Source organism: Copadichromis virginalis, linkage group LG10 (genome assembly GCF_057382275.1).
Source record: "Copadichromis virginalis isolate Kocher_CV1m ecotype Utaka linkage group LG10, C_Virginalis_male_GT1.1, whole genome shotgun sequence".
NCBI lineage: Eukaryota > Metazoa > Chordata > Actinopteri > Cichliformes > Cichlidae > Copadichromis > Copadichromis virginalis.
In genome coordinates this window covers 21,381,172-21,525,350 of record NC_140627.1, presented here as the reverse complement: position 1 = coordinate 21,525,350, position 144,179 = coordinate 21,381,172, and the positions used below count along the sequence as shown (strand labels likewise).

General features: G+C 40.4%; 5 protein-coding genes and 2 long non-coding RNA genes across 8 annotated transcripts; 2 read left to right on the top strand and 5 right to left on the bottom strand.

Moving 5' to 3' along the window:
• Nucleotides 1-6,316: 6,316 nt before the first annotated feature.
• On the bottom strand, nt 6,317-28,495 carry LOC146700446 (uncharacterized). Its single transcript, XR_014922672.1, has 3 exons — nt 28,231-28,495; nt 24,623-24,734; nt 6,317-6,872 (listed from the first exon to the last, which is right to left on the bottom strand). It is a non-coding gene; the product is annotated as an uncharacterized LOC146700446 (long non-coding RNA).
• A 33,358-nt stretch (nt 28,496-61,853) lies between these two features.
• Nucleotides 61,854-79,384, top strand: adad2 (adenosine deaminase domain containing 2). Of its 2 annotated transcripts, none has more exons than XM_085470658.1 (11): nt 61,854-62,081; nt 62,809-62,971; nt 63,658-63,802; nt 65,653-65,791; nt 67,557-67,685; nt 70,494-70,644; nt 70,891-71,061; nt 71,338-71,552; nt 72,190-72,424; nt 78,832-78,964; nt 79,083-79,384. In XM_085470658.1, exons 2-11 carry the CDS (start codon nt 62,823-62,825, stop codon nt 79,191-79,193), a joined length of 1,578 nt encoding a protein of 525 aa, XP_085326784.1. In that variant the 5' UTR covers nt 61,854-62,081; nt 62,809-62,822; the 3' UTR covers nt 79,194-79,384. The 2 variants fall into 2 exon arrangements, with proteins under 2 accessions (XP_085326784.1, XP_085326785.1); XM_085470659.1 differs by lacking the exon at nt 61,854-62,081 and adding an exon at nt 62,182-62,304.
• A 2,344-nt stretch (nt 79,385-81,728) lies between these two features.
• On the bottom strand, nt 81,729-98,151 carry adgrg4b (adhesion G protein-coupled receptor G4b). The gene is given in 29 exon segments (XM_085471305.1): nt 81,729-81,850; nt 82,349-82,513; nt 82,785-82,886; nt 83,581-83,782; nt 84,363-84,441; nt 84,908-85,025; nt 85,624-85,892; nt 86,199-86,320; nt 87,252-87,355; nt 87,442-87,478; nt 87,571-87,705; nt 87,802-87,948; nt 88,630-88,795; nt 88,878-89,082; nt 89,232-89,332; nt 90,209-90,338; nt 90,425-90,585; nt 91,028-91,122; nt 91,261-91,334; nt 91,422-91,628; nt 92,461-92,615; nt 92,892-92,920; nt 93,097-93,142; nt 93,288-93,349; nt 93,722-93,819; nt 95,138-95,410; nt 95,889-96,126; nt 96,239-96,369; nt 98,073-98,151. Coding segments are annotated over 29 exon segments (3,852 nt in total).
• A 648-nt stretch (nt 98,152-98,799) lies between these two features.
• Nucleotides 98,800-114,656, bottom strand: LOC146700443 (four and a half LIM domains protein 1-like). The gene is made up of 6 exons (XM_085470657.1): nt 114,520-114,656; nt 102,325-102,499; nt 102,031-102,205; nt 101,573-101,742; nt 100,751-100,937; nt 98,800-99,892 (listed from the first exon to the last, which is right to left on the bottom strand). The coding sequence occupies exons 2-6, from the start codon at nt 102,478-102,480 to the stop codon at nt 99,741-99,743; spliced, it is 840 nt and encodes a 279-aa protein (XP_085326783.1). The 5' UTR covers nt 102,481-102,499; nt 114,520-114,656; the 3' UTR covers nt 98,800-99,740.
• Nucleotides 114,657-115,881: 1,225 nt separating this feature from the next.
• LOC146700442 (sodium/hydrogen exchanger 6-like) lies at nt 115,882-130,424 on the bottom strand. The gene is made up of 16 exons (XM_085470656.1): nt 129,988-130,424; nt 129,367-129,566; nt 129,134-129,211; nt 128,895-128,971; nt 128,176-128,288; nt 127,962-128,067; nt 126,565-126,706; nt 126,307-126,412; nt 124,896-124,984; nt 123,443-123,556; nt 123,036-123,147; nt 121,758-121,911; nt 121,633-121,663; nt 121,453-121,541; nt 120,988-121,093; nt 115,882-118,328 (listed from the first exon to the last, which is right to left on the bottom strand). The coding sequence occupies exons 1-16, from the start codon at nt 130,262-130,264 to the stop codon at nt 117,999-118,001; spliced, it is 2,124 nt and encodes a 707-aa protein (XP_085326782.1). The 5' UTR covers nt 130,265-130,424; the 3' UTR covers nt 115,882-117,998.
• A 1,020-nt stretch (nt 130,425-131,444) lies between these two features.
• On the top strand, nt 131,445-136,016 carry LOC146700441 (cytokine receptor common subunit gamma-like). The gene is made up of 8 exons (XM_085470655.1): nt 131,445-131,623; nt 131,983-132,073; nt 132,366-132,532; nt 132,756-132,898; nt 132,998-133,163; nt 133,457-133,550; nt 134,501-134,561; nt 135,071-136,016. The coding sequence occupies exons 1-8, from the start codon at nt 131,557-131,559 to the stop codon at nt 135,326-135,328; spliced, it is 1,047 nt and encodes a 348-aa protein (XP_085326781.1). The 5' UTR covers nt 131,445-131,556; the 3' UTR covers nt 135,329-136,016.
• Nucleotides 136,017-136,185: 169 nt separating this feature from the next.
• Nucleotides 136,186-136,749, bottom strand: LOC146700440 (uncharacterized). The gene is made up of 2 exons (XR_014922565.1): nt 136,480-136,749; nt 136,186-136,251 (listed from the first exon to the last, which is right to left on the bottom strand). It is a non-coding gene; the product is annotated as an uncharacterized LOC146700440 (long non-coding RNA).
• Nucleotides 136,750-144,179: the final 7,430 nt, after the last annotated feature.

Genomic DNA, 144,179 nt, shown 5'->3' with positions numbered 1-144,179 from the left:
TTGTAGCATAACCGCATTAACGCGGCAAATCTCTGCTAGCGAGTTAGCACGGATCATGGGGCTGCCCGGCGCTAACGCGTTGACGCCAGGCAGCCCCACGCACGGGGCGATCTGCACTAACTCGCAAACGGAGATTTGCCGCGTTAATGGTGTTAACGTCATTTTAACAAGATTAACGCAGACAAAGCTGATTATTGTTATTTAATTTTTAAACTACCAAGAAGCAGACATCATAGTTCTTAAAATTCCCAAGCCTCACACTATAAATAATGCCCAGGAGGCTGACACTCTTGCCAGCATTTTGTCATATCAGCTGAGCTGAAGCCACAGCTGAAGGACAAATTGGTGGCTCTGCCTCCACTATGAGTGCAGTCCTTCAGCTGTGAGGTCAACAGCAAAATCTGATGTTTGCCACCAGTAACATTTTATTTTCTTTCAGGAGTCTGAAAATTGCTATTGACCTACAAAACGAGATTATAAAGGTCCACTGACCTGTTAGTTGTTCACCAACTTGTGTCTCTTGTTTAGTCTACGTTGGCTTTATCGTCTGTGTTTGTCTGTCTAGTTTTCCCTTTTGTGTGTTTCTCAACAGATGATTTACCAACACACACTCACTGTGCTGACAGAGGCTGAAAGAAAAAGCAATGGACAGAGAAATGCTGAGTCAAGCCCACCCGAGACTCCCTTTGCCTCAATAAAGGTACAAAGCACGTGGCCTCATCAATAATTGAAAGTTCTCCTTAAAGCTCTGAAAGTCCCAGATGCATGTGTGTTTATGTTGTGTGCTTTTTTTTCTTGGACTTGTGGGTATGAGGTGCTCTCTTTTTCATAGTTTATGTGTGTATACAGTTGTGGTCAGAGGTTTACAGACACTTATCATTGGCATAAAAGTCATGGTAATTTGGGGCTTTTAAGGATTTCTTGGAACTGTTCTTTTTCCACTGTGCACAAGTTTGATGTTATTTTGGATTTCTCTAATCCACACAGTATCAAAAGTATACATACATCCCAACCGATATTTGATTAATTTGGTAACCTTTAAAGAATTAGTAGAGTTCATTTAAATTGGATGGTTTCCTGACATGGACCCAGCCGTTAAGTGTAAGCCACAAATTTTGGTTTGTTGTGGTCGGGTTTAGGGAAGGCCATTCCACAAACTCAATGTTAGTCTGATTTATTCATTCCAAAACCAGATTTGATGTATGTTTGGGATTACTGTCCTGTAGTAGCATCCAGTTTTGTCCAAGTTTCCACCTTCTAGCTGTTGATTTGAAATGAAGGTAAGAATTTGAAGGTGGATCTCCTCCTTCATTATTCCATCCATTGAAAACATCACCTTATCACGTCATGTGATTATGCCTTGTCTTGTCTCACCCATGTTGGCAGCTGCAAATTTCAGTCAAGACTGAAGGTGTGTATTTTGGAGCAGGGTGAATCGTTCCAGTGCTGCAAAACAAGAATCAACACCTCCAAGTCTGAGGCCATGGTCCTCAGGCAGAAAAGGGTGGAGTCCCCACTCTGAGTCAGGGACTGGTTACTGCCCCAAGTGGAAGAGTTTAAGTATCTCAGAGTCTTGTTCACAAGTGAAGGAAGAGGAAAGCGGGAATTCGACAGACAGATTGGTGGTATGGACGCTAGGACGCTGCATCGGTCTGTTGTGGTGAAGAGAGAGCTGAGCATAAAAGCGAAGCCAGTTGATCTATATCTCCACCCTCACCTATGGTCGTGTACTTTGGGTGGTGACCGAAAGAATGAGATCGCAGATACAAGCGGCAGAAATGAGCTTTCTCCGAAGGATGGCTGGCCTCTCTTTTAGAGAAAGTTCAGCCATCTGAGAGGGACTCATAGTAGAGCCGTCTTCTCCTCCACATTGAAAGGAGCCTTTTGAGGTGGTTCAGGCATCTGACAAGGATGCCTCCTGGGTGTTCTGGGCATCTCCTCACCGGGAGGAGGCCCTGAGGCAGACCCAGGAGAGATTATAACTCTTGGCTAGCCTGGGGGAGGCTTGGTGTTCCCCAGACAAGCTGGAGGACGTGGCTAGGGAGAGGGAGGTCTGGGTTTCTCCGCTTAGGCTGCTACGGCATTATCCTGGCCCCGGGTAAGTGGAAGAAGATCGATGGATGGTTTCTTTCTTGGTCGGCGCCCTATCAGTTCTTGATGATGTAAACTCACTTTACTGTAGACAATGACACTGGTGTTCCAGCAGTTTCTAGTTCGTGACAGGCTTTGTGGTTCTTGAGTTGCTCCTGAGTATCCTAATAAATTTCCTCTCATCTGAGGGTGACAGTCTGTGTTTTCTTAGCAGACCTTAGCAAAATGGTGAGACATCTCAATAACTGGAATCCCTGGAATCTGAAGTTGTTTAGATATGGCTCAGAGACCTTCCCAGCTTGAGTAAATCTACAACTTTCCTTAGATCTTCACCGAGTTCCTTGGAATTTCTTATTGATCTGAATATTGGTCAGTCCAATGAGCGCTGTCAAACAATTCCTTTTCATTCTGGCAAAGAGAAACAATCATGATCACTAATGAAAAGTTAACAAGTCATGTCAAGTTAAAAGATGTCACATAACCTTCAGTACCACTTATTAAAAGGTTTAAGCAAGCGTATGTATATATTTGAACCTGTATGTATAGTAAAACAGTCACACTTCCGGGACTAAAGGCAAGTCACACATCAGTCATTTCCTTTTACAGTAAAAATTCAGCTTAATGTTACTATCATGCTAGTGTTTGTAGTTAGAGCTGGGTAAGGTTACTTTAAGTACATGTCAGTGCAATGTCCTTCAGTGTGATGGAAAAGCAGCTGTGAGCAAGTCTGAGCTTCCAGTTGGGAGGAGGATGCACAAGAAGAGATAATTTGGCTCATAGTATTTTCAGATCACTCGGAGGTGGAGCTTCAAGAGTCTCTTATCAGTCGACACAGCTGTACCTCCGAGGACACTGTGATGTACTGTGATGTGTGTCAGACGGCAGATGTAGCGAAAAGCGTGTGTGAATAATGTGAAACCTACCAGCTGAAGGTTTCCAGACAGGACTACATGTTACTCCCTCCAGCAACTCTGTAATCCCCCCAAATCTTAGTTTACTCAACTGCGAACTGAGAATTAAGGAATTTCTGGCACACGCTCCTAAAGGCTGAACCTTATGCCACAAGCATGCAAAGTGCCAGCCATTTCACTTTGCATTGCTTTGAACTATCAAAGTCTATCACTTGCAGACATGAATTAGGTGTTTTGAAACACCCAGGAGACTTTTCACGTTATTTAATGGTTTAATTGAAAGAAACCTTTTTGTTTAATTATATTTTCTCTCTTTGATTTCACAAAAACAGAAAAAATAACTGTGACCATAATTCCACGTGAATATGCAATGTCCAAATTCCAATGCAAATTACTGTATTTCACCAAATATAGCGTGGCGAATGCAAAACGACAGGGGCTTTTCTTGCTGCACGGCTTAGGGACCTACACGTAAAAATGGGGAATTCATCCAGCGAGGGAAATCTCAAAGGATGATGAGATGCTGTCTTTCAACAAAAATCGAAAGGGTACATTTAAGGTCAGGGTTAGGCCAGCATACATGGTTCATCTCAACTTTCAATTCAATTTTGAGTTATATAGCTGTCTTTTTATTTTACCTCATGGCCTCATGTATGAAATTACATGCGAAAAAGTAACAAATACATAGAAGCAAGATGCACGTGCACTCACATTTTATTCATATTCTGCTTCATGTTAAGTGGGGTTTAAAAGTGTTTTTCTGCCTTAAATTTACACCATATGTCATAAATGGAAACTTGTCTGAAGTCTTAAGGTTTGATTTGACTTCTCAGATGAATCTATATAAAAAAATATAACGTAGCCTATGCAAGTGGCTGATATCATTACCAGCATTCATGCTTTTGCATGGTATATTATGAATAAATTACCTTGTGGTGATTTCCCAGAGTTTTATATGCGGTGGCAGCCATGATAGAAAAGAGCGAGGACCCTCCTAGGGTTTGTTTGGTTTTTTCAGAGGCAAACATATTTGTCCTGTCTTTGTCCCTTCCTTCACATCTTTCAAGTAGTTTTGGCAATCTCCCTCCAGCTGTTTGCTGACATCTTTGAGTCCTTTTAGTAAAGCTATGATTTTGATTCCTTATATTTTGCTAGCGATTGTTATTTTCTCTGAAGAGTATGAAGAAGAACAAGCTACTTGTTACCTCTAACTCTATTCAAAACGTTTTTGTTTTTTTTAACACCAGATCTCCTTCCTAATGCAATCTTACTGGAGATTTGTGCTACATCATAACTGCAAACCCTTCTGAAACATTACGGCATAGCCTTAAATGTAACTACATGTTGCATCCACACAGCCTGCAATTACTGTGAATGGTCAGTTCATTACTGTCGATTCCTCTTTCCAGCTACTTTAAGAAGGTATGGTTCCTAATTATAATAAAAACCATGCCTTCAGCCGTAGCATGTCAGCAAATGCCTGTAATATTTCTGAAACTATTAAAATGGACATCAGGGAATTGTGCAAAGAAGCGTGGAAACCTAAAGCATAAATATATTTGCCCCTGAAAAAACTACAACCACAACAGCATTAGTATATGTGCAACACTGTTAGCCACGTTGCTGGAGGAGGTGCACATTAGGCGATTTACATTTACCAACGTGAAACAAAGACTTTGCTTCTCACCACATTTTTGATGAAGCCCACTCGGCCGCATATGATGTAGACATCGCTGACAACATAACAGAGTCAGGACCAGTTTGCCAGTGAACTATTTTTATGACACATTTTTAAATTCCACATTGGCTAACTGATAAATAAGTCAAGGTCTAGGTAGACATAAAATATCTTCTTCCTTTCTTATAGATGTGGGTATTTTTTCTTCTTCATTAAATAAAGCTGTCCCTTTAATTCATGACAGAATTTATCTGTATATCAGTTTAAGCTTTTGATATACCCCTATTTGTAAAATCCCCTGTTTAAAGCACTGATTGTGTAAATTCACAAATACATGTTGTGGTTGTTGCAACCCTGCTGAGAAAATTCAGTGTGATGGGTATTATCAGGTTCGTTTGGCATGCTTTTCTAATATCGAGAATCAGTGGGAGTTGCGAGCTTTGGAAGGAATAAGTGATTCCTCCTCGTCGAAGATTTATATTCTGACAGCCAGATTGTTCTATCCTAATTACTCCTCCAGATGTTTCTGTCCCTGCCGCAGTCCCCTTACACCTTGTAGCTCTGCCAGCCAAAAACTAACTGGGGTTAACTCCCTAAGTCGTAACGTGCTGAAGCCTCATTCCCGTTCAACTCAGGTGTCTCTCAAACTTGGTACAAGAACATTTTGAACTAGGAGCCCTAGCTGAAATAAAAGACGTTAATAGCTTTCTGGTTTAGTCCATTATAAGGGTCAAGCCTGTATGTATTTAGCTAGCTGGACGATACAAGGGCAAAGTTATATAACATGATATGCCCTAAGATTTTTTTTAATGTGCTATTAAAATGCTGATCTCAGAAGACTGAGTAGTTTTCTAAATGATCTGAGGGAAGGCTACTGTAAAATGAAGGTCACAGATCCACACAAGGTCACAGGAGTTTACAGGATCTAATTAATCCTTTTTGATACGGCTGGTTGATGTTTGTTTTATGAGCTGCGTTAGCATTATTATCAATGAGAAAATCTTGATGACCTTTGGAGTAAGAAAAAGTACAAGACAGGGCCCTTTAGTAAAGCTATTGAAAGCTTCCCCCCAGCTCCAAACCCTTCAGCTTACCCCCAGGATGTGTTGTGTTTATTGACACAATCTAACCCACTGGTAGTTAAAACACACATGATCGCACTACTCATCAGTCTATGGGGTCATGGAGGCACACAGCAACGTGACTTCTGGGTGGGGTGCAACGGGTTGTCCCTGCATGCATGCACACAAAGCATTTTGTGTGTACTGATGCATATCTGTATCATACATTCAACAAACACACTCATTAAGATGCAGCATGCACTCTGTGTAAACATACATTAATCATCACATGCTTTCCTCACACAAAATTCCACAGCGAACCAGCAGATTCATTAATCAGGTTTAATTCTGCCCTCTGAAGGGCATTTTAAAGCAGATCAAACGGATAAATGGAGAGTAAATGTCAAAGTCTCTTTCTTCATCTTTACAGCAATAAAATCTATTTGCACAGTTCCATTCAAAAACAATTAAGTGCTTTACACACGCGAACAGTAAAAGTAAATACACTCAAACACCACCGGTAGGTTTCACTTTCCTCTTTTATTCATGTCATTTATTCATTAAATGGTCATAGAAGCAAAATAAGAGTCATGTGCAAATAAACAAACACAAAATGAATCTTTTGTGTGCAAAAATTATAACAAAGATTCCTGCCCAGAATTAGACCTCAGACATTACTGGGTTGTCTCCAGTTAATGACTGAAGATTGTAAAAACTTCATGTTTCTCAGGTGACCTGTTAAGGTTTTTACAGGATTTCCTAGAATGATGGGAAATATCTTATTGCTAATTTACATCCGTTTGCAATAGAAATGTTGTGTATTTTAGTGCGTATGCTGTGAAGTTAAATTTGATATATTTGTAACAGGTGTCTGATTCCTTCTTCTGCAGATAGTGGACCTTCATAATGCAGCTCCATCGTTGCAGCAAAGACATTCCAATAACATTTTGAAAAGAGTCCAGCATCATCCTGAGAGCTGATCCTGTAAGCTGTTGCAAACTTAAATGAGACAGGAAATGCCCATGTTTTCCTCCTCTTATCAAATTCAGGGTCGCGGGTGCGCTGGAGCCGATCCCAGCTACCATAGGACGTGAGGGTACACCCTGGACAGGTTGCCACCTTGTTGCAGGGCTAAAACAGAGAAACAGACAACCAGTTACACTCACGTTCACACCTGTGGGCAATTTAAAACCACCAATTAACTTAATGTTACAGCGTGCTTCCAGTTACTGAAGACAAAACCTGAAGGTACAGAGGCCCACAAACAAGCAGTAACTGAAGGTGGCTAGCAGAGTGGCTCACAGAAAGAAATGCAGCCTTTGATGCTGTCCATGGGCTCTAGACCTCAAGCAATCATTGACTGATCCTTTTATTTTAAGTTTTGTTAGCTTGTCTATTTAATTGTGAGCTTCTAAAAAAATACCTTGAATTAAAGCTGAAACTGATTGTTTGGTTTACAATCCTTTGTTGTGGTGTACAGCAAAACAAATTCATCGAACTGTATATAGATTCATTTATACCATTCAAACATTACAGGCCTGCCATCAAACACCCTTAATCGTGATGCCTGTCAAATGAAATTTAGATCAAATGTATAGGAATTGTGCATTGAAAGATGAGTGGTCTATGTTAGTAATCTTGCTTAGCATGCTAATGCTATTCCATTCTCTATGTGTGCTTATTTTAACCCGGTCTCTCTGTAGTTCTCGTTCTCTTTGCCAGCAGTAGTGGACAGATGGTTAGATCAAACCCCATCAAACATTTACAACCTCACTGACACAGCCTCCTCACGGACGCTCACTCCGTGACATCACAGAGGTCCACCCATACCACCCCCACATCTGCATACAGATACAGTACCTAACCTTGTTGCAAGCTTAGAATTCTTTTATTTTGCTGAACTGTGAGTTTAAATGCATTTTGCAGTAGTGTGAATCGTAGAGAAACTCTCCCCTTCAACACTGACAGAAACGATCCTATATGCTCCACTAGACTTCAGGTTCATGCCAGGTTTCCTCTATATTGTTAAGATTTTGGTCAAGGACTTCCATCAGGACATATTGAATCCATCAGACTTGTTTTACTGCAGCCTCTAGTCCCTGGGGTCCTGTATCTCAAATAAGCGGAGAAGGACGTTAGAGGAAGGGAGGACAAGGATGATGAGTCAAGAGAGAGAGAGAAAAAAGTGAGAGGAGGAGGAGGAGGATGACAGTGTTGAGGAGGATGGGAAAAGAGAAACGTGTATGATAAGCAGCCAGGCAAGGAAAAGAAGGAGGAGGAGAGGTGGAGGTGGCAGAGGAGGAGGCACGGGAACTAATATGGACAGCTGCACTGCTGTCATGTTGCAGTGTCCTTCAAGCTTTCAGTAAAACAACAAGCAGAGTTTCGCGCCCACTGAATGATGACGACAATGTGCAGAAAAAGACGCTTTTCCGCAGAAAAACTCAGAAGACCCTGGGCGTCACTTCGTCACTGAATTCTACTTTTACCTTCTGACCTAAATGCAGGTTTTATTTACATTGCTATGCACCAATTCTGCTGCTCGGAAACAATATTTTTTCTATGAGAAACACACATAGACGCCCACGTAAACACGCAGAAACATCATCAGCGCTGACATGCAGACAAATACGTGCAACAGTTAAAAAGATCTTAATAACCATCGGTCTGTTTCTCTCCAACAATCCCACTGAGATTTGGTTGCCAAGTCAACCACGGCCACGTCGATGACAACCAGGCAGTAGTCAGCTTGTCTTCACCTCTATTGTGAATTCAACTGAGTCAAGCTCACCGCTTGTATTGTGACTTAGTGTTTTGCTCACTTTTCTCAGAAAAAAAAAGAGCAGCTTGCCGTGGTTTAAGTTTACGGTTTTGTTTGCTGGATTAAATTGTACGTTTGTCTATATTATGCCTTTTTGCACAAATGAGTCACAGCTGTGTCTTTTCCCAGGCTATGAATTGGCTTGATGAGATCAAATATCTTTCAAGAAGCAGGGTAAAGACAAGTGGTCAGTCTAGCCAAGCCAGCAGGATTTAAAATTGCTAGCTTTACCAACAGGCATAGCAAGTTTACTTGTGAAGCACATTTGAAAAACCACAAAGACCATTTGAAGTGCTTTACATAATGAAGAACTTCAATGGCAGTAAATAAACTCAGAATTTCTGCGTTTCATTTGCACTCTGGATAGTCATCAGACACCCGATGAAAATAGAAGCCACTGAGAGGCTGGCAGCAGTACTTTAAACTATTTTCTGACACAGAGAGGTGAAGCACTTCACTTTTCTTAACCTTTGTTGGGACTCTACAGTCACAGTTTGTCAGTTGAGGAACAGGAACTTGAAGGAGCCTTCAGCTGTGTTGCAAAAATACTTTTTTCCTTCTTTTTTGTAGAAAGTTGACAGGTCATCCTGAGCTGCAAACAAGATCCATTATAACTCTTTTATAATGACTTTTAACTCTGAACTTCAAAAACTTTCTCTAGGTTAAAATAAGAATAACAACATCTTGAGTCAAAGTTTATCTGAAATACAGGTGCAGGTTTGAGCAAACAAACCATGAGGTTGCACCAGATGGCATGAATAGCCACCTTAATGGTTATTGGAACACCACTTCTTAGACCTGTATAGCACTGGTGTACGATAATAGATGGACATAAAACCATGGTAATGATGATGTATGTTTCAGTGTAGAAATGCTGAACATTTCACAGGATTTTGATGAAATGTGCCTCAGTGGAGGAAAACTGCCTCTGAGGTCAGTACTGCTGGAGCAATGCCTAATGGAGCTTAAAGTCGGACTGCAACAGAGCGAGAGAAACCTCGGGGAAAGGGTGTTACTTGTGCCACAATATATTTTGGTACAAAAAGCTGCAATCCAGATGAGATATGTTGTGTTTACAAACTGCAGGAAGACTTTAAATAGCCTTACCATCAGGAACTTTGCACGTCAGAAAACTGCCTATAGCATGCTCATACCGTATTAACTACGTGTTACTTCTTTTGAACAAAAAAAATGTACATTACCAGGCTTCTGGAGAACTTCAAGACATGTTGAGGAGGTAATTTAGCCATTTAAATCAGCTGTTTTGGATCAAGGACACATCTAAAACCAGCAGGATACCGGCCCTCGTGGCCTGGAGTTTGACACCTGTGCTCTAGGGCTACTTGTGATATTTGTACATTGCACAAATGGGATGAAATAATGAATAAGGACGACTACCACCTTCTTCAAGGTCATCTCAAATTAACAGTTAGATAGTTGAAGGTTGGACACAGTTAGGTGTTCCAAAAGGATAATAATCACAAAAACACACATACAAACTTTTTTTCTGAATGAATTAAGCATTAAACTTCTGAAATGGCTTTCCCAAAGCCCCGATCTCAACCCTATTGACAGTTTGTGGTTTATGTTTAAAAGTCGGGTCAAAGAAATCCTAAAAAAAAAAAAAAAAAAAAAATTACCAAGATATTCATGTCCCTGATGAGTGTATGCAAACCTCTGTCCACACCTGTAAATCTGTTTCCACAAGCCCCACTGATAAGGGTGGTAAATTTTCACAAATTTACAATGTGAAGCTTTAAACTAAAAAAAGAAATACTGCATTGAGGCCTTTAATGGTTTAAACACTGGTACTTTACTTACTAGCTGCTTGAATTCCAAGCAGTGATATGACATGACTGAATGGTTTAAAGTTATAAATGCTTCTGAGTAGCACAAAGAGGCTTTTATAGCATATTGTTACACCTCCACCTATAATAATCCATATGAGTCGCCATGCAATTTTTTTGCAGACAGGTAATTTACTCCTAATGACACCGGGCACACAGGTTACCAAAACAAAAGTGGCACAGACTAACAGAGGTCACAGTAACACGGTGACGTTGTTTGCAGAGAGGGAGAAGTTTCTAACGCTTGCAGATTGAAAGGCCATCTTTCATATGAGATGATTCAGAAAGATGGTTTGCAAAATATTTCTTTCTGTTACGCCTCCACCCATACACGCACATTTCAACACACATACACGCCTTAGCCTTGAGAAACTCAAACCCAGAGCCGGTGAAGAGACTAAATGCTCTCTCCAGTGTTGACAGTGCTTGACTCATTCTGCAGTGTCCCTGCAGTCATTGAGATGCATAGCGAGGTCTAAACAGAGCTCTGCCAAGTTGTGGGCACCCATTTAACCATCGCAACGAACACGCGCGCACACACGCACATGCAGGCACAGATTCAGAGCGAGGAAGAAACACAGTGACCAGGCTCATATTAAAAGGATATTCATTCGGAGCTCTTAATTCTGTGGTGTAAATGCAGAAAATATGTGTAATTGTAAAGTTGATGTTTTTTTATTTAGTTAGTTTTCATTTACAATCCAACATCAACACTGGTCATAAAACCTGCAAGAGCATGGCCATGCTAGGTATGCTTTAATTAGGCAAGCCATTATTTCAGAGCTAAATACTAGCTGAAGTGTTCTAGCGTGCTAACAGTGAAAACAGACCACTATGTTAGCTAAACATTTAGCATGCTAACATCAGTCTAGCACAAAACATAGCTGAGGCTTTCAGATATTTGTATGGGTATCCTGGAAAAGTTCTTTCCAGCAGAGCCCAGAGGAAGATTCGGGGAGAAAGTAAAATCATTCAGACTCATATATCTGGACCACATTTAAAGGTGCTCTATCGGGTAGGTATTTTATAGTACGGTGGGCCAGTGGACAGAGCACACCTGTTATATTTGGATCAAAACAGTTTCCTCTATTTACTTGCAGACAGGGCGCATTAAAAGCACCATAATATTTGGGTCAATAAAAATATAAAATGTAGCTTTTAGTTTGCATTTGTATCTTTTACACCTCTCTTCCACAGCAAAGAAATAAATAAAATAAATCTTAGCACTACAAAGGAAAAACTGAAGTTCTTTTACCCACCTGCTCCTTTGAAGAGATAAATAACGCCACTTTTTTAAGAAGCTCAACAATTTCTCAAAATTTCTATTGGGTGTGACAAAAATATAAAGCACAAGCTAAAGCACAAGTTTCCTAAGCATCAGTGTGAGTCTGGTATCCAGCCTGATATTACAATCAGCTTCTATAATAGTGATTTTGTGGAATGAGCTTTTCTCTCTTGAGCCAAATGTTGGCTTATACCCCACTAACCTCAGCTTTTCTTCTTTAAAAGTCATTTTACTTTAGAAGAAAGCATCTCAATAATTGTATTTGCAAAAATGCTACAGGCATTCACTTCCTGTAAAGTCAATTAAATTTGCAGCCCAATAAGACATCAAATCTAAGTATTACCACCAGTGTGTTAGCTTTGCATGCTAATATTGTGCTTTAGCTCAAATGTCCTCAAAGCATACTTGTAGCTCCCTGCTGCTAGCATGACTTTACACTCTAGTCTTGTTTAATTGTGACTCTTGAATCATCTAACATTGTTTACTGGGCTGCAGCTACTGCTGCTCTATAACAAATAGCAGTAAATGTGTCACACTATACTGAACTTAGCTTAAAATTCACCATCAGTCTTTTTATTGTCATTAACAATATGCTTCTATTAATGGAACTGACAGATGTGCAGATAGCTATCTGTTATCACACCTCTGCTGTTGGTAAGTAACTAAAATGTAGTGAAAAGACCACATGAAACTAGAAATAGCAAGAAAGTTTTTTTGCATACACATTCAGAAGCAGGTGTGTGTGAGCTGTAAGAAGCAAGAAGTGAAACAAAGGTTAAAAGGCAGTGGTTTATCTGTATGCATGTAGGGAGAAAGGTTAGCACCATGAGAGATAGACAGAGATGTGTTGTTTTGTAGTTAGATTTCTCTTCTTCCACTAAGTCACATTTACCCACCAAGAACATGATAGTATCTAGAAAGACTGGCAACAGCTGTATTAAATTTGTTGTAAAGAGTCACTCCCTTTTAACTGGAAGAACCCTCCAGCCCAGCAGAACCATTAACCATTTATTACGTGAGTTGAATCTCTGTCTTTAAGAGGGAATCTTTTTATATATACATAAATGACACTGGTAGTGTCAATAACCTGATTTTGACCCTTATATTTACATTTTTACATTACCAATTCAGTTGAGATTTGCTGCCAGAAAAAGACCAACATTCATCACACACAAGTGTCATGCAGAAGGACACTTGAAGAATCTTGCTATTATTGCACCGGTGTGAAATCTTTTTTTCCCCAGTCCTCTCCTCAGCCATGCTCAGAGCATAATGGATCTTTTCTTTTTGCACAGAAAAAATAATAATCACATGATCATGCTCTTCTAATTGGGGTCAAGGAGAAATAATCATTTAAGAAGAAAGATCTCCCTTCCTCTCCTTTTATCGCCTTGCCCCTTCACTTTATCATCTTCTGGGGACGGTGTCACAGCACACACACAAAAACGCGACCTTGCCGTTCCACTCCAATTTATAACAATTGCTGTGTGTGTTCTATGTCTGTATGGGCTGTGTGGGCTTGTGTGGATGTGATTGTGTGCATTTTACATGTGTGGTCATCTTATAAGGCCACAAAGGAAGCTTCTTTTTGTTCTCCAACAAAAGCACCTGACAGAAATGTCTCAGATATCCTAACAACTCTAGACTCTACACACACACATGCATGCAGAACAAACACACACACCTGAAGGCAGAAACAAAGGATAGAAGAGCATGCAGACAGCAGAAGCGTGACTGTACACATGCAACGTCATTTTCTAGGAAGCTCTTTAATTCCTGTAAGAGAGAAACTGCATTGTCATTTCTAACAGAGAAGCCATTTAGTTTCTGACACAGAACTGCAGCATCAACGTTAGCACTGACTAACAGGCACAAGCAAGGTTTCAGAACATCTGACTTTACAAAAAAGTCTTACATTTAAACTACAGTGCAGCAGTTGATGGTGACGTCAGGCAGCTCCTGTCTTTCCCTGACTATGGTTATTTACACTCACACTGCTGATTAACACACCCCACTAAGATTGTGGGGTTTTTCTCAGATGAACGTTGAAACGATTGCTTTTATCCTATTCCTCATCTTCTCCCTGGAATATAATGCTTGTGGAGTGTGCACTGTATATGCTCTATACACTGTGTTAGCAAACTTAAAGGCTGTGTATAAAAGATGGACATTTAATTTGCTAATTGCCTAATTGATTATATTTTATGTGTTTTTGATGTGAGTGGGGCAGAACAGGTTGTATTTGCAGTGTGATCTTCTGAGGATATAAATGAAAAGTTACTGTTGTGAAATTAAAATGAAACAATGCTTGTATCAGATGGGACATTTTAGCCTGTTGGTATTTGATTGCTAGATAACATGATGACATCATATATCAGGCGATTTAGCGAATTATATCAAGATTTCTTTCACTCTGCTTGTTTTTACTGCAAACGACAGGTAGTATATAAGACAACAGGATTACCATGACAACCTAAAAGTGTGATTGTAAGGGGTTTTTCTGAGATGAATATGGATTCTTCCTAATTAGTGTGAAGTAACATACAATCCACATACTAGTATTTCATTCATCAGAACTGAACCACAGACTTCATGGCAGACAACAGGCCATATTATTTGGCACATAATTGCCTTCAAAACACAAAACAATGGTTCAGTCACACTAGAATAAAAATTGGATGCTAACATCCTTGTGACTAGCAAATATCAGTAGTTGCTCTGCAAGTCGGATTTACCAGCTGGTCACCAACTATTTTCAATCCTAGCAACCTGTCTCCAAGCAACTGGGGTCTGACTGCAACCAATCTCAGACTGTTTGCAAATAACTGCTGTGTAATTCATTAATGCAGAGTTTGCTAAAATGTTAAACTCAGTAACACATAAGTGTGACATATGTGTGTTACATATGTGTGACACATTTCATTACAACAGGGGACTCAGACTTGACTCGACTGGTTGCCAACTGGTTGTATTCTAGTTATATTCCTATTCAAAAACAAGGTTTTCTGTTTAATGTGAACTCTTGTGTTTGTGGACAGCCACAAATGTATCATCCTCAATCAGTTCATCGCAGTTAGTTGTTGTATTATTAGAAACAGGTTGCATTTAATTGATTTTATTCAATGGTCACCATCTTGATGCACCAAAGTCACTTCGAAGATGGCAACTGACTGCAACTGGTCCCTGAAGTAACCATTAAAGGCACCGCACTGCATTTGGGTCACAATAATTTTGGTTGTGTCGTAGTCTCCAGCTACCGTTTTCCCCGAGTATGTCTGTTGCACAAATCTGTTGGGATTGACTCACTTTTGGAGCAAGTCTCAAGCGGTCATTCAGAGATTTTTTTTTCCTCACATTGGGTTTGCTTTCGCTTTGTCCGGTGAAAAATTGTTTGATTGTTCAGTTGACGCAGGGATAGTGTAACTGTTTATCAGCATTAGCGTCATTTGCACAGATGGTGGCACATTTTCAGGAGTGAGGTTTGATGCTTTGCTCATTAGCACCTTGTCAGTAAGGAGACAGTAGTTATTCTGACGCCTCACTCTGATTTTACAAACAGATCGACTAGAACTTCATCTTTAACCTTTACAATCAGAAACGTATTTCACACCTCTTCCACACATTTGCACCTCATCTCCACCTTGTTTCTTTTTAACATTTTTTTGCCTCCTCCTGTTGTTTCTTTCACCTCCTGCTGTCTCCAACTCGCCTCGCCCCATTTTGCTTTTGTGTTTCTCCTCCTGCTCGTCACCATCATCACCACTATTTTCCCAGCCTTCATCTTTCTATCTTTTGTGGTAGTCTGGAAAGCACAATACTCTGCTTTCGCACCAACAGACTCGTCATAGCAACAGAAGTGACTGTGACAGGCTGTATATCTAGGAGAGGACAAGAAGAGGGAAAATAGAGGGATGAGAAGGCAGTCGGGAAAGGAGGCAGAGGGGTGGAAGGAAGCGATGCTGAAATTTGCCTGCCTGATGAAAGATACTGTGGGGAAAACAGCAAGCTTTGCTATCCGAAAAGATAAGTAGGTCAGTCCTAATCTGGGGTTGAGTTTAGCATATAAATAAATAATGCAGTCAGCTTCACAGCAAAAGCACCATCTAGGTAGAAAAACTCATAAATATAGAAGCCAACTGCACTGCACTGTGTGACCTACGCTGCATCCAGCTGCCGTCCACTAATCTTCACGTCTCTGATCACAGCATCAGTTTTGTTTTCTAAAGTGCAACGATGATGATGTACAGCATCATAGTGGCGAACAGACGTGTGGTGACAGAGGCAGATGTTGTGTATAGCCCGAAAGAAGCTAACTGTAACAGAGCCAAGATACAGCAGATAGCGAAGAGGTAATCAGTACCAAATGTTGTCACTGCATGCATGTGTGCAGCCCGAGAGAGAGAAGAGAAAGCCTGGACTTTGTTGAGGAAATGGCACTGTTGGAGATATGAGGTGCATTAGACAGATGGGACATGTGATAGGTCACATCTGGTAATGGGTGGAGAGGACAGGAGAGGAGATGCTGGAAATGATAAGACAACAGCACAAAGCGAAGGTAGTAAAAAGGCAATGCACACTCACTGGCCACTTCTAATGCGATCCAATATTACAGCTCTGCCATAAACACTACTTTTTCCAAGCATCTATTGTTTTTGTTTGACTGCTAAAGGTTATAAGTCTACCGGGGTCATATTGGTTGAAGGGCACTATATTTAAGTGCTCCTAATTACGTGGGACATAGAAATGCCCCTCCTAGATTGGCATTTCTCAGTAATAAAGGTTACTGTTTTAATCATAGCCTGTCTATACACCCACTGGTTTTTGACTCTTTATTTTGAAGCTTCAACATTAGCATTTTGGCTGCTACCATGTTAGCTTTTCAGAGCATGAAGTCACTGAATTTGCATGATTATGGAGCAGAAATACAGAAATAGTTCATTATTAGCTAAACGATGTGCAGACACAGGTATTTGCTAATTAATGCTATGTAATAATGCTATGTAACTGAAGCATGAGCTTCTTAGACTGCTTCTGCAGTACCACACAGCAGACTGTCAGAAATTACATTGACAATGCTCCAAAAATCCACAAACACTACAAACATAACTGAGAGGTCCAGTTCACTGACTCCAGTTAGCTGAGGTGAAGCAGCACAGATGCCTGTGTTAGCAGTCAAAGCAGCCATCCATCTGGATGTGTTAAAAAATGCCCATCTTACAGTCTTTATAGAGGGGTATATAATAGTATATTTAGGTACATCGGTCGACTTGCCTTCTTCATTTGTCATTATCACGCTCACCACATTAGTAGAAACAATGTTTTAACTTGTTGATGGTTTAATTAAGAAGCTAGAGTTTGTCATGAATGATAAACATGAAACAAGTAGCCTAGCTTTGTTCAGAGTTTGATGCCATTCTCAACTCAAATGCATTAATACAGACTCCAAAGCAACTTTAAATATGGATACATTTTTAGCACTTATGTTTATAATGTTTTTCCCCCTATTAATACAGTTAATGTCACAGTTCTTTCATGAACATCTAAGGTAATATTTCTGACCCTGAGCCATACACAGCTTTGTTCATTAACCTGGTTCTATAACATACATCTTGCTTTGAGAAACAACACCTACACTTAACCCTGCACTGATATCTGGGACACTGCTGTGCACCCTGGCACGCTTCTTTATCACCATCATCCTCTGCTGATTTTAATCTGCTTTCCTTTACACCAGCGGGGTGTTATAAACCCCCACTTTCATTTCCCTGTGAGCTGAAACAACACCTTCCCTGCTGGCATTATTCTTTAGGTTTCTAATTCTTCTTTGCAGCAGCTCAACCATTTTTAACCCATTCCATACCATTTTATGGTCCTTATGGATAACCAAATGTATGATCTAACATCACACGAGATGTTTCCTGTTATACTAGATTGTTTGTAGTTTCCTCTAAATAATTGTATACAGTAAATACATAACTTTAATTTTGATGGGCGTAACTATATAGGCTACACTGAGAACAGGCATGTATTGCACAGTCAGCTGATGACCTGCCCATAATTGTAACCAATTTCAGTACAGTCTATGTTATTCTGCAAGAAAGTACAGTCTCTTAGAAACCTGATCCATTAACTAAGAGAGACACAGCACTCAAAGACTAAAGAATTTAAATCTATATGAGAACTATTTAATGGCAAAGACAGTGGCTGTCCTACTGCACACCCCAGACAATCAATCATTGGCTCTATCACAGCCAAACCGGGATTAATATGCTAATGGTGCTGTTGCAGTGACACATGTGCACCTTGTAGGTTCATGTTTCAGCAATGTGGTGGCAGACATATCTATTCTTTAACATAATAAGGATAAACCTAAGTGTAATTTACATTTTTCTTGGGTGATTGTGATTGGCTCTTTCTGTTGTGCCATCAATGAAGCCATAACTGTGTGTGACTTTTGTGCAAGCAAAGTAGAAGTAAGCTGCAGAGAAATAAGCCTCTAAAACCTTTCTTTAGAGTCAAATCAACAAACTTTTTATTATTTTTATTTTAATCAGATATCACGGTAGACTCTAGGCGTGTACAATAAAGGTTATATCTTTTCTCTCTCCTTATTCATTTAGACATGCTAGTCAAAATAACTCGTAGTCCATTTGAGCACTCACGATGTTTTCTGCTATGAGCCTCATTCACCCATTCACTTTTTTCTATGCCTTAGTGCTTTTATCTAACATCCACACACACAATCTGATGAATATATAGGGAGAACTCAGGCTTCAGCATCATGCCCAAGGATACTTGGAGTGGAGGAGCCACCCAACTGACTGCAATTTTTACCAACATGGCTTCCAAGTGGAAAGAAATGCTTTTGTAATGACTTTGGAGAGACTTCCTTGTACAGTCCAGCAAAAATAAAATGCTTATTGAACCAGTTCTCCTGCATGGGACCAGCCATAAGCTGTTATAAGAGTCAAGGTGACTGTGCTGGCATTTGTGTTAATAACAGCATGACAGAGGGTGACTTGTCACACAACACTGTGGGCTTATACAATATTTCAGTACGTAATGAATGAGCGCAGTGGAGTCTCATGTGGACAGACCATCACAATGTCCAGTTTTCAGTGATGAAGTTAGTAGTTTAATTGAGTTGGTAGTTGTCATAATGTACTATGTAGACTAGTTATAATAGATGGTAAATTAACATAACTTTTACACCCGGCTTAGGTAATACCAGAGTGCACAAACGAGGCCGCAGCTGAACTGTCATTTAAGCATTAATTTCATTAAATTTATAATCAATGATATTGTCCAGCGTCTTAATGACGGAGCTGTGATATTGATAAATCTGTTAACTTACACAGACTGTATCCGACTTTCCTTCCTGCCTTCAGATACGCTAACCTTTATTAATATAGCAGCTTTTTCCCAGTCTTACTGACCTTTTTTAACACTAAACCACTGTACAGCACTTTTACTCTCATACATGCTCACTCCACTGCTTTATCTGCAGCAGCTGTGTTACTATCTGTCTGTACTATGTGTTTAACCGCTTTATATTTTTCTAAGTTTATCTTCATTTTTAAAGTGAGCCGCTATGTTATCGGTAATCTCACCCATTTTTGTAATTGCTCAGTTGCTTTAAACACAACCCTCTTCGTGTGAACAAGTGAAACCCTGGGTTAACGTGGCACGCTGATGACCAGCTTTAAGTGATTAGGATAAGTGAATACAGATAACGGATTGTTGAAAGGGTTGCCACGGCCAAAACAACAGGGGCGACCATGGCTCAGGGGGTTGGGAAGCGTATCTGTAACCGGAAGGTCGCCGGTTTGATCCCCGGGCTCTCTGTCCTGGTCGTTGTGTCCTTGGGCAAGACACTTTACCCTACCGCCTACTGGTGTTGGCCAGAGGGGCCGATGGCGCGATATGGCAGCCTCGCTTCTGTCAGTCTGTCCCAGGGCAGCTGTGGCTACAACCGTAGCTTGCCTCCACCAGTGTGTGAATGTGAGAGTGAATGAATAGTGGCATTGTAAAGCGCTTTGGGTGCCTTGAAAAGCGCTATATAAATCCAATCCATTATTATATCACTATATAACCCCCTATAAAAAAATTAATAAATACATTTAAAAAAAAATTCAAGTGTCTTAGCTGCCTCCCCAATTTAAAAAGAAGAAAAGGTTGTTAAAAAGACGACACCTACAGCACCAGGACTGCTTTTTTAAAAATATATTTCCAATATTTACATTATATACACACTTATTTAACTTTTTCAGAGCCAAGAACACTTGTCCACACAGCTGTACCGAACACAACACACAGGAAGTAGGGAAAGCCAAGGTGGTCTAGCCAGGTCTCAGTTCAAAGTTGATGCTTCCAGTCTCCAGCCAATGGCAACCTGCCACCTAGAGCTTATGTAACTGAAAACACAGAGCAAATTTAACAGCACCACACCCAGGCGGTGGGGATCACATACAACAGACAATACAAAATTACGATCTGGGTCATAACAGTCACATGGATGTGAGTCTGAGGCTCTTCATTATAATCCACAGAAAACCTGTGGGCCAGTTTTGTTGCACAGTTTGATGTATAAATGGGCACAGAGGGCCGGCCATAATGGGTGATTTGATTCCCGAGGGCGACGAATGACCTCACCATGTGATTGAACACCAGCGCTGGTATCTCTGGTTACTGTTGTCCTAGCAACAACCGCTAATTCTATGTGTCCAGATCTGTGTTGATGACGACAGCCTGGTTTGGACAGTTAATCTCATCTTATCAGCAGAGTCTTTCTTTTTCCCCCCTCTTTCCCATTAAATCTTGCAGACCCTCATCCTCCTTATTTATCTTATCTTCACCTCTATCACTGTTTCTGCTGTTAGGACAGCACACTGGTTCCACCCAGTCTATATAAATAACCCTAAATGTTGCTTTCATTCATTGTGTTTCTGCTAAAATATGTCAGGGGCCCAGCTATAATTGGGCCTCTATGGCGGAGACAGCCGCAGCCAGAGGCGTTATGTTTTTGGCTTGCCAGTCTGCACAGACACTTGGACTCTGGCATTAACTGTTCAGAGTTTGGTGGCTAAAGGTCAAGGTCCCTATAATCACATCCATCCCATTGTTCTGAATCCAATGTGTCAGGATCCTCTGAAGAGAATTACATTACTTAGCTGGCTTAACTTGGACTGAACACTGAACCAAGTAGAACTTGATGGGCAGAGCTTAAGATCACTGTGACACTAATTTCAAGAAGAAAAATGATAAAATGGTGACATTTTATAATCAAAAGGTCAGAGATCATGTCTGGACAGTCATGAATTTAAACTGCGACATGACTGGTTGTCAGAGCCGTACAAATGTGGAGCTGTAGCTCCCATTTTTACTACACTGACTGCCTGCTTTTTACAGTGCTTATGGCTTCCTCTTAGCCGTAAGCCATAAGCATTAACCAAAAATGTCTATCTTGTTGTGGCAAGTCTTTAGCATGCATCCTAGAGGGAGGATGATTATTTTTTTACTTTTTGCACCAATTAATGTAATTTATTTTTTACAATAGTGACTGATCTACCAACCCAGGGACAAGAGAAACCAAGAACTTGCTGCCTGAAGTTGAATAAAAGACTATAGGTGCAGAAAACACACTTTGATGGCTTTGATCGTGTTCTGCTTCTTTCCGTGCTGCACTCCGTCACCTTCGAGCGGGTTTCATAAGACCAGTTCAGCTTGCTGGTAGAGTGCAGTGTGTGGCCTGACCGAGCACAGCTGCTGTTTATGATCTCCTGTTGTTATTCCTACCCCATTAGGACACCACAGAGCAGCTGAGGGAAACAACAAAGGCACAAACACACAGGCACCAACACAAAGGCTGAAACTACATCCACACATCCAGCACGCTGATTGATTCTGAACCTGGTGTCTGCACAGCACCTGTTAAAGTACTTTGATTCTATTTCTCGATGTTACACTCTGGCATTAGTAACTGTGTAATTACACATTTGTGATTAGTAATTCCAAGTTTGGTCCGGGATCATGGCACTTTGATGCTGGCAGTGGAACAAACGGAAAAGCTACCAGTCCAGCGTGGCAAAAGTAGGTTATTTATTCAGAAAGGGTGCGGCTCTGATTCGAGGTCTATTTGAAAACCAAACATGTTAATTCAATGTCAAATATACAAACTGAAAACAACAATTATACTGAGGGTTAATAAACTCAATTTATTCTTTAATGACCTCCTTTTTATATGAATCACAACCTGCTAAAATCTGTCTTTGCTGAAAGAGATGCTCTTGGTACAATGGTAATAAAATCCTGGAATAAAGAGTCTTTTAGGAGTAAAGATAATTTGGTGGTTTTATGATCCATGGTGCATAATATAATTTTAAAAACAAGAAACATTCAAAGGGGGGGAAATCAAATATGAATACAACCCAAATATCTGTATCAAATAAAATATTCATATATAAACAGGATACAAATTGTGTTTTAATTTTACAGCTGGCTATTATTTTTCTTTACTTTCCTTGCTCTCAGTGTTACTTCCAGATGGAGCAGCCAGCTGTTCTTAGTGAAATGCTCTTGCTCAGCACCAGTTAACAGATACCAATGAACACAGTGGAGCAATTAGCAGCTAAAGAGCCAAATATTTCCTGTTAAGAGTCGATGGACAACAAAATGGAAATGCTTAACACAATATATTGGCCACGTTGACACAAAAGCAGCAAATAAATGCAAATATACTTTCACTCCCACTTTCTGTGCAAACAAACCACTTTTTGTTAGCAAGTTTGTTTTACCACCATAAAAGCTGATAACATCAGTATTGTGCTGCTATGTCTCAGTTTAAGAAGAAACAGATCATCAGGTTTAAATAAATAGAAACAAATACTTGTCTATTTATCCAAAATACAGTACTCTGCAAATGTCACGAGGCAAAGTTCCTAATTTGTTTGTTCTTCCAAGGACCCAGGCTTTCTTTTTTTTAAGTGATCTTGAGCAATAATTCTCCAGGCTTTCTGAAGGTCTTTCACAGTTTTTCTTTGGCCGTTGGCTGATTTTTCACTGTTTTTCAGTCCAGTCCTTGTAGCTGACTATTTTCAGAGGTTAAGCCACTTAACGCTGATCTATAAAAGATTCAAACATCTAATTTAAGATATGAACCAATGTTATGCCTACACATAACAGAAAAGTTAGCAAAGAAACCATTTTACATTGTATCTTTAAAAACTTTGTTAAAACACATTGTTCCCCATTTCTTTAGATGAATTCAGTTCAGTTCAGTTTTATTTTATTTTGTTTGTACTGTGCCAGATTACAGCAACTGCCACCCTAAGGTCCTTTATATTGTAAGGTAAAGATCCTACAATAATACAAAGAAAACCCCCAACAATTAGAGTCCTTTTCCATGCCACGTGGCTCAACTCTATTCGGTTTCGGACTTTTTCCATTTCAGTCAAGTACAACCTAACGTGCACGCAGTTGATCTAGCAACGTGGCCAAAAGTCCCATGATGTAATTTGTATGCAACACAAACGCCACAACAAAGGAGCACATCAAGGCGATGGCATACCTACTGCTTGGTGTATGACTCTTTGTCAGACTCAAGGACAACTGTGTTGTTTTTTTGTCACCATTTCCCCTTATGCGCAAGCATGTGGTGAAAGTGGGAAGGAAAAACTCCCTTTAAACAGGAGGAAGCTCTGACAGACCTATGCAACCTAAGAATGTATAAAAGATTTCAAAGTTAACACAGTTTGGCAAACATAAAATTGTATTCTTGCACCAAAAAGAACTGTTAGTTGAAAACATAACATGTCTCACCACTGTGTGAGTGTGTCCTTAAAAGATCTGAAGAATCTGGACAAGTTGAGGACAAAAGAAGAAGCAGCAGGCAGTATGTAAGAAGTCGTGTCTCTTAAAAATAGGAGGAGGGGGGGGGAATCCAGCAATGATCCGACATGTGACTGAAAGATGCATCTGGCCCTTGAGATGATCCACCTATTGTTCACTGAAGCCTCAACAGAAATGGTCTCAGTGGAAGGCTGGCTCTCAAGAAGCCATTCTTAAAGGAGCCAAACAGTAAGAAATGATGATGGTGTGCCAAATTACACAAGAACTGGACTGAAAATCAGTAGCAACAGATCGCACAGAGTCAGGTGTCCAAATTAGAAATTTTTAGTTTAAATTGTCAGGTGCTCATAAGAGAGCTACAACAGTGAGTCTCTATAATTATGAATGCAGAAAAGTAAAATCAGATTTTCAACAGTTTAGTTTTTTAGACTCACACTGCCAGTGCAATAAAAGGATATCTGGAACTCTATCAGCCATGGATTGGCCTCCCCACAGCCTGAACCTCAGCTTTATTGAAAGCAGTGTGGGACATCACTTAACTGACAATGACACAAAAGGCAACCAACATACAAAAATGTGCTTTGAAATATCCTGGAAGAAGCCTGGAAAACTGTTCATGAAGACTACTTAAAGAAAGATTGCCTAAGAGAGCTTAGACTGCGTTAAAGACTAAAGGTGGTCTTATTATCAAATACTGACTTTCAGGCTTGTCAGAACTGTACAAACTCTGTTTTTGCCTTACATACTGTATTTCCATGTGGGTTTGCACATGTGTCAACAAATTGCTGTCCCCAATTCCCCACATTTCCCCTGTCCCCAAATAACATATAAAGAAATAAGGCATAAATCAAGACTTTCGTAATGTAATCTATAATAGCTTATGTTCCCTTTACTTACTTCCCAACCTGCCACGGCAAATGGTCTGATAGTTACTACTGCACGCTTACAAGTCCTAGCTAGCCACAGTGTGTTTGGTATCATCTGACCTCTTTCTCTCTCTCTCTCTCTGCTCTTACTATTGACTGTACTGTGACTCAGAGATGTTGTTCACAGCTTCCTTTTCAGACATCTGTGACCTTACCTCCTCTCCTCTCACTTGCCTCCTCCTCCTTTTCTTCTCCTATTCTCTTGGCCTCCAATTGACTTCCCACCTCCCTCATCTCTCTGCAGTCATTCTTCCACCCCTCTCATCTCTGGACATGGGAGAAGGAGTCAGACAAGAGCACAGATGCAGTGACAGGCATAGAAACAGGATGGAGAGCTGTCTCCTCCCAAAGCATATAAAGAAGTGTGAAGAGCTTGAAACACAATCTTTTTGAGCAATGACATCATTATGTGATGCTTTATTAAACTCATTTAGGCTTTATCAGGTGGCAGACAGGCCCGATTTAACTGACTGTCTATTTTCAGCTTTTTATAATCTTTTTAAAATACACTCTTTTTCATTTGAATCCCAGAATTAGACTACCCAACTCCTTACTGCAATCTCTGGCCTCTTTGAGATACAGTACATTGATAAACAAATATTTGAGCCTCTTTCAGGCATAATTGCATATGATGCAGAATTCATATTAGAGTCAAGTCAAGTCAAGTCAAGTTTATTTATAGAGCACATTTAAAAACAACCAAGGCTGACCAAAGTGCTGTACAGTAAATACAGATAAAAATACAATAGAACACAATTTCGTAATAACACCTCACTGATAAAAATAAAATAAAAATATATAAAACAAATAAATTAAACCTTTCTAAAAGCCAATGAAAAGAGGTGAGTTTTAAGAGCGGTTTTAAAAGTTTCTAGGCTTTTGGAGAGTCTGACGTGAGGAGGTAAACTGTTCCACAGTCTGGGTGCAGCCACAGCAAACGCCCTCTCTCCCTTTGTCTTTAATTTATACCTGGGAACATCTAAAAGCATCAGGTCGGCTGACCTCAAAGATCTCCTGGGGCGATAAGTACTAAGGAGTTCTGACAGGTAAGAAGGTGCAGTGCCATTTAAAACCTTAAAAGCCAGCAATAAGATTTTAAAATCAATCCTAAAGGCAACTGGGAGCCAGTGGAGAGAGCAGAGAACCGGAGTGATGTGGTCTCTTTTTTTTGAACCGGTCAACAGGCGAGCGGCAGCGTTCTGCACCAGTTGAATCAATGAGTGCAAGCTGCCCAGTCCTAGAAGCAGTGAATCAACCTATTACATTCATACCCGTCAATCTTTGTTAGTATGATGTTTTTTTTTACCATACAGGATGTTTATTCTGCATACATCTAAAGTCAGTGTCACACAGCAGGAAGCGTACACTATGACGCTAACTGCTTCAAGTTACCTGATTTTCTGATAAAAATATTTTGGCCTAAAACTATCTATTATACTGAATGCGGTGTTCCTCTAGTTGTCTAAATGGACATTTAAAATCTACAGCACTAGTAAATGATGGTGAAGTATTATGGAGCTCTTTTGAAATCCCTTACTATACTCTTAGGTATCCACAGTCTTCTTTTTTTTCTCTTCCTGGGTGCCTTTGAGAGTTCTCGACATCTTAGATCTTGGCACGATGACACCAAAAGCGTTCTCATCCCAGGGTGACGCCATACACAGCAAACAGCAAAAAGAAGACCAGACTCTAGATTTCAGCAGTTGAAATCACCCTGGCTCGCCCAACAAATGTTCATTAGCACCTAATCTGAAACCCCTAATTTAAATTTATGAAGCTGAAGATGTGAGTAATGTAGATTTAACTATTTCAATGTGATGCGCTCTTTTTTTCCCCCCTTGACAACAGGTTTTGTGATTGTAAATGGCCTTGACCTAGCTCACGTACACGGTAGATTGAACCTAAGTCAGCGGTTTTACACTTTGGTTGATGGGCATTGATGATTATGGGCAGCAATAGATCTACCAGATCGAAGATTTTTATTCACTTATGTTTTTACTTTTATTTTTAGGTTTCCTTCATAGTGGATGTTTATAACACTAAATGACGTCATTAACACACCACCCAAATTTACACTCTTCCTCCTTAGGTACCAAGCATGCTTAAGGTATTTCTACCGCTGTGACAATCCACTGGTGGATAAATATACTGGACATAGATGATTGGGTGTTTGCGCTTTTTGTTGTTCTGTGGACTCACACAACTGAGTAGTTTGGTCTGTTATAGCCAGTGTTGGGTAAGTTACTTTAAAATAGTAACTTAGTTACATTACTAGTTACTTCTCTCAAAAGTAACTCAGTTACTTCAAGTTACTCGTTACTTTCAAAGTAACTAGTTACTAGGGAAAGTAACTTTGGTTTTACTCAGAATTCTCTTGTTAATGTGTTGCTTCCATAACTTTGCCAGTCTTCTAGCTTGCTTACTTGCCACAAGTGCACTGTGCCACCTACCAATAGAAAGGATATGATAACGTGCATATTTCCACGAGAGAAATCCCACGCCTGGACCGTCATTGACTGCTGCCATGATTCTAGCCTACGTCACAGAGTCATGTGCGCCTTTTACATCCAACACAAAACTGCAGTCGTGGTGCTTTTGATTGTACTCAGAACTCAGAAATTCTGCCTTCTGAATAGGAAGATGTAGGTAACACCAGACTGCAGATGAGCTGCATACAGGGCTGGACTGGGAAAGAAAATTGGCCCGGGCATTTTGACTAGAAACTGGCCCACCATTATAGGAAAAATCATAAAGCCTTTGAATGAAAACAAACACTGTTGTGACAGTGATGTGCACTGTTTTGATGGTATATATGCATCAATCTATCAATCGTTTGTTGTAAGATTCAGATAATTATTTTTTAAAAGCTAGACATTTTAAATGAGAATAAGAAAGAAAAGTATTTCTTTGTGCCCCCCATTCCCTGTTAATGCCCTACATGCCCCCTTGGCCACACTTTGCTAGATCCGCACCTGCACAGTTACCAGCTGTCAGCTACCTAAAAAAGGATCCTGGTGTTATTTGTCTCTCAGAAACAGTTCATAACTTCCCTTCAACTCATTCATGTCACCTAAAAGGTAAACCTGTTTCTCCATCACCTGTTCAGCTCTGATGATCCAGTAAGGACATCTCCTGGTTTCATCTTCATGTTTCCCTCTCACCAGATAACCAAACCATATCATGACCAGCAGCTTTTTTTTTTACAGCTGTGGCTCCAGCAAACATCAGCTGATACTAGAAATTAATATTAAATAAATTCTAACAACAGCTGATCAAGCTTAAACGTGCTGCTGTTGTTTAGCGCGACATCCGCTGGTTTCCTCTTTCGGCGCAAAGTGGGCGATAAACAAACAAGAGAGCCGATCAGCTGATCATTGGTCAGTTTCATGATTGAAGTAGAAACGGGAGAGGGAGGGGGGAGAATGAGAGAAGAAGAGGCAGCTGTGCAGCGTAAAGACACAGAATAACTCCAGCTTTGTGCCTTTTTCATTGTAGCTGAATTACGGGACAAACTGTTCCTTTTCACCTCAATAAGAAACGCGTAATATTTTCTCTGAATACCAGACGGGACGGTTGGCAACTCTAATAACTTATGAACAAAATAAGGTTCAACATCATTAACTTCATAGCACCACCCAGCTGTGTAGAAACTCCGTCATGCTAGCTAGCACGCAGTACGGAAAAAGTCAGAATAACGAAAATAAACTCCACCTAAGCTTGGTTTATATCTGACCCAGAGAGACTGCAGGTCATAACTTCTTACCTGAAGTTCAGTTCACACTTGGACCGGCGGCCGCCTCGGGTCTCTTTTCCTTCTGCGTCCCTTTTCCTTCATCCACCTGCTGCCTCCACCACTTGCTAATGTTACTGAATCTGTGGAAACTCCGCGATGCCACCACACGAAGTAACGAGTAACGACCCTATCTAAATCCCAGTAACGAGTAACGCGTTCCTGATTTTGGCATAATAACTAGTTACCGTGCTCGTTACCACAATAATAACGTAGTTACTGTAACGCGTTACTTAATAACGCGTTGGCCCCAACACTGGTTATAGGCATCCAAATTTTAAGTCTCACATTTAGCCATTTCCACGTCCAAACTCTTTTTCAGTTCTCAAACTCAAACAAATACTGTAGCATCACTGAGAACTGAAAGTGGCTCAGTTTATTTTATCTTTAATAATAATAAAAAACGACCTGTGTGGCCTCTCCCCCAGGTGTTACAATAAAATTTAACATCATTTTCAAAAATCAGGAGAGTCAGGTCACATGTTAGTTAGGTATTACCCCCATTAGCTTTACGGATCTCTTAAGGTTTCATAAAGATGTATATTTTTTTCAGTAAAGGTTTAATTGAGCGTACCTTTTTTTATTATTATTGTTTTGGGGGTTTTTTGGCGCTATGGACTGCATCCCACGCAGAGACTAAAAACCCATCAACTTTCTGTGGCAATACAGACACTCCCCTCTCCTCCTCTTTAATCGGGGTACCGGCGGCACAACAAAGGTTCCTAATGACAATAACTTCCAAAAATGTAGAACCGGAGAGAGATCATTTAGCATATTTTGGTGTCCCATACCTGTTCGCAGATGCAATTTTGTTGTCAGAGAAAATTACACTAAAGCTTTCTTAATCTTCCTGGAGCCCTGATTGTGCGGCACGGTACTGTTCTGACACTAATTTTCATTCCCGATGGCCCCCGCCTGTCACGTTTAGCTAGTTTTTGGGTTCATACCGTGTACTCTCACCCCAGCAATTAACTTAGATTCACTTTTTTTTACTACAGCAATATTTTTGCTGTCTTTTTCTTTTCTTTACTTTTTTTGTAGATTCCAGAACCACAAAATAAACATAAGGAGGAAATAGGTGTAAATCATTAATAATTATTTATGTTTACTTATATTTATTTTCTTCTACTTTGTACAGTGTGCATTTTTCTCTGTAGTTGCAAAGTTTATTGCTGTAGGTTATAGGTTACTTTTTATTGCAGCCGTATTCATTTTTCTGCTGTAGAAATTTGAATTTCCTAGAGGACTAATCTCTTAGTCTATCTTATCTCATCTTATCTTATCAGAGGTGGGACCAAGTCATTGTTTTGCAAGTCTCAAGTAAGTCTCAAGTCTTTATCCTCAAGTCTCAAGTCAAGTCTCAAGTAATGTCAGGCAAGTCAGAGTCGAGTCTCAAGTCACTGGTGTAAAAGTCCGAGTCAAGTCACAAGTCTGAAACTTTGAATTTCAAGTCCTTTCGAGTCTTTAAAAAAAAAACGAAAAAAAGCATGTTGCAGTTATATGCTAAATGTAAATGTTAGACCATGTAATTTTTAAATCTGTGTTTTTCTCAACACATGACAAAATAGTGAACTTAGAAAATATACACAAATTGTGAAATTGCACCTCTTTAAAATGCAGCTCAATTAAACCTAGCTCCAAGAATAATTTTCACCGACAGTTCTGAGATAAGCTGCATGTTATTCTTGGATGCGGTTGTAGGACCGGCTTTAAAATCGCATGACAAAAATATCATACATATTAAAAAAAACTGCATCACCAACGTAGCCTGGACAACATTTGCTAGTTAGATGAAGTCAGCTATCTCATCGTAGCATATTTATATGCATATTTATAATTATACGCTTCTTGGAGTGAGTGCATACGATCATGAAGTTTAGTAACTTCAGGTCACTGCAACAAGCCCAGGTACAGTTTACCGACGGATGGGTGCAGGACCTTGAAATGCACCGTGTAGAACGAAAGACCATCGTACGTATCATAAGTTTACCAGTCTCACAAATCGTCGTCATAAATACACATTCGTTAACCGTTTATTAATAGGACCTTTGAGCTCAACGGTAATTAATTAGCAGTGGAAATAATTTCTGGTACCCATCACAGAAATGTAGCAGTGACAATAATACTGTATGCTGTAATCGTACTGGGCAATTAGTGATACAAAACAACTGTTTTACCCTGTGAATAAAAGCATATGTTTTTGTCAATGTACCATAATAACAGAAGCGAAACGCAATATTGTGTCAGGACAATTCACTATTTATGCACAATAAATAAAGGAGCATAGCGCGACAATTTCTGTTCAGCGCCAGACTTGCTTGTAACCTATATCACCAATTATGTTATGAAAATGACGTATTAACTACTAAAAAACACTGACCTTCGTGTAAATGCTTGGAGCAGACTAACCTGTGAGCTGGAGTGTTCTGGGACGTTATATTTGATCTTTGAATGGCTGCAATCCAGACCATCCGTCGCGTCTTTGTTACTTCGGAAACATGGCTTGAACAATTTCTCTTCAACGACGTAATCCGATAACAACCGATCTCTTTACCCGTCGGCTTCCCGTGGCTGTCATGCGACCGGCTATTGCAGTTAATAATACAACAGCTTCTTGACATTTTTGTGTTTCTTTTTATCGCTGTGTGACTGATTTCAATTGAAAGGCTGTGTGCTCTAGTACCTCTTGCCACGAGTTCCCAGAATCCTTTGCGGTTTTACCCCTGAATGACGTCACATTTTCAATCTCTATATAATATGCATGTTAAATTTTATATTTGGGGTAAAATATCAAGTCTTTTCAAGTAAACCGGTTCAAGTCCAATTCAAGTCCCAAGTCATTGGTGTAAAAGTCCAAGTCAAGTCACAAGTCTTACAACATTTTTTCAAGTCAAGTCTAAAGTCATAAAATTAATGACTCGAGTCTGACTCGAGTCCAAGTCATGTGACTCGAGTCCACACCTCTGTATCTTATAGTATCTTATCTTATCGTAAACCTCAAAGTCCCAAATACAGCAACATATCCAGGATTTGTGTTTTTCAGGGCTGTACTGAAACTGTAAATGTTTCTAAGATGCAAACAACATCACATCCAGTGCAGTCAGATCGGAGCTTGAGTGATCTATAATGTGCAAGCCCCCCCGGGTTGAACTCTTGTGACAATAGCTGCAGGTTATTGTTCCAATGCTTCTGATGATGAAAAAGGACGACTACAGAAAAAGTCGAGATGCGATTCTCCTCACAAGCAACATCCCATTACTTAAGTTTAATTTAAGACAATATAACACACAAAACACCTTTCACTCTCAATCCCAAATAGCTCAGTCACATTGAGCAAAGAAAGCACTGACTGTACTGTTTTTTTTTTTTTGACAACACGCTCACAAACCGACACACACAGTGAGAGGATTGTTGTTTGAAGCCAATTCACCAGGCCTCCAGCAATGACACATGGTCATGTGACTCCTTCCACGTGACCCCCTTGCACTGCATTTCTCTCTGTGTCTCTCCCTGTGAGGCACATCTGCATCGCTGCAATCGAGAGGCTAGAAAAAAAAATCTGACACACACATGTCAGATAAACACACACACAGACACAGTCTTGTAAAAGTAACACATAAGTAAATGCACACAATACACTCACATTAAACTTTGACCTGAACTGTAAACACACATCAACCCTTTGTTGGGCAAAGATACTCATGTGATGATGATGATGACATGACCAACTTGCAGAACTGCAAAGCTCCACAGTTTATTTTTTTCTTACGCTTGAAGGAAAAAAAAATATACCCTGTACTCTCACCCTACGTTAAAATGCAAAATTGACAGATTTAATTCAGTAATATGAGCTGGTAGTGAGTACAGCGTCGTCCTGGAAACGAGCCAAATGACCACCTGCGAGCACAATTTGACAAGCTAATTATTACCTTCCTAAGCAAGTCAAATGTCATAATGCTTTATCTACACTCTACCAGCGAGCTGTGAGGAGGAATTTCAAAATTTCATCAGGACATTATCCCGTGGCCTAAAAAATAAAGTGCCTTACGTTTAATGACGCAAGCCATTCATCCATTGCACAGCAGCAGAAAACAAGCAAAAACATACTCGTCATCAACATTTTGACACTGAATGTCATATTTTGTGGTTTGTGAAAGGAGCCTAAGTTCTAATGAAGAAGAACGGTTCAGGACACCGAATGTCTGAGGTGCCTTGGACCACTAAGATCAGACGTAATGATGACGAACAGATTTTCTGCAGTGTTTTTAGGTCGCTGATACTTTTCTGCCAGCCAATTTGTCACATTTTGTATCTGCAGTTTCCAGTCGTGACAGCCACCGTCTGTTCCTGTAGCTTCTGTAACTCAGTGCAATCTTACATTTCCTTAAAAACGAAAAGAAAAAAAAAAGCCCGTCCTGTGGTTTACCATCCATCCACGCTCATGAGCAGCTGTTTTAACGAAGCGTTTTAGTTTAGCGATGGAGTAATCAGTGCATGAAGTTATCCTGACTGAGTCTTATCCATATCCGTAAAACGTTGTCCTCTGAAGTCATATTTAAAGGATATTAGTGCTAAGCCCGGCTTTCTAAAGACTTAGTGTGATTTGTTCCCAATTAATCCACAAGGCTGTAAGACTTGTGGGCAGCTTTAATAAAGACAGCTGGAAAGACAATTAAAGTCTCAAAAACACCCTTAATTGATCATATGGTGTACTACATAATGTTAAGTAAGGCTATCCCAAAAAACTTTAGGCAATGAATAACCGGTGTTTCCATTGTCTTGTTCTTGACATCCTTCTCTTTTAAAAAAATACCAGTGTCACTGTTTTCTGCACAGCCATTAATAATACTGCATCTTTCTCTGATTTTCTACCACTAGAAAGATTGTATAGATGAACTGCTTTACATTACCCTTTTATCATTTAGATTGAACCACTGTTTAACAAGAACACAGAGTGAACAGCAGTCCATACCTTGAGCAGCTTTGACTGTAAAGATAACGTAAGTGTTTCGGCCATGTTTGCTGTTTTAAGGCCTTGTCATTGTTTCAAATGTGTATTAAACTTAAGGTTCTATTACTTAAGTATAGTAGTATAATTAAGGTTGCTTTACAAACCTAAAATATATGATAAACTATGGGAAGAAAGCATCCATACTCACGATGAGTCCAGTGCAGTAGCAGAATTATGCAAAACTTCTTTTTTAGGTTATTTCACTGTTCACTGACACAAAGAAAGTATAATAAATAAATGCAAAAGTACATTTGAAGAAAATCACATATGTGCAGCGTTTGTTTATATAGTGTATTTATGTGTCATGATATTGTTCTACAGTATGCCAGAGAGTCCTCAAAGTGATTTTATGGTTCACGATACCAAATTTAGCAATGAGCAAACAAATAAATAAACCTTATACAGCTTTTTAAAATAAATCTGTTAGATTCTTCTCAGCCCATCTGTCTGAGAAGCAATGCTACTGCCACTCTCGGCAGTCTACTTTTACAGAAAAATAACTACAGTGGGGCAAAAAAGTATTTAGTCAGCCACCGATTGTGCAAGTTCCCCCACTTAAAATGATGACAGAGGTCAGTAATTTGCACCAGAGGTACACTTCAACTGTGAGAGACAGAATGTGAAAAAAAAATCCATGAATCCACATGGTAGGATTTGTAAAGAATTTATTCGTAAATCAGGGTGGAAAATAAGTATTTGGTCACCTCAAACAAGGAAAATCTCTGGCTCTCACAGACCTGTAACGTCTTCTGTAAGAAGCTTTTCTGTCCCCCACTCGTTACCTGTATGAATGGCACCTGTTTGAACTCATCATCTGTATAAAAGACACCTGTCCACAGCCTCAAACAGTCAGACTCCAAACTCCGCCATGGCCAAGACCAAAGAGCTTTCGAAGGACACCAGGAAAAGTATTGTAGACCTGCACCAGACTGGGAAGAGTGAATCTACAATAGGCAAGCAGCTTGGTGTGAAAAAATCAACTGTGGGAGCAATCATCAGAAAATGGAAGACATACAAGACCACTGATAATCTCCCTCGATCTGGGGCTCCACGCAAGATCTCATCCCGTGGGGTCAAAATGATCATGAGAACGGTGAGCAAAGATCCCAGAACCACACGGGGGGACCTGGTGAATGACCTGCAGAGAGCTGGGACCAAAGTAACAAAGGTCACCATCAGTAACACACTACAACGGCAGGGAATCAAATCCCGCAGTGCCAGACGTGTTCCGCTGCTGAAGCCAGTGCATGTCCAGGCCCGTCTGAAGTTTGCCAGAGAGCACATGGATGATACAGCAGAGGATTGGGAGAATGTCATGTGGTCAGATGAAACCAAAGTAGAACTTTTTGGTATAAACTCAACTCGTCGTGTTTAGAGGAAGAAGAATACTGAGTTGCATCCCAAGAACACCATACCTACTGTGAAGCATGGGGGTGGAAACATCATGCTATGGGGCTGTTTTTCTGCCAAGGGGACAGGACGACTGATCCGTGTTAAGGACAGAATGAATGGGGCCATGTATCGTGAGATTTTGAGCCAAAACCTCCTTCCATCAGTGAGAACTTTGAAGATGAAACGAGGCTGGGTCTTCCAACATGACAATGATCCAAAACACACTGCCCGGGCAACAAAGGAGTGGCTCCGTAAGAAGCATTTGAAAGTCCTGGAGTGGCCTAGCCAGTCTCCAGACCTCAACCCCATAGAAAATCTGTGGCTGGAGTTGAAAGTCCGTGTTGTTCAGCGACAGCCCCAAAACATCACTGCTCTCGAGAAGATCTGCATGGAGGAATGGGCCAAAATACCAGCTACTGTGTGTGCAAACCTGGTAAAGACCTATAGTAAACGTTTGACCTCTGTTATTGCCAACAAAGGTTATGTTACAAAGTATTGAGTTGTATTTTTGTTATTGACCAAATACTTATTTTCCACCCTGATTTACCAATAAATTCTTTACAAATCCTACCATGTGGATTCATGGATTTTTTTTTTCACATTCTGTCTCTCACAGTTGAAGTGTACCTCTGGTGCAAATTACTGACCTCTGTCATCATTTTAGGTGGGGGAACTTGCACAATCGGTGGCTGACTAAATACTTTTTTGCCCCACTGTAAATATAAATAAATGCGTATATTTTCTGTTGGAACTACTTGAGCTAATGATTTGTTCCATGTGAAATTTGTGCCTCCCTCCACTCTAGCATCCCCCGTAGACTCTGACATTCCTCAGAGGTCAAAGTAATTATTTGTTCCAACTACTGCTCTCCTGAGTTTGATGATTTCTTGTGGGAAGTGATGAGGTCAAAGGATGGCCACCAGAGATCAACGCTACATAATTTGCACTTACATGGCTAAGTACCATCGCATATTCTGTTTGTAAGCTATTCTAAACAGCTGTATTATTTGCTATTTACTTTTTCCTTTGCTATAATACACTGTAAATGTGTTTTACAGTGTTTGGGAATGCTAAAGGTCACACAGCTAGCTTATACGGGACTAAGCTAGCCACATGACAGAGTTCAGTCACAGGATTTTCTGTGCATGTGGGTGTGCGATAATGTAAATGACACAGCCCTTGTGTGGATTCCATGAAAACCTTCTAACCGTGTGAAAAACAGAGAAAAGGATCACTGCCTGTCTCAGGACCTCAGCGTCTCCTTGTCCCTGAACCCTTTCTTTACCTCTTTGCCATCTTTACCATTATTTGATTCACATGTGTAAAGGCACCAGTCTTCATGCAGGAGGAGTGACTACAAGCTACGAGCTAACGCGTGTGCTGTATGGCTAATGTAAGTTGCTGCATATGTAAGTGGATTAGTCGCTTACCAGGGAGGATAGGGCGAAGGAAGGGAGAAGCACAGGAAAGAATGAGGTAAAGGCAGGGAGGAGAGTAAATGAAGGGCGACAAGATGGCAGGATAGAGGAGGACATGGAAGAGACTGCAACTCATCAGCTTTAGCTTTGTGTCCCAGCCAGCAAGACCTAATTGATTGAGACAGCTAACTTCCAGTAATTCAGCTGATGAAGCTTTTCACTCTCAGGACTGCTGGCTGGACACAAACAAACTCACCGGCAGGGCAGCTCAGGAGCAGAGACAAAGACAGAGTGGCAATGAGAGGGGGGGGGGGGGTGCACGGTGTTTTGTTAGCATGCCGACCCACAATCAACCCCTTGACACACTCACGCGCACACACACACACCCACCACCATAACTGAGCAAAGTGCTGATAGGGCTGTTCTCATTCCAGGGTTGGTGAAGGCACATGCATGGTTGGCTGGAGCTGTGAAGATAATGTGGCATGCTAGGCAGTCGACAGTCCTACTGGTGGTGCAGAGGAATGCTGCCTGACTAGACCGGCCACAGCCTGAGCGCTTTCACCCTCGTTCAAATTATCTTTGCTTGTGTGTAGCCAGCGCAAATCCAGCCTTACAATCTATTCATTTCAGCTCTGTGCAAAGCAGTCTCAACCTCACCGAAATTAAGGGATAGCTTCGTGCAACCAGATTATGGAAGGCACCAACCGCTTCTCACGCCCCCCCACCCACCCTCCTCTGCCCCTGAGGCTCTTTCAATCCCCGCTTCATTCTCAACCACGCTGCTGCATGTGCACGTGTACCATAAATAGACACAGAGAGGCTGCAGAGGGAGATCTGCGGATGAGAGACTCATGACCCGAAGATTAAGACTGCTGCTGCAGCATGCAATTGAAGCCAAAATCTGGTCTGATGTTCTGGATTAGGAAGAGAGTGGTGGGAAAGGAAAGAGAAGGAAAGGAGGATGAGAAGAGGGGGAAAGCAATGGTGAAGAAGAAGGAGGTGAAGAGAAGAAGAAGACAGGATTAGAAATGCTTCATGATATGTGGGACTTACTTTGTATTGAGGTTTCCCAAGCTCTTCAGTAGATATTACACTGATATTTCATCATTGTACTCTACAGTAGATTAGATTTTGGTCCTTAAATCCCCTCTCACTCTTGAGCATGAAATGTCTCTGGTTTTAGTTGGAAAGCAATAATCTGCCCCCGTGTGAAAGCCACATCAGACAGATTTATGAAACAAAGTACGAGGGAGAGAGGAGGGAAAAATGGGTTCTGATGCAGTGAGAATTTAAAAAATAGAAGGTGTGTGTGCTTTAATCTTGTTTTTCTTGCAGACTTGCTGCAGGTGTGCAGGAGCGAGTGAGCTATCGTGATTTTTGAAGCTGTGCAGGTCATCATTTCCTATTGTGCATAGATATGATTCTATCTTTAAAGCTCTGAAGATTGAGGTCCCTTAGGAAATGTCCCTTTTTTACAAAACCGAATATCGTTACTAATCAAGTGAACAGGAAATGGACAACACATCAACCACGTTAGAAATAATGATTTTTAGCTACAATTACAAAACTTACAACCCCAATTCCTGAGACATAAATGTAATTATGAACATGATGGCCCTAGCTGGGCCTCCTGATACTGCCCTTGTGTGGGCGTGGTGTTTTTCTCTGCCTCCTCTCTTGCTCCACCCCTCTGTCTCTCTCTTGCTCTTCTCTCTCCCCAGGACACAGCTGCTGCTCATTGGACTCATTTACCACCTGGGCCCAGTCAGCAATCACCTCTCTGAGGTCATATAAGCTGGGGATGAGCTGTGAGCAGGGTGGGGTGTTCTTGGTGTGTAGTTATCCTGCCTGAAGTGTGGAAATAGTATAGTATAGTATAGTATAGTATAGTTGCTTTACGTGAGTAGTGTGGGCTTGTGGGCCTCGGCAGCAGTAAAGCTAGCTGCTGCTAGTGATAGGGTGAGCTTGTGGGCTCCTGGAAGTGCCTCCTCGTGGTGTGGAGTTTTTGTTTGGTTGTGTTCTTTGTTGTTGCAACCTTTTTTTTTCCTTTTTCCAAGTGTTATTGGTAAAACGGTGTTGCTGGCTCTTTATGTTAAGGTTATCTATAATAAAGACTATTGTATTTGCTAAATACCTGTTTTCCTTTCATTCTGTTCTGGACTCATTTGTTACTGGTCCCCTCACTCGCATGCCTAGACCCCTTCGGGGGGATGTAACAATGTGGTCTGGGATATGAATAGAAGGGACAGCAATTGAGTATTAGTGGGTTGTTTGCCGGTGGCCTGTTTAGTTGTATTGTATCTGCAGTGCTCTCTCTCCATTTTGGCTACGTTCACACTGCAGGCGAAAGCGCATCAAATCCGATTTTTTTGACCCTATGCGACCCATATCCGATCATGCTATGACAGTGTGAACGGCGCAAATCCGATATTTTCAAATCCGATCTGGGTCACTTTCGTATGTGGTACTGAATCCGATACATATCCGATGTTTTAGAAAGCGACTGCTGTTTGAACGGTCAAGTCGCATTAAATCCGCCTTTTACGTCACCGACACAAGACTGAAGCCAATTATCAGCGCCCGAGAAGACATCGCGAACGCTTCCTAGCCATCCAGTGTAGATGTCAGTGAAACTGTTGGGAAGACAACGTAAACATTTTATTTGTACTGTATAATCTGCAGATTCTGACAGAAATCTACAGCTATCCTTTGAAGCACCGCTCCTCTCTTAAACAGCAATAAGGATCATTATTAGGTTATTTACATTGTTATGTACCAACAATTATTTTGTTATGTAAATAACAAAATAACTTAAAGCAAAAATTGGGAAACGTAAAGTCCGAAGTCTTTATATTAACGGCCATCAGTCAAACAATACTGTTTGTTCTTGGTCTAAACAGAGCGCGTTGTGTGTGACATCTTCTTTTGCGCATGCGGGCCGCTTTGAGCGTTCACACTAGAGCGCGTTTGCTGTCGCATTTTATTTGTAGTGTGAACGAGGAGACAAAAAAATCGGATTTGATCAAAAAATCGGAATTGAGCATTAAGACCTGCAGTGTGAACGTAGCCTTAGAAAAGGGGAGTGTCTAGCTGAGCGTAAGCTCCTCCTTCAGGCACTCATTTTTTATTTTGCTTTTTTTATTTTCGGAGTAATCCTGGGTGGGGATTAGTTCCCTGTCGGGGGTAGGCTTGTCGGTGATTTGTGCACTTGATGCTTAGCCTTTAAAGTTGCCTCGAGCCTGGTACACTCCAGAAGCTAACTAGGCTAAGATTTTAGTAGGCAGGTCTGGGGAGAGGGTCGGTGGTAATTTTATTTATTGGTTAACCTGTGGCCACATGGCCCACCCGTTTTATTCATTTGTGTATTGGAGGTGGTGCTTCTTTGTTGTTACTGTTAGCCTCAGGTAGTTGTTTTAGTTTCAATGGCTACCTTTGATATTGCCGTGTTTAAGGAAAACCCTTCGTTTGTCCAGCTGGACGCCTGTAGGAAGAGGGATTTGCATGAGGTGGTGTCATTCTATGGCATTTGTGTCTCCACAGCTCTGCGTAAGGCTGAGCTGAAAGCTGCCCTTGTGTCTGGCTTGGTGGAGAAAGGGATAAGATAAGAAAACCTTTATTAGTCCCACACGTGGGAAATTTGTTTTGTCACAGCAGGAAGTGGACAGTGCAAAGTTATGAAGCAAAAATTAGAGTATAATAAGAATAAATACAGTATACAACTGTACAGAATAGAATAAAATACTATACAGTGGGGCAAAAAAGTATTTAGTCAGCCACCAATTGTGCAAGTTCCCCCACTTAAAATGATGACAGAGGTCAGTAATTTGCACCAGAGGTACACTTCAACTGTGAGAGACAGAATGTGAAAAAAAAATCCATGAATCCACATGGTAGGATTTGTAAAGAATTTATTCGTAAATCAGGGTGGAAAATAAGTATTTGGTCAATAACAAAAATACAACTCAATACTTTGTAACATAACCTTTGTTGGCAATAACAGAGGTCAAACGTTTACTATAGGTCTTTACCAGGTTTGCACACACAGTAGCTGGTATTTTGGCCCATTCCTCCATGCAGATCTTCTCGAGAGCAGTGATGTTTTGGGGCTGTCGCTGAGCAACACGGACTTTCAACTCCAGCCACAGATTTTCTATGGGGTTGAGGTCTGGAGACTGGCTAGGCCACTCCAGGACTTTCAAATGCTTCTTACGGAGCCACTCCTTTGTTGCCCGGGCGGTGTGTTTTGGATCATTGTCATGTTGGAAGACCCAGCCTCGTTTCATCTTCAAAGTTCTCACTGATGGAAGGAGGTTTTGGCTCAAAATCTCACGATACATGGCCCCATTCATTCTGTCCTTAACACGGATCAGTCGTCCTGTCCCCTTGGCAGAAAAACAGCCCCATAGCATGATGTTTCCACCCCCATGCTTCACAGTAGGTATGGTGTTCTTGGGATGCAACTCAGTATTCTTCTTCCTCCAAACACGACGAGTTGAGTTTATACCAAAAAGTTCTACTTTGGTTTCATCTGACCACATGACATTCTCCCAATCCTCTGCTGTATCATCCATGTGCTCTCTGGCAAACTTCAGACGGGCCTGGACATGCACTGGCTTCAGCAGCGGAACACGTCTGGCACTGCGGGATTTGATTCCCTGCCGTTGTAGTGTGTTACTGATGGTGACCTTTGTTACTTTGGTCCCAGCTCTCTGCAGGTCATTCACCAGGTCCCCCCGTGTGGTTCTGGGATCTTTGCTCACCGTTCTCATGATCATTTTGACCCCACGGGATGAGATCTTGCGTGGAGCCCCAGATCGAGGGAGATTATCAGTGGTCTTGTATGTCTTCCATTTTCTGATGATTGCTCCCACAGTTGATTTTTTCACACCAAGCTGCTTGCCTATTGTAGATTCACTCTTCCCAGTCTGGTGCAGGTCTACAATACTTTTCCTGGTGTCCTTCGAAAGCTCTTTGGTCTTGGCCATGGCGGCGTTTGGAGTCTGACTGTTTGAGGCTGTGGACAGGTGTCTTTTATACAGATGATGAGTTCAAACAGGTGCCATTCATACAGGTAACGAGTGGGGGACAGAAAAGCTTCTTACAGAAGACGTTGCAGGTCTGTGAGAGCCAGAGATTTTCCTTGTTTGAGGTGACCAAATACTTATTTTCCACCCTAATTTACGAATAAATTCTTTACAAATCCTACCATGTGGATTCATGGATTTTTTTTTTCACATTCTGTCTCTCACAGTTGAAGTGTACCTCTGGTGCAAATTACTGACCTCTGTCATCATTTTAAGTGGGGGAACTTGCACAATCGGTGGCTGACTAAATACTTTTTTGCCCCACTGTATACAGTAGAATAAAATATACAATAAGATAAAAATAGAATACAAATACTATATACAACTGAGTAAAAATACGATGCCAGAAAAGATTATTGTACTTAGTGTTATTGCACATGTGTGTGTTTGATCAGTTAGTCTTTATTGTGGAGTCTGACAGCAGTGGGGAGGAAAGACCTGCGAAATCTCTCCGTCCCACACCGTGGGTGCCGCAGTCTCCCACTGAAGGAGCTGCTCAGTGCTGTCACAGTCTGCTGCATGGGGTGGGAGATGTTGTCCATCAGGGATGACAGCTTAGCCGCCATTCTCCTGTCACTCACCACCTCCACTGGGTCCAGAGGGCATCCTAGAACAGAGCTGGCCCTTCGGATCAGTCTGTTCAGTCTCTTCCTGTCCCCGGCAGAGATGCTGCCGCCCCAGCAGACCACGCCATAAAAGATAGCAGAAGCCACCAGAGTCATAGAATTTCTTCAAGAGTGGGCCCTCCACTCCAAACGACCTGAGTCTCCGCAGCAGGTACAGCCTGCTCTGCCCTTTCCTGTAGAGGGCGTCTGAGTTATGAGTCCAGTCCAGTCTGTTGTTCAGATGAAGACCAAGGTACCTGTAGCTGTCCACAGCCTCAATGTCCATACCTTGGATGTTCAGTGGTTGCAGTGGAGAATGCTTGTGCCTGCGGAAGTCTACCACCAGCTCCTTGGTTTTACTGGCGTTGATCTGGAGGTAGTTCAGCTGGCACCAGTCCACAAAGTCTTGAGTCAGTCCTCTGTACTCCTTGTCGTCCCCATCAGTGATGAGGCCGACTATTGCAGAGTCATCAGAGAACTTCTGCAGGAAGCACTGGGTGGAATTGTGGGAGAAGTCTGCAGTGTAGATGGTGAAGAGGAACGGAGCCAGAACCGTTCCCTGTGGGGCCCCCGTACTGCAGACGACCCTGTCCGACACACAGCCCTGAGTTCTCACATACTGTGGTCGGTCGGTGAGGTAGTCCAAAATCCAGGTAGTGAGGTGATGGTCCAGTCCAGAGTTCTCCAGCTTGTCCTTCAGAACCGAGGGAAGAATAGTGTTGAAGGCACTGGAGAAATCAAAGAACATGATTCTCACAGTGGCCTGAGATGGTTCTGAGGCCTCTCCAGACTTCACCAACGTTGTTTTGCTGAAGCTGGTTCTCCATCTTTTGCCTGTAGCTGTCCTTCCCATTCCTTATCAGTCCCCTTAACTCTCTCTGCACCCTTTTCAACTCCTCTTTGTCTTTGGATTTGAAGGCCCTCCTCTTCTGCTTGAGGACAGCTTTAATTTCTGGGGTAATCCAAGGTTTGTTGTTGGAGAAACACCGTACAGTCCTGGTAGGTACGGTGTTATCCACACAGAAATTAATATAGTCAGTAATGTATGTAGTAAGGCTGTCGATGTCCTCTCTGTGGTCGTCACAGATCACCTCCCACACAGTCAACTCAAAACAATCCTTAAGAGCCTCCTCGCTTATATGCTGGGGATGAGTACGTTCTTATGTAGTCTGGAAGATGAGTGGATGATGGGGTGGGTGCAGTTTTCTCTGTGGTGGGGTTGGGTGGACTGTCCTGGGCTCTGTGGGGCTGAGCTGGCCCCAGGGAGGGGTCACTTGCCCCTCCCTTCCTTCCCTCCCCATCTCCAGCTGCCTCCCTCTTCCCGTTTCACCACAACCACCCACACATGCAGGGCCTTGGAGTAGGGGTGTGTCACCAGGGTGCAGAGGAGGCTACCCCCCTCTGTCCCCTTCTGGCTGCCTCTGCCTCAATTTTATCCCACAACTTAGACATTCAGAATGGGATCCTCTTCAGTAATTGATTTAAGTTGTTCAGCAGAATAGCCATGAGGCTACTGCCTGTGTTTAAGCAGCCTCTTGAGCAGCAGCTTCCATCTCTTTAGTGTGTTGTCTTCATAGAGCTTTGAAAAATAACACAGCATCCACTTGTCTTTTGCGAGCTACTGCTCCAAACATGTTATTCACCATTCACAAACCAGTGTTCTTTTATGGAGGCAATGCCCCTGGAGGCATTCATGAGCCCTCTCAAATACAGCGCCCCCTCCTGGCAAACCCCATCACCACATGAACACCCACACATCACCACATTTAGCAGCTTCCATCTCTTTAGCAGCTTCCATGTCTTTTGCTGCCAGCCTTTGGTTTTTCTTCCACTGCTGAATCTTCTTTCTGGCCAGTGCAAGGCTGTGGCTATATGCTCAAAGGACTCAAAATAACAGTCCACCTCAGTGTCGCGAAACACTGGAACCAGACGAATGTTTTTCCCCACATCAAATGGTGTGTCTGCCTGCCGAATGGAGGCAGTCGGAGAAAGGGAAGCCTGCTCGAGTTTCAACTGTCGCAACTTAACAGCTGTCTCCGCCTCCACCTTTTTCAATTCAACCTCCCTGGCTCTGGCAAGCTCTGCGTCTAAACGCTTAAGCTCAAACTCCTTCTTTAGCTGGAACTCCCTCTCACGATCCTCCTTTTCCAACTGGAGACGAGCCAGGCGGACACTGAGCTTAGCGTCCAGCATTGAGCCTACTGATGATTCAATGGAGAGGTTCGAAGTGAGGCAGTGTCATAGGTTTGTCTTCAGGAATCCCCTGAGCAACAGGCGTAGACACTGATGGCGCTACACCTTGAGCTGGCACCTGCGGAACAGGCTGAGATGCTACACCATGCTCAGGTGGAGTGGCAGACACTGGCAAGGGCACTATCCCTTTCTCCACCAAGCCAGACACAAGAGCAGCTCAGCCTTACGCAGAGCCGTGGAGACAGAAATGCCATAAAATGATGCCACCTCATGCAAAACTCCACACCACTCCACATCACAATGAATTTTAAGAAAAATATTAACTTATTTTGAATTTTAATTCAGAAACACATTTAATGCTGAAACACAACAAAATAAATAGTGACAAGGCCATAAATGTCTGAGAACTGAAGAGACCGGCCACTCGACTTTTAGAGGAACATTGTCTTATTCTTGCTTGAAGCAGACTTCTAGCTGCTCACCAGTCCTCGGTTTTCTGTGTCATATTTTTCATTTCATGGTAGTGAAAGGGTTCAACACCTACTCTTCTACTGTCAAGCCATGCTATTGTAATAGCTGTATTATGCGCTTTAGAATTGTCTTGCAAAAATATGAAAGCCCTCTAAAAGACTTGCAGACCTTGCTCTGATGGCGTCTCTCCAGATGTGTAAACTGCCAGTTCTGTAGGCACTAATATACTCCCATACAATCAAAGACTGAGCGTCGATAACGAGCCCTTTCCCCTTCAGTTCACAGGACTAACCACACAACAGTCTTTCACTTTTCACAGTTCATTTTAGATGAGCTTTGGCCCAGAGAAGATAGCAGTGTTTCTGAATCTGGTTCACATATGGCTTCTTCTTTGCATGGCAGCTCTTTAACCTATACTTGGAGGTGGCACAATGAGCAGTCAGTGATTTCTGGATGTGTTCCTGAGCCCATACTGTGATTTCCATGACAGCATCATGGCTGTTTTTAAAGCAGTACCGCCTGAGGGCCCAGAGATCGCAGGCAGCCAATAGCGATTTCTGGGGTTGACCCTTAAACACACAGATTTCTCCAGATTATGAATCCTTTGATGATGTTACGCAGTGTACATGATGACATATTCCAAGCCTTTGTTACACTGAAGAACATTTTTCTGAAATTTTTCCACAATTTTTAGCAGATTGGTGAACTTCTGCCCATCTTTACGCCTGAGAAGCTCTGCCTCTATAAGATGCTCTTTTTATATCCAATCATGTTACTGACCTGTTAACGTTATTAACGCCACTGTCAACTTTTTTTGAGATGTGCTGCTGCCAATTCAAAATTTGCAAATATTTTTCATTAATGTGTAAAATGTCTCAGTTTGTGTTTGATGTGTTTTATTTGATATTTCTGGGGCATAAAATATAGATTCATGAGATTTGTAAATCACTGCTTTCTGCTTTTATTATTTACATAATATTCAGCATCCCAACTGTGGAAGTGAGGTTATAAATGTTTTTCCTTTAAACTTTGCTTTTGACAATTTGTCGTTGTAGTTTTATGTGTTTTATAAGATATATATTGTATAGCCTCTACTGAGACTTTTTGCCTCATTGTCTACATAGACTTTTACTGGAGTGAAATGGTGTGACAGTCTAATAGTTATAATTGCATATGCCTAATTAGTTAGAAGTCAACGCATTTTAAGAGCGACAAGTTAAGAAGTTAGATTCAATAGCACAGATGTCGGATTAAAATGTGTTATTACATAATAGAATAATTATAAACACAGATGACAAAGAAGCCTCAGGACCACATTTGTCACTCAAGCCCCACTGATCTCAAGTAATGAAATACTAGAAGAGATCACCACAAGGCCACTGTGTCACAGTAATTACAATGAATAATGGCTCAATTAAATGGAGGGAGAAGGGGAGTAGTTGGAAAAAGTGAAAGATACATTTTAACTTAAAAAATGTAAAAGTAACATAGTTCATAATAACTGTAGCTCGCGCAGCATTTCTACTTGCAGAGTCTAAGAACGTCATTACCACACTAGGACTTCATCATCGGGACATGCGGGGCAGGACGACAAATGTAAGTAGGAATGATAACTCGAGACTGTTCATAAGGAATGAGGCGAGAGTAGAAGTAGAGATGAAGCATATCGACCATTATGAACAAAGTACATTAAAAAATAAAAAAAGACTTTTGGCACTCAGAAACATGAATTGAGAATTTGCTGTAAAATTCAACTGAAATATAGACAAAAAAAATAAGTTTTATTCATTTGAATAATCCAAACAAGTTTATTTAAACAGATTTCATTAAATCTGATGTTTTGTGTTAAATTTATGAAACAAAATTACACAGAAAATTGACATGTAATCAAATTACTTAAAGTATCTATTTTGGGCATAAATACTTTCAGAGGGTATGTAAATAACGGTTATCAAGACATGTCAGTTGTTTAACATTGCAATATTTTATGTAATATTAAAACTTTCGTAATCACTCTGCATAAAAGAGTAACACTCTGTATTGTTAATATCTTTAGTGGCACTTCTTGTCCTTACAGCAGGCTTTCTTGTGAGGAGAGGTTAAAGTTTACGCATTCAGCCCTGCTGTCTTAAAATATCCAAACACCACTGAAGGAGGGAAAACAGCTCAAGCATTCCATCCTTCTCCCATTTTTCTATATTTATTATATTTGGAAAAAATGGAATAGTGCCTTCAGTCAACAATGTTTGCTGTTACAAGATTGTTGATTCGCTACAGATGAGCCATGTTATGAGAATCACTAGCTCGACTAATTGTTTTAGTTGGAATTAGTGTGAATATGGGGTCTTATTTCAAAAGCAACAGCTAGTTTCATTAGAGTAAGCTAATAGCCATTAACAGTCTCAAATTCTCTGTCGGATAACAAAAGTTTTAGTCATGCTTCCAGGTGTTAAATAAACCAAGATTAAAAGCAAAATATTAGCCAAGATTAGGAAAGCTTGTTAATGTAGGCTATGTGCTCTGTTACACCCACCTCCCCGACTAGCTACAGAGGTATGGTTAGGCTAAGCAACACCACCCTGCCAGGACAGTGCCACCGAAAATATGAAAAGACTGCAGCCATGTCAATGCTGATACTGAACAAGCAGATGCCACTGTTTAATTACAACATTTATACACTGTCATATGTACACCTTCAGTGCCCTCCCAGTGATATTTATTTATAACTCCATATATGTGATCATAATCCATCCACCATAAGGCAAGAGACGAGATTTCAGGATACACTTTGGACAGATCGATAATGCTGAAAGGCTGAGTTAAATTTTGAGCTCTGGGGTCCGTTCTTCGTACCTCGCTTACTACATCCAAGATCAAATGACACATCCAAGATCAAATCATCGCGCCAACTTTGAGCTCGCTATTCCGGTTCTCCGAACACATCTGTTGTTGACGATTAGTACAGCTGGATGAAGTAATGTGAGATCACTGGGTGGCTTAACAGGGGCTACGCATCGATAGTAGAAACCTTGATCGGCAACCCTTTGATTGGTCGGCGAAAATGTCGAAGGAGCGTGCTCAGTATTTTTCGGCAGCAGAGCAAGAACTCTTGATTGAGGGATTTCAGGAGTTTCAGAGTTTAATTAAAACGCAAGGGAACACTGCAAAGGCTGCAAAAGCAAGGAGAGAGGGCTGGCAGAAAGTTGCTGACAAATCAAACTCGTAAGTAATTTAATAATAATAATAATAATAATAATGGATTGGATTTATATAGCGCTTTTCAAGGCACCCAAAGCGCTTTACAATGCCACTATTCATTCACTCTCACATTCACACACTGGTGGAGGCAGCTACGGTTGTAGCCACAGCTGCCCTGGGGCAGACTGACAGAAGCCAGGCTGCCATATCACGCCATCGGCCCCTCTGGCCAACACCAGTAGGCGGTAAATTTATTATATTACATTATATCATATTACATTATATCCTCTTTCACATGAGAGCCACAACAGGACCCACTAGAACATGGGAACAAGTAAAAGTGAAATATAAGAATATTCTACAGAATGGTAATATTTATCACTTATATTGCTTTTAGTCTCTTGAAAAGAGACCCTGAAATAATCTGTCTGTTTGTTTATAACAGCAACCAAGAAAAGGGCAGAGCAAAAAAAGACAGGTGGTGGTCCTGCACCCCCTCATCAACAAGTTGGTATAATACCCTCACGGGAATATCGATATCTCTCTATGGGCACACTGTCGCGCTGAGCTAAAGGATCCTGTCTATCCCGCAATATACGCTGAATTCTGAAAACTCTCCTTATCAATCTTGCACCTTCCGCAATGGGTGGCTCGCGTACAAACGGACAGGACATGGCTGCGACAGACTTCCCAAATCCACCTTCGCTTTTATAGCCATGGTCTCTCATCTTGATTACACGAAGTAATTTACTATTACTACTCTAAAATATGATATATATACATCTGTAATAATCACATACATGTAATAGAATGTTAATAGTACATTTCCCTTTTTTTAGGAAATGACCTGTATGTATCTGTATGAAATCAATAAATGGATCAGGTGCTGCATTATCTTTAGTTACATTGATAATATTTATTTATGGGAAAACAGTGGAAAAATATCGCTGTTGCTTTCGTATAAATGAAGCGGACATACCTGAGTGGCCGCGATCTAATCCTGTTTACATAAAGTAAACCTGCTCCTAAGCAGGTTTACGCTTACGGAAGAAATCGGTAGTCTGCGAATCAAAAACATGTATTTTTTAGTATTTTGATTTAAAAAACACTTTACTATAAAGCTGGTTGATATAATTGTTTAGAAAATAAACAATCATGTGCAAAATTATTTTTTAGCTGAAGTTTGTGCCGGACAGTTTGATAACTAACTCCAGATTCGGTATTTTATATATGTCAGGTCATCATTCAACCTCTGAGCTGGTGAATGTAAACATATAGGACACTTAAGGGATGTGCTTCACAACACTTTTGACATTGGAGTTGGAATAGATTTTAGTGATAAGTAGGCTTCACAGACAAGCAACATGTCACATAACCACTATATGACAGTTGAGGGAGACACATAAGTGGGCACAGCGGGAGTTTGTCAGATGCTTCAAGGCATGGAATGAAAGAATATAGAATCTCTACTCTCAAAGAGGCAGCGGAAGGGGGGGGAAACAAAAAAAACACAGTGTGCCAGGAAAGCAGGCAGCATATTGGTCTCCACTCATTACATTGTCACCATGAGCATCCAATCTGGAACTAGTTGGCATGAATACAATCTGATCCCACCCTGATTGTGTGTGGTTCGAGGCTAAATTACTTTTTTTCCCCTTTTAAATCAGGCTACTGCATCTCATTTGAGAAAATAGGTCTAGATTCATATAAAACTGAGGATTATGCGAAAATACACACACGGGATTGGACAGTGGACTGCGTGTTTGTGTGTCCATAGAGATTTCTGTCTCTCCGCATGTGTCCATAAATCGGCAGTACACATGCATGGATGATTGCTCATGTGAGCTTTCATCCATGCTGCTACATATGTGCAGGCACACTGCATCTGAAGTCTTGTATGTGCCTCTGCTGGCTCATGGCTGCGTGATCGGGCCACGTCCAGCGATGCTTATGCATGTGTGTGTCAGAGCATCGTGCTGTTGCAAAGGAAGGCTGCCATTTGTTTGTGTTTGGCCTGGAGAGGACTATCAGATGCCAAGGACCAGCTCAGCGGAGTGGGGAAGAGAGGCATGGATGAGTTGCAGAGGGAATCAAAACAGCAAAAGGAGGCATAAGCCTGTTCTGTGTTTGTGGCTTTTTCTGGTAGAGCTACAGTAAGTTAAAGAGTGGAAAAGTCCACATAAATTATTTGAAGTTTTCAAATAGGACTGAGTTCTTTTCAGAGGAAACAGTACTAACAACACTCATTCTTTTCTGTAAATCTTTACATTTCCATATTTGATTGCTCTTTCTTTCATTCATCTATCGAGGGGGTATCTCTTAGACCAGCGGTCCCCAACCTTTTTTGCTCCACGGACCGGTTTATGCCCGACAATATTTTCATAGACCGGCCTTTAAGGTGTCGAGGATAAATACAACAAAATAAAACTAGTACCGGTACCGAAAAAAAAGAAAATTTATTCATAACACACGTGAAAAGACCAAGGAAAACTGAGTAAACGATAAAAACGATAACAAAATAACGCTGAAAACCGATAAAAACCCTGAAAACTATACATTTCACACGTGAGCCTCAACTCTCGCGGCCCGGTACCAAACGACTCACGGACCGGTACCGGTCCGAGGCCCGGGGGTTGGGGACCGCTGTCTTAGACAATCCTCCTGAAATCACTGTAACTAGTCGGATCCACGGAGGCCTTATTCTACAACAGACAGTGTCGCACTGCCAGAGACCACAGAGGCATTTGCCTCAGTGGGTCAGATCTGTCCTGTCCAACTTACAAATGATAAAGCAGGGAGTTTCAAGTTGTTACGGAATAATCTATGCACTGACAAAGAGTTTGAAGGATTTTAGGTGGGTACCATTTCTTTAGCTGACGTTACAAAAGAGACGTTAGCAGCTTAGCATTCAACTAAATGTGAGCTCTTCACTTCTATTCCTCCAGCAGAGAAAGGCCTTCAGAGAAATGTCACAGGCAGTCACTGAAGCTGAAGATGACAATTTAAATAGGAAAAGTCATAACTTCATAATTTTATTCTGCTGTATCAGGTATCTGTGTGAAATGTTGCTATAAAACCAGGTTAGCAAAAGGTCACATTAACCTTAATCTTTTACCTCTGCCCTTCAGAATATAATCAGAAAATCTAATTTGACCAAATTCAAGGAAATTTTAAGGAATGAAACTTACAGACAAAATGATACAATTATAACCTAAGTACATAGCCTGGGTATCACATAGATTTTCCAGAATAATAAGCCTGACAGCATAAGTGCTTTTATCTTAAACCCCAGGTGTTACATTTACTCGCTATGAAACAACCCAGATCTGCCAATTTACTTTCCTCACTTAGTTTTTTTATACCACTTGATGTTGTTGAGTGAAAAGTTACTTCCTGCTCACTGAATTTTCATTAAATCTTCTTCAATAGTTCAACATGCTGCCGTCTTTACAGTAGCCTGCCTCATTAGCTGGCAACCTTTCCTGATCGTATTGCCTCTGCGGCTGACGTGAAATGAACCTTTATTTGCACATAGGGCCGCAAACATGATACGCAACAGCCGCTGCATATCTGACCTTACAGTTGACAACAGTAACTTAATCACCACTGATTGGCACGCTCTTTAATGTGGCCAGGGCTAGCGGAAGAATCACTTGTTGTGCACTCAGGCTGCCAACTCCGCCAACACCTACATCACACGCAAGTTTGACTGCTAACAAGAGTATCTCTCCATATTTCAGTTTCTGTCATCTGTTAACCGCAAGCACACTGCATGGTTTTAACAAGCACTAGAAAAGAAAAACTGAGTCAAATTGAAGATTTTTGGCTGATGCTTTGGGGTAGCCCTATGCATAAGTGATAGAAATGACCTTTCAAAATAGACAGTGAGGACAAATGGGGAAATCATGGCAGCAGGAAGAAAGGGAAAAGAAAGGAAAGAAGAAAGTACACAAGAAGGGGGAGAAGACTAAAAGTAAAACCACAAAGACACGCATATGTAAACACACACACTCAGAAACGGTGGTATAGACCTTGATCACTTATTCATTCAGACCTGAGGAGGGAGCCAGGAGGATCAGGTTGCCTAATGACTAAAACACACTCTCACTCACTCGCACACACAGACACACACACACAAGCAGCAAATCCCACAGGCCCGGGCCCGCCAGCTCAATTGAATTACTGTTATCGTATACCCAGGGCTGAGACAGGGGACCCTGTCTGCCCACCAGCCACACCCTCTGTGTTTGCTCTGCACTGGAGGACACACTCACATGCAGGATCAAATACCAGCACTATACTCAGTCTGCAACACTACTGTAACCTGGTCCCATAATAGCCATCATTTACAGTCAGTATTGATTACCCTCTGGCTGACTCTTAGTTATAAGCACTCACACACACAACATATAAAATCTACAAAACTACATTTAATGGTATTTTTATGTTGGAAGACTAAATTCCTCTATGCACACTGTACACAGATGCATGCACGTACGTGCGTACACCCACATTCAGTCTGCACTCACACACACGTTCCCAGGATGTTAGATCTCAGTCTATTGATTTCTACTGGGAATGGAAATCACTCCTCTACATTACGCTGCTCTCTCTGCCATCTTCGTTCTGCTCCTTTTGTCTTCATTCGCATGCATGTTGTTTCATTGTTCAAACTAAATGGAAAAGAGAAGGACTACAGACGAGGGATGATGAAGACTACTGAGACAATATGCTGAATGATGTCACAGAAACTGAGCAAAACTCCAGTGAATGGGGAATTGAAGCGCAGCTACAGAAGCTGCATTTCAAATGCTCTGGGTTTGATGCTCAAATATAAAGGGACTGCATGGACCGTGCAAAAGCCCCCACAAAAATGCCTAGAATGCAAAGTTCATACATGCATACACGAATGCTTGAAATGACTAGCTATTGAACTGTAATGTAACAAAAAAAAAAGTCAAAGGAAGATTGGAGATATGGTAATCCACCCCATATTCATGGAGGATTTGCCGGATAGCATTGTGGCGATGTGTGTAACGTTTCGATAATTTCCATACATCTCCCTGCCAGAAATGGGGGCGCCTGGACGGGGACCAACTGTGCCGCGTAGATGATGGCTGGTGGCCTGCTTACTGTGGCGTTGATCGAGGCTGCAGAGAGAGAGAGAAAGCTAGAGAACAGAAAGACGGAGAACCAAAAGAGAGAAAGGAAAAGAGAGATGGGAGCACAGAGAAAAGGACAGAGGGAGGAAGGGGAGGAAGAGGAAGAGGGAGAGATTCAGAGCTGGTGCAGCTGCCATGGTAACCGGCATCACCTTGGAGAGGAACAGAACAGAACCGCTCTGGGGAAAGACCCAGTGTGTGAGCGCATATACACACACACGTACACACAAAACTCATCAAACAATCACTTTCTCATTTATGTTTCATCAACACTGCCCTATTTTTGGATGTGGAGTCTTGGTTGAATATGAGAAATTTTTTTGGGATCAACAGTCGGTTCAGCGCAGTTCAAATGACGCCCCGCTGGCCATGGATGTTTAATTGATACGTCTGAACCGGGGCAATATCTCATACATGCTTCACTTTCATCGCCTGCTCCTTTTGTGCTCCGCAGAAAGCCTCATATCGGCCCGCCTCTTTTTCATACGCATTAAATGTACAGTATCTGCATTAAATTTGCATGACTGCAGAATTCCACAGTGAGAGCATGTAGGCTTTAAACTGCACCACAGTGCAAGTCTGCCCTTGAAAAGTCTTGATACATGCGTACAGTATGCCATACTGTACTGTTTGCTTTCCTTGCCATCTGAATATGCATATACTGCATCCCCTGCTGTGGCTGTGAGGAGGACTTCCCATCCCCCCATGTTTCACCCAGAGTGCAACGTGAATCCGATCTGCATACGTGTGAAAGATTCCCCCTATTCCGTAACCTTATCTTCCACGCTATTAATTTTATGGGAATATAATTAGACGTTTGATTAGCTCAGCCTTTTTTGTTTAAAATTAAGTTTCACATTTATCTTACCGTTCTTCTTCCCCATCCTTTTGATCATTATGTCTTTGTTTAACACAAAAATGATCCTGAGTGAGAAAAGTGTTTTAGTTCATGTTAAACTCACTGATGAATGTATAGTCAAACATAATAAAGCCATTGTTTTTGTATTGTGAATATTTCTGCATTGACGATTAAGTTAAAAAGTGTAAGATTAGACCCCAAGTATGTTCAGAATCCAAGAATCAACACTCGATTAAATGAATACATGGAAGAGTTGAATAATTTGTACAATTTTCTTAAATAATTAATGGTAAATGTTTGATTTAGAAGCTGAAAGATGACCATCTACCTTGACCAAACAGATTATTGCACATGCACACCTAAGCCCTCTGCAGCAGTGCTGGACTTGCTTAAATGTAATATAGCGGAGAAACAAACTCAATGCAGATGCCATTCTGCTATTTATAGCATAGCATGTGCCAGAAAAATGTGCTAACAGATGCAATGGGTGTAGCAAGGACATATAGGAGGTAGGGGAGGTGCAGACAGTGATGTATCAGGAACCGAAGGCTGTTATCCAGCATTATATTAAATATATATATGATATGACTTTAAAGATACAAATGAGGAAACAGGAAACAACAACCAAGTCAAAAAGTGCACAACCTGCAGCTCTTAGAGGCTCTATTAGGACACACATGCAGTGCTTCGAGCTAAATGCTAATATGGTCGAGCTAAATGCTAACATCGGCCTGCTAATGTAGTTACACATTTCTAGTGTGCTGTGCTGTTTAGCAGGACTCATGCTTCGTATGGCCACTGTCATTCTTAAGAAATAATCCAGTACTCCATTGTTGTACTATTGACAAGTACAAGATACTGGGCATCAGTGATTTTGGTGAGTTGTTTGTACGACAAGACAAAATCCACCACAGCGACAGCCAGAAGTAGCTCATACTAATGTGTTTCTGTATCACCAGTCTTTTTTTGTTTGTACCATGAACGGGTCTGCATTCTAAGATCTTTTTATACTTTTGACTTGCATGTTTTATAGCTATTTTCCAAGCTACTTATATAATCTATAAGTATTTCAGGCTGATATACAAAATCTCTGCATGTCAGTTTGCTTGTGTTTTCACCTTAGGCCCCTGAAGGTTTATATTTATATTGTATGTTTTATAGATATTATGATGTTATCATATTCCCTAGAAACCACTTAATAACAGGATAAAAAATTTTGTATTTATGCAGGGATAATCCCTTATTAAAGTCTTGGTATCATTTTTAGTTAGCAACCACCTAGCAAAGGGCTAAAATAACCAGCTTTTGGCCTTTATGCACCTACAGTAGCTTATGAAAAGCATCCCAACTTTTTAATTTCATGGCTGTAACGTCTCATTTATATCCCACAAATTTCAGTTACACCTGCTTAGCAACCACCTAGCAGCACCCTACAATGACCAATTTTTAGCATAGACAGTGCTTAGGAAATTTATTAGACCACCGACCATAAAAGCAAGGAAACACAAATATTATATATATAATATATTAATATATTTATAATTTGTTAATGTCAGTTTTATATCCATAGCTTTGTTTAAAGCAACAAGGCTGACCTAAGTGCTTTACAAGTTTGTTAAAAAATTGCCAACAGCACACACAGACTACCGTGTAGTACATGTAGTACGTACAGCACGTGCTACCTATTACATATACTAGTTTAACTAATTGAAACGGTTACAAACATTTCTGCCAGTAGCTGTCAAGACATTTCAAAGCCACAATTCTCAATTGCGCTGTGGCACTAGAGGTAAATTTCATCAGCACGGAAATCTTCAGTAGACCACAAATGAGTGTGACTTCAGCTTACTTTGCCTTACTTCAACTGAGACACACTGAGATGGGTCGTTTTTTGGGGGAGGGGGGGTTCTTCCAGGCCAGCAACAGTACATGTGGTTTCTTAAGTGGCAGTCACTTAGTGTTAATATGATTCCTGGATTCCTGGCAGTGCCTATGGTTAGTGATATGTTGGTCCTACCTACACAGACATCTATCATCTTAAATGTGATAATACAAGGTCAGCATCTGTTGACCATATGCTTTGTGAAAAACGCAACGAGACTGTGAGAGCCGTCTACACACCTCTGCTGCAATATAGATTCCATTAAGGCATTTAAAGGCATATATAGGGAGCTTATAAAAGTGATGGCCATTATTTCGTTTGCATGAAAACCTCATAGCTCCACGTACCATGTGATCACTTTAGCAGAATGATATAATGCTGTGGTTCTATTCTCCAAGGACTGCGTGTCGTTCCAAGCCTTACTGCGACATTAAGGAAAAAAAAGACCAATTTGTTAATCATAAATCCTTAAACATTACATTTTAGAGATAAGAGGTTTCACCTGCATGCACTAAATGTAAAATGATACAATCGTGCAGCCGGATGTTCTACTAATGCACACAACGTGTTTATGAAGGCTGCTGCATATCCTATAGCTATGCTTGCTCTCTCAGGCCTCTACTTTAACCACAGCATAGAGGAATATAACACTTAGGCCTGTCAGGAAATGTCTGAATGAGTCTTTGATTGTGGCATTTTTTAAAATGCCCATTCTTTGCTTGATAATCTCTGCCTTTCAGAAAGAGCTCACCTTTCTTTTCTGCTTTGTTCCCCTCCTTGAACCAGCTATGCTATTATATATAATATGTTTGTAATTTGCAAAGACAGTGAAGTGGCTAATACACGATCAGATGCTCTGGTTAACAAATAAGTGGCTCAATCACAAGGAAAGGAAAGGAGAGGAGAGGAGGATTGGGAAAAAAAGGGAAAAAAGTGAGGGGGAGGCAGGGGGAGGTCAACAGAAGGAGAGGCAGATGCTCGTGCCTCAGATGCCTGTGCGCGAATAATTATCCTGATGAGATTCACCAAGAGCGGCACGAAATGCAGAGGAAGAGGAGGCGGATTTGGGGAATACCTCACGACGCAGAAAAGAGAGACAAAGGGTGATTAAGTTTTATATAAATGTACTGTAGTACAGCGTGTACATGTGGGTTCGGCATGCCGCTACCCACCGCTTCTCCTTCATCTGTTCTCCCTCCTCGTCATACACCGGGTTAGAAAGTGGAGCCTCCCTCTCATCCTTGAAAGATGCATGAAGCAGCAGCTATAGAGACACAGGGAGAGACTAGAGGAGATAAAGAGAGAAGGTGCACTAAGCAGAAATAGTCTTCAGCTCCATATAAGAGCACATAGGTAGGTATGAACTCCCAGCGTGTGTCTGTTGAACGAAGGCAGGAAGGACAAAGGAAATAAGGGCAGGTTCAGGTTTTTTTCCTTTGCTCTGGTTTCTTTTCCCTCATCCTTGATTGAGTTTGCATGCATCGCTGACCTCTTGCTCCTTTTATAATCACTTTGTTCAGCCTAGCATCAGTAGACACGTCTTTCTTTCTTTTTTTGTGCCGGGCAGCAAAAACCATCACGTCTCTTTCTTCACGTTTTAGTGAAAGACGGTGATCTCTATCTCTCTACAACCGAGCACATTTGTAAGGATCAAAAGACAAAACCAGCTTTGTGTCGAGGATGCGCACAACCAGGTCTTCACAGACACAGACGGAGGCTCTACTTACACCTTTCATGTGGAAGTTTTTTTTTATCACAGATGATATCTTTTTTTATCTATTAAAATAGAAGGCTTTTTTTATGCTTCTGTAAACATATCATTTCTGTAAAATCCAACTAGACTGTCAGTACTAGATGATTTATGACAGACACAGACAATGTCTATTGATATTTGAGCTTTTAGATTCTTTTATAATCCAAGTAAAACACGACTGAGTTTTTGCAATGTGAAGCCATGCTTTAGCAAGAGCTAAAGAGTGTGCTAGCATCTCTATGAGGCATTGATGCAAGAGTGGTGTGAGCTGACAATAGCATGCTCACATGGACACTGCAACAATGCTGATGTTAAGATGTTTCATATTTAGCGTGATCACCATCGCAGTTAAGCTCTCAAGGAGGAAAACAAGAACTGATTAGCAACCTGCTTAAATCACAGCACAGCTAATGCAAATGGAAACGTCCACTTCAGCAGTGTTGCTCTCCATCTTCCTCTAGTACCTCCTAAAAGACTAATATCCTGTTCAATTGTTCTTTTTTCAATAAGTGTTGGTCCACATATAGGTGGATCAACACTTGTCCAGTGAAGCACAACACGTGCTGCTTCTGCTAGAAGGAATAAGAAGGTAGAATAGTAATAAGGGCATCATTATAATCGTATGCTGAGAATATTTAGGGAAAGCTGTGCTGGATCCCAAACCCCAGCGCTCTTTCCTTCTCCCTCTGTTCCCTCTCTCCTCTGACTGATGCTGCTGATTTGTAGGTCATGTGTGAGTATCAGAAATAAACTGAGAGAGTGGGTAAGAAAAGGACTTTTACCCTCTAGTGGTGAGCCTGGGGAAAGGCCTGTCAGAATCATTTATGGGGGGAAAAAAAGATGAATGTCCAATTATCCCTGTTCAGTTGTGCATGGAGACCGTGACCCAGTTGGAAATCAGTTTTACAAATTTCCTTTTTTTTGATTCACAGGCAGCTTTCATCCAGTTAAATGTGAATGAGGCGATGATGCTGCACGAATGTGCAATAAAGTTATAGAAATGCTGTAGAAATGTTAGCAAGCTGAAATAATGTAGGGGGCGGGGAGGGGGAAGAAGGCTATAAAACCAACTTTCACCAGGCACTAAATGTAAGGTTTAATTTTAAATGCACTTTCAGTGTTGTGTAAGCTACATATGCCCAAACACACACACAGTCATTCATACGCTGCTTGCTTTATTAGACACGATATCATAAATCAGAGGCAGTTTTTTGGGATCACTTTCTTACTCAAGGACATTTCAACGTGCAGCCTGGAGGAACCAGAGGTGGAACTACTGACCTTTTACGTGACCTTCTTGTGTAGTTGTCTGTGTCGTAAATTATTAAAAGTTTGTTGGGGGTTTTTTCAGTTTTTTAAAGTGCAATTGTCTCACTTACTGCTGGTATGTTTCTTCCGTTGCCACGGTATGTGCAAGTACATTATGTGTGGAGAAACGGTCACAGACCACAAAGGTCATCCGTTGAATTGAAACACACACAGTACCATTCTGTAAATTAGGTAAATGAGGGACGGTGTCTTTTACACAATCCTTGGCATTATGGTTGGGAGGAACAGAAAAGGGCAACAATTCTAAAATTCATCATAAATGAGAATCTTAACATTTCACTTTAAAAAAAACGAAATCTAATAGACGGTGATTCTGCGGGGAGTCGGGAAGGCTTTAATTTCAGGGTCCTTTGACTCTCAAAGTGACGTTTTTCAACAGATAGCTGAATTTGAGGAGACACAATGTGTCTGCATTCATCACAAAACAGTCCTGTTATATTTTACTCAAATCTATATCTTATCTATAACCACATATTGTACATATGCTGCACTTCAAGTAAGTGGCCACTTCATTAGGTACACCTTTTGTATGGTAGATTGGACTCTTTTTTTTTTCTTTTTTTTTTACCTCCAGATCTCAGTTAATTATTCATGGCAAAGATTCAACATGGTGCTGGAAACATTCCTCAGAGGTTTTAATCCATATTGACATGATAGCGTCACACGGATTTGTCAGCTGCACATTCATGATGTGAATCTCCTGTCCCACCACTTCCCAAAGGTACTCTGATGAATTGAGATCCTGTGACTGTGGGGGCCCGCTAAGTACAGTGAACCCACTGTCATATTCAAGACCAGTGTGAGATTATTTGAGCTCTGTGACATGGCAGTGTATCCTGTTGCAACAATTACTGAAAAATACCAATAACCACGCCTTGGGCAAAGTCTCTTAAATCACACTTCTTCCTCATTTTGATGTACACTTTGAATTTTAGCAGGTTGACACTTCCATGTGATTGCCTGATTTGATATTTACAAGTCTACCTAATACGGTGGATGTAGACTGTATGTTTAAAGTTTAACCTGGAGAAAGACATCCTGCAGTACAAGAAAGTTAAAGGTGAATTTGTCTTAAAGGATTTTTGCAGTTTGTTAGTTTTTTCCAAGTCGTCTGTAGACATGCCAATTTTTAATGTTTGATAACTGTCAAGTGAAAATCTGACAAAATGTTACACAAAAAGTGAGACAGCCGACTGAAAGACACTGCCTAACCTAACCATGGTGCCAGCAGGCTTGAAAAGTCTAAGGATGAGCAGAAACAGAATGTAACTGAATTCCATAACTGAAATAATCCAGGTATTTCTACCATTCATAAAAAGAACATAGCAGCTAAATATTTATCCTACTGTATTTGCACATAGAGCACATACTGCTGTATAGTATAATATGCAGTAGCCAAAGATGATGAGAGAAAAAGCGGCTGGTGTAAATTCAGGTTTGCATTGAGAGCATTATCATAAATTAATACATTATAGTGTTATCTGTGACAGTCGGGCATCAGCAACAATGCTCATCAACAGTGCATAGAGGGGTTTTTTTTATTTGTTTTTTTGACACACATAGGCACACATACGCAAGCGGGCCAACACAATCACACTTTCACAAACACGTGCACATAATAACATATGTTTAGAAAATTGCAACAGGCTCAGTGTTTCACAGTTTTGCTTGTCTATATTCCAACACAAAAACTGTGACAATGTATTTGGGAAACAGTGTCCCTAAGCAGAAAAAAAAAAAGACTGTATCAAGCTCTGTGGTTTCCTCCGTCTCTTTATTTTAATTAAAAAAAAATAAACAGGGAAATCTCTCAGCCCTGTGAGCGAATGTGTGGGTGTGAAAAAATAAGGAGACGAGAGTAAGAAAGACATTGAAGGGGAGAGTAAGGGGAATAGAAAGAGACAAAGACGGGGAGTCAGGGAGGGAATAGGTGGTATTTAAAATGAAGATGACACCCGGGATAGTTTCCATTGTGCCTCAGCATGCTCTCTTGAGATGGGAGTGACTTAACATTTCACAGTCTCCTGTGAAACACAGGCACAGTGAGACATAAGCACACACACATCCTCATAGGAGAGTCTTGTTTGGCTCAGAACACATACGAAGGCTTTTTCTCTTGAGGTGACAAGAAGGGAAATAGAGTTCAGTCTGCAGTTTCACAATGATGGGCGGGGGGGGGGACACATTACTCCACTGCAAATCACACGTTCTAATTTTAACTGTGGCGTGCTCATTTCATCATTGGAGGTTCGGTGTGTGTTGTGCGTGCACTCTTATCAATGAATGGGCGTGCAATGTATGTGTGTGAACAGTGCTACAGATTTATTTATTCATAGAAATCACCAACCCATCGCTGTACCTGTTTTGCTTATTTACTGTCAATACATAAAACATGAATGATCCAGCCTGGCAGAGTCGCCCTTTCATTTCCTCTCATTTCCCGAATTCAATGGAAATTTCACCGAAATTGATTAAATCCACATGGATATCAGTGTAAGTAGAGATCTGAATCTGGGATATTTACACATGTGTGTAAGAGGCATGAGTGGTCAATCCTAATATGTATATTTTGAGATCACTCCTCAGATGCATCCTTATTCAGTGTCTCTCAAAACATCATTTTATTCCCATCCGCTGATTGACAGCCGATCATCCATCCATCTGTCAATCCATCTTCTTCTGCTCATGCAGTTTAGGGTCTGTCATAGCCCTGACAGCTGATTATGTTTCATGCATGTCTGTCATGCTGAGTTGACACCATTAACATGTTTGCATCAACATGGGGGTGTGCAAAAAAAAAGAAAAGAAAAGAAGAAGAAGCATATATTCAGCAGTATGTCAGCACCTCTCTGTTTTGTGTACTTGTGGTCTTTGGATGTTTTTTTTAAATGACTTAGGGTCACCTCTGGGTTGTCAAAACAGGGGTTGGTTCTTATAAGGCAGAACTGGCAAGCACCAGTTACACATGCAGGTGGAAAAGTGGCATCAGGTCCAAATCTTGGGAAAGTTACACCTTGTATTCTCACTCTGATGATGCGGTTTCACTGGAATGATCTGTTAAGAGTCCTTTCCCCAAACCTTATTCAAAACAATTCATGAAGTGATGATGTGAATATTTCCAAATTGTAACTGAATATAATTGCAGTCTATACAAGATCGAATTTCCCAGAGGAACCCACCCGAGGGATTAATAAAGTTATATCTTATCTTATCTTATCTTATCTAAGAGTCAGGCAGCATATGAGTGAAACATGTCCACATACCTTTTGGAAAGTTTCTCATTATAGCTATATTTATTAATAATTTTATATAATTTTAATTGCATTGGCAGGTGTTGACTTGAAGTAGCTGCTTCGGTCACTTGCGCGCAGATTTTCACACCTGTTATCGTCTCTGGGTTGCAACGGCTTCCCACGTCAGATCTAGCTAGTCTTTTAAAGCCTGAACAAGCGTTAAGTGTAAAGGTAAGCTTTTAGCAGTGTATTTGGAAGTTAAAGTGTTAACTAAATACTTAGTCGCTGGCAAACTCGCGGTGAAACAATTTCATGTTTTATTGTTTTCTGCCGGGACTGGTAGAGGTGCTCTAACGTGTGGTAGCAGAAAGATGCTAACGTTAGCTTTATCAGTGAAGCTAACGAAGCATTGGTGGCTAGTTTAGAGTTAGACGTTCTTTCCAGTTTGAAACGGGTAAACTTGTTCATATTTTTCCTACTGTCAATTAATTTCAGCTCGGTCGATACTTTTGGTTATACTAGCTAACTCGTCGTTTACTTTTGATAGCAGCTAACTAGTTAGCCTCTCAGCTAAACCGCAAAGCTGCAGAAAATGCACACTTAAATTTTGTGTTGGCGCTGTGGACTAAAGGAAAAGGGAAATGTTATCGCCTCTAGACATCACAATTTATCATCAGCTGTCAATAAGCTAGGGGTTGTTACTTTTGGTTTGCTGTTAATCGTGTAGTTGGTATAGCTTTATTGGGATTATATATTTAAACAAAAATGTCATTTCATGAGTATGAGTATTAAAAGCTGTCAAGGCACAATGGGATGAACACACTCATTCCTACTTTTGTTAAATATGTATAAATGCAACAGTAGCAACTTCACGCCACCATAGGGCGAGAGGCGGGTACACCCCGGACAGTTCGCCAATCCGTTTTATTTATGTATGTATGTATGTATGTATTTGCAGGTTGTTCGAACACCATGACTAGTCGAGGAGCATTTAAATATTCGAGAAGAGGTGCTGCTAGTTTCTGGTCTTTGTCAGACCGTGAGCTGAGCCCACGCCCTCACTGTCCTCAGGTCCACAAGACAGACGATGCAGACATTTACACTGATGCTGCTGGGCTGAGGTAATGGGGAAAAAAAATATGACCGCCACCTTGTCACATGCTGTGTCCACCTGTTTGGACAAGGACTTAACTTTTGTATGTGTTCCTACTCACCTCCGTATAATTGGTGGAGAGACTTGAAATGTCCTTGAACACAAACCCTGCCTTTAAACGCGACAGATACACTTTCACGTTTCTCTCGCACATGCTGGGACAGAGGTAACTAATTTTCTGTTTCACTGCAGGGAAGTGCACTCTTGATGCGTGGGTCAATAAAACCAGGATGTAACTGTTTCTTTGTCAACAGCAATTTGGATTTTATTGTGTCTTACTGAGGCTTCATAGCAGGCAGGTGAACAGCTTGCTAATGAGTCCAGTGTCCGGTCCAAAATTGGGCACATTACACTCTGTTACTAATGAGTGCACCCATTGTTTCAAGACAGTGAGAAAGACAGTGGCTCTTGTGGTTGTGAAACTTCTCATGTACTTGATTTTAATCTGCTCTGAACTTTTACAGCCTCATTCATTTACTTATGCAGTTCTATTTTTTGTGTGCAGTCTTAGCAGGTTGTTAGCAGTTTTGTTTTGTTTTTTTTTTTAAGAGGAAATTGTAGGTGAGAATACTGTTAATTTTTAGCTGTTTGTGCTGACTGAATAAGGGATCAGCTGTTCATTTCCTAGTGGGTCTGTGTTTGTTGCCCTCCTAGGACAAACGAACATGCAGCTGGAGACTATGATACAGCACCAGAGGCTCTGCTTTCTGAAGGAGACCACAGACCCCAAATCGAAAAGGGCGCCGTCCCCACACTCAGCCATAATTATGATTCTGGTGACATAATGTTGGAAAATGAGGTAACTATATGAGTATACACAGATCAGGTGTAACACCTTGACCACCTACCTAATATAGTGTTGGCCCACTTTTGCTGACAAAAGAGGCCTGACCTGTTAATACATGGACTCTGCTAGACCCCTGAAGGTGTGCTGTGGTATCTAGCACCAAGATGTTAGCAAGCAGATCAGTCAAGTTTTGTAAGTTGTGCGGTGGAGCCTTATTTGTCCACAACATTTCACAGATGCCTGACTGGGTTGAGATCTGTGGAATTTGGAGGCCAAGCCAACACCTCAAATATGTTGTTGTGCTCAGCAAACCCTTTCTGAACCTTTTTTTGCTTTGTAGCACATTATCCTGCTGAAGGAGGCCGCAGCCATCAGGTAATACTGTTTCCATGAAAGGGTGCACATGGTCGCCAACAATGCGAGGTGATATATGTCAAAATAACATCCACATGGATGGCAGGACACAAGGTTTTTCTCCGTTTTTCTCATCCACACGTAAATGCAAAAACGGAGTTTTCAAAAATATCCACCCTGGCCGGAGTTTTTAAAAATCTCTGTTTTCAGTGACCGAGAACGCCGTTTACGTGTGGACGAAAGGTGCAAACGCATAGAAAAATCTGCGTTTTCAAAAAATACCAGTGTACGTGTGGACGTAGCCTAAGATGGTTTGCCATCTTCTTGTATAGTACGTTCTGGTGCCAGGTGTTCCCTACGTAAGAATGCCTCACACAGCCGGCCATGATTGATATGAGGCCACCTTCTTTCATTGCTCTGTGGTTCAGTTTGGAAGCTCACCTGCCCACCACTAAAACTGTCCAACTGCAGCTCTTGTCTTGCTGAAAAGCTGCAGTTTTGGAGATTGTCTGACCTTGTTGTCAAGCCATCACTCGCTCAAATCCTTAAGCTTGCCAGTTTTTCCTGCTTCAAACACATCAACTTTGAGGACAAAATGCTCACTTGCTCGCTCACATATCCCACCCACTAATAGGTGCTATGATGGAGAGATAATTGATGTTATTCAGTTGAACTGTCAGTGGTCGTAATGTTATGTCTGATCAGCGTATATAAGACCAAGGTTTTCTGAAAGTTCACTGCCGTTGCATTTAATGTATTATGCTATTAAGACTTTTTCATTAGAAATCTTATCTCAGACGATGAGATGCTGACAAGGTCTTATACATCTACTTATCATCTCTTATTCAGAAGGTGTACTTCACAGATTAATTAAGATATGTGAATTAATTGTGGCATTAAACCATACTTGAAAATCTGACATCAAAATGCAATCTCAATATCTGCGATAATTAACATTAAATTGCTTGACTGGCAAGCAGAACAGTGGTTCATACCATTATCCAGTTTAGTGAAGGGGCTCTAAACCACCTGCAGCCACCTTGTCACTTTAACTGTGAACAGCAGAAGTGCATTCAGTGCTTATCTCACACATAACACTGCCTTCCTTGTGTTTCCTTGATAACGGCTCAAGATCAGTTGGCTCAAGAATGATAAGAACACCAGAGTCCTGTTTGTTTTGGGGTTTTTTTGTTTTTTGTTTTTTTTACCCTCCTAAGACCCGAACTCTTCCACAGCAGGCATTTTTAATTTCTCTTTGATGTTTGGGCACATTGGGGCTCAATGAATGTAAAAACAAAGAATTACCAGATTTCTTTCTTTTTTTTTTTTTTTTCTTTTTTTTTTACCTTATTTTTGTTTTTAAGAAAAATAAGAGCCACAAATGAGGATATTAGTTTAAAATTTTGATAGAACAGTAGCAGTATAATGTCGTCGTAACCCAAAATGTAATGTCCACATATGTGGACGCCAGGTCCTAGGAGGTTAAAGAAGGGTTTTGTCTTTCTCAGGCTGAAGATTCGGATGATGAACCAGCTGTGCTCTCCCTTCATGGTATGTCACCTCCTGAAAGCATACTGTCAGATGAAGATCTTCTAACAGAGCAGGTCAAGGACATAAACCAACCTGATACAACCACAAAGACTGAAGGTACAGTAGCAATTTAATAAAAGTAAAACTTGAAAGCGCTCACATTTTCAGTGGCACTTCTGCAGTTGCTACCAGCTAGTATACACAGAAACACCCTGTTTGATAGTTTGTTCTCACAGCTGCGAATCTGCTCCCTCCAGTGTTAAAGGCACAATTAGATGTCAGTAGATATCAGATTATAGTCATGAATTATTTTTTTCTTACAGCTTCCAATTCAAATGCGTAATCCTAGTTATAGTGGCCATTGTAGTACAAAAAACTCTGGCAGCTGTGGTTAGTGCAGGAGGTTGTTAAACCTTTCTAAAGGAGTCTGATACGAGATGATGAGTAAGTGAAGCTCACTTCTTTCTGATGACAGTGATACTAAGGCAAGTTGTTGAGGATATCCTGAACTTCTTTATGCTCCTGTTAGCTGGCATTAGGTAAACTTTCTTTGAAGTGGATCTAACATTGTTGAACTCTGACAATAAGCGAAACAACTCTCACATGATGTGAGAATGTAATCAAACTGCCGTACATTAGGTGGTATAATGTTAACTCAAAACCAGCTGTTGTTGTTAGCTGTTAGCTGGCTCATTATCAGCTGTCCAGAGATGGGATGGTTGCATGTCTAATCTGCTGACAGATTTGGGAATAAAAAGCATGTTTATGCACACTTGTATGTGTTAGTTTTATTCAGACACTGGTCACATTGTCTCTTTCCTTTGTGTTTTTGCTTTTTGGTGAAGGGGACCCTTGTCACATGATTAAAAGCATAGGAATGATCCTTCATGTCTTGAGTCTGAATGTGTAGAAATTAATTGCAATTGTGACTGGTCTCTAGTATAAAACATAACATGCAATTAGGTGGAATGGCGAAGTCCATGCATTTAAGATGGTATGTTAATATGGCAACTTCCACAAACCGGTCACTGCTCTTGTGTATTTTTAATGGATTAATTCTAAGGCTTTGACAATGCATCAATTTGTTTGCAGACGTAACTACACTCTAATCGGTGTATATTTATGAAGGTAACATTCTTATTTTATTAAAATGACCTCAAAAAAGACTGACTGTAACTTTAAAAAAAATGATTGTTGCCTGTGCCTGAGTCACTCTGTCCTGGTCATACAGTCATCGAATATCACTACTGATCACACACAAGTCAGTCATCAACCTCCCTTCAAGAAAATCTTTTCACACGTTCACCCTTTTAAGGTCCTTTTTTTCCTGTTGAGATTGAAAGCTCCGTTTCAGGGTTTTCAGATCAGTGGTTTTCAAACCAGTGGTCTTGTTCACAAGACACTCCTATATTCAAACCTATGCAAAATGCCCTCTACTTATTTTTATTTTTTTTTATTTCTTTTTGAACATATTTTAAGATGAAGGCGCCAAGTGTGACGCCTACATTTTTCTTTCTGTTTGTAAGAAGTTCTGCTTGCTTATACCTCACCTCCACTGCTTCATCAGACGCTTATCTTTGGACTGAAGTGTTGCACGTTTCTTTCAGAAGTGTACAATAGATTAGTTTAAATACATTTCTCTTCATTTTAGCACATGTGGTAAACTCCTTTGTCACTACCAGCATGAGGGGAAAAAAGCGAAGTTCTCACATATATTCAGCCAGTCAGCTGACAATGTTTATGATGTGTAGCAATATCATAAACATTTTCAAGGCAAAGTCCTTCTGCTTCCACAGTTTTAAGGACACTCAGATGAGTGATGTCCAAAATACGCTCTGTCCCTGATTATATAGCTGGATTCTGCTGTTTATCTTTCTTCCAGTTTGGCGCACTGAATGGCACAAGAATCACATGGCAGCTATAAGCAGTGAGAAGTTTGACAGCCTCCTGAAAATGTGTCCAGATTTCTATGCCTGCAAGAGCCACATGGCAGCATTTGTCTTGATAAGAGGTAAGCTTCTTGTACACGTGCAGTTTTCCATTAGATTTGTGCACTTCACTGCAGGATTTTATTGTTTTCATAGTAGGTTATAAGTGGCTCCTGGATATTTAATAGATGTATCCCGTTTATTTTTAACCTTTTTTTTTTTTTATTTTATTAAATCTGTATCTTAACAGTGCTAAAGAAGGAGACTAGTTTTACTCTTAACTGTCTATAAATGCCTAAAGTGAGCCTGTACCAGTGGCAGGTCATTATTGCAGTAGTATGTTAAATGTCCAGACATTAGCAGTCCACATCATGAAGATTTCAAAGCATGAAAAAAAGGTCGCACTCAATTATCATAAAGTGTGTATGATATCACATGTGAGCCAACTGGAAATTTCCATTAAATATGATGGGTCACTCATTAAAAGATAATATTGTGGAATTAAAGCAATATATGCAGACTCTTTCTTTTAATAATCATGGAAGCAGAAGATATGTGTATATAAAAACATAATTCTTTGGCACTTCTATGTGAAGTAAAATAACGGAAGTTATAATCTGAGCGAGTCAATTTAGAAGAACCATTTAGGAGATGAAACTCCTTTTAAGACACACAGTGTCTAAATTGCACAAGCTGAGAGCTAATTCGATATGACTACCGAATGCACGACTACACAACTGTGCGGCATTCCTGCACAGAAGGCCTCTTAGTTGTTTGAGAGTTGCCATTTAGACTGATGTAAAGTAATCTCCTATTAATGAGGTCAGCAGTCCCTATGAGTCTAAAGGTTCAGGCTTCACAGTGCTCTAAATGCTCAGTTCCTGACAGGATTTGTTGTTGTTGTTGTTGTTTTTTTTAACCTGGTATCATCAGTTTAAGCGCACAGCATCTCCACACATGTGCTATTCAAACCTTCAGTCGTTTGAAAGAGAAATGGCTAAAGATTCAGTCACACAGCCTTAAGGTGCCACTTTTATGGTCAGTGTTAGGATGCAGGTAGCTATTGGAGTATTCTCCTGAACAGTAGGTGTCACCACTGAGGAGATAATGCTACATCAGTGCTGATAAAGGAAGTAAAGTTAAAACAGGAAGCAAAGACATTAAAAACAATGTTGTTGTTTTTCTCACTAAGGTTGTGTCCAAATTCATGGGCCGCGGTTTACGTAGGCGGGGTCCTCAGAAGGCTGGGTAGGCCGGAAGTAAACCGCTGTGAAATTGGACAGTCTAGCTTTCAGATTTGCGTCTCGGTGGAGTTTAATAAACTCAGCTGCTCCTTGCTATCTAAAATATAACAGGACACTGGTGTAAATTCTCGACTATCTCACACTTCTGTTTATTCAGCTCTGTGAAAACCAAGGAGGAACCCACCCGGGTGATTAATAAAATGTAATTTAATCTAATAACTTTAATCTCAGCCAAACTGATTTACTCACGAACAAATAAAACACTGAAAAAAGCCAAACAATAACATTTTTAGGTTATCTAAGCGACTCCTATATCACGTTTAACCTGAGTAGCAAAGGACCGCGGTGATCTGAAAATTATGTGCCGGCAGTTGTGCCGTTCTCGGCGGCTCTAGTGACCCTCGAGCTCCTGGCTAGCTATTGATCTGGTGGGTAACAGATGTCTCTGAAAACGTCAGAGCACTTTTGCAAATATATGATATCTTGATAAACCTAGCAGATATTTGAAGTTTACACAGCTACATTCTCGCCTGAAAATATGTTAAGTTTATTTTGTGATCGAGAAAGAGTAATAAGATTAATATTAAAACTTAGTAGCGGCAGCCATTGTTGAAAACTGGAATTGGCTGGGCCATGCTATGATTTCTGGGATATGGAGGGCCACAAAGGATACACCCGACCCAACCTTCAAATTTCGGGAAAAGGAGGACACATTTGTCAGCTGCATTCGGAGGAGTCTACGAATTTGGACAGCCTTCGGCGTGTCGCTGTGGCGTAATCGGCCTACAAATGCGGCTTCAGGAGGATGCAGCCCATGAATTTGGACACCCCCATGTCTCTAAAATGTTTCCAAACTGTTGCACCATCTCTCTGTATGTAATCTGTTATTATCTGACTGACTGAATCAACATCAAAACAGCACATCAGCACAAACAGATGTGATATAACTTTAGTCATGCCGTTCAACAGGTGGTGAACGGAGAGCATAAAAGTACCTTTAAGAGTCAGTCACACAAACTTGGACACAGGTTGAGGACACCCTACCAATTTCTCGTAGAGCAGTAAAGAAAGTGTGAAAAATGCTCATCTTCAAAGTAAAAGCTGCAACTTTTGGAATCGTGCTAGTTCCAGCGGTAAAGAACAGTTTTCACTTTAAAGGCAAAGGCTCTCCATATCTGGTTTATTATGATCGTCTCATTATTATACCATTAGTAGTTGGTGTTAAGTGTTTGAAGAAAAGATGGCATTTTCCATTCAAACTAGAGGAATAAAAAAGAATAAAGAGAAACGGGAACTCAATAGTGTGAATGCCTTACAGCATTTACACAATTATGGGCAACTGCGGCAATCTGCTAACAATTTTTCAGTCACAGCTCTGGTTTTAGGAACAATTTCAACAAGTAAAAGCAGGTAACCACTTGCCAACAAGTCGGGGATTACAGATTCTTCCCTAGTGACTGAGGTCTTAAGAGGAACCAAAATTACTTGTTTCAGTGGATTTGCTGCTTCAAGGTCCAGAATAAAATAACTAAATAGTATTTTATAAGCATCATTCTGTGTCATCTTTACTTCCATCTCTCGCAGTCATTGTTAATTAAAGCTATCGCTAATGAAGCTTTGAGAAGAAAAACTATCTTTTCCCCACAGAAGTTCTGGATACAGCAGGTCGTCCATGTGAGCAATACAAGGTAGTGGCAGTGGGATCTGGCCGCTCAAGTTGTAGCGAATGGCTTTGCTACAATGGGGTGATGGTTCATGACAGCCATGCCATCATCATTGCCAGACGGGCTCTTTTAAGGTACTAACTTCTAAAATTAGTTCCTAAATACTTCATCCAAATCTCAAGAATGCAGGTGTTAAAGTGCTGGTTCTGATTTAGAACACCTGAACTTCAAATATCTATTCTTAATATTCAGAATGAAGATGTAAAAAGCAGGCTGCAACATCTCACTTGCTCTCTACCAGTTATAATGCTTCTGATTCACTGAAAGTGCTGCTGCAGCTTAAAGTGGGAATCATATTTATTTTTCTGGCTTGTGTTCAGGTTTCTGTATAAACAGCTTTTGCTGTTCTTTGATGCTGATCCAAAGGCCAAGGAGAGCTGTATTTTTGAGAGTAGTGCAGCCAGCCACCAGCTTCAGCTCAAACCCAAGATCAGTCTGCATCTCTACACCAATCAGTGTCCCGAAGGAGCTCCTACGAACTTCTACTTTAAGTACAGCAATCCGCTAATTATCCCATTCTTTTGATTCTTTCTTTATACATGTTTTTAAGTCATATTTTCCTGTGTACTTGTAAAAGGTCTCAATTCAAATCTGTGGATTTATCTTCCAAGAAATGTGACATTTTGTACATGTTGTAAAACACAGAATAATATTAACCTTTCTATGGGTTAATTTTAACTCTGTTTATAATGGACATTAAATTTTGTCCATTACTCATGAAGATTAAGTTCTAGTAAACTAAAATGTAACATAATGTCCTGTTTTAGGGTTTCTGCAAACGACACCTGGACCTCTATGGTTCTCCAGTATCATTTCAAAGGCCTACTGGTCCCTGTGGCCTACCTTGACCCGAGTCTCTGGGGCGCCAAAGTCTGCTGCATGTCTGGCAGTGACAAACTTTGCCGCTGGACTGTTACTGGGATTCAGGGTGCATTACTGAGCCACTTTATTCAGCCGCTTTACATCACAAGCATGGTACTAGGTAAGACGCTTAAAGCATTTATTCTTTATTAGAAGGGAAGTGCAGCTAGACCCATCATGAATACCTGGATGTTTTTCTACAAATATTTGGATCAGCACTAGAATGTAGTGGTTTCTTCCGTTGTTCATGCACAAGTTTCATGAAAATTGGTGTTTTTTCTACTATGAACACATAATTTATTCCCATTTTTAAAGGTTGGTTTCCAAAGAGCTGAAAATGGTCAGGTACAAGAGCTGAACTAAAAATGAGTGAAAAAGCAGCCAATGGCCAAAGTAAAACTTTGAAAGACCTTCAGAAAATCTGGAGAACTATTGCTTAAAACCATTACAAAAAAAGTAAAGCAAGTCTGCTTCAGTTTATTCTTTATTAGCATTATTCTGTATGAGCAAAATATAAAGAAATGAGGGGTGGGTCAACAGTTTTGCACAGTATCTATCTATGTACAGCAGAATCAGTCATCATATCCATGTATCAGCAAGATAGTGAGCCAACGCATTTCAAAATATTGGAAATACTGACAAGCTTTAATTCCAGTTCAACGTTGCAGATGTAATTGGCTAAAGGTGGCATCATAACAAACTAAATTTTGCATAAATTAATTTATTTCTGTTGCAAATGTTTCTAAAATCTTACTTAGGAGGCCAGAAGCTCATGAACCAGGAAGTGTCTGATATCACCAGCAAGCGACTGGGTGATGGATGGCAGATCTTTCTGCCGCAGTCCTACAAGAAACATGACATCGTCTTTGTCTGCGGGGACTACGTGGGGCCTGTTGTGCCCTCGCTGCATCATGAAAACCTCAGCATCAACTGGTGCCTCGGGGACCAGGATATTGAAGTTTTGGACAGCAGCAAGGGCTTGATTGTGGAGGGGTAAGACCCTTTTTTTCTTTTTCAAGAAATCAGTCTTTGTCATAAATTAGATGAAGTTTTTAGAAAATGTGGTGTTTCTACACCATAGATTTGGGACAAGTATGAAAATTTTCCTTGTGCTGTCATTTGTAGAGAAATGGTAGAGCTGTTGTCAGAGTTGTCTACTTTCATGGCCTCTGTGTTGCCTGGGGCTCCTGCCATCACTGGGCTTTGCTGCTGCCGACAACTGCTGATGTCCAGTAGTTAGTGTGACACAGACATGGCTTTCTCTGGAGGCTGTTTTGTCCTTGAGCAGAGATTACAGCCAAAAATAGATTTAAGATCCTTTTTTTTTTTTTTTTTCCCACTGCAGTGTTGCTGCCTATTTCAGCTGTTGTCCTCTTGCTCGAACTGTTATTTTTAGGCAAACACCATGGTTTTAAGTGTCAACTATTTAGAAAGGAAAAAAAAGCAAAGAAAAATAGACTTCTGAAGAGAATTTAAAGGCAGGAATTCAGGACACGAGGTATGCAGAGGGCTGCTCTCTTTAGAGCTTGCCACAGCAGATCATATGCATCCATCTCATCCTATTCCCAACATCCTCCTCTGTCACACCAACTCTCTCTAGCTTTGTCTCCAAACCACTCGACCTGAGCTGTTCCTCTGATGAACTCAATTCTAATCATTTCCATTCTGGTCACAATGAAAAATCTTAAAATCCTCAAATTTTCCACCTCCACCTTGGTTTTCTGCTCTTTTTTTTTTTTTTTTCAGCATCACTGTCTCCAAACCATCCTTTCAGTTCTCATTACCATCTTGTAAACTTTCTCTTTGACTCTGCTATCCTTCAGTCACAAATCACCCCTACACTCATCGCCACACTCTCACCCTGCCTGCACACTCTTCTGTTGTGCTCTTAGTCTAGTGCTTTGGATGGTTGACCCCAGATATTTAAGCTCATCTTCTCCTGTCTCCTGCTCACTCACAAGCGTATTCTGTCTTGCCTCTAGTGGCTTTCATTCATTTTCTCTTCAGGGCATACTTCCACCTCTCCAGGCTCTCTTCTACTCCCTCCCTACTCTCACTAGAGATCTCAATGTTGTCTATGAACATCATAGTCCACAGAGACTCCTGATGATGTAATCCCACCCCCACTTTGAACCCACCTGCCACTTCTACTGCACACCTCACATGTCCTGGACCACTCTTCATCAACATTTGAAAATCAGAAACTGGTATGAAACCATAACTGCTGCTCACCTCTATCCTTGATCTTGCTCCAACAGCTCTCTGTCTATCCCTGCTTTCTCTCATTTTCTTCATTCATCATCCTCAATGTATTCCATCCACCTTTTAAACACTCTTCATTCATTAGTACATTTCTATCTCAATCCTCGGAAGTGTCCTTCACCACTTCATCTGTACGTTTGTCATCTGGCAATTCTTCCCTATCACCCAGAGCCTGTCTCAACTCTTCCCTGGACTCTGACTAACATTCTTCCTCCTTTAACTTTCACCTCTGCATTTGCTTTTTCCTCTTGTTTTCCAGAGTCATCCTACTGGCTTCCATTTCATTCTATCCTAGCTACATTCTCCCCTGACAACTCCCTGCAGTCTCTTTCAGATTGAACCTCATGTGTAAGATTCAGTCCTGTGTGTACCTTCATCCAGTCTTATGCATTACCCCAGATTCCTCCCTTTCTTGAAGCCCTTTTCATCCTTTTTACAAAACCCACCACCATCTGACCTTCTGCATTTCTCTCCTTAACATCATATCTACCCAACACCACCTCAACACCTCTGTTCCCTTCTCCTTCATGTCCATTGAAATCTGCTCCAATCATCACCCTCTCTCTACCACTTCATACAAATTACTCCAGAATTCCTTTCTCTTCTGACATCCAGCCTGTGCTGCAGACACACCTAATAGTCAACATGCCTGCTTTGATTTCCAGATTCAAACTCCTGTCTGATCCTGTCTGACACTCTTCACCTCCACAACACTCTCCACATGCTTTCTTTTAATAGTACTCAGACTCCACTTCTCTTTCCATCTTCAGTGCTTACAGATTTACTCAACCACCTGTCATAAAAACAAGAAAACATGAATCCTATTTAATCAAACAGTACATTTGAAAGTTCATGGATAACAATAATACTATTTTTTGCATAAGTTTTATCATTTTGATTAAAGAGCTTATCCTTGTGGATTAAACACTGCAGAAACATTTTTATTTTTACCAGTACTGTTAGTTTAGGGCAGGTGTGGTGTAAACCTTATATTGGGTGGTGGTCTAATAAATTGGTTAAGCACTGTACACCACGGTAGAACAATATCTGGCCTTGCTTCACTTCCACCTGTTCTCCTGCACACACAATATATCTTCCTTGGTTCTCTCTTGTTTTCTGTCAACATTAGCACAATTTCCATGGTCACCTTGGCTAACAGTATCATAGACAGTGTTTTCAACCTCATCTCTGGCGAATCAACTACAGAAATCTCTTGATGAGCGGAATGTTTGAGTTGACAAAGATTTTACGCTGGATGCTCTGTGCACATGCGCAATTGCGCACTGCTGGCACGGTCTCTGTGCACAGAAAATCTGCGTTGCGCACAGAAAAAAACCTAACCTGAATTGAAATTAAAACTTAAACAATTCTGTTTTGCAGTGTTAGTCAGTGAGTGACTGGCTGCTCCCGTATGGGATTAGAACGATGCCACCTTATCCCATAGTCCAGCCAATAATGCGATTCACATTCGTATATACGCAGCTAATCAACGTGGTTGACAGGCTATGACAGCGTCCTTATGTGCCGACACCGGTGTTTTAGCTAGCAAAGCGGCGTGGCTGATGTAGAGTGAAGCCACGTTAATGACAACGTGTACAACCATTGGAGATGTGAGCAAGACAGACGGAACAATTGATGGAAAAACTGTGGACTTTATATCAGTTTTTTAATAGTGTTGATAGGCCACGTAAAACCAGAGTTATGATAAAAAATATCTGCAATGTTTGGTTTTCTTCCTGAATACTATCGTTGTTTATATTTACTGCGGGAAGAAACGGTAAAAACGGCGTTGCTCTCCACCTGTGAGCAAAACCAAAAACCCCACCTTTTCCTCTTGGTGGAAAAATGTACCATGTCGACCAATCAAAAAATGATATGGCAACATGGCATTTAGTTGTTTAGGAAGGGGTAAGTTTTAGGAGTGACAGCGGTGTTTTGAGATGTGAGAGATTTGCGACGTTTAGCGCAAATTTTGTGTAGTTAGTGTGTAGTGTAGTTTTGTTGTGTGTGTCAGAACAATGAGGCGACTACCGAATGTTACAGGTGTTACAGGAGTGATACATCTCCTGTTGTCAGGCCTGCAGGTATCAGGCTGTTGTTCTCCTTTATCTCATAGTGGACAGAAATTATTTTATGGAGTGGCACAAATAATGTGTGTGGCATCAAATTTGATGCAGAACAGCTGATTGTTCTGTAAATAGTTTGAAATTTTTATTTTTAAAAAACGCCTTGGCTGCATTTTTAGGTAAACAGCTGCAAAAACGTTGTTGTTTGCATAACTCAGTTACTTTTTTGAAGAAGTAACTAGGGCTGGGCCATATCATATCGTTCACGGTAATACCGGTATAATGTTGGGCAACGACAAGAAAATGAAATATCGTGATAGAATATGGGTAAAACACGCATGCGCAGTGGCTTTGTTTTCATACGCACATGGCGAAAAAGGCGACGGAGAATGAGAAGGGTGAAAGCGGATCATTGAATGAAACAGATGAACCAGAATTGGTTTGTAAAAATGCTGCAACTTCAGTGGTGTGGAACTGGTTTAGCTTTCGTCCGTCAGATACACAACAAAGCACTATTTTTGGTAGAGCATTGCTAGCGGGCCGTCGTTATTACCGTGTTTTTTGGAAAATACAGCACACTTAAAATCAATCCTTTGATTTTTCTGAAAATCGACAGTGCCCCTTATAATCACGTCTCGTGGAGTGATACATACTGTGCTTCAACATAATTATACTGTATTGTGTGTGTATAACCTCTTTTTAAGTTTTGTGGATATTATACATGGTTATACTGAGGATATGTCGGCCAATTTCCACTGGAAATGCGTTTTGGTTAAACTGTCAGCGAGGAATTTACATTCGCACTGTTAAGTTTTTATACAACTTTAATGCAGATTTTAAAAAAAAAACAGCTGCTTGTTTAAGTGGAAAATACATAGATTTTTCTTTTTAACTAATAAAGTTGTGGATTGTAAAGTATTTTGTCTAGTGTCAATTATATCGTCAGTTATATCGTTATCGCAAATTTTCAAATCTATATCGTGATAAATATTTTTGGTCATATCGCCCTGCTCTAGAAGTAACTATATAATTAATTGCCCAATATTGGTCATTATATACTGTATTTTGCAGACAGAGAGTTACAGGACTCTCTCCCAGACCACAGACTCCTACAAATCAGAGCTTTCATATTAAAAAAGAGAGAAAGTTGTGTTTTCAAAATTGGGGTCCAAGTTATTTTTACTTCCAATAGTGTTAACATACACAGGCCATGAACAACATTTTTTTTTTTTTTTAATTTTCATTGTAAGTGGGCTAAAGCAGTTAATTAAAAGTAGTCTAACATGAATGTAAACGCTGTAATTTGATTATTTTAATAAACCATGTAACTTGGATGCTGGCGTGACCACAGTGCACACGTCTGCTGTTGCTCACAGTGGTCCAAGGGACCGCTCAGGGCGTTTGTGTGTTCGCTCAGACACATGAAAAATTAGAGGGAACATTGCTCAACCCTTCCCATTTATCTGGACTTGGGGCTGCCACTTGGAGTACACTGGCTTGTGGACCTCCTGTAACTGAGCTCAGTGCACCTACTCATAAAACTTCCAAATATTAGTGTGAAAGGAAAGTTTTCTTGAATCACATGACATTTTTTTTAAATTGGCGATTTAGAAGTCTTACTTTCTATTAACTATGATTTTCAGTACCGAGGCACTTGGTGAGGTTTTTAGGAAATAGTTATCTTGGAAGGATTCAATAGTCTTTCCCTTCTAAGTATGCACTGGACATGTAATGTCTCTGAGTAATAGAGAAACAAAGCTAGGTTTTGAAGAATATCAGGGGTTATAGACTTTGTCAGGATGGAAGAGACCTTAAATTATTTGAAAATGAGTCTCTCTGAACAGGCTCTGCTAATGTCAGCTTCTGTGAGTGCAGTCACACTCAATTCCTCCTCAACATTTTGTCTGTTTAGGCTGCTGGGTTCCTCCCCTGTGTCTCACTCCAGAGTATCCCCTAAGAAATGTGTTAGTGGTGCCTGCAGCAAACCCTTCCTCTCTTTCTCTCAGCCAGACCACAGCCACACTTTACCTCGGCAGTGTGATAAAATTGTCTCGCCAGACATGTTTAGCACAAATAAGCTCTGAAGCAGAGTGTGTCCCCACCAGAGTAGCATTGCATCTGCCATAAAGGTCAAAAACAGTGCTGCAGTGCTGCAATGAGAGGACATGTTTTTCCAGTTATAGTTTTTGGAGGGTATCATACCCTAAATGCCTCACTGCTGCTGGCTAATTGGCTGCAATCACTGTACATTGTCTAATATGGTTAAATAAGAAGGTGTGAGTATTTAATCGGGCTCCCAATTCAAACTGATAACCGTAACAGCTTTTGGATACATTGTTGTATCATGTCAATATGAGCAGTGCCTGTACATGAAGTTGGACTGCAAACGAAGGAAGAATGTGGACATTAAATGATACAGAATTGAAAAGTTGAATCTTGTCAGGTGGAAAATGCATTTCAATTAACAAAGGACAACTTTTGTGCTGCAAAATATGTTTTTTATTGATTGCATTGTGGCAGAATGACACCATCAGCATTAAAATCCAGTGGCTGCAAATAATTTCTAGGAAAATGAAGGTTTGATTGCGCAGCAAAAACAGGAAGAGGAATGGCAATTTTCATTTCCTTCTTAGCTGCTGGTCACATAATCTCCACAGCTGAAAAGTGTTTTTTAAAGCTTTAAATAATTTGTAGCTCACCTGGTAGAGCGTGCATTACATGTACCAGAGGAAGAGAGCTTACCATAGTGGCCTGCATTCGTTTCTGCCCCAGGTCCTTTTCAATCATTTCCCCTTTTTCTCTTCACCTTCCTGTCTTTTTGTTCTTTTCTAATAAAATCTTCAACGGCAGTTTTAAGAAGAAATGTGTGTGTGTGTGTGTGTGTGTGTGTGTGTGGGGGGGGGGGGGGGGGTATCAAATGCACCTAAAAATTGCTTGCATTAAAATAGTATATCTTTTGTTGTATAATGAAAACTTAAAGAGGACAAATGCACCATAAAGCAAATTTAAGTAATGTGTGGGAAACCTTAACTGTTGGAAAAATGTTAATGGTGGATTTTAATGTTTCTCCAGCTCTCCTTCTGTGAGCGTGCCTGGCTACTCAAGCAGACTTTGCAAGAGAGCCCTCTACAGTTATTTCCTCAAAGTTGCACAGCTGGGTGGGCACACCTATCTGCTGGAGCTTCCCACGTACCACAGTGTCAAGGTTTGTGAATCCTCACTGTGAACTGTGCAAAGCTTTCCATTTGATGAGTAATAGAAGGTTGGCTTTTTAGTTCACTTATGTGATGTCTGATGATGTAAATGGTTTTATTCTTTTATAGGTCGAAGCCAGTGTCTACCAGACGGTCAAAGAGCTGGTGAGACAGCAGTTCCTGGAAAACCACGCAGGACTGTGGAATTCCAAAAAGCTGGTGGATTGCTTTAGCGCTTGAACTCGCAGCTGGAAACCCGTCATGCCGATGTTTACCCAAGTTCCTTGAGAGATTTGATTTGCTGTTCTTCTCTGCACTTTGCTAATTACCTTCAACAGTAATTGTAGTTTTGTTTTATCTACGACATTAGAGTTTTCAGTTTGTGTAGGTGTTTGAGAAAAATAAACAAGGCCCTGCTGTTGTGCACCAGACTGAAGGAGTCAGTTTGAATGAGTTGTGGGTGGAAACACATTGCTCAAAGGCTAACAGTGCACAAAATGGGGAACATTTTCTCTGTCGTGTCAAGTAGAACTGAGCAACATTATTGCCAGAAGCTTGAAAATGAACAATTCCTTTTATGGAGCTCGTGTTATGAAAAGGTAACTGTGTGCGTTTTTTATCTAATATTACTGCCATTCACTATTTTCAACATTTGACCTTTTTTAAATGTGAATTATTTCATTTATTTTTTGTGCATTTGTAGCCAAACTAAGTCCAGTCAGAGTAAAATCAGCACCTGAAGAACCAAAATAAGGTCTGTAATGAGGTCCATGTGTTCTCTTGTGTTTAATAGTAACTTAAGATGAAGTAAAATGGAGAAAAATAAATGTTTTCTTTAGTTTTAAATGTTAGATATTAACACATGTTCTCTGTATGCTTTCTATTGCACAACGTTGTGTTGTTTTGCACGCGTATTAATTAATCAGGAACTTGTACAGCTCGAAAACTACAACTTCAGAATTTACCTGTCAATTCAATCAACACCTCTCTTGTATTCTTGAAGTGAAAGGTGAAGCGTGACAGAACTGTCACCAGCTTTTTTGCAGATGCAAAGGTGAGACAGGCAATATAAAACAAAAATATCCTTAGTAAGCTCTCACGCATCGTGCTGGGAGATGGATAAGTTGTGACTCCACATTGCTACAAGCCCGTCTCAAAGAATGGCAGCTGCATGATTAAAGCATACAGAGACTGCGCTAGTTTAAAAACACTTGTTTCCATGGGTTCTCTAAAATGAGCAGCAGAGACGTCCATAATTAGACTAATTATTCAGAAACATCATATGTTGATCAGAACAAAGGTGTCAGAATTTACACAAGCAAAATGGCACTCGCAGCCACGAAAAAATAAAGTGTGGTGATCTTTCCGTCTGTGAGCTGATTGAGGGATGGTTGTGGAGTTGTTTGGTTTGAGAACAGTTTCTGGCAAAAGAAATTAGGATAAAGATGAACACAGTGAGACTTCTGTCATCTTAAATTTAATACTTTTTTTTTTTCTTACACAAACTGTGGTACCACGGTTCATTGTCACCATGGCTCTACTCACCAGTTGCTTGGCAACCAACTCCTCCTTGGAACTGATGCAACTGCTCGTGTCTCCATAATTATAGGCTCTTTTACAATATTTAGCAAAAACAAAAACAATAGAATTGCATGAAAAACAATATCTAATGAAGCTGCAGCGATGCTTGCAGTTTAATTTGGTCTGACATTGCATGGATTGCATCTGTGGTTATCCTGAATTAAAGTACACTATGCTTAGACTGTGTGTAGTTGTGGTATATAACAGCTGCTTAAAACTTTGGGATCACTTTCCAGTTGACCTGATTCTGAAATAAAAGCATATTTGTTTTATGTTTTTTAATCTAAAATAACATTTAAGCAGAGAAGAATTCTGAATGACATTTATTTATTCTAAATTATTGAGGATTTTAATGGAATAACTAAATACACTTTGTTTCTGTGGTCCAGTGACATTCTGGGTTACCTACATGTATATCATTTAAAACGATCATTAGAAAAATAATTTGCTCAGCAGAAATTGGTTATGCTGGTTAAAACATTGATTTATCTAGCTTGTTATGTGTGTACAGTATCAGCCTTTGGGTTGGGTTATAGTCTCAAATAAACAAACTTTTTTCTGAAGCATATCTCCGTTACGGTTCTAATAATTTAGTCAATGTGGGAAAGTGCCGAATAACTAAAGATTTTGTACGACGCTGTGCTCGCCTTTATTCTCAGAACAACACAAAGGAGGGGAAAAAAAGAGGCACCAGTACTCAACTGATCAAGAGCAGAAGAGCATCACAGTCCTTAGACTGAGTAACAGATCATCAGCAGGCAGCCTCATTAAATGTTACCCGCAAGTACCGTATCGTGCTGGTTAAGAAAGGGACTGTGGAAACTTGCCTGTGGGTCTTGGTTTTTTTTTTTTCTTTTTGTTGTTTTTTTACGCTTATCCTCATGGAATAACTTTCATTTTGTAAAATATGTCCACTCTGGAAAGTTTCAGAATTTAAAAAAACACAACATGTCATTCACACAGTTTGATGCTGCAGACACACAAATCACTACAATAATTAAACACGATAAAACTGCATTAGGTTGAAGCAGTGCTGTATTAGTGGTAGTTGCTAAACATTGAATCAGTTGACATTATTGATTTATTTAATAATAAATATTTGCAAAATTTCTGATCAGTTTCATGTTACATGGCTAAAAACACTAAGACAAATCTTTAGTGGTAGTCAATGTGTTGCGCTCTTCTTTATTCTTGCTAGTGAAGCACGTGATTCCTCCAGCCAGGTGTTGGGCTCACCCCTCTGCAGGAAGGCGGACCTCCCGGACCCAAAGGGCTTCTCTGAGGTTGAGGAAGCGCCAACGAATTCATAAAAAGGCCTACAAGATAATTAAACATCTGTGAGCAATTCAGAGGTGTGAAAAACCTGTGTGTGTGAGAAGAATGTATACCTGGGAGTTTAAACTGAAATTGAGCTGTCAGATGGTTGACGGAAACCTTTTTAAGGAATAACAGACATGTCCTTTTACTTCTGTCTAAACCAGCTTAATTACAAAGCCTGGTAATTACTTAATGTCAGTGCAGTCTCATTAATGTAAGCAGTGACCTTCAGTGTGAATTTTGGCAGCTGAATGCTTTAAGGAGCCTGAATCTAAACAGGATGAACTGTAACTTTTAATTGTAAGCTTAAATGTCTTATAACAGATTAGAACCAAGGAAGTTTAATGTCAACAGAGGAAAGTCCACCGAAGAATGAACGTCTCGCTGAAATGTCATCATGTACTTAATTTATCTTGCTCATGATAAGTGTACTGAAATGTCTTGACCGAATCATAGTTATGAGTTTAGTCAGGACGTGTGGTGCCTAGTTTTCTCACCCAGATCTGGTCTCTTGCAGGATGAATCTCGCTGGCTGTAGTTGGAGGAAGCTGACGTGCTATCTGTGGAGGAGGACTTAGTTGAGCCGACTGATGGTCTTATTGCTCCCGGAGGATTTGTTTTGGGCTTTGCCTGAGCTCCAATCGAAGCAGAGTTGCTCCATTCTGGACAACAGTGGCAGACAAGTAATATAAGTGAAGCCCAAAGTAGAGTTTGCTGCTTTGCTTTCATTGCAAGTTACCCCATAAGTTGAACTTTTAACAGCACCAAACAAAACAAACAGATTTGTTAGATTGAGTGTGATCGAGTCTTTGCATAGTATCAGTATCATGTACTAATTTCAGTACTACTTTATGAGCCTCGACAAAAAGGTTGCCATAAAAGTAACTGAACTGAATTGATGAGGTCACACTGTGTTACGTGTGGGTCCCATACCAGAGTGCTCCTCAAGTCGAAAACGGCCAAAGCAGAGGTGAATCCTCCACTGTTTCCTGACATTCTCCTTCATTAAACAGTGGAAGAAGAATATGAAAAGTCCTGCAGCAAATAGAAAAGTAAGAAAAGGTCGTGAGCTCAAGATTAGATAAGATCTGGGTTTGAAGCTCTTTGTTCCTCGCGCAGGTATTTCTAATTTTCTCTGGAATAATTTCATATAGAGAAGTAAACAGCGGTGGTTGCTTCACTCATACAAAAGAAAGTATTATAAGAGAGATCAGTAGAGGTGAAAGCTGTTGTGATATGGTTGCATCATTTGGCTGTTTGAAATCTTCCTTTTCATCTTTTTTTTTTTTTTCCCTCATCCGAGCTTCTTTTGAACTCCGGTTGCAAAGCGGGTTGTTGTGGAAAACTGCACACGTGGTTAGCAAAATTTCACACAATAAATAAATCCACAACAACACCCAAAAGGTTGTCTTCTTAAAAGTAAAGCACCATCTTTTTACAAGTCCGTGCATGTTTATAATGTTTGATCTTTGGCATATTACACTATCCTTACTTCTCAAAATAGTTTTGACTGACTGAAAAGAAGAACTAACACAGCCAGATGTTCATGTCAGCTAATAAAGACACACTTGGCTGACCGAGACGTTAAGTATTCAAAAAAACCTCAACAGATTGAGGCTAAACAGTTACTTATATGGTAAAAATAAGCTTGATGACTTTCAAACTTAAAATAAAATTCTATCTGGACGTTATCGAGCTTTCATTAACTGCCTCTGTACAAAAGGACAACCTTGCAGGCTGTTGAGTCCAGAGAACAGATACAGCAGAACTATTCTGCCTGGCCCCCAGCCAAAGAAGCCAAGAGTCCATGTTAGCCCCAGTAACAAGGTTAGACTGGCAACTCCTTTCAAGTCCTGCATGACTCCACTCCTGGTCCCCGCCGGGCTGTTGGCTCGCATACGTCGAATCTGGATTAGAACCACCACAAAAACCTAAGAGGAGATTGAAAAGAAGCCTCAGAGTGGTTGGATTACAGGCACATGGTAAAAGGGTCAAAAGCAAATTTACACAGTAATAAAGAATGTGTCTAATATGAAGGGTTTTTTTTCTAACTCCACCAGCCACTTTGTTAGATAAAACTGTTCAGCTGCTCATTAATGCAAATGTCTAGTCAGCCAATCACATGGCAGCAGCTCAGTGCATTTAGGTATGTAGACATGGTCAAGGCAACCTGCGGAAATTCAGGCTGAGCATCAGAATGAAGATTTCTGATGATCAGTTCTGATTATCATAATTTGGTATAAACAACATTAAAGCATGGATCCATCCTGCGTTATATCAACAGTTCAGGCTGCTGGTGGTGTAAGGGTGTTGGGAATATTTTCTAGGCACACTTTGGGCCACTTCGTACCATCTGAGCATCATTCAAACGCCACAAGTTGCTTGAGCATTATTTCTCACCATCTCCATTCCTCTTTGATCACAGCGTACCCATGTTGAATTTAAAAGGAATAAGGAGAACACATAACAATCTGACAAGTAAAATCTTTAATGAAATGTGAAATGATTTACCCCGGTGTTGAAGAGAAAGATGAACACAGCGTAGGCAACCACAGACACATAAAATGTCACATCGTCCTGGAGCCAGCAGCTGGGAGGGTGACAAACAGGAAAAAGACAGACGAGGCATTAGTAGACGAGATCAGTGAACACGATGAATGATCAGTGTGGTCGTATTTGAACCTTCTGCAACTAATGAAAACATCTTACTGACTTATCATTCTTGAATCATGTGTTTGGATAGCCCGAGAGTGTAATACCATGTTACATGACTTCCAATATGACATCAGATCAGCTTGATCTGGCTGAAAATAAAATGTGAAGGAAATGGTTTTATCTATTTTTGAAGATTTGTGGTTTTACATCATGGATTTGCTTTTGTAATTGGAGAAAATATGTTGTGATATTCATTTTTTTCCAGCTAAGAGATAGATATAGATTCTTTAGATATAGAGAGAGATTCTATGTGAAAGCTGAATGAAACCTTCAACTCTCTTCAGATCATCAAGTATGTATCAAGATATGAAAAATGAATAAAAGATGAATCCAAAACTCACAAGTTATCAGAGTTGTCCAGCAGCTGTAAGGTAGAAGAAGAAGTGTCTGTGTAGATGTGACTGCCGTAGGCCTCTTTGTTCACGATGAGCACCAGGATGCAAATCACCAGAGGAAGCCCTGGATGGAGATTTCAAATACATACAAGTATGTATGTACTTACAATGTCATACCCTCAGAAAAACAAACAGAAAATATAATTGCTTTTAAAATTAACCCTTTTTGTTATATAAAAATAGCTGTCTAATGTAATGCACTTTTAGAATTGTTGATGATCATATTAAAAATACCCAAACTCTTAAGTAATCGCTGTGAGGCTATACTTTAGGTGTCACACTGCTCAAAAAGCTCCTTGTCAGGCAGTTTATTCTCTTTATGATTTCAGAAAGAGGGGAAATCATTAATATGGCCCAGTTCCCTCCATCTGCTGTTTAAATTTTGATTTTGTGAGATGCAGCCAATCAGAAGGTGACCTAAAAGGAGAGGAGCAAAATGGTTTAATACTCTGCACTGGGGCCCAGTATATGATAAAGATTATTTTGGAACCATGACTCATGCAGAGCATCTCTGCTAGAGTCTAACGATCTAGAGATGGACCTGGAAATGAGCATAATGCGTCGCATTAGAGATTTTTATGAGCTGTCATCACACCATATAAGTAATAATGTTTTCTGTGTTGCCATTAACTAAAATTCAGTCATGCAAAAATGTGACTCACCCCATCCCAGAAAACAAAACTTGAGCATATAAGAGGGCACGTAGGCGTTGAATACTTTAACAAGGGCAAAGTACATGTTAACGGCCTCTAATCCCATCCAGGTGAATGATGCAAGCAGGAAGTAGTGCAGGGTGGAGGCCACAGCCACGCAGAGAGGGTACAGACCCCAGGAGGACAGCCAGGAGTTGACCAGAAACACCAGATTCAAGCCCAGCAGGGCCAGAGAGAGGTTGATGAGAATCTGAGAGGGGTAGTCTCTACGAAGCTTTCTAAGAGAGATATAGACATCGTGGAGAAAGTCGAGAGGTTAGGTACTATGATACTTTTGTGCTACATGTAGATACACGTACAGAAAAACCTTTAGCAGTGAAGTAAACTCAACAAACCTGAGAAATGCATGCATTAAAATACCACCATGACAGTGAAACTTCAGCATATCCTTTGCTGTTTTCTAACACTGAAAACAATGTGTGCCTCACTTAAAACAATAGTTTTCCTCATACATTTGAATTGGTGTTGACAGGCCTGTAGTAGCACCCACAGATCTGTGCTGCATGTAAGCAGAAAACGCTTACTCGAAAGCCGTGTACGTGAGAACGGTAATTCCCAAGAAGAGTGACGAGACTCCACAACCAAGATAGGTGATAATGGTCAGGATCTGCTCATTAGCAGGGTCCAACTGAGTCCTGGCGACATCCTGGAGACATGGAGACGTTTGGTTACAGGGCTGTATTTTCCAGTGTGCATTATTAGCTCTTGGCTGATCCTGTTCCTAACTGTTCCCATATGCAAGTTTACTTTATGTAAACTTGCATAAAGCCCAGCATCTGTCTAACCACTACTACACTGAAACACTTTTACTATCTCTAGCACTTATAGTAAAATTAGTTTCATCATAGCTCAGTGATAAAGTATAGGAATGGGGTTTTATGTATTTTTATTGTGTTTAATTATATAGGGGAAAAAATCTGACATTAATTTATGTAAAGGAAACAACTTGTTAATCAAATAATTTAAAGTGGTTAAAAAAATCCTCTTCGGTAGGCATTCATTACTCTGTAGGCTGAAAGCCACAGAGTAATGAATAAGGGACACTGGTCTGCACCACAGAAACCATGGAATAATTAGCGAAATAAGTAAATCTTTTTAAATAAAATGTATTAGAAATTAATTATAGATTCAATACATTATGTATTTATTTCAATTTTTAATTAATTACAGACACGTTTAATTATTTAATGATGAATTTATTCATTTAATTTTGGCGTTCTTGGTACTGAATAGCCCAGGAGGCATTTCTCATATTTATTATTATTAATAATGGTGCAATTGTTGCAAAACAGCAATCCCATTACAGTATATGTTGTCGGGAGTTACTCGAACATAATGAACTGTTTCAAACTTTTCTTTGCAGTAGTTTATTTTTAAATATTATTCCTTTAGTGCCCTCTGCTGGTTAAGCCTGGTCAAAGCATATTGACGCCACTGCAATTCAGTTTGATACAAGAAAAAGAAAAACATAATTAGTAGTGTGTGTATTGTTGCTGCTGTTACCAAAACTTTAAAGTGCTCTGCCAAAATGTGCTTTTTAGGAAACAGAAAAACAATATTAAAGTAGTAGTTTGTACCAGAAGAACTCCAAAGTGTGTGAGATGATCACACAGGCAGGTTGTGTAGTAAGGGCTGCTGTTGTATTTCCGACATCCATAATTGTCCCAGTCTCCTTGTCCATCTGCATGAGAAGAGTAATGTTTAATGTGGCCCGCTTCTTCCAGAGTTGATTTGATTTGGAAGAATAGGACTGAGATCAGGACGTACTGTTTTTATTGAAGTTCCAGTACACACACTCGACCTGCTTGTAAGGCTTAATCAGAGACAAAAGAAACATTAATGCATTCATTGATTAAAGGTGCTTTCATTACACGCAGTGTATATTGATAGAACAACCTCTCCTACTGTGTTTGGTATAAGATGTTGGAGTGTGACTTCAATATCTTCTTCCAGGTCTTTGATTGGACAGCTGGCGTTGGTCACACTGGCTGCCACCACAAAAGTGTTGAGGGTCTGATCTATTTGTCTCCCCTGAAGTTAAAACACAGTACATATGAATAACATGTTTCACTAATAAGCATCTAGGAGCAATTCTTCACAAAGAAGTGGCTTCATAGAAAATACCACCTTAAAGAGCGACGCGATGGCGTAGAACTGAAACTGGATTCTCGGTCGGGTCTGATTTGGGGCTTGTTGGGGGAAGCAGTGCTGCAGGGCAGATGGGAGGGAGATGAAAGCCAGTGTGCTGTTGAGGGGATACCTGTTGATAAAAATCTATAAAGACAAATTTTCTTAATTCTTTTTAAAGCTCAGGCAACATGTTTCAGCTAACAGCACCGTTGATTTCTGAGATGCACTGCAGACAATTTGAGCAGCATTAATGCGGTAAGTACAGACTCATCTGTATGTTTGCTTAAATATCGCCAAGAAAGACAATGTTTAGTGTCAGTTTCAAGCTGCTGCAAACAGCACTGTTCAAAGCAATGACTGTAGAAAAGCCTACATTTATTGGTTCAAAGTAGCATGTTTTATTCCACATGTGGAAACCTTTTGTAACACCTGTTCACCTGCTTCTTAATGCAGACATTCAGTTTTATTTATATAGTTCCAGTTGACAACAACAGTGGCCTGTAGGCACTTTATATTATAACATAAAGACCCTACAATATTAGAGAGGAACCCCAACAAGCACAGGACTGCCCTATGAACAAGCACTTGGCAACATTGGGAAGGAAAAACTCCCTTTTAACAGGAAGAGACCTCCAGCAGAACCAGGCTCAGGAAGAGGAAGCAAGCTGCTGAGATGGAGCGAGGGGAGAGAGATGGGGCAAATGACAAAATATTAAATCAGCCAATCACATGGCAGCAGCCTTGTAGACATAGTCGAGTAGACCTGCTGAAGTTCGAAGCGAGCAACAGAATGAGGAAGAAAATTTACAGAGAAATTTTGCCGACCTCGGGTTTTTTGCCAGTAGCATCAGACGCCACTCCAATCATTAAACTGTTAAACTCTCCAGGAACTACATCCACCACTGCGATGCCGATGGCTGGAGCGACCAGGGTGGAGGAACCCTCATAACCCACTATCCTGTCTCCCATTGCTTCTGTAATATTCAGGATGCTGGAGAGAAAACAGAAGATTTTAGTGTCCCCACATCAGATTGTTGGAAAAGTTTATTTCTCGTTCTGCATTCATTCCTTACTTGTTAGTAAAAGGCACCAGGTTGCTCTCAGATTTCAGTATGTTTGAAATAATGTTGAGAAGAGCTTGGCCCAGCTCTGGTGTGACCACACTGACGTTAATGATGTCCTGCAGCTTGTTGAGGACTATCGTCAGTTCGTCATAGTTGAGTGTGGAGTGGTTACTCAGTAAGACTTCAATCATATCTACCACATCCTGAGCACTATCTGGAAGTTAAATGGCACAACTTGTGAAACAGGCATTTTTATCCCATTCTAACTTGTAACACAGCACATGTCTAATATGTAACAGGGTTTATGTTGGAAATACAGATGTTTGGGTAATTTTAGAGCTGGGAAAAAAGTCTGTGACTGACCGGCAGTTACACTGACATGGTACAGGTCAGGGATGGTCTCCACCACTGGACCACAGTCTTCCAGCTCTGGAGCCATCCAATGGGTATTGAGCTTGCCTTTACTGTCAAACAGAAGGTGGACAGAGGGAGAATGCATAAAAAAATCTGCAGAGAGTAAAACCTTTAACCTTTTTTTAAAATTTTCATCATCTGGTTATACTGCCACCTCAGCATGTTGCATATCAACATTTGCTAGCCGCACTCTTACTGGAAAATAAATGGCATCGGCTAACTACCCAACAACAGAAATGAGGTTAATTGGATGGATTGGTGACATTATGTGAGACCTCACACAGCTGTGAGCCATTTTGATTCTGAGAATTACCGATCATTTAACCTCTCATTAGTCACACTGAGGTCTTGATTAATGCATTTACAGCAGAGCCATCACTGAGTGTTGTGACACTGAGTCAACACGCAGTCTTTAGAACAGCAGTAAAGCCATATAAATGTATACCAACGGATGTGATTAATACTCAGACGTATCCATGTGTTAAATTTATCAGCCAGCCAAATACATAAAACACACAGCACACTTCAACTGTAAACATGAGGACAAATGTCAGAGCATGTGTACTTTAGCAGTGTTGGTCTAATAAATCTTTACTGCTGGATTGATTTCCATTACTTTAGCTGCAGATATCCAGGGCATCAAGAGGATGAAGCCCAGTAATTTTTTTAATGTTTTTTCACTAGTAAAGGTTTATATTGTTGAGTAGACAAATCCAGCAGCCCTGATAATTCTAAGCTTTTAAAAAAGTCACCTACATAGATGACGAAACCCACAGATTCATTGCAGCGAGTTGCCCAGCAGTCTTTCACACTATGCTGCTTTTAAACTCAACCATGTCACTGACCTGTTGCCATTTAATCACATATTTTGTGAGATGTTTCACTTGGACTACAAATGAAAAATGATTAACAGTCCGAGCTCTCACCAGTGTCGAGTGGCGTGGTGGTCCGGGTTCTTTGGGCACGTTTGATTGGCAGTTTCTCCTCCTGAAGTTTCAGGCCACACAAACAGGCCTTTCAGGGTTTGGCGCATTTCTGCATTGCACTTAAATGACACTGGAACAGTGAGATGTTTGAGAAAGAGATCAAAATGAGAAGATTTTCAGGGCTGGGTCCCCCCCCCTTTTTTTTTTTTAACTCACATATCTGGCTTATCTCTATGTCCTCAGTGAGTATGGAGATGGACCCCTGATTATAAGGTGTCAGCAGTATGTTTCGTATCTTCTCTTCGATTTCATGTATGTCTGACTGCATCATGACTTGGACCTGGAAAATACAGCTCTCTCTTCTGGAAGTAACAGAGCTAAATATGGTTTGCAGAATGACAATGCGCTCATGTACATAGCAAATATAACATCATGATGTTATACTTTTTTAATATTATCTGCGTAAAGGCAAATAAAAATGAACAACGTAGCAGCCAGTTTCCTCCTCCTCCAGGCAGAATTTCAAATTTTTTGTTTATTGTAATCAGTTCTAAATAAAATTGTACGGAGACACACAAAGCTTACCTTGAAACTGTGTCTGCTAATACCTGGGAAAGAGTAAAAAGGATGAAGATGAAGCTTTCAGGGGAGAAACAGCCTTTTGGTTTAAGAAGTCACTGACATATTTTTTATGCTTACTTACTCTGGTAGGGTATTCTGACTGCAGCTTAGGATGATTTCTGGAAGTGAGATCAGTAACTTAAGTTGTTCAAATTGAAAGACCTTTGCGTTCATCAGAATGTGACATATTTCTGGAACTGGGTGAGTTGATGTGTGGTACTCTACCTTTGAGCTTTGGGGACCAGCTGAAATTCAAGCACTGTCATCAAGTTGTTTGGTAGGCTATTGTTGAGCTGTGAAGAGGAAGTTAGCATTCATTTTTACTGCATTACTTCTGCTGTCAGGATTTTACACCCCTATATTTAACCAGGTGAAGGAAAAATAGTTTCCTGTATCTTAAAATAAGAGCTTGGGTGTTCTGTAAGACTTACCCAGGACCTAAGGATCTGTTCTGAGTCACAGCCGCCTGTTATGGACACGTTCACCTTAACCTGAAAATACAGTTCTGCAAAGGAAATTGAGACAGATCAGAAAGTTTTCACCAAGTAATTTATGATGTCAGATGAACCGTACATGCAGTTGTGAAACTGACCGGAGACATTTTCAGGGTTTGTGGCAATGGTCATGGGCGTGGTTACGGTAGTAGAACTTGTACTTGTGATGATGCTTGTGGTTGGGGGTCTAAATTCGGTGGTAGAAAAGGGTGTGGAGGATGGTATTGTGGTTGTAGAGGTAATATTTGTCACCGGAGAAGGCTGTGTCATCGTACTGGAGCTGCTGGTTTCAACTAAGAAACCATCTGGAAGATGCATGTCAGAGACCCACAATGAGTTTTTCTGCAAATACTTCACAAGACCGCACACGTACAGTGCTTATTAATTGGTTAGACCAACACACAATGAATAGTTTATGCCACGTCTACTTTAAATGAACAATATTTGTTATTACAAAAATGTTGTTTCTGTAACGGTTAGTCCAAATGTATGCACAAACGCTTCAATCAAAATGATATTTGTTCATGTTAAAATATAGATAAATATATAAAAATGGAAATAAATATAAAAACACCCTTAAAATTTCATTTATTTCATTACTAATTAGATAAATTAATTTTTGTGATTGAACGTTATGCACTCAAGAAAGTCCAGTTTGTCAATTAAAATTTGGGAATATAAATGTGAATTCAGTTTGATATTCCTCCTCTGTGTCTGCAGAAAAGCTGGAGAACATTAAAAACTTGCAAACTTAAACTGATTGCTTGTTGGTGCATATACCAAGGTAATGACCTAAAGCTACTGCAAAGCTTTGCAGAGATTATTCGACCAAGAAAACAGAATCTGAAATACTGAAACTAATGGAAAACTTGGGATTTATTGGATTCAAATAAAGATCACACAAACGTTTCATCCAAAGCAAGTTTCTGGAAAGAAAACTATTAAAAACTATTTGCAACAAAAGAGACTTTTGAAAAATACCAAATTTAAAAAAACAAGGCAAGACCAGGAAGAAACTGTTATGAAAGCCAAATGAGATTATAAAAAATATAAAGTTTTTTGGTTATTATGTACGAATAAGAACTATAATTAGTTTTTATTAACTATTATCAGTTTCTGTTGAGAATTGTTTCCTACCGACAGGTGTGGTGTGTATGTTTTCTGCATCAGCCCACAGCTTTAACAAACCACTGGGGTCGTTGTAGGGATTTTTAAGCCTCGTGGCTATTAGAGACTGCACATCTGCCACATCCACAGCAGGGATGACATTCACATATACGTTGCAGCGAAAACTACAAGGAAGACACAAAGTCATGCTTTAGATACCACGTTCTTATTCTCTTCTACAACAATGCTTTTCAGGTATTTCGATTATTTTGGGCTCTTTAACCAAAGTTAAAGCCCAACCAAGGTTTTTTTCTATTAAGATGAATGTTTTTCCCAGATTACAAAAATTTTTTGTTTTGTTTTATATACAAATGAAAGAAACATGTCTGTACATTAAAAAAAAAAAAAGTCAGATAGAAATCACACAATATTCTGGGAACTGTAACTCTCTACCATATTACCTGTTGACACTGGAGGGACTGAACCGCATCTGAAGAATAGAAGAACATTTAATACGTATGAAACAAGATGCTGATAAAGATGCTGTCCAGGTCTTACACTCCTACTGTCCTACTGGCCAAACAGACACAGCTATATTTGCATTAAGATAACATCCCCTCATACATACATCAACCTGATGCATCAGTTGAGCTCTGATGTTCTTACCAGCTGGTCTTCATATGGTGTTTTTACGAGGTCTTCTGTATTGGATCTGAAAATAAGAAAATCAAAGAAACTCAGTAACCTTATGGCCCATTTGTTCCTCCCCTCTGACATGTACTATAAAACAAGATTTAATTGTGTGACACACAGTGAGATTCAAATGAATTTTATTGCAAATGTAAATCATCTCCTACCTGGATAGTTCAAACACAGATACTATGTGTAAATAGATGTCGCTCGGCAGCTCCTGTCTGAGCTGCAGGAACAACAAAGAGCAGAAGGCAGTGTTATAGCCGCTGAGATTTACTGCTGCTGAATAAATGTAAAGTAAAGCCTGCACAGTATAATGAAGTCCAAAGCAGCAGGGTCTGGAATTTTTCAGAGAAATAAATGACGAGAAGTCTGACCCTACACAAATTCCCGCCACAGCACGCACAAAATTCCTGGATCCAAAACAATATCTGGATTGAGTCTGTGAATTTCTCTTCAGAATATATATTTTAAAAAATGGAATAAATGACATGAACTCATTGGTAGAGGTAATAAAAATAATTATTCTTATAACAGTTTTTCAAGAATTTAAAAATAGATGAATAAACCTTTTTTTTAAAGTTTTTGTTTGTTTTACCCATTGGTGTGCGATGTCTCTGGCTGTGTAGATCTCAGTTTTGTTCTCATCCTGACGAACAATAGTAATTATCAGTTTCACTTGGTAAATGGACCATGCTGCCAAAGAGAACATAAAACTGCATTAAATGTTTGTAGATTTCATTTAAGACCATAAAAAAACAAGAGTGATAACTTTCAAGCCTACTTCAGTGTGTATATATTTATATATATATATGTATTTTTTACAGTTTGACAGATTTTTTTCTTTATCTTATAAATATTTGAACCTGACCAATATACCACTGGGCTTGAAAGTAAAGGAGAGAAGGGAGAAATTGTCATATTATCTTAGTGAGGACTCATAAATAACTACAGATAACAAATGCTGAGAAATCTCTGGGTTTTTTTTGTCTGAATAAAGAAAAAAGTATCAGTCGATATATTGGATTATTGAATCACTAAATATTGGTATCAGTCTTAAAAATCCCCACATCACTCTGCCTCTATTTAATAATGGCTGCTTATTATTATAAACCAGTAGCTCTCAAACCTCAGAAGCCTGCAGAGTAAAATGACTTTACAGCCCACCGTTTCCATCAATCATTAACAATTAAAAGGATCCAAGTCAGACTTGACTTAATTGAAAGTCTGTGTAAAAGCATCAGCATTTTTATTTTTCCTAAAAAAATACATTTATTCAGCTTAGTTTCACCAGCAGCCACCTGGTGTGTCTCCCTGCCCCACGACTGCGACCTGCCCCATAGGTTGAGAACCACTGTCATAAACTATATATTTTGTATTACGATATGAAGAAAAGATCAAACTGTATTTTTTCCTATCTGCACTGACCTAAAACTGGAGCAGCGCTTTCAGCTAGAGGGAAAGATTCACGTGGAACTAATACTGCGTTTTTCATATGGCTGAACAGACTGTGTGAAAGGAATTTTCTTATGTAAACTAAGCTCTATAGTGCTATGAAAGAGGATTAGGGCCAGTAAAAGAAAAAAATCTTTGGGGGTCATGAGTTCTGACTTCTTCCATATTTCTGAGAAAAACTGGAATGTTTTTTTTTTCATAAAATTCCTGCATTTAGTAGCCAAGAAATTAGAATCATTAACAAGTAAAAGTGTCAACATTTATCATCTTATTGAAACTGTAGACTGTTCCAGTTTTGTAGAGATGAAACAAGCTGCTTGATTAATGCTTCGAATTTTCATCTAATTGATTATGAATTTGTTTTTACATTTACTTAACTGCCAAATAGAAAGGTGGTGAGTATTTAATGTGAGGGGATACACCACAGACAGCCAACAAACTATCGCTGAGGCTGGAAAAAGCTTGATGAATGTGGCATTTACTGCAGTAAAATAAAATCAGATGATAACGGCAAAGGTTTCAAGTGAAAGTATTCAGGGTTTGTAAGTTGCATGCTCACTGCAATTCAGGCTGCAATCTTGTAGTGGAGCACAGATCTGAGTGTCCCAGTTGTTTCTCTCCCACTTCACAACATCCCCCTCTGTACAGTTCATTGATGCCACTTCCTTGCTGCTGCGTTCTCTCCCCCACATCCGAAACAGAGAGAGTTTTCCCGACACACGGGATATAGGAATGATCTTTATGTTGCCGTTTACAATGAAATGTCCTGATCCCAGAGTGAGCGATCCATTGGGGGCCAGTGTGGAGCACGAAGAGGAGGCAGAAGAAGCAGCTCCATAGAGGACTGTGAGAGAGGGAAGGCATACAAAAGGTGGTCAAGGAAAGACTAAAAAAATCACTGAAACAGCCAAGGCAGGTTTTCCATATCATTTTCTAAACAGGGAATGTAGCTGTAGCCCAGATTCATTTAAGACGTCATGAGCAAAAACACAAGACGGCTATAACTCTTGATAGTGACCTTTGTAAGCAGATTATCACTTGATGCAACCGTGTTATCAATATATAAATCACTGAGATGTTCCAGCCAGACAAGTTTTAGATAATAGACTGAAAAGGAGCACCTGCATTCAGTATTGCCTGACAGCCTGTGTAGGAAAATCAGAATCAGTTACAGGAGAAAACTGAGAGGATCAGACTTCTAGATCCCAAAAGCCATTTCTAAAAAACATCTTTATTTCTTCACCAATCTTTATTTCTAATCCCAGAATAAAATTAGGCTTTTAAAGAACACACGATGAGAGGAAACCCACCTGCCGTGAGGTTCAGCAGGGTCCCTTTAAGGTATAGGGCAGGTCTGTCTTTCGTATGTGACCAGGTCAGGCATAGTGGGTACCACTGTGACTCAAGGAGGACGATCTTCTGGGTCCTCCACTCCACGCCAAACAACCAGACCACTAAATGACCCGCCTTAAACCCCAGCCCCAGCTCAGCATACTGTGCCTTTGGATGTCGGTACATAAAGGCGGTCCACGGTGAGGAACCTATGGTCTAGACATGTTTGGAGTTAGTGAGATTTCATTTCTTTAACTGTTCGGCACCTTTAAAAATATCCCTGTGACAGTTAAACCAGTTATAACTGCAGGACATTTATCATCAGTACCTTCTCTAGATTCAGGTAGAAGCAGACTGTGAGCTCTTGCAGGGGGGGGATGGTGATCTGATGCTTTAGTGTCCAGTGGCTGCATCCTGCAGTGAAATTAGCCACTTCCCCCCATAGACTGAACCTAGGCACTGAGAGAAAAATACATCGTTTTTATAAAAAAGTGCTTCCACAGCAGGAAATCTGAACAAAGGGAGAAGGTTTTACCTTCAGAACCTTCTGGACGTTACATAACTTTCCTATTACAATACTGAATGCTGTTTATTGATCATGTATTCTAATTTATTTATGAGATCTTGAGACTGTCTTTCTGGATGGATTTCCTGATCATTGGACAATGTCCAGACTTTGTTGTGTATTTTGGTTGGAAATGAGCAGTGGATGTTGATAGATCCACTGGTAGATTTTCACCATACATTGTTGTGGAAGCAAATCACTTTTGGAGCTTCTTAACTGGTTTTGCTGGGTATTATATGAAAAAAGAACATTTTTCATTCCTGAAAGGAGTGTGTACAGTCTGGTTTTCAAGTAATTAAGACACTTAATTCAGCTTCTGCATTGAGTTTGATCCTTTTTCAGTTTTAGTTAAAACTGAGAGTTGTCGCAGTGTGTTGGGAAACCTCAATTATGTTCATATTTAAACAGGGTTGGGTTTTTTCTTTGGTTTGTTTGTCTGTTGAAACGAAATATGTTTAAAATTTTTCATCTGAATTAAATAATTACTATATTATTGAAGTGTTTGAACTGTTTTATGCATAATGTCCCATTTTTAGAGGTTCATAATTAATTGGACAATTGACTGGCAGGGAGGTTCTGTTCTCTGGTTATTAAGCAGCAAAAAGAGTGGAGTTTATTCCAGGCTTTTCAGTGAAACTCCATTATTGGGCTGAAAAGGCAAAACAACCCGGTCAGAGAGACAGCAAAAACTTTAGTAGTAATCAGCAATCTGCCTCATTCTTACAAAGCTTGCATGCACCAACCAACTCACCAACAACAAAAAGCCAGAAAGACCACAAAAAGCAACGAAAATTGAATTATTTCCATGGTTAAGAAAAACAGCCTTAAAACATCTAACAAAGTAAAGAACACTCGATGAGGGGTTGGGTGGATCTACCAGTCCAAGAGACATCTTCAAGAAGCCCTTTTTCATACTTTAGACTCAAAAGATAGAAAACATCTAAAAGAGCTGGCACAGCTCTAAAAAAAAAATCAACCTTTATAACCCTTAAAATTCTGTGAGTCCACTTACCTTTGAACATCTGAAAATGGGGGACTGTATAAAAATTCCTCAAAGTTAAGTCAATGCTTTTGTTAACATTGAATTTAACCCATAGATTGTTTGATTTGAAACGCACTGTGATGGTGTACGCAAGCTCAATCACAAAAAGAAAGAAAAAAAACACTTATAAACCTAACTGTTAGTCTCATTGCAACTCTTTTTTTTTCATTGTCAAAAATTACCCTAATGGGTAATTATTTTTTTGCTTTAGAAATTATCATCAGTGTGTTTTGCAGCCACTTTTACAGACCCGGCCACTTTAAAAGGAACGTGTGAAGAACATTTTTTTCTTCTTTACTTATTTAGTCAGCAGGAGCTGAATCTGGAGTCAGTTAAACTGTCTACAGTATTACATCATGCTTTTCCACCTTTCACCTTGTGGTCTTTAATGGCTCTACATGATATACGTGAGGTTTGTTTTAGATGATTTTGACTTTTTTACAATCAGCTGACTTTCTCACAGAACCATGGCTTCAAGTAATACGCAAACATGATTTGTGATCAAATAAATTGTGATCTCTTTTGTATTTTTTCCATTTTTTTAGTTGTTCCTACCGTCTGCTTTAGCAGGACCCGGGCTGCCCAGCAGAGACAGAGAGAAAAAAACATTCAGGTAATTTTGAAGGATGACCATGATGAAATCTGAAAAATAAAATTAAATAATTACACTATTATTTGTGCATTAACTGTATAATAAAGTATTTTTATTATTAGAATTATTAGAAGCATCAAAGTTTATCAAAGTTTTTGAGCATAAGTGAAGAACTTACCTTCGACAGAATCGCCTGAAAGCCAGGAGATGAATCTGAAAGTAAATCCTGGTCGAGATTCTCAGCAACTACACTTCATCCTGCAAAGTCTCAGCTCACTGGTTTCGAACAAGCTCTGAGACGATGCATAAAAATCAAGTCACGAACCTTTGTCTGTGACCGTGAAGCAGGTAATGCTGTTGTCTGGCTGTGATTGGTCGGTTCGTGCTATTATGTGTGTGCAGGTGGGACAAAAAGTCAATCTATAAAAGTGTAGGAGGAAAAAAATCACGGCCACACAAAAGCATACGTGAAACGGTAATTAGCTCTGACAAACATGCACTGCTTTCTGTCAACACTACCTGAACATGAAGACCTAATTACTCTTTCAAGGCTACATGCATGGCCTTCAGTAGGTTGGTATCTGTCCCTGTGCAACAAAACCATCCGTATAAAATGTGAAGTTAAAAAAAACAAAAAAACAAATTCATTAAAAATAAACTGAGAAATTGAATCAAAAAGAGAAAAAGTCATTCTCAGTTTTATAGAAAGTTTATTTGAGCTTTGATCTTCACAGAAACATGCAACATTTATTCAGATTTTATCTTTATTTAGAAGTGAAAGGGTTACAAATTTTATTTATGTAAAAAATACAACAAGCAAATATCAATTAGCAGTTAAAACTTAAATACGGACACATGAACAATTAAACGCTGCAATTTAAGCAACCTTAGATTATTATTTTTTTATCATTTACCGACTGCAACATGACACGCATTGATTTCTGAGCTTTTAACAACACAGTAAATGAAGGTTAGCTTTAGCAGAATAAGAATGAATGATGCAGCTCTAACAACAGAGTCGGGTAGCTGTTGGTAAAAATACTGTTCTCTTACATTTGGACAGAGAGAAAAGGCTCCTGTCACCTCCTGTGAAAACTTGTTACTAGTGGTTCAAAACACCAGCTCACACATTTTAATGTAATACAAGTCTGACACATGCCGCTGCTGGACTCAGAGTTTCTCATTTTCAGACGTAGACGTCACTTAACATCAGAGCAGGTTAAAGTACTCACATCAATTAATCTTCCAAGATTTCAGCTGGATAATAAACAGAATATTGAAATAAGATGCTTGCTGGCATGTAAAAACAACAACAACAAAAAACAAACAGGTAAGGTTACATCCTTTTATTCTTTTTTTAAATTATTATTATTATTTTATTAACCCGTCCTCCAGCAGAGTCATGGTCTGAGTGCTTTGTTTCGCCAAACACATTTGCTTTACCAAGGGGAGCACTGTAGACTCTATCACCTTATTTATTTACTTTATTTTATTTCATTATTCACATTATTATCAGAGGGGATATAATGCCGGAGCGGACAGGAAGTGAAGGCCAGCTTGGTGATAGAAAGGAGAAGAATGCAGGGGAATAGGTTTACATCATTTTGAAACGGGCATAAAGTCGTCCGTCTCTACTTGTTGCCGCAGTCAGTGCAGAGGATGTCTTTTCCCTTGGCTACGAAACGCTTGTTGGACAAACTGAGGGAGCACTTCTTACAGTTGAAGCAGTATTCATGCCAGGAGCTGCCCTCATAGTTCACCACATTCACCCCTTTACCAAAACCTGAGAGGAGAGAAGAGCAGAGGGGAGTTAGACCGTGTCTTTGGTCTACCTTTGTGTGCCACCTGCTGGTCTTAATCAGTAAAGACATCAGCTGTATTTGAATTGCCTTAAAGCACATCTGGATCCGTCAGATGAAAAGTTACAAAACACCTTAAAATCATCTAAAGATTTAATTTTTTATCTTCAAATAGTTATTAGGTTTTTTTTAACATCATGGTGTGAGGTCCCCCCCACCTACACCTCTCTTTGCACCTTTGACTCTCTGTGTCATCCTTTAAAAAGCAGCTTAAAACTCATCTGTTCATGCAGGTGTTTGCGTAGTGTTTGTGTGCCTATGTTGCTTTTGGCATGTGCATTTAACTATTCTTTCTCTGGAAAAGTGCTATAAAGACAAACTTCCCTTTCTTTCTTACTTACCTGGTAGCTGAGTGCACTCAGTCATAGTTATGGTTCTGGTACAGCTTCCATTTACCTGTTGTGTTTATTTTAATGCCACGAGTTTAACTAAGAACTCAGATCTCAGCTGAGATCTGTGTTTACTTGTTAGTCGGTCCAGTCTTTCATGCTGCAATATCACAGACTGCATATGAAAGAAGGATGTAGCCACTGTGATGCAATAATATTTGTTGCAAACACTTTAGCTGAGTTTTTATGGACACAGCAGATACTGCGCACTACACCAGCTAAGATGTCATTCGAATGGTAAAGTGCCACCTGCTTTAACCTCCTTTTGACTCTAATAGAGCCATCACTTACAAAACAAACACCATGTTGTATTAAGACTTAGACTAACGAGTGAGAACATGCTCTCATTGTGAAAGCGCTGGTGTTTAGAAGGAATTCAGGTATAAAGCTAACCTGTGATGGGGTTCTGGCAGCCGCTGCACTTCTTGGCCACGGAGGTCTTGTAGCAGTCGACACAGAAGACCTGCTCCTGGTGGTTGGTGAAACTCGTCCCTGCCAGAGGCTTTGCGCAGGAGCTGCACACGAAACAGTGGCTGTGCCACGGCTGGTCCTGGTAGTTCACTCCTCCAGAGGTTATAGGCTGGAGATAGAAGTTAAGGGATGTTTTACCATCCAATTAAAATAATCTTTGAGTAGTTTAATTACTGTTAAAATAACATCTCCATCCGAGATTTGTTTAAATATTTTCCTTGGGTTTATTTTAGCCTTGATTTAGAGACGACAGTGGAGAGAAGGCAGGAAACTTAAGAGAACAAGCAGGTTGCTGTAAGCAGCCTCTGCAGTAGCCCCATGACATACTGCATGGTTCGCCTGCTCAACCAAGTGAGATACAGTGGCTTCCACATTTGTTACATTTAGCATAGTTTGGTATGAATTAAATAGTCGAGTTAAAAGTACAAATGAAGCAATAATTTATTAATAATCTGGTCAGTCATTAGTGTAATGGGGTAAAAGGCTAAAATGCATTTAGGCTGCAGATTTCCCTGACAGAAAAAAAATTATCCTAAGTATCCAAAGATTAAGATTTTATGAATTATTGCACTATTACAGCCTGCTTATTAAAGGAATTTTGACATGTCAAAGCAAATAAAAATAAAACAATGAACACAATTAAACATTTAAATGGCAGCGTGCCTAAAATTGCTATAAAAATGTGACTTCAAAGTGATCTTGGTGATATGAGGGTGGCCTGGTTCCCTGTGTGAGAGAAATTACCTTCTTGCAGCTCACGCAGTGTTTAGCGAATTTGTCATCATAGCAGGGGCTGCAGTAAATGTCACTTCCTTTGGAGAGAAAATTCTGTGATCCTATTGGTCGTTTACAGCTGTAACAGGTGAAACACTCGTCGTGCCACGAGTTCCCTTTGTACTCCACGCTCTCTGTTCCTGCAGGGGAGAGGAGAAGGATTATTACTGCTAATGCTGAATAAATACAGTAGTATAGAGGACATTTTTAGGCCTGCATGAGTCCTTTTATTTAACAATAGTTTGACACTATAATAGTCAGTACACCCGTACTGCCCTAAATCATGTATATATTTAGATGTTCTGATGAAGAAACTCTTTTGAAAATGACTTTTTCCAGCTAACTCTTTGGTTTTTTTAATCACACAAGACAAGCAGATCAGTGGGCCACCCTCTACAGAGCATTGGTGTGAATGTGATCAGTCGTACCCGCCAGTATGGGTTTATAACAGCCGTGGCAGCGTGGAGCATCCTCTCTGGAGCAGCACTTCCCACACATGATGCGGTCATCCTTGGTGCTGAAGGGCTCCTTAGCCAGAGGCTTGTAACACTTTGCACAGCGGAAACACTCCTCGTGCCAGTATCGGCCCTTGTGGCTGAGCTCCTGATGGAGGAAAACGGAGAGATTTTTTGGAGGGTTTTTTTGGATGACAGCTGGACGCAGGTGGCAGGAAATACCAAAACTTCTAAGTCCACACAGAGAAATGCAGCTCGATAAGACACCTTTGTTTCCACGGAGATGGGACGGTGGCACTCGGCGCAGGAGTTGGCGCAGAACTTTGTGTGGCAGCGAACGCACACCGGCCTCCCCTCGTTACGGACGAACCTCTTCCCCCCGAGGTCCTCGCGGCAGTAGAAACACTGCGAGCTGTCCGCCATCGTCAGGATACAGTCCCACCTGCAGCAAGAACAGAACGGAGGGAGGAAGTAAAAGCTCTGCCCAGCAACGGCGGTAAACACCACACTTGTTTTGTTTTATGACAACAGATAACGGTTCATATTTTATGATTCATGGGTCAAAATGGATTTTAGTCGTTTGTGGTTTCAATTAAGAACTTTTGGTCCTCACCAAACAGCACATCTTTAAAACCAATCACAAAATTTTAAGCATGAGCTCATTTTAAACAATCCAGCTGCAATTATTTATTCTCATTATGGATGAGCCTCCTGATCATGTGCTTCATTAATCAAAAAATTTCTTTCTAACAGTTCTGGAAGCAACTTCCATTTTCCACCACTTCTTCAAACCATCAGGTTATTTTCTTCTTATGTTCTGTGTGCAAAAATCTTTGAAAAACATAAAAAAGTTAGATGAGACAAAAATGATTACACGGATTGCTCGGAGCTGAAATTTCTCCACAGAGCACATAGACCATAACTATTCACCGCGGCTCAGCTCTGTGGGATGTTTGAGCAGCTGGTGAAACTAAGACACCATCAAAGAGGAAATCAGAGGCTGAACTGGGATTCTGTCAGCTCACAGCTGCGTGTGAGCTGTGTGTTATTCGAGCTGATTTCGTGGATACACAATGACGTATCTGTCAGTGTTTCTGTGTACCTGTGTTTACAGTGGTTGTGCGGTGCGCTCGCTTCCTCTCCATTTATGCATCTTATCTCTTCCTGTTAAAGCAGCTCCTAACTGATAAGTTTGACAGCAAATTTTACAGCTGATTCGGGAGGCAGATGAATTAGGCTTTTATTTGCTCTTGACTTCCTCTTCCTTCCTCTAGTAATCTATCCATCCTCATCTTTGTATTCCCAGGCCGTATACCTGCCCTGTTTCAGGGACGTGTCCAGATGTGAGAGTTTGTGTTGGTACTTGTATTGTGTAATACTACTTTCTTGTACTCCACAATATTTTAGATGCATGTATTGCACTCCATGCCATGCATTATAAAGCCAAACACCGATTCTTTTCTTTTTCAGCCATCATTGTCCTCTTGCATGACCCAGTTTGTTTGTGTTTGGTTTTCTCCAGATGTGGTGCTGTGCATTGTGGCCAGATGGCTACACTTTGTCGTCGTCTGTCCTAAGGATCTTATTCCAGACGTTTTGTGGTTTATTTAGATGCAAATTTGAAAACCTACATTATGCTGCTATGATCTTTTTAGAGAGAAGAGTCTTTCTCCTGGCAACCCTTTCAGCCAAGTGAAACCTATCTAATTATCTATTATTCTATTATTATTAATTGCAAATATTAATGTTAGTAATATTAGTAGAATCTCACAATTGTAGCCTTCCTGAGGACCAACATTTGTTACTTTAATGGAGAATGAGGAAACCAAGAAGGTCATTAGGAGAGTAGAAGCTCTATGAGTCAGTGCCCCGTCTCCAAGGAAACGTATCTGGATCCATATCAAATCCTAATGGGTTCTTCATTTGCCCGTGCGTCATATCTGCACCAAGCTTTCTGAAATTCTGTTTGCTAGTTCTTGTTTAATCATGCTGACGAGCAGCACCGCAAACGTTGGCACACTTGATTTCTCACACTACAGAATCCAGAATTCACTCTCCCTAAAATACAGGACACATAAACGCCCTAAACATAGAACCAAAATCACCACGTTGACCAACATAAATCTGATCACAGAGCTGTGATTACAGGGCCAGAAGTTCAGACGGTAAATAATAAACAACATGTTGGTTAAAAATGTATTTTTTTAAAATCACAGCTACACAAAGGCACGGAAATATGGAAGAGGAGCGATCTCTACAGTCTGTTCACTCACTTATTTCCCACATCAGGTTCATGCTGCCTGACCACGAGGAATTCTCACAAACTGCTGTGAGACAAGTGTGTGTGTCCATGTGTGTTTGCACAGTGTGGTGAACGCATGAAGGAATGCCTGGCATGACTAATGTGGTGAGATCAGGAACGCTGACATCCTTATGACAACACACACAGACACACACACTCCACTTCTTAAATGAACCACTCCCTTAGAAACCACAAACTATAGTGTTCACCTCCTGTATGGAGCGACATGTCGGCACACATTCACGAGGAAGTTCTCATTTTAGGAAACTCCTTTCCCAGTCTGTCCACCAGCCATTTCTGTAGTGCATCAAATGTAAAGGTCATTTAACTGTTGTGCAACTGTTATATGTACAGTTACTAGTCACTTTATTATGTGCCTCTTGCTAGTACTAGGTTGGACCCCGTTCGGTTCGGTACTAGTTCGGGGAGGCATCTGCTCGCTGACATCTCGGGGGGCTGACACCACCATAAATGAGTGGTGTGCGCACATGTGTGTATGGCTGGGCCTGGGTCTGGCAATTGCTGATCTTTGCCCTTTGTAGGGCATGTTCAGCAGGAATCAAGACAATACTTTTCTGGTCTTATATTGTCCAAATTTGGCAGGCCTGTGTAAATTATAGTCTTCGTTTCCTGTTCTTAGCTTACAGGAGTATCACCCTGTGTGACCTGCTACTGTATTCCATCTACTTCGAGGTTTGAGGTGTTGTGCACTCAGACATGCTCGTCTGCATACCTTTGTTGTAACGAGTTGTGTTGCCTTCTTATCGGCTTGGAGCTGTCTGGACCTTCTCGTCTGACCTTTGACATTAACATTTTACCCCAGAGAACTGCTGCTCAATGAATATTTTCGGTTTCTCAGATCATTCTCTGTAAACCCTAGAGATGGCTGTGTGGGAAAATCCTAGTAGATCAGCAGTTTCTGAAATACTCAAACAAGCCTGTCAGGCAGCAACAACAAAGTCACCAAAATAAATTTCTTCCTCACTCTAATGCTCGGTTTGAACTTCACCGGGTCATCTTGACCATGTCTACATGCGTAAGTGCATTAAGTTGCTGCCATGTGATTGGCTGAATAGGCATTATTGAGTGTGTAGTGGCCATCACAAGAAAAACTGTTTGCAACTTGAAAACATTTCAAATTGGGATAAAATGAGCAGTTTTTTAAACATTCTACTTAATTACAATAGTGCTTTTAGCTCAACAGTAATGTTACCATGGTAACATGCTGATGTTTAGCGAGTATAACACTAACATGTTTTGCTAAATGTCTCTAAACACAGCTAAATTAGTGGTTATACAGGAAAAAGTGACGTTTTTGCCCAACGATGGTGCCAAAGGGAATGGTTAACAAAGCCATCAGCAGACATCTCATACAAAATCATAAAAAAACGATCATCCCGTAGGACCTCGAGAGTCTGTGCAAAAATAGTATAGACTATCATTTCACTTCCACAGAGGCCACACTTTCATCATGGCTAAAATACCACTTTTGAATAACTTGACCTTTTCATTCAAACATCTGTTCTTTAGTTCATCTGGCAGACTCATCAGCTCGTGCCATAGCGAAGCGCCCGTCGTCCATCCGCAACTGACGAGAACCAGAATTTAATCAAACTCACATACGATGGGTCTTCACCCAAATATGTTCAAGATAACATTTGTCATTTTCTTTTTCTCTTTTCATTTCAAAACATAACTCTCATGCTTTGAATTATTCAGTTACACCTAATTTTGCTCCTGGTGTAGTGAACGAAGTTGAACTGAAACCACCCATCAGATTCTTACTGCTGATGAAGATCAAACATCAGAAGATACAAAACGATGCGACAGCTTGAAATATGGTGTCGTCACTGTGTATCCTGTGAAACGATGATGCTCATGCCTTTTATGGACGCAGTGAATGCTGGAGCACTTTGATTGGGTGGTGTTCTGGATGAACTTGTCGTGGATAGAACGGTTTGCGAGCCTTCTTGAAAATTAGAATCTATTAAGAAGTCATTATTTTGTGCAATAAATCTAAGCAATGACAAGCAAACTAAACGCTTTCTTTGTGAACTTCACACATTAGAATACCCGCTGAACTGCGATGGATCTGGATGAGCTGCTAGTGTCAGTGAGACATAATCGAAACTGATCAAAATGATTTTTAATGTGTTTCAGCTCGTTTGTTTGCAAGTGATTTAAACCTTCAACACAAGTCTTTTTGTTTTCCTCAGACTGGGAATGCTCATGAAAGCACATTTTTATGGCATAATTCAAAGTCTCAAATACAAGCAGATGAACATTTTCACAAAGTCTGGAAGGAAACCCGATTTTAATTTAATATCCAGTCTTTTTGACAGACGTATGAGGCAGAGGTTAAAGGTGCTGTGGTTAATAAAGTTGATTAAATAACTTCTTTGTGGTCTCATCTCCTTAACAGACAATAAAGCTCCGAACTGTGGAGCTGGACATATATCTTCCCCTCTGTGGCCGCCTCAATCATTACTCAATGGAGCAACCAGCAGCTGTCTGGTTTATTTGGTGACTGGGTGTGAAGAGGTTACTCATCCGTCTCCACTGGAAGAAAGCAAGTCCTGTCAGATAAAGGCGAGGTCTGGCATTTACCTGTTACCTCCTGTTTTCCCTCCACGCTTCTTGACATTTTAATTCCTTCTCTTCCCAAACTAATAAGGATTCAGCTAAGATTTCCAGTGCTCTCAATCCTGCTCCGTTTCTCATTTTTGCTTTCACCTGCAGAGTCGAACTTTGCAAAGACACAGAACTCTGCTCAGTAACCGCATAGAAGGCAGTATTGATGCTTGGCTATGAGCACCGTGAAATTGTTATCTGATGGGAGCTAAACAACGGCTGACAGGAAGCCAGGACTAAAACAAATGAGGTGTAACTGACATCAGGCAGCTCCGAGTACACTGTTGCTGCACGTCTTTACTTTGTTTTCCAGCAATAAATAGCACTGTGTAACAACACTGCAGCACATACACATCGTTTTCTTCCAGCTAAAGCGGCCAATACGAAACTCAGTCAGATCACCACGGAAAAATTAGGCTGTGTCACGCAGTCACGGCTAAAGGCAGAGTTGAGGGCAGTGCTGCAGCCAAAGAAAGCTCATTGTGGGAATGTGGAGCTCTCCATGGAGTGACATTAGTTTGTCCACACTTGGTAAATTTTATTTTTTAAGACTTTTAGTTGGCATTGGCATAAGGCACTGGTGGTAAAGGCTTGTGTGAGTCTTTATTTTTCTTATTGACAATAAATCAGAGTAAATTATGTGTTCTTGGGAACTATTTAAAGTCAGATAAATGCAGGATTGTGTGTGTGGGATTGAGTCAGAAGAACGACAGGGCCCATGGTTTGTCTCACTTTTAGTAGTTTCTAAAAATATTGGTGCTGTAAAATAAAGTATGACAGGGTTAAGATAACCAGGCATGTTTGTAGAAACGGTTCATTGTTGGTTTTGGTCTTTTTATGGCAGTTGTTAACAATAAGAAGAGTGTCATCCTTAATCCTTCATGGACTGAGTGTTCAGGGAATAAAGAGAAGTGGGAGTGGATTTCGGCTGCATTAGTTTTAAATCACCCTGAATCTTTTCCCCTCTTTCGGTTAAAGTTTCAGCCACCTTAGTGTGACGGTTACAAGTTGAAGCACTTCCTCCAACCCGAGCCTTCCACACTGTGTAAGCACAGAGCGCGGAAAGGTGACATCATGTCATGTGGACGAGGAGAAAATCAGGCAAACGTGTGGGGATGTGAAAGAGACAGCGAGTGCGCAATAAAGAAGCAGAGACAGACAAGAAATCTGCCAGTGCAAACATGACATAGTGTGGATTATTTTAGAGTGTGTACCAGCCGTGTGTGTGTGTGTGTGTGTGTGTGTTGGCATGAGCTTATCGCTCAAGAATGTAGTGGAAAAATGAGAAACAGGAAGTCTCCATCAGAACTGTGAAGCTGGCACAGTTCAGCCACACACACACTGAGTGAACTGTTAATATGCTCGTCCATACAGACTGACTGTGTTAAACTCATATGTCATTAATGCAGATTCCACAGACCCTGGCTCAACTTACGTCGCTCAGTATGTGCTGCAGGTGTGACCTCAGCGCTGACTTTTCTTTAAAAAATCACAGACTTAGCACGGCAGCCAGTACTTCTCTGCAGCCTGCAGATAGCTCTGCTAACCTTAACATGTCTGTTGTTCCAATTTCCTCCTATTGTGGCATTGCTATGCAGATTTTAGTGATGGGATAGATAACAAATTCTTATCATACACTTGGATTCAGAAATGAGACTTTCCTCTGGTTGCACAGCAGGAAAAATCCTGAGTATTGATAAGGAGTCACTCATTGTTTAAACATCAAGGCGAGGCATGAATGATGACTTAATGATGTTGCAGTTGTTGAGAAGCTTGAGACCTTTAAAATGTGGAAGTCTAAAAGTTTAGCAATTTAATGACTAACTTCGTGGGGGAAAAAAGTTGGGTAACATTTTGCTTTGCAAAGTTAAATCTACCCAAAACACAAGCAAACTGATGTGTATCGCATCATTGTGACACTTTTTTAGTTAACACAAAATAACTGCCTGCAGGGGCCTCAAGTCTGAATTCATCGTGCAAGTTTGCTTAGAAAAATATGTTTTAACCTCTGCATAAGCAGGAAGTGAAACTTTTGAGACTGCAAATGTCCACAGCATTAACCTATAAAGGCATTTAAGCAATCTTGTTTCTTACGTCTACATTAACAGTGATAACGGCCTGACGATGAATAAACTATGAGGAACAGAGGATTCTGGGTTTAAACCTTTATGTGTGGAATTTATCCCTGTGGTTCCATGTGGGTTTTTTTCCATGAGTTCTAGTTTCTCCCCTATCTTCACAATATGTTCATTTTTCTATTAAACCTCAGCATTAAAGCAGATTAGCTAGCTGTGGTCTCAGTCACATAGGCTTAGTTAGTTTTCAGTTTTACCTTTCTAAAGAAAAATTTGCATTCCCCAACTTGTTGACAAGAGGTTGGTGTAGCTTGCTGTATGTTTCTAGGTAGGTCTAAAAGAGAATGCAGCACCAAAAGTTTCCGTGCGATTGCTTTGGTCACGAGCAGATTGCCCGGGTTGCATATAGTTTGCATGGAAGACACCAATTTACCTGCAGATGCTTACCAGCTGCATGATAGTAAAACTCTTTTTGAGAAACCAAAGTAAATGTGCTCATTGTTGCAACCAACACATTTACTTTGAAGGGAAAATGTCTCCATTTACAGATTGCAGAACACTTTTCACACTTTCACTACTGCACTAGGAGCAGTTGGTGTTTGCAGACAAGTCTTCTGTACAAACTTCATGCAACCTGGGTAATCTGTTAGTGACTAAAGCAATCGCAAGGTGGTTTTCTGTGCAGCACCATGCACCTCATCACCAACTGGCTGGGAAATACACACTCTTCCCTAGCAACTGGTGGTTGCCAGGAGGTTGCCAACTGGTCTCTAGGCCTGTATGAATAAAACCTTGAATGGTTGTTTAATAAAAATAAGTGAAGAGAATTCACGTTTTCAAAAAGTAGCTGCAGCTTTGTTTATATAAATTAAAGTTTCCAAAACACAAAGTGTCCATTTCTGTTTACTTGGTTGAAGTTGTGTTATTTTAATGGCAACAATAGTAACAAGCAAACAGTAATACTTAGAATTTAACACCTGTAGCGTGAAAATATGGAAATTCAAAAGTTACTGGTCATTTATTAAAAGTTTCTTAAAGTTTCTTCATTTTCATGGAGAGAGTTGACGTTAGCAACCATCTGCACAGGTAATAACACATTACAACATATTACAACAGTAATAAAATGATTTAAAGAAGATGAAAAAGGATTTGGCAATCTCATCTGCGATATCTGAAGGACCTTGTATCAAGTTTAAGTGGCAACAAGTCTCTGGCTGACTAAAGAAAACAAAGATAACAATCTGATTGGTGCCCTTGTCAGTTAGGTGGTTGTTCTAAAGACTTGGTTAAAGTCCTTTGGATTACCATATAAAAGAGGTGTGTCCGTGTCTGAAACCAACAAAATCAACAGACAAAAAGAATGCATCGCAGCACCGTGACCAGAAGCTGCCCTCATTAGGATGCAATGTTCACAAACTGGTTTGCTTTATAAACTACATACGTATACAACTACCTTGGACACAAAGAGAAAACCATATTACCATATATTGTTGTTCAGATGGTTTCTCTTGCAAAAGAAGTGCTTTCTTTCAGTGAGTTTACACATTTGGCAGATACCTCACTGGATTCATTTCCTCTGCTATATTCACCAAGCAAAATATTTCTTAGAGCACCTTTAACGATCACACTATAGCCTTATCGTGGCCTAACAACACTGCAGTTAGAGTGCTCCCACCACTGATCCCAATCATTCTGGCTGAAAAAGAAACATATTAGTGATTAAAGCTGGGCAGCAAGTTCAGCTAAACATTTGTATTCTAGCGCGGGCCACAAAGAAAAACTTGAATGACTGTTTTACCTGGCCCGGCTGAGAGCTGCATTCCAGACAGTGGGATAAAGCTGATACAACAGATCTGAGTGAGGTCAAAGAAACAGCATGTCCCGCTACTACAAGACAGGCATGATGGCTTTACCAGAAGCTTCTGGTTAGATCCACTTACCCCACCTCGCTTTGTCTTGAGTTACACACTCCACTTTCTGCACTCATTTCTCCACTCAGTAACCGAGAAGACCTTTAAATCAGGAGCTAAAATACGTCTGACCAGTTTTCATGACATTTTCCATGTGTGTGTGACAGTAAGACCCTCTCCACTCTGGCACCAGAGCAGTCCTGCTGGGAAGACTTCCAAGTTACTCGTAAAAGTTTAAATTATCTCATGTAGTCTCAGGGGTTCTCCTGTCTCCAAACTGTTCCAGTCTACCCTCATAAATCTCCAACCAAGAAAATCCCTGCAAATCTCCGTTTCTAACCATTTTTCCAGATTCTTACTCCAGCCACTCCTCACATGAGTCGAGCCATTTTTAAACATCCAAACAGTTCCTGTATAAGTTCAACAGTTCAGCTGCTGTTTGCTATATTTCTCCTAGTCTTCATTCAGATTTATTTTTAATTAAATTTTCTAGCCTGGAGAATATTAGCTAAAGGAATATTTTGAATATTTATTTTTTGAAATACTTCAAGTGTCTTGTCTGTCAGAAACCAGGATTAGCCTAGCTTAGCATAAAGACCACAAGAAAGGGGAAACAACTAGCATGGCTCTTTCTACTGCTTAAAAAAACTAAATGAAAAATAACTACGTTAAAATTAAATAAGCTACAGTGAACTCACCAAAGTTACAACCCAGTTGATATATTGCTATGGCCAATATATCTGTCAATATTATGTAATTGTTGGTATCTGATATTTAGATAGCTTATAAATGACAATTTAAAAAGTAAAGATAAAAAAGGAAGAAACACCCTTCAAATGTGTTATTAGTGTTGACAGTGTATACTTTGTCCACCAGAGGGCGCTGTGTAGCTTCCCTCTAGGTTAAAACAACCATAGCAGAGTCAGGGAGAGCATAAATGAGTAACCCACAACATGCTTTAACAATATTCACAAAGGGTCACTGCATGTTTGATTTGGCAACATTTTCGCTGCATCCACTCCGGATGTGGAGCCCCTGTTATATAAACAACAAATAAAATAATAATAAATAAAAAAACATTTTTATACGCATAATCTAACTGATCCTTAAATAAAAAAGTCAATTCTATCTATAGGATGTGATGTTAGATGCCGACTGCACGGAGTTAGGAATACTGTACTGTACGCTTGTTGATTGACTTTAACAACTGTGCAGTCATTAGTGAGCATCAGAGGGGACGATGGTTGATTTTTCTTTCTTTTTTTCCCCCTAAACCAGATCCACACTAGGGTGAGATATAAGCAGATGCTCCACTGTGGTGAGCACTAAAGGGAGCAGCTGAAAGTTGTCCTTTCCCTGCTTCTGGTCTTTATGGCTAAGCTAAAACCTCCTGGCTCTTAGCTTTTTATTCAACAGAAAATGTATGAATGAGAGTGGTGTCACTCTTACTTAATGATAAGTGGGAAGACTGCTTCCCCTTTTCCTTAAGATATCCTTACTTTATTGGGTACACCTTGCTAGTACCAGCTGGGAAATATTCCCTACAGAACTGCTTTTTCTTCCAAGCTCCTTAGACTAGTTTAAGACAGGCTTAGACAGGCTCTCCAATGTTGGTGAGCCTGCGTGAATTGTAGTCTCAGTTTCCTGTTCGTAGGAGTGGCACCCAAGTGTTGTCTTCTGCTGCTGTAGCCCATCTGCTTTGTGGTTCTATGTGTTGTGCATTCAGAGATGCTCTTCGGCATAACAAGCGATCTAAGCGATTTAAGTTATTGTCTGGACCACAGCTACCTGCCTAACTGCACTAAGATGCTGCCATGTGATTGGCAGATTAGATATTTGTGTTAAGGTGCAGTTGGGATGGCTGTGCCTCAGGAGGTAGAGCAAGTTAAATAATAATCAGACAGTTGGTGGTTTGATACTGAAACCCAAGCTGGTCCTGATGTGTTCATTGGAGTGTGAATGTTAGATTGACACACGTTGTCTAAAGCACTTGGTGAGTGCTCAAGTGGAGTGGAAAAGCAATTCTGTTAAGAAACCATCAATTTACAATTGAAAACTTAGGAAATTTGTAACTAATAAAGTGGCCCTCTTCCTTTCGCATGAGACAAGTTTCCACACCCCCTGATCAATGTCAGCACACCCAAACACAACACAACAGGTTTTACTGGCTGCAGGACAAAAGGCAACACACACACACACACACACACACACACACACACACACACACACACACACACACACACACACACAGGAAGCTTTCTGTTTCTACCATGCTATCCATTGGAAATCTCTATTAAAAACTAAACTCTAGTGTTCACGTGACCATTGGGGATCAATAAAAACAGAAGACCACAGTGTCTGCACCTATTTACATTCAATCCTATTAAAATCACAACAGGCAAAACACAACAGGGAGTTACCATGACGTGAAGGAAGACCAGCAGCATAAAGTTTTATTGGGCTGGGACGTCTTTAATGGGACTAGCTCACTCTAATTTCTTTAACATGCTTAGAATCCAACTGAAAACTCCCCACAGTTGTGTGTGTGTGTGTGTGTGTGTGTGTGTGTGTGTGTGTGTGTGTGTGTGTGTGTGTGTGTATGTGTGTGTGTGTGTGTGTTTGAGGCAGTGGAAGGTAGGATTTGGTTTTACACACTGTCTGTGTGTTTGCTCACAATAGGGAGTGATGTTGTACTCCATCATCCAGCAACAAAAGGCATCATTTCCCCATACCAACATAACATTGTGACTGTTTATTTAACCATGTGTCAGTATTTCAGCTTTATTTTTAGAACTGAAGCCTGCATGGCATTTTTGATACATGTGTTAACACACCAGTACCAAAGAAAAAAGTCCGGGGAGCTTGAATCCAGCTGGTAGAGCATATGCATCAATTACATGGCTACACGCACACGCATAAACGTTGGACAATGAAAAATAGCAGTACAAGAATTTTAATTGACCTCTGAGAGGCATTTTTTGGCCTCAGAGGTTCCATCATTGGACGAAAAAAACAACAAAAAAAGTCAGACTTCCTAACTGGAAACAGATTTCAGGAGCAGCTCAGGCTTTCACAAGTCAGCATGTAACTGTAGCTCACACGCACTCAGACTGACACTAACACACACACACACACACACACACACACACACACACACACACACACACACACACACACACACACACATATTACACAGACAGCCAACGCCCCGGACAACTTTAAGCCTAGTTTCCTCTCCGGATATCAAGATGCTGCTTTGCAGATTAAGTGTAAATGAAATCATTGCAAGTGTAAGAGAGGAAGAGAGCTACAGGAACCAAAATGTAACCTGCTCTGAGTTTGCGTGTTTATTTATTATTAAATAAAGTAAATAAGTAACTAAAAATCTGCAATACTTATTAAAGACTAATAACTGGAATACTTAAGTACAAAATAACCCCGCAGCAGCTACTCGGTCCCGTTTAAAATCCAGCTTTTATGAGAAGAGGCTGGGGTAGTCCGGTACAGAGGGTTAACAAACAGCGGTGCTCATCGGTCGGCTTACCAGGATCAGAGTGAGGTCTGCAGCGGTGGATGAGCGGCTCTCTGGAAGCAGCGGAACTCCGCTTCAGCGACGGCTTCACGTGTTATAAATACTGCAGCCTGTGGCCGCATCAACTCCAGCCAAACACCCACACCTCACACCGAGGCGCAGAGCTCAGCCTTCACAATAAGAGCCCACGCGAAGCCTCGAAAAGAAGAGTGGGTTTTCAAAATAAAAGTAAATATGAAGTTCAGTCAGCAGGCTTTCACTCAGAAATATTATACCTTTATGCGCAATTTGTATCTAATTAATATTCAAAGTCCACGACCTAGTTAAATGATGGCGCCGACATTTTATAAATATAATATATAATGCAAAAAAACTTTGCATGGTAGAGATTTTTATTTCAAATACTCCACAGCCGAACGACACACGGAGCTCGTCAGGAACTCAGTACATTACATGCTTTTTTTTAAAGGACAGTGATAAGTGAGAGTTACATAGCCACGCTACATAGATTTTGCAACACACACAAAAACTTGGTTTCAGCTCTATAAACATAATCTAAACACACTGTAAAGATCAAAAAGATACAATTTCTCAATCATCTCATTTTGATTTGTCCTTTAAAGACTTCGTGCAAGCTACACTTAATCACTCATGAAGATGCTTACTGCAATTGTAAATATATATATATATATATATATTAAACATACTTGGTGTCCCATCCTGCTCTTCATATAGCTGAGGACTGAGAATATAAATCTTGCTACATGCACATATATACTGTACATCAGTCATGTGAACAGAAATGCTGTGGAAAAACTAAGAACAGCCTTCCTGCTTCCATAGAAATTTGAAAAGTAAGTAGCAGCCAGGCACTGCTCAGGGGTAACAATCTGTGCTTGCTTTAGCCACAGGCTCTAGCACCTTGAGGTCCACCATGAACTCCTCTGTATGCCAGATGAGAGGCCATCTGTCTGACAGCTAAAGCTTGGGCCAAGCTGGGTCAAGCAATAAGAAAAAGATCCAAGCACACCAACAAATCTACAGCAAAATGACTGGAAAAGAAAAGATTCAGGGCTGGAATGGCCCAGTCAAAGCCCAGACCTCCACCTGATTGAAATGCTGTGCATAAATGAATGCTCCCAAAAATCCCAATGAACTGAAGCACCATTGTAAAGAAGAGCGAGCCAGAATTCCTCCACAGTGACGTGAGAGAATGAAAACAATTACTTCAAATTATTGGTGCTAAAGGTGGTTCCAAGTACTCAGTAACAGGACTGCACACAGTCATGTGAAAAACAAAGTTTTCACATGACTGTGTGTGTGTGTGTGTGTGTGTGTGTGTGTGTGTGTATAAAAGCAGAAAAATCTATTCCATTTAATATCACTAAAAGTATTTTTATTTAATTTCAGTAGAACTCACAAGTTGTCAGACTGAAAACACACTGTTGTTAATAACTTTAGGACTAAACAGGGAAAAAATTAATTTCATCTGAAATTATAATCTCCAACATTTTTTAAAACATCCACTTATCAACCCATTGCAGGTGTAACAATCACATACACAGTTTCCACAAGCAAATTTTTATATTTCAAATATTCAAAGAGGTGCATGTCCACATTTGTGTAAGAATCTCAAACCTCAATACTGCTCGAAGATCAAAAAGACAACACATTTGGAGCTCGGCACAATTAAAACCCATGTATTTTTTTTACGAGGTCTAATTTTGACCGACTTTCTCTTTAAGCATCAAAATAGTTGTAGCTATGTGAGACGTGCCTGGTGAGCACAAACAAGGGTGTGAATTATCTGAGGAGACATCTCCCAGTGAGGTCAGAACATATTTGATGAGCCTGGTTCCCAAATAAGGGAACAACACCATCCGGGAGCTCGAGTAACGTCCCCTCAACATTCAGAATCCGCTCATTGTTACTTCATTTTCACATGTCACATAAGCGTTTTGATAAATTTCACTTAGGAACTTTGATCACAGAATGCCTACGTTTGAAAAATATGTGTGTTTCTATCCATTAATGCAAGCACAACATTATTTATTATATCATTTGCACTCTTTTGGGCTCTTTAGGACCGAATGTACTGAGTTACACCACAGGCAGTCAATGAATGGCCTAATCAGTCGAAAAGATTTTACATCATACAAAAAAATTAAATTAAATTAAAAAATAAAATAAAAAAATCACCTTACTGCATGTTAGCAAATCAAAATATGTACAAATCTACATTAAGTAAATGAGCTTCTGAATAGGCACTTTAATTCATAACAGTTCAGCCAGCTGTCAGTTTTCTTTGATGAGACATCACAAACACATAGAAGCTTGTTTTGTTTTTTTAAACTCAACCAGATGGAGGCAGAAAATCGAGAAATAAACTAATATTAGCCCTAATAACCACATCAGTATACTTGGCCAGACTGCCACACACACACACACACACACACACACACACACACACACACACACACACACACAGGGAAGCTCTAGTTTCCAAATATAAAGTTACAGCTTCTGCTACAGTACAGAAAGGAGACATTTTTTTAAACATGCATACAGTCCAGGAAGGAATAATCGCCTCCACCTGTGAAGAAATCTGTAGCGCTATTACGCCCTCCACCCCTCGGAAAAAAGTCGCAATAGGAGCCTTTCACCAAAAAGAAATCTTACACAAAAATACAAATAAATAGATAATAAATAAACTAAACGAATCAGCATATAAATAAATCATTTTGTTAAAGAAATCAATGTTAAATAAATAAATCAAACCGTAAACAGACTGATTTAGAGGCAGTGCTAAAATCTAAGATGGTGGAGATGCTCCTGGGCACTGGTGTGGATGCAGTTCGTTCTCTTTAATCAGTACCTGCCTGTTTGTTCTGCTCAGGTCTTTGTTTGCTTCCTCCTTTGATAATCTCCTAATCACATGCTTGAACTGCTGATGAACTCTGGGAACAATAACTAGTGTTAAAGTGAGCCAGTCTGTGGATATGTTAGTGGGATTAGTTACCAAACTGTAGTGTAGATGGGCTTTAACGCCCTTCAGTGTTATGCGTGGTGCTTATCTTTAGGTAGAAACACACAAAAGGAGCTGGAAAAATGTGAACTGTGTATACAGCTAGGTTTATAGAGAGCGCTGCCATATCACCAGTGTGGGATAAACACAGGAGCAAATGAAGCCTCCTCATACGGGGTGAAATGTAACCTATAAAATCGAGAAGCTCTTGATTTAAAAGTCCCTCACGTCACATTCAGTGTCACAGTTATCCCGACTTAAATCAAGCTCAAACTATTTTAAAACTGCATGTTAGATGGATTGGTGGTGAGAAAATCAATCTGTGCTTTCTGATTGAAAATCCCAAAAGAATTCATTTGTTTTGTTTTTTTAAATATGTCATTATTTTGATCAGTCGTATGTATGGTGTGTATTTTTTTATTTTAAGTTGGAAACAACAAACTGTGTCCTCAGAGCGGCAGCTTTCTTACAGTCTGTGCCTGTGAGGTTCAGAGCGCGGGGGGGAGGGTGGTGGAGGCAGGGTGACGGTAGTCGGGGCCTCCACGGGGTCATCCATGGGCAAGACCAGCCGCGTTCCCCGGATCGCCACTTCGTGTTCTGCCACGGAGAGCTCGTGATCCAGACCTTCATCGAAAGAACCTACACCACCCCCGGCGCGGGCGGTCGAGGAGTGCTTGGGGTTGACGGTGCGGGATCCGGACGCGTCCGTGCTGACGGTGACGTCGGCGTACATGGAGCTCACGCTGGCATCGTTCAGGATGAAGTCAGAGTCGTCGTCATGGAGCTGACCTTCATTCTGGCGAGTGGGAAGAGAAGAGGCGGCCGTGAATGCTTCCACACGAAACTTAATCAAAATTAAGAATTATCCTCGATCAGTATGAGTAAGTTTGCATGTACAGTACTGTGCAAAAGTCGTGAGTCATGCCTTATTTCTTTATGTTTTGTTGGGAAAATGGGAAATAGGTGCAGCGATTTACTGAAACATGTGAAAACATGCATGGAAACAAAGTGCGTGAAGTAAAGTAAGTGAGTAAGTCAATATTTGGTGTGACCACCTTTATTCTTCAACACAGCCTGAACTCTAAGAAGCTTTCCTGTTATTTCTTTATAGTCTTTAGGAACAGTTCTCCAGGCTTCCTGAAGGACAACATGATCCCACACGGCTTCAATAATGTTGAGGTCTGGGCTCTGGGGAGGCCAATCCATGACTGAAAGTGTTTTATTGTGTTTTTTTACTCCATTGGCAGTGCGTTTGGGATCATTGTCATGCTGACAAATGAAGTTGTTGCCCGTAGATCAAAATCTGACCTGCTTTCATAATTCAATCAATCAATTTTGATAAGATCCCCAACACCACTGGCTGAAATGTAGCCCCAAACCATGACAGAGCCTCCACCGTGCTTTAAAGACGGCCGTAAGCACTCACTGTTGTACCCGTCTCCTGACCTCCTCTATACACATTGTTAAAACAGAAGTTTGCAAACTTGGGTTCCTCACTCCATCAGAGCTGTTGCCACTGATTTTGAGTCCAGTTCTTGTGTAATTGGCATAACTCAGCCTTTTCTCCTTGTCACTCTTCCTTAAGAAGGGCTTCTTGTCAGGCACCCTTCCACTGAGACCATTACTGATGAGCCTTCAATGATCAAATGAAGGTCCAGATGGATGTCTCAGGTCCTGAGTCAGGTCTTTATTGATTTCTTTTCTATGTCCTAAAAATGATTATCAGATACTACGCATCTGCTTTAGATGTTTCTTTTAGAGTTAACGCTTCTTCTTTAATCCTCAAATTTTCAGTATCCTCTGATATTTTTTAAAGGACATGGCACAGAAATACTAGTTTATTCCTGTCACATGGCTTTTTCTATAGATTAAACTAAAAAAAAAAAAAAAAAAAAAAAAAAAGGGAACAAATAGTGTTTTTTGTGACAGACTGCCTAAAGATACAATTTAAAATCTTTTTGTTTGCCAAGTTTTCTTAGTTTAGGTAAGTTTGTTCTGCTTGAATAATTCATAGATAATTTTTAAGTGTACTAAAAAAAAAAACAAAGAACAACTATAAAAACATTCCTCTGAAAATGGTCAGGAACATGGACTTCATTGGAAAAAAGGGAGTGAAAAAGCAGCCAATGTCAAAAGAAAAACTTTGAGAAGCCTTCAGAAAGTCTGGAGAACTATTTTCTCAAAGAGCACTTCAAAGACTGCACAGCCACTAACAGCTCCAACATCATTGTGAAGTTCGCGGACGACACTACAGTGGTGGGTCTTATCACCAACGGTGATGAGACGGCTTACAGGGAGGAGGTCAGCGCCCTGACCCACTGGTGTCAAGACAACCATCTCACCCTCAACGTCGCAAAGACAAAGGAGTTGATAGTGGACTTCCGGAGGTGCAGAGAAGTACACACCCCCATCACCATCAACGGCGCTGCTGTGGAGAGAGTGAGCAGCTTCCGGTTCCTTGGAGCACATCTGGCTGAGGATCTTACGTGGTCAGTACACATAAACAAAACAGTGAAGAAGGCGCAGCAGCGCCTCTTCTTTCTCAGGAGACTGAAAAGATTCGGCATGAGCCCCCGCATCCTCAGGACCTTCTATCGCTGTGCCATTGAGAGCATCCTCACTGGATGCATCACCACCTGGTATGGCAACAGCACCGCCTACAACTGCAAAGCTCTCCAGCGAGTAGTGCGGTGCTCTGAACGGATAATTGGAGGTGAGCTTCCCTCCCTCCAAGACATCTACAGGAAGCGGTGCCTGAGGAAAGCGGGGAGGATCATCAAGGACTCCAGTCACCCCAGCCATAAACTGTTCAGACTGCTTCCATCAGGAAGGAGGTTCTGCAGCATCCGGTCCCGTACCAGCAGACTGAGAGACAGCTTTTTCCATCAGGCCATCAGACTGCTGAACATGTCATAGACACCTCAGCTTCACTACTGGAACTTCAACATTATGCACTCCACACTGTATATAAATGCCACTTGTTTTGCACATATTCAACTCTGTATATTTTATATATTTTATTATTATTATTATTATTTTATTTTATTACTATTTAATTTGTAAAAATGTGTATACACACACACACACACACACACACACACACGTAGGAAAATATTTAGTATACACATCCAGAAATGCATACACTATTATATATTGTACATATATTTATTAGTTTCAGGTTGGCCATTCTTGTATTTTGCTCGTTTGTGTTGTTGTGTTTGCACATCTCTGTTGCTTGTGGGGCTCGCACACAAGAATTTCACTCGCATGTGCTGTGCCAGTGTGCCTGTACATGTGATGTGACAATAAAAAGTGACTTGATTTGATTTGAAGAAAAAAAAAGTTACAAGAAAGCCTGGCTCCTTAGAAGGAAAATATAAATAAATGAGAGGTGGCTGAAGACTTTTACAGTCCTGTAAATCTGAATAACTCATAATTCTTTTTCATGTCCAAACCTCATAGGCCTGTGGGCTGGTGAGGCATCGAGCCAGTGGTCCGCAGCATGCAGGCAGAGTAGCAGTGAGAGGCGGACCGCTGTGTGTCAGGAGAGGTTTCAGGTAGCTGGTGAACAAGCTCGTGTCAAGGAGTGCACAATATAACCATTTTAAAGCAGTCTGGTTCAGCTGTAACAATAATGACTCAACCAGGTTTTCAACCGCAGCAAGTAAAGGAATATTTCTGTTTCACAACATCACTGTGAAACTTAAAACACATTTTATGGTTTACTATCATTTTTTAGCTGAAATGTTCAAGTAAAAGGTTTAACAATTTACAAACACCTTTGTGAAAAGCACGATATAAAACATAGTAAAATAAATATCATCACTCTATCTCTGAACCTCCTGTGTTGTTACGTGCTAGAAGTTTGTAAAGAGCGCCCTCTGGTGGCCACAGGTGAACGCATCAGGCTGAAAGGATACTTGTGGTCAAAGTTGTACCATATCCTAAAAGGCCAGGCGCTCTCGTGTTTGGTGCTCCTCCGCTGTGACCCATCCAACGCGCCTGAATTCTGTTCAGCAGAAGGATGATAATGACATGGCGTGCATTTTTATTTCATCACAAAATCAGACAAATTAATACGGCGCTCAACACCAACTCACAGCGTTGTCTTGATCAGAGTCCACACCCACCCTAAAAAAACAAAACAAAACAAAAACATGTACTTTGACAAAGTTCAGCGGAGGTGATGCAGCACAAACAGTAAGATACACGGAGGCCGGCTTACGGTATGCTCATGAAAGATAGCATGGGTGTGGTGCCACCACCACAGATCCACACAGTGAAGAAAACGATCAGGAGCGTGGTTGAAAACATCATCTGACGGGCGTAAGTCGCTGTGTCTCGAATGGAAAGTGCAAAGGTCATCGCCCCACGCAGACCTAGAGGAGACGAAAAATAAAACAAGGATGGGTGAAAACGTTTTATTAATTATTGCTCATGTTGTGGATACATAGGCATATGTAAGCAAATAAGAAAGCAAGTCCAAAGAATGCAAGTCATTCTGAGAAGACCGTTCGCGGTCAGGTTTAGGTTAAGTCTGCGGGAAACAAAGCAGGTGCCCTGTAGTGTGAAAACAACTGGAAAAACCAGAGCATCTTTCACATATTAAGTGATGTGTAGCTGATCGTTGGTTGAAGGTGGACATTTCAGGCTCCAGATGTGCAGGTGACCGACGTCAAGTATTAAAAAAAGTTTGGTTTCAGTCTTTGTCACTTTCATTAAGTCTAAAGAGGCTTTGGTGTAAATAACTACAGCCTCTCTGTGAATGTGAGCCGTTTACCCTTTGAACTTTCACCAACAATATGCTAATAAAATACACAACTCCCACTCAGACTAATGAAAATGAAACTTCAACTGAATTCTTCTAGACGATAAAATCAAAACTGAAACATGTACACCCACTGTGGAAACAAATGAAAAATCCTCCTTCTTTTTAGGGGTTGCCACCGCACACTAGTTGCCTCTCCCTATCTCTAGCATCCCCCTCTGTGTCCTCCTTCACCACATTGTCTTGAAGTCTGGAAGCCCCATCTTTAACATAGCTTTGTCCAATATATCCACCATTGCTCCTCTGCACATGTGCAAACCATCACAGCCTTGACACTCAAACTGAAACCACACCTAATGAATATTAACTATAACAGCTCTACAAGTCACTGAACTTTATTAACGTTCCTCTTTGCTGGTCTCTTCCTGTGCGCATTCCCCATTAAAGTGCGGCAGCGTGCCTTTTGTCTGTTTATTATTAACTTAATAAAAGTTAATAATAAATGCATCCTGTTCTTGGCTTAACTACTTCAGTTATTTCCTGGCAAGCTCATGTGCTGTGCGATGGTGTGGGTGTTTTTGCTTCTCCGACTGCTGGTATATGTAGCAATGCTAACGAGCAGTTCCAAAAGTTTTCTCAGCGTACTTAATGAACCGTTGACATATATAACTGAAGGTTTAAGAGGAGAAACATGGTTTGAGTCCAAGCCTGATAAACAGCTTTATGCTAATGTACCTGCAAACATCATAACGTGCTGAAAGTTGTATCCGATCTTGTTCTTGCGGCCCAGGTTGAGGAGGAAGGACAGAGGGTAGATGTTTGCAGCCCTGCCCAGAAACACTGCCACCTACACAGCGCAGGAAGGTCAAGGACACAACACAGGAACTCTAACACTGGAATGGAAAATAATCACACGTAGACGTAAACACCAGCTCGGCGGTGACTAAGCTTTGATATGCTGATTTGCTTGTGTCCGTGATGTTATTTTTGGCCTTGGTTAAACATGAAATAGATGTTCAATTGTAATGGTATAAATATATATCAAATATTTTTCAAGGCACATGAAACAAAAGGTTTTTATCCTATATCCTGATGCACCGCAGAGCCACTGACTCCTTAACCACCAGCAGAGTAAAGGATACGAAGGCTCCGACAATGAAGAGAGGGTTGAAGACGTGCGACTGGAAGGAGAAGAGCGTCAGACCCATGTAGGAGAAGATAAAGTTCTCTGCCAGGAAGTTCAGCAGCTCAAACAACTGAAGGGGATGAGAAAAGCGGATATTGAATTTCATTTATATATGCTACTTCCCCAGTTTTTACACTTCCTTCTATTTGAAACAGTTAAAAATTTCCAAAATATTCTTGCGCACCATATGACCAATGACCAATGACGACTCTGGAAGACCCAGAGTTCGGGAGAGGTCATTTAAAAAATGCTTGTCACATTTTCTAATGAAGCTACATTTGATGCGCCTGTTCTGCAGGGGCTTGCCAATCAAACATGTTAACCACTACACCAACAGAACATGCTTGTCAGTGACAGAATGCAGTGAAAATCAATAACCTGTATTACAGAGTCCCCTCATAAACATTCTTCCAGCTCGCACACTACAATGAAGCGTCAGCTTTTAATTAACTTTGACTGTGCATGAGAGTGTGCATGTAGTTGCGAATCATCTGATGTTTTGGACATGTCTTCCCCTAGGCCTAGTCACGCAGGACTATAGGTTGGTTGGTGACCCACTGGCAACCTTTAGTCACTAGGGAAAATATGTACTCACTGTCCAGTTGGCGAATGATTAATGGAGGTTGTTGGCACCAAAAACCTCCTTGTGCTCGCTCTGGACAGATTCGCGCAGTTCACTGTAGTTTGCATGGAAGATGCAGATTTTCTGCAAATACTTTGCAGCTGCTGCCCGTGCAGTCGTTAAAAGAGACCTTCAAAGTAAAAGCTGTGCCTTACCAGCGCAAACTAAACATTTCAAAGCCGACATAAATATTTTAAGCTGGTTTTCAGACACTTGAAAGCCATTTCCCACATTTGCTTCTTAGACACTTTTTTTGTCATATCTCTATCTCAGTGCTGCTTTTGAGTCAGGTGACCACAAGTTTCTGCGTGTCATATCACCTTTAACTCATCAGAAACACATAACTATGATAAACTCATATCCACAAACATCCTGCGTTATCATGAACTGATACTGATGATTGTAGTAACTGGTTATTAACATTTAGTTGATATGAACGTGCAGCTTTGTGATGTCCTAGCTTCAACAGAAGACAGAGCTTTGAGTTTGCAGGACACGGAGCAGTCGGCCACATCAGCTCCATCAGCTCACTGTTTCTGTGAATAAATGATAGCAGCTCGTGGATTTCTCAGAACTTTCTGCAAATTTGGCAAAAAGTATAACCAAGCTTGCGCTAATGCCCAAGAAGCAGAGAAGCTGTAAGTCATCCTTCCTTTCAAGATATTTCACAGATGTAATTCTTTGCAAACCAGATCTTTAAATGCAACAGCGCAGCAACAACTGCTGCTTGAAAATGAATTTAAAACAATGGGATCAAGCACATTATATAAGTTATACTGCATTTCACCTGTTTGGTCCTGTCTTGAGAGTCTGGTGAGAGATTATTGTAGGTGTAGTGGGCCTGAGTGATCCCACAGAACAGCACAGCAACGACACCTGAAAGAACACACAGTCATCCCACATCAGCAATCGGTAGGTCGATAATTGGGGGCGACCGTGGCTCAGGGGGTTGGGAATCGCATCTGTAACCGGAAGGTTGCCGGTTCGATCCCTGGGCTCTCTGTCCTGGTCGTTGTGTCCTTGGGCAAGACACTTTACCCTACCGCCAACCCTACGGCCAGAGGGGCCGATGGCGCGATATAGCAGCCTCGCTTCTGTCAGTCTGCCCCAGGGAAGCTGTGGCTACAACCGTAGCTTGCCTCCACCAGTGTGTGAATGTGAGAGTGAATAAATAGTGGTATTGTAAAGCGCTTTGGGTGCCTTGAAAAGCGCTATATAAATCCAATCCATTATTATTATAAGCTTGGTGAGATTCTGCGGTTCTGCTACTGTCAGTCAAACCCAGAGATGAAAATCCAACGATTACCAAGCACTGTGTGTGTGTGTGTGTGTGTGTGTGTGTGTGTGTGTGTATCGTGTATTTGTTGACATGTTTCTTCATCAGTAATTGTATCTTAAGCCCACAAACTGTCCGCAGTAAGTTGCAGTTTTAGAAAACTGGGCATTTATTTTACTTACTGTATATATTTATTTTTACTCACTATCGAGAGAACTGAGCTGAGAGCCACAGTCAGCACAGATGGGTAGGAATCTACTGAGAGACAGACTAAATAGACATTGTTGTTGCTGCTGTTTTGTCATTTGACAGGACAAAAATGAATTCTCCAGTTAGACACTGGATAACTGGCACCATGAGAAGGCAAACAAAGCCTGTGTCCTTATCTAAATCTTCCTGTTTAGGAGAACAAAACTTCTAAATGTTATTATTAGTGTCCAAATATTTGTAACCTTTTGTTGTTAATGCAAATGCTTGAACAGCAAGTGATAAAATTCCTTCAAATCCATCATATTGCAGCATGCCACACGCTCCCCAGAAAAGACAGTAAAACAGTCAGTTTTACTTAGTAGACCAGCAACTGTGTTTTAAATGAAGCTTCAGACTAACACAAGATCGATATCAGATGTCTTCTTGTGAAGACCAATGACTTCTCAGACCTGACTGATCTTTGCAAAATACTACACAGAGAAATACCTAAGAAACACACAGATAAGCTGACAGACTCTGTGCCTCCACAGAGCACTTAAATGACTCCTTCAGGGTAGTTTCCAGTGAAAGCATGTGTCACCAAGCCTGTGCACATACACACGCACAAACTCACAAGGTGAAACCACTATCTCCCACACTGCTGCAGCTGCTAATCAAATACGGAAGGCAGTGTTGTTACAACTGCATGCAGGAGACTTTGTTGCAGGTCTACCTGTGAACCCGCAGGCCTCCGCCAAGAGAAAGGTGCTCCAGGACATCAGGAAAAAGAGCGCCGTCTCCAACAAGGGGAAGTCCCGCAGCTTAGTAAACTTGGTGACGTGATGGAAAGTTAAGGGACCAAACAAGGAGGCGTGGCAACTTTAATACACTGGAAACAGGGAGAAACTGTATCGTTATTCATTTACCTCTTGCACACACCTGTGAATGTAGATGTAAAATATGTCATGGTAAGAAACAAGTGAAAGGATATGAGGGCGGTCACAACTCCTGTAACAACACCGAGAGCAAAAGAGCCGCTGAAGACGCCCAGAAAGACGCCGAAGGACTTCAACATGGCCATGGCCTCAAAGCTGTGGCTGTTGTCGCCTGCAGGCTGGTACGCCACAATGGAGCTGCAGGGAAGACAGAGAGCATGCACGCAAAACCATTTAGAAGAAAAAAGGAAGTGGGGCTTTACTACAAAAAAGGCCTCACTAAGGAAAGGGAAGCTGGTCAAACACATGCTCACAAAATAGCGTCAGGAATGAAATCACAAATGCAGCAACCCAACTCCAAGAATGGCTTCTCTTACCAGTCTCATCATTAATTCAGATGAACTTTGTTATGATTTGGACATATCTGCAAAGACGTCAAATATGTGGAGTTGGGTTTTACAGTCATAAATGAAAAAATAAAAGGTCTTGCATGCTTCATTTGAACTCTATCAGGTTAATATTCTGCAATAACCTTTAATGAGCCTAAATGACTAAAAACTTCATAAGAATAAAGGGTTTCCTGGTGATTCTAGAAATGGTGGGTGATCTAAAAATCAAAAATCAAAGTAGGAATGGATATGAAAGGGCTGCAGCGTCTCAGGAATGAAAGGGAGGGTGATGAAGGATGATCCTGAAGCCTACCTTCTAATGTCTGAGGTTCTAAAATATTAACAAAAGCAAAAACCACGCAGTCCCCCTGACCAACCCACCCACCGAGGAGTCACTGTCTGGTTTTCTCCCAGCCATTCCTGGGACACCTCAGGTAACAGTGAGCTCTCGTTTCTTGCGGAGCGCACAGCTCCAGCACCATGCCTTCCCAGCTTTTCGAAGCGGAGGAGAACACTACATACATACGTACGTACGTACGGGCAAGGCGATGAATGACACAGATGGGTGGAGACAGGTAAGCAGTGAAATGACAGGGACTGATGTTAGTATGATTAATGCGTGTACAATACAAAAAAGCCATTTCTGCCACAGTTAGCTCAATGCAAGCACAGGTTTTATGGGACTAATTAGAAAAGAACTAGAAATTATAATTACAACTGTATCTGTTCTTTCTGTCTGTAATGAATATGAAAAAAACTGGCACTATTGGGAGCCCAACTGAAGGAATCAAACACAAAATTAACAGTTTTTCTTCTGCATAAAAATTTATTTAACTCAGATTTAACTCAGGTTCCAACAGTTTGAGCTGAATTGTTCACCAAAATGTAATTACTTTAGCAAAAAGCCCCAGCTGATTGAGCCTAAACTGCTACAGCTTCAGAAAGAAACATTGCACCAATTATATCAACTAATATCTCTTAAAAAGCACTTATTGTTTTGTGGCGGGCATTAAAAATTGTTCGTTAATGTGGCACCGATGCTTCAGTGCGTCAGTAATACGTACGAGGAGAGGACGATGGCGACGGCATCGTTGAGGACGCTCTCCCCAAACAGTAAAGCGTAGAGGTCCACGTCTACCTTTAGCTCATTGAAGATGGCGAGGACTGTCACTGAGACAGAAAATAAAGAGTATAAAACATCTAATTAATAACAGGAAAGCTGTTGAAAATGGAATCAGATGCTTATCTTCTCTGTTAATTTTGGATGTGGGTACCTACCAGGATCTGTTGCTGAAACGATGGCCCCAAAGAAGAGGCAATCAGTAAAGTAAAAATCTCCACCAAGCTGCCCCACGACTTTCATGAAGGACACAAAGCCATACATGATCAGTCTAGGAGAGAAAAAAACAAACAAACACTCAAACCACTACTATTCAGCAATAATCTGATCACATGTAGGAATGCAAGGTCTGCAGTGTGGTATGTACCGGGCCGATCTGCACCTTAAGGTGGGTGGATACTCTCTCTCACCCTCACCATCTTCAGAGGTCTGCAACCTGGATGTGATCCTGGACTCCACCCTCTCATTCACATCATATATTAAATCCATCTCTGAATTTGCCATCTACCACCTGAAGAACATCTCCAGACTGTGGCCAGTACTCTCAGACTTTGCAGCTAAAACCCTCATTCATGCTTTCATCACCTCCCGCCTGGACTACTGTATCTTCAGAAATCAGCTCCTAGAGTTCTTACTTGTACAAAGTCCCAGTAACACATCACCCACACCAGCTCCTGGGAAAGTCTCATATTTCCTAAAAGATCTATCTCCTTGCCTACATGCTCTTGCTTCCCAGTATTTATCTGACCTTTTCCTCCGCTACACAAACCTTGGAACCAGCTATATAAATCTAAGTTACTATTGTCAATATTATCGTTGCATGGCATTATTTTCTGGCCTATTCTGAGCTAACTTCTGAGATGTTTACTTGACTTACCCAATAACAAAGCAGGATATAACTGTTCCGATGAAAGCATAGGCGAGGATAGAACCGATGTTCCTGAAAAAGTGTCTCTGAGAAAGACAGAGAGCAGGTGTTTATTTTAAGAAAGAGGCTACGAACAAATGAATAATCTTAAAAAGAAAACATTAAAGACAAATATAAACCCTTACAGCTATATATTTAATAACAGATACTTACATAAATCTTTATATAAAACCTTTTGACACTCTTACCCTTTTCAGACTGTAACCTGCATGGAAAATAATGGGAGGCAGCAAAATGTTGAAAAACACCTCTGGGTCAAAGGTCACCTGAGGAAAGCAGTAAGATTAGTTAGGCACTTAATTGCCATCCATCCATTTTCATTACATTATGAGACATACATATCTCGCTTAACAGACTGTTTAGTGTGAGACATGCACACTAAACGGCCAATACTTCAACCCTCCACCATCTGTTCCCTTGCCTTTCTCAGCATCTCATCGTCCTGCACTTGGTGACCTTTGCCCTGTCCGACTTCCCCCTTCAGAGTGTACTCATAGAACCGTCCGCTGACATTGACCAAGAGAGTGGCAGGACTGCCGTTAACGGCACAGCTGAGAATCACGTCGCTCATGCTTTGGGGGGCGTGGATGCCAAACCGCAGGATCACACCCACCAACAGTCCTTTGGGAAAGTGGAAAAAGAGAAAAGAGCAAGTGAAATCAGAACAGGCAGCACAGGATTTGAAGTTAACTATTATTTGAGGAGGAAATTAGGCTGAGATTGCATTTAAAACTGTTGAATCAACCAATACTGATAGGAGAATTATTCTTACAGAAGTGAACTTTATTATTTTGAAAGGAAAGGATAATTTAATAGCTATAAATAGGAATCATAGGGCCCATCTCTAGTCATTTGTTTGCCATTTATTGTTGCAATACACTACCCATTATCGTGTATTCTGTTGCAACTGTTTTTTATTAGGGATATCACTCTGATTAGAAGTATGCTGCCCAAGATACGTGAGATTTACCTGTCAGATTATTCAGCTAGCATTAAAGCTACGTTTAATGGACTGATATGAGGGCTAGCTTGGTGTCCTTACCATAGATCATGGCAAGCCCTGTTTCGTGCAGGAACCTGAATCGGCGGTGTTTGAAAAGCCATATGGTTAGTATGGTGAGCGTCAAGAGCATTATGAATATCAGTAGGTAGGCACTGTCCTGTCGGTGGCTTTCCTCTGCTATCCTCTCAGTTGCGCCGTTGTCCATCGCACCGCCGTCGCCTTGGCTCCCGACGAGCAGGACTGTGAGCAGAAAAGGCAGCAGCAGCGGCGCTTTCGACGGCTTACCGCCAAGAAAGCGACTCCGTGTGAATCCCATTTTGTCTCTGTGTCCAAACAGTTACATTTGTTGTTAAATTAGTGCTGTTTTTTTTGCCGGGAAACAGCTGATTAGATTAGAAATTAGCTGGACCAGGGTAAATGACAGGTCCTTCCTTGCCGTTACCAAAACACTGGGACTTCCGGCTCTTCAAAATAAAAGCTCGTCACGTTGCTTAAGCAGTGTGAAGGGCAAAGTTACACATAAACGCGTGAAGGTTGCACAATCAATCCACTCATAAAATACACTAAAAATGGACATGAAAAAAATGGAAACTGATAGCGTCGTTTAAAAAAGTAAGAAACTTGTAAATTATAGTGAATTTATATTAAAGCAGTATAAAGTCACAATAATTTATACCTACTTAAAGGAGGAGGGGTGAATATTAACACAAACGTGTGTGGCCTGTTAATATTTTAGCAAATTCTTTCAAGTTCCGCACTTAAAAAAGTAACCGTTGCTCTCTTTTTATTACTTTTTTCAAAGGCTATTTTTTCAAGAGGCTGAGATGATTAAATTATTTAAATTATTTAAAAGAAGTAAGTTAAAGGCTTACTCATTCTCTCTCACAGCACTTCCACACTCACACATGGCGCCACGTTAGCAGCAAAGCCTAACAGGTGCTGCAAAGCAGATTAGCACTGCTTAAATAGCCCGTAGATCCAAGTCAGAGTTTTCAGATTAATTCTCTTACTATTGAATGCTGACACCCTCGCTCTGAATATGAGTAAATATAGCCCTGCTGTATTTATATCACTTCACCATGTCACCACAGAGTCGGTCAGAAATGTGTTTTTCATGTAGTTTGAGACACGTACTAGATAACTTTGTTCTGTAACTTTTTTTGCCTTTGTTTGGACATTTTTCAGACAACACCTGTAAGACACAAGTCTTGTCGCTACTTGGTCTTTATTTCTGTTAAAAGTCTAAGATAGATAATAGATGGCTATTACAAACAATAGCCAAAACTTGATTCATATTTCATTATTGTATTATAGGTTACTATTTTATTTATTCATTTATTTTTTGTAAGTGTAGGTTACATACAACAGGCCTACAATATATTTTAGTTTATGAATATTGATAACTGACTGAATATTGTTGTTCTTGTTTGTCTGAGGTCAACTTTAATTATGTTACAAGGAAGTGATAAATCATCGCAGTGTTTGGTCTAACTACAGGAACTGATGAGAAACAACACCGCAAAAGTCGGCTCAGTTACGTCAGACAAACAGCAACAGTCGGAGTTGTAACGTTGCAAAAGTACTCTTAACATCCTGTTCTAGTGCGCCATGATGCCGACGAGACTGCTTCTACTTCTCTGTCTGATCGGACCTGTGTTTGCCATAGAAGCCCCTGGTAAGATCAATTACACAAGATCGAAGTTATTACAAATTATAGTCTACTGATGACATTTTTTTTAGGTTGAGTACAAGTGTCTGAATAGTCAGTGAGTCTGTTTTTGGCAGATCTACATATATTATCTCCTGCGCGGCTAGCATTCAATATGTATTTGATCAGCTTCCTTAAAACAGCGAATCAGTTATGAAGAAAGGACCTGAGTTGTTGTACCTTGATATAAAAATAATTGCTATCTAAATTAATTAAAATCAGTTTAAGGTCATGGGTGTTTGACTCTACTGTTATGTAGAATTTATATGTCTAACCATTATCAGTTTCTGAAAATCATTTTCTCAAATTGGTCATATTTTTAACAGATGTGGATTGCTTGATTATCAATTTGAAAAATGTTTCCTGTACCTGGAATAAGAAGGGGACACCAAAGGTCAACTACACCTTCTATAGTAGGTGGGTAACCGCTGATAACAGCAGTGGGACATCTCAGTGACGTCTTCTGAATTCATCAGATTAGAATCAGGCTGGTTGTGCTTCAGTGGAAGATGTAATGAAAATTCTTCTATTTTTCTGATAAACTTAACAGTTAAACATATTTAATTGCTAGGCCCTAACAAATAAAACAACAACAACACATTTTTGAATAAATGATGAACATATATGAACATATTTGGTCATGATGAATACTAAAGTAGATATGGCTCAGTACTTTGCGTGATTGTTTTTTATTATTATTTCTACACAGTTTCTTCAATAAGAAAGAAAAAAGCTGCCCACAGTATTTGACAGAGAACAACATGAACATTGGATGCATCCAGCCATGTGAGTCTCACGACAGATTCATGACTTTTAACACCAGGCTGGTACATGGCAAGGATAGATTTAAGGAGACACATGGACTTAAAAACCGAGGTATGTATTTACCCTGGCCTGGAACATAACTGTATTTAAAATAACAAATAAAATAATGATGGAAAAATTAGTGTACTTATTGGGATTTTTTTTATTTACACTTTTGCTTAAATCTAAAAAAAATTTCCAAGAAAATTGTGGGTATTCTGACATGAAAGAGGCCTTAAAGTATAATGTATACTGGCATGTTTGTTCATGTTATTACACGTCTGTATCTTTTCAGTCAAGTTAAATCCACCAACCAACCTGACTGTTCTCAATGGATCAGACTTTAACTTGTGGTTTTACTGGAACCACACTTCTCCTGCTCGTCTACATTGTGTGGAGAGTGAGGTCCGCTTCAGGACAAACAACAATAACTGGGGGGTAGGAAAAGAGTTTCTCTCATCCTTTTTAATTTATTGCTTTGTTTGCCCCTTCTTGTTCTCTCTTCTTGTGTTTTCTAAAATCCATCTGATTTTCTAGTCCTCTAAAGTTAGCCCCGAGATACAGAAGTACTGCATCAACTCGCCCTCGGGAAGTTCCCGATATGAGCTGCAAGTGCGGAACAGAATAGATGAAGGCTGTGGATCGTCTGACTTCTGGAGTGATTGGAGTGAACCTGTGTTCTGGGGATCCAACAGCAGCATAGGTTAAAAATTCTACATGTTATGAAGAAAAGATGTCGTTTTTTTCCCCAAAAATGTAATTGAATGACTGCTTAAACACGGCAGATGTTTTTTTCTTATGTATAGCTGACTTATTTTCTGTAGTTTTCAGAAATAAAAAATTATGTTCGTATAGAACTTTAGATTTATTTCAGTTACTGTTTGACCCCAACATGCTTGGTTAAAATTCAGAATTATGCTTCCTAACAATGCGTGCCCCAATATTTAGAGCTAAAAGATTTATACAAATAATATTCTTCTTTTTTCTTCCTCACAGACTCTGACTCAGTGCCTCTGTGGATGACATTGCTCTATGTGGTGGGTGCCATCACCCTCATCCTGCTGGTGGTGATGTTACTGCAACGTGAAAGGTGGGTTCTTCCATAAATCAGATGATTGATCTGTGATCAGATCACAGATCCAACTGATGTGCCACGAAGTCAGTTTAGGTGTGCCATGCGATTTTGTGATCGTAGATTAGAATTGGAACCAGCATATGACAGCAACCCAAATGCCCACTGTGTTCATGACCTTAAAAAGTGTTTGCGCAAGATTTTTTTTATCCTCAAATTCTGTGGAATTTACTTAGGATACTGAGTAATCACCAAAACTAGGGTTAGGGTCGCCATGCCATGGCTACTTGTAAGCCTCTACCTTCAGTTAGGTCCCAAAAGGGTTCAACACAAACAGTGCTGGTGGGCCTCTGGTGAGTGGACCACTGGACCACTGGCACACGTCTTAGAGAGGAATGTGGTTTATCACCTGTAAGACATGCAGACAGGCTTTTCTGCCCGAGGCTTAAAAACCCCAGATGATGCTGGCTGACATAAGCTTAGTCACAGCAACACTTCCCCCTTATCCATCCCAGACATCACCTATTATTTGTGTCTTGGTTGTTTTAACTTCCTGTTTTTTTCCTGTTTTACCTCAGCTAAAGTATCCAGTCTGCTTATTGTTTCCAGGTTGTTACTGTAGTCAGGGTTTCCAAACACTGGTGTTTCGAGCTTTCCCAAATGCATTCTTTTCCCTCTTCTTGCATTTTGCCCCAGCTTGCTCTTTGTTGATTGATCTTTTAAGTTCTTGTCATCTGTTTTCTTTGCTCTTTGCCTGAGTTTTTTGTTCTGTGTGCTACCAAGCCATGTACGAACTGTGAATGCAAATTTGACTTTTACTGGATGTCCTGCATCATGCATTCGGATTCCTGATCCGGAAAGCTCAGCCCCACTCAGTTACAGTGCTGAGGTGTTAGCGTGAACAAAGTGAATGCAAATATTCTTGTTATGAAAAACCGAGAGTAACAGTGTCCCTACCTCCCATACAGGCTCAAAATCATCCTGATCCCTGCAGTTCCCAAACCATCCCCGATTCTTCATGACATTGAGGTTAGTAACATCCAGAGGTCAGTCTTATCCTTCCAATTCCCAGTCACACAAGATTTCTTACTAGATTTCTAAAGCTAGAAAACTAATTAAGATACTAAAAGAATAAAATGAAGAGTAATAAATATGCATGTTAGTGGCTGTATGAGACCGTATTGGGTATCACAGTGCTTTGATGTTAATGATAACGCCATGATTCATGATAGTCCATTCAGTATTAGTAGAAAAGAGCACCAAAGCATTAGTTCACATCTTCTGGGAACCTTAAATGTCTGTAGAAGTCCTGGCAGACAGTTTAATAGTCATGAAATTGTCCAGATCAAGAGGTGAACCAGTAGACTGAGAACAGCACCACTTAATGGCTAAAAATATAAATACTCTTGTGTTCAAATGATTTTTCAGCGTAGAGCTCTGGGGAAGGAGTTACCCATTAAACAATTGTAACTCAAAAATCCAGTTTGTTGCATTTATTTGTCAAATTAATGTAAAGATTTTTTCCCCACTTCTTTAAGGACTGGTTTCAGCTCTCCAAAGGTCTGAAAGAAAATTTTAAAGCAAGCTACAATGAGCAGGTCTGCCCTGTGCGTGAGTACAACTACGTCTCCCAGTCTGACAGCATGAACTCTGACGACTCCACCTCGTCTGTCAGCACCAACCAAACCCACTGCTCTGTGTCCATCGATGTGAACGATGCAGAAGATCTGTATGTCCCCTTGTCCTCTTCCAGCTCCCAAGTTCCATCTGAGGAGGTGCTGCAGGTTTCTGACTAAGCAGGTCGTGAACCAGGGTTAGGTTTGCCTGAGCCAAACTATCGGGACTTTGTTACACTGATACATCTCCTGCTTGGTGACAGTGATTATTAGAAGGGTTTACAACAATTCCCAGTGTGAAGAAACCCAATATTTGCTGGAGGTATTTAATCAGTTACACCCGAGCTTAGCCTTTTAAATAAAACCTCAGACTACAGATTTTAGTTTAATAAACTTGACCTTAACATCTCTTTGAAATCTTTAACCTCACAGATACATAGTACTCCATCTTAATAAAAGGCTTTTCCTTTTTGTTAAGACAGGTGGTATAAAGTGCTGACACTCTTGAAAACATACTTTAGATGATATGCATTCTTGAGTATTAATCAGGGTGCAGCGATCAGCTCTCTGCTTCCATGATGTAAGTTTTTGAATTTCCTCAGCATATCAAAAATCAAACTGATGTTTGCACTACTCCCCCAGAAGAACACAAATTGTGAAAAATGCTTCCGTTTGGTGTATATCAGTGATTTTAACTGCAGCACATTCTACTGTTAATCATTCCCATTATTTTTATTTTTTTACATAAGGTCTTGGAAAACCTTTTAGCTCATTCGCAAGCACTTATTTAAGTTGTTGTATATTATTGCATTGTATTTATTGACTTTTAATGTGTTAGGTTGGAAAATAAATCCCATGATTTTGGCTAGTTTTGTTTTTGTTTTTTTGTTTTTTAAATAAAACATCACACATGTCTACACACACTTTATAATAAGGCATTACCTGTATTCTGTGAAGCTGTGTACTTGAAGCTTGCATTGCATGATACACTTTGACACTGTGTGTAGCATCCCTGGCTGAATGATGGTCTCTTATACTGATGCTTCACAGAGGTTTTATTGGAAATGTTTTTATTGAAACATTCAGTGAAGACACCGTAAGAGCTAGGAGCAAAACAAAACCAGCAATATTAATACCATAAGATCAAAGGAAACAAATTTCTCCTGCTCACATATAGCATATACATCAAATTTACATCACTCAATTCATTATATCACCTCACTAACTTACAACTACACATAAAGGTCAAGGTCAAGGTTAACAACATAAACTCTATTAAACGACATTTTGATTGCATGTAACTTATTCCGTTAAAGGAAACATTAACAAACCTTGTGCCACTGTCAGCCAGGTACTAATTGGCAAAGTAAACGTACATATTTTTCACTTTAAGGCACACTATTTTACCATATCCTAAAAGAAACGTTACTAACAGCCCTTTAACGGTTTTGTGCCAGTTTCCTGTTTCAAAATAAAAGCATGGGTTTCAAAATAAAACCGAAGTGCCTTTCAAACAAACGTAAAAATATTTACCAAATTTAAAGGTCATTTACACTGTGCGATTACTGATCGTTGCAGAGTTAATATTTGGAGACAAAGTCAGAGAGGGGAGGCTGTTTTGAACATGTACATTTTGTCTGTCCCCAAAGAAGAATCACAAGTGTCTAAAATCCCTTTGCAAACTAATTTTGTCATTTTTGTATTTATCTGGCAGCCATTTACTTAACAAAAGTTCAGAAATAACAGAAAGTTCATAGATTTCTGTCAGATAAGGAAATGTGGACTCATTGTACCGTGCTGAAAGTACGCTGGTGACGTCACTGTTTTGATAGACAGACATATAAACACAGACCAGAGCACTTCAAAGTCCTCTTTGTGTTAGGTTCCAGTCAAAGTAGGTCTAAACAGAACCACATATTATAATTTTGAAACACAAACATAGACTCACAAAGTGAAATCAGTAAGTGCCACACTGCTGCAGCTGACAAACAAATGTCAAAATCGATGGTAAAGCCTCTGACGTGGGTCCACTTGTGAACTCGCAGACACTGACCAAGTGAAAGGTGCTATGTGTGAGTTTAAAGCAGTGGTTCCCAAAGCGGGGGGCGTGCCCCCTAGGAGGACAGCAGTATGAATTAGGAAAAAAAAGGTTTTTTAAAAGGGCTCCCACACAAACGCAAAGCAGAGGTTGAAGCATCGCCAAATATGCTTCCAAACCAACCTTATAGCGACTAACTACTCCTGCAACTTTGGAGGTTTTCGCTCTTTACACAGTAAAGTTACAGGAGGATAAAAATAATTATCAGGCAAAATGTCCTTTGTTAAAATAATCCCGTCCAATACCACGTGAGAACAATAAATATATTATATTATCTGTTGTAACCCTCAAATTGAATGGTAATGTAACAGAACCCATTTTTTACATTTTCACTAAACTAAAACATCACTACTTCCACGTCTAATTGTCTGTGATGGAGATGGAGTAAAGTGGATTCGCACTCCGTGCCCAGCGAATTATTCAATAAAGATTGCATAAAACCTTGTCTGTGTGTTGTACTATGCTTATTTTACAGGACATTAAAAGTCCAACTTCAAATGTCAGTGTACATCATTTCAGTCTATATTTTTGAAAGCAGTTTCCTCTGACAGGAAACCCACAAAACTCTATAGCACGAGATGTTATGACATCTCGTGCTACGGATGAGTAGTAATTTGACCTGTTAAAAGGGTCGGGATTCTTTAATATTCTTTTGCATAAATAATTGACAGACTTGTCCAAATAAGAAGAAGTTTAATAAGAAGAATAAGAAGTAACATCAAAGTAAACTGCAACCTTTTAGTGTCACACCTGTGCTAAATGAGAGTTTGTTTTCACCTTTGTGTCATTGTGATAAAAAACATCAGATGTCTTTGACTTGAAGCATTGCATTTGGATCCAACAGATATACCCGTAATATAAAAGACACCCTTACAAAAAACCCTTAAAAATATTAAAAACGTTAACACAGATGTTACGTTCTCTCTACTTTGTTTTTCTTCTGTTAAAATAATTAAAACACAGGGAGTTGGGGCTCATGTGAAAAGGAAAAGACCATCTCTGAATCAAGGGTGGGGTCTAAGGGTACATCTTTCTCCATCTTACAATGCTGTGATTGCAGCCATTCCCCAACTCTCTGTGAATGGCACTCCTGGCTATTGATCAACAGTCTTTGATCAGTGGTTGTTGATGAATGGTCAAGAAACTCAACACACAGCCCGGTGGTGCTAGTTTCAGTCATTGTGCAAATGTTCAATTTATAAGATTGGGGAATCAGCTGAGATGAGTGAAGCTGAGTCACTTGGATGAGGGAAGAAACGTTTCTCCCACTAATGCTACATCCAGATGAAGAGAATCAACTTTTTGGGAATACATCGACTTATTTCTCTTTTTAAAGTTGCATTTTAAAAAAGGTTTTAAAAATCTATTGTTTTATTTGGAATTCGAAAATGATTTTTAAATGACATTTTTATTAAGGGTTAAATTCTTTTTTGCGAAATCAATTTGAAGTATTAACTGTGAAAAAGTGATTTACAAATATTTTTTTTATTTTAAATTCGTTTATTTAATAATAAATTACTTTAGTAATATTTCAATTAAATAAATAAAAAATTTATTTACTAATGAATATTTTATGGCACAATTCATTATTGAAGGACAAAATTCTTTATTTTGATGCGTGTGGCTCTTCTGGTCCTCCATACCAAACAGCAACAGTTAAAGGTAAACTTGAACCTCTACTGTTAAAATCCTGTTTTAGTGCGCCATGATGCCAGCCAGACTGCTTCTACTTCTCTGTCTTATCGGACCTGTGTTTGCTGAAAAAAAAAAGCCCTGGTAAGCTATTATGGTGTTGTTTTTTTTTAATGTAACATAAGGTGATGTCCTTTTTCTTTAAGGTCTACTGATTGTCTAGTGTTGACGTACATAGTCCAAATGTGGTCTTTCTGGACGACTTTTCAATGTCAAATTTTAATACTGGTTCCGTAGTCCCACATTTCCAGATAGCGGAGGATATGTTTTATACGGGTTACCAGTTAATTTATTCTGTAGCTCTATTTACACCTATGTATTCGTTTCTAGTTATCAGTTATGGGAAAATGATCTGGAACAGTATGCCTCCTTCTGTAATGGGACGAGATCATAATAGCTAGGTGTGAAGAAATGCTGAGTAATCAGCGGACATCTCCAAGATGGTGCGGACTCTTGATGCTAAAACAAAAGTGAGCAGCTGTACGGTGAATTTGGAGCAGAAATGTCCCCAAAATCTGCGTGCATTGGCCACCGGTCATTTATGGGTTCAAAATAATGACATGAGGCTGGAATAAAATGTATCCATCAAATGGTAGAGTTTATTATTAGATGCAAGACACTAACACACACCAACTAACTACTCTAAAAGCAACTGGCTTCCTTTTACACTCTACCTGCTTCAGGCGAGCATCTGGAATAACCCAAGTGTGAGGGTAACAAAACAAATGGAAAAAACAAACATCCACATAAATAAACACCAAACCAAAATATAACACAAAGAAGACAAATTTACATATTTCCAGAGTCTTACAAACACTTTAATCCCCCCACCCCCATCCTTCTTCAACTTTCACACACTGTCATTTAAATACTAGTCAAATGTCAAACTCCATTAACCTAATAACGAATCGTGAAACCATCAGTGTGTTCCTTTTTTATCTAGCTTTTGAAATACTAGTCCCTCATAAACTAATAAAAATACAGGGAATGGTGATGGAATCCCCGGTCTACATTACAGTGACATATTTTCTAAAAAAAAAAAAAAAATCCACTCTCACCCCCAGCAGCGGTCTTTATCCTTCAAGCACAGGTCCTGTTTCAGATGCCTGGGAGCTTGAGGGTCCTGCGCAGTGTCTTAGCTGTTCCTAGGACTGAGGTCTTCGGGACAGAGATCTCCAGTGTTGTTTCTGGGATCTGCTGGAGCCACTCACCTAGCACTCCAGTTACCACTGGGGCCACTGTTACATTGACGCTCCGCATCACCTGATGTATTCGTGGATGTTTGTTGGCTCATCCTGGATTGTGATGCTGACACTTACCAGTCCTCACCCTCCTTCCTTCCACTTAGCATACAGCCTGCTGGTGCTGGACTTGGGATGAAACCCTCAAAGAGCTTTCTGGTTTTGATGTCAGTGGCTTCGAGCTCCTCCTTTGGCCAGCTTATTATCTCAGCAGGGTACCTGATCATGGACAGGTGTTGATAGCTCGGATCTTGTTCTTACCGTTCAACTGACTCCTCAGGATTTGCCTGACCCTCTGCAGGAACTTAGTGATTGCAGCTTTGCTAGCTGCCTCTTCATAATTCCCGTTTGCCTGTGGGATCCCCAGGTACTTGTAGCTGTCTTCGATGTCTGCAATGTTGCCTTCTGGTAGTTCGATCCCCTCAGTTCTGATGACCTTCCATCTCTTCGTTACCATTCGACTACACTTCTCCAATCCGAATGACATTCCAATGTTGTTGCTGTATATTCTGTGGTGTGGATCAGTGAATCAATGTCTCGTTGACTCCTGGCATACAGCTTGATGTCATCCATGTAGAGGAGGTGATTGACAATTGCTCCATTCTCTGGTGGGTATCTGTAGCCAGTCTGTCAACGATCTCACTGAGGGGGTTCAGGACTATGCAGAACAGCAGTGGGGACAGCACATCTCCTTGGTAGGTCCCGCACTTGACGGTGACTTGTGCCTACGGGCTTGTAGTTGTCAGTGCGTCCCAGGGTGGCTGTGGCTACAATGTAGCTTGCCATCACCAGTGAGTGAATGTGTGTGTGAATGGGTGGATGACTGAATGTGTAAAGCGCTTTGGGGTCCTTAGGGACTAGTAAAGCGCTATACAAATACAGGCCATTTACCATTTGATCTCTAGTGTTCTACGCCACATCCCCATTTAGTTCCTGATAAACTCTCTTATGGGTCCTGTTTATCTTGTATAGTTGTAGGCATTGCAGGATCCAGGTGTGAGGCATCGAGTCATAGGCCTTCTTGCAGTCAATCCAAGCAGTGCACAGGTTGGTCATCTTAGTCTTGCAGTCTCAGGTGACTGCTCTGTCTACCAGTAGCTGGTGTTTTGCTCCTCTGGCTATTCCTTTCTGTGCCCCACTTATGTATTGACCCATGTGGCTGTTTTTATATACACAGCTCAATAAATAAATAAATAAATAAAGGGAACAGATAAACAACACAATGAAACTCCAACTCAATCACACTTTTGTGAAATCACTGCCAGAGCCCTGCAAAGTGACCTCCAGCAGACCACAAATGTGCATGTCTCTGCTCAAACAGTCAGAAACAGACTCCATGAGAGTGGCATAAGGGCCCGACGTCCACAGGTGGGGGTTGTGCTTACAGCCCCACACTGTGCAAGACGTTTGGCATTTGCCAGAAAACACTAAGATTGCCAACTTTGCCACTGGCGCCCTGTGCTCTTCACAGATGAAAGCAGGTTCACACTGAGCACATGTGACAGAGTCTGGAGAAACCATAGAGAACGTTTTGCTGTCTGCAACATCCTCCAGCATTACCGGTTTGGCAGTGGGTCAGTAAGGGTGTGGGGTGGCATTTGTTTGGGGAGGGGGGCACACAGCCCTCCATGTGCTCGCCAGATACCAAGATGAGATCCTCAGACCCCTTGTGAGACCATACGCTGGTGCAGTTGGCCCTGGGTTCCTCCTAATGCAAGACAATGCTAGACCTCATGTGGCTGGAGTGTGTCAGCAGTTCCTGCAAGACAAAGGCACTGAGGCTATGAACTGGCCGGCCCAGACCTGAGTCCAATTGAACACATCTGGAACATCATGTCTCGCTCCATCCACAAACGCCACGTTGCACCACAAACTGTCCAGGAGTTGGCGGATGCTTTAGTCCAGGTCTGGAAGGAGATCCCTTGGGAGACCATCCACCACCTCATCAGGAGCATGCCCAGGCGTTGTAGGGAGGTCATAAAGGCACATGGAGGCCACACACACTACTGAGCCTCATTTTGACGTGTTTTAAGGACATTACATCAAAGCTGGATCAGCCTGTAGTCTGTTTTTCCACTTTAATTTTGTATGAATCTAAATCCAGACCTCCATGGGTAGCTACATTTGATTTCCATTGATAATTTTTGTATGATGTTGTTGTCAAAAAATTCAGCTATGTCAAGAACAAAGTATACGAATATTTCATTAATTCAGATCTGGGGTGTCTTATTTTTGGGTTCGGCTTATTTGTTTGAGCTATGTGTGTGTGTGTGTGTGTGTGTGTATTTTTATAGTCCTATATATTGATCCTAATTTGTTTTTTTTGTTTTTTGGTCATCAAACATATCTACACGCACTGTATGACGAGGCATTACCTGTATTCTGTGAAGCTGTGTATGTGCAGTTTGCAATGCATGATATACTTTGACACTGTGCAATTATTGATTATTGCACAGTAAATATTTGGAGACTATCAGAGAGGGGAGGCTGGTTTGGACACGTACATTTTGTCTGCACACAGGTGCCAAAATATAAGAATCACAAGGGTCTAAAATCATTTTCTAAACTAGTTTTGTCAATTGAGCTTTTATTTTTGTATTTATCTGGCAGACATTTATTTAACATACGGTCAGAAATAACAGGAAAGTTCATATATTTCTGTCAGATAAGGAAATGTGGACTCATTGTCACTAGTACACTGGTGACGTCACTGTTTTGATAGACAACAAATAAACACAGACCAGAGAACTTGAAACTCCTCTTTGTTATAAGTTCCAGTCAAAGTAGGTGTAGACAGAACCACATAGTGTCATTATGACACACAGACATAGACACACAAAGTCAAATCAGTAAATGCCACACTGCTGCAGCTGTCAAAAAAATGTCAAAATGAACTGTAAGGTCTCTACTTGTGAACCCGCAGACGTCGACCAAGTGAAAGGTGCTATGTGTGAGTGTGTTGAGTTTAAAGTAAGTATTTTATCTGAACATTTGTACTTCATTATAACTGTGGTTAGAACAGAGATAGCACAGTTCTTAAAAACGCTGCGTTTCCTCTCCAAAAAACAGAATACGGCAGTAAAAAAAAACCACAGCAATTTACACAGAAAGCCCCCGATCCAGTTTGCTGTAAATGAACTAAGCTGAGCTAACTGTTGTCTGTGGCTTCAAACAGCAAATGTTAGTTTAAATATTTATCTGAGATGTGGGAGTTGACGGCTGCTGTTTGATGAAATGAATGTAAGAAATTAACTCATTTGGTTAAACAGGTTAAAATTATAAAATTGCTTATGTTTATGCTGTGCATGAACATGGACACTACATTTCACAATGTGATTCTGATTTGTCCATCATTTCTCTTTCATCAGAAAAGAATACATACAGGACTCGTAGACTGTAAAGAAAATCTTAGCTAAACCAACAAGATCCACCTTAAGCTCACTTTGGCAGCAAATGATAGTAGAAGTGCAGAGAAAATGTAAGACTGGCTGACTAAAAACAGAACTATTTCTTGAACGATTCAATAAAGATTGCATAAAACCTTCTCTGTGTGTTGTACTTATTTTACAGGACATTAAAAGTCCAACTTCAAGTCTAGTGTACATAGTTTCAGTCTATATTTTTGAAAGCAGTTTCCTCTGACAGGAAACCCACAAAACTCTGAAAGTGACACTGATCGAATGTTATGACATCTCGTGCTACGGATGAGTAGTAATTCAGCTAATTTGACCTGTTAAAAGGGTCGGGATTCTTTAATATTCTTTTGTAATTGACAGATTTGTCCAAATAAGAAGGAACATAAAAGTAAACTGCAACAGTTTAGTGTCACACCTGTGTTAAATGACCAGAATGAGTTTGTTTTCACTTTTGTCTCATTGTGGTAAAAAATATCAGATGTCTTTGAGTTGAAGCTATTGCATTTACATCCAACAGATAATACCTGTGATATAAAAAACACCCTTAAAAAAACAAAAATATTAACAGAGATTTTACCTTCTCT

What these genes read in the sequence shown, in the direction of transcription:
- adad2 (XM_085470658.1), top strand. Translation starts at nt 62,823, where the DNA reads ATGACTAGTCGAGGAGCATTTAAATATTCGAGAAGAGGTGCTGCTAGT. An exon ending in ACATAATGTTGGAAAATGAG is followed by an intron (nt 63,803 to 65,652) that starts GTAACTATATGA and finishes TGTCTTTCTCAG; the next exon opens with GCTGAAGATTCGGATGATGA. An exon ending in CCTACGAACTTCTACTTTAA is followed by an intron (nt 71,062 to 71,337) that starts GTACAGCAATCC and finishes GTCCTGTTTTAG; the next exon opens with GGTTTCTGCAAACGACACCT.
- LOC146700443 (XM_085470657.1), bottom strand. Translation starts at nt 102,480, where the DNA reads ATGGCGGACAGCTCGCAGTGTTTCTACTGCCGCGAGGACCTCGGGGGG. An exon ending in ACTGCGTGAGCTGCAAGAAG is followed by an intron (nt 100,938 to 101,572) that starts GTAATTTCTCTC and finishes TTCTATCTCCAG; the next exon opens with CCTATAACCTCTGGAGGAGT. An exon ending in CTGCCAGAACCCCATCACAG is followed by an intron (nt 99,893 to 100,750) that starts GTTAGCTTTATA and finishes CTCTCCTCTCAG; the next exon opens with GTTTTGGTAAAGGGGTGAAT.
- LOC146700442 (XM_085470656.1), bottom strand. Translation starts at nt 130,264, where the DNA reads ATGGGATTCACACGGAGTCGCTTTCTTGGCGGTAAGCCGTCGAAAGCG. An exon ending in CTATCTTTCATGAGCATACC is followed by an intron (nt 121,664 to 121,757) that starts GTAAGCCGGCCT and finishes TTGTTTTTTTAG; the next exon opens with GGTGGGTGTGGACTCTGATC. An exon ending in ACTCTGATCAAGACAACGCT is followed by an intron (nt 121,542 to 121,632) that starts GTGAGTTGGTGT and finishes TCTGCTGAACAG; the next exon opens with AATTCAGGCGCGTTGGATGG.
- LOC146700441 (XM_085470655.1), top strand. Translation starts at nt 131,557, where the DNA reads ATGATGCCGACGAGACTGCTTCTACTTCTCTGTCTGATCGGACCTGTG. An exon ending in ACATGGACTTAAAAACCGAG is followed by an intron (nt 132,533 to 132,755) that starts GTATGTATTTAC and finishes GTATCTTTTCAG; the next exon opens with TCAAGTTAAATCCACCAACC. An exon ending in GGGATCCAACAGCAGCATAG is followed by an intron (nt 133,164 to 133,456) that starts GTTAAAAATTCT and finishes TCTTCCTCACAG; the next exon opens with ACTCTGACTCAGTGCCTCTG.